The 128,177-nt window shown below is 42.8% G+C and overlaps 4 protein-coding genes across 4 annotated transcripts; all 4 read left to right on the top strand.

Annotated features, from left to right (window-relative positions):
* The first annotated feature begins 18,816 nt into the window (after positions 1–18,816).
* LOC111158389 (uncharacterized protein encoded by LINC00116-like) lies at positions 18,817–20,923 on the top strand. The gene is given in 5 exon segments (XM_022520392.1): positions 18,817–18,973; positions 19,773–19,833; positions 19,835–19,882; positions 19,884–20,256; positions 20,825–20,923. Coding segments are annotated over 4 exon segments (540 nt in total). The 3' UTR covers positions 20,158–20,256; positions 20,825–20,923.
* A 5,854-nt stretch (positions 20,924–26,777) lies between these two features.
* LOC111158446 (nephrocystin 1) lies at positions 26,778–84,004 on the top strand. The gene is made up of 20 exons (XM_022520467.1): positions 26,778–26,876; positions 29,962–30,035; positions 33,436–33,496; positions 34,542–34,666; positions 39,968–40,202; positions 40,746–40,847; positions 43,937–44,037; positions 44,371–44,413; positions 45,487–45,574; positions 46,886–46,980; positions 48,496–48,624; positions 57,524–57,598; positions 59,584–59,694; positions 61,154–61,236; positions 63,718–63,794; positions 64,924–65,023; positions 74,330–74,442; positions 78,383–78,456; positions 81,644–81,688; positions 83,533–84,004. Exons 1-20 carry the CDS (start codon positions 26,808–26,810, stop codon positions 83,803–83,805), a joined length of 2,073 nt encoding a protein of 690 aa, XP_022376175.1. The 5' UTR covers positions 26,778–26,807; the 3' UTR covers positions 83,806–84,004.
* Positions 84,005–96,520: 12,516 nt separating this feature from the next.
* LOC111158471 (mal, T-cell differentiation protein like) lies at positions 96,521–123,957 on the top strand. Its single transcript, XM_022520507.1, has 4 exons — positions 96,521–96,628; positions 118,395–118,562; positions 120,472–120,594; positions 123,140–123,957. The coding sequence occupies exons 1-4, from the start codon at positions 96,521–96,523 to the stop codon at positions 123,200–123,202; spliced, it is 462 nt and encodes a 153-aa protein (XP_022376215.1). The 3' UTR covers positions 123,203–123,957.
* An 846-nt stretch (positions 123,958–124,803) lies between these two features.
* On the top strand, positions 124,804–125,656 carry LOC111158414 (transcription factor BTF3). The gene has a single exon (XM_022520412.1). The coding sequence runs from the start codon at positions 124,902–124,904 to the stop codon at positions 125,388–125,390; it is 489 nt and encodes a 162-aa protein (XP_022376120.1). The 5' UTR covers positions 124,804–124,901; the 3' UTR covers positions 125,391–125,656.
* Positions 125,657–128,177: the final 2,521 nt, after the last annotated feature.

The raw sequence follows: 128,177 nt of genomic DNA, 5'->3' as shown, positions 1-128,177 counted from the left end.
ACGAATCTGTTACTTTACTCCTCAAAAGAGATTTAAAGCATGTAATTCAGGTCACTCATCAGTTGATCTTAAAACACAGAAATTTCCTGGATTATCTAGGTTGGCCCAATGGAATCACAAGAGCCGTTAAAAGCATCAGAGAAAAGCAGAAGGGGAGGTGAGAGATTGGAAGCCCAGGCTGGGCTTGATGTGCCTGGCCAGGATGCTGCTGCCTTGAAGACAGAGGGGTAACTGCAAGGAACTGAATTCCACCAACAATCTGAATGAAGCTGGAAGCAAATTCTGTGACCACAGCCCCCCCCCCCGCCCCCACCTCCAGAAAGCAACACAGCCCTGCCCACACCTTTATTTCAGCCACATGAGACTCGGGGCATGGAGTCCAGCCATGCTTTGCTGGACTTTGGAACTATAGACTATGAGATAATAAAAAGATGTTGCTTTAAACTCCTAAATTTGTGGCAATTTGTTACACAGCAATAGAAAATGAATACAGCCTGTCTTTCAATGCCAGAGTTGAGTTCTAGCCACAAGGCTGGCCTGCTGTGAGAACACCATGTAGCTCCAGTCCCTTCATGGGCATGCCAGGCACTGGGTTTGCTACCGCCCACCTCCTCTGATTATTCCCACACAGTTCTACTATCACATCCCCTGCAAAGCCCTTCCAGCCAATGGATCACTTCCTTTCTGTTGTCCCATGCTCTTCATGAAAATAACCACACGGTGCCTAAGTTCTTCTATTTGTATATGCTGTCCCACCCCACTAGGACATGCACCTGGGGGAGGAGAGGGCAGGAAACTTTCATCTTTGAATCCTCACTTCCTGAATGGGCAGACATATGGGAAGCAGATGAAATGGCAAAGCAGAATTCACACCAGCTTGTACTCAGTGACCCATGTCTACAGGATGTCTGAAATAATTCTTATAATGCTTATTGTGAGAGACGCCTGGGTGTCTCAGTCAGTTAAGCATCTGCCTTTGGCTTGGGTCATGATCCCAGAGGCCTGGGATCAAGTCCCGCATCCAGCTCCTTGCTCGGCAGGGACCCTGCTTCTCCCTCTGTCTGCCACTCCCTCAGCTTGTGCATGCATTCTCTCTCTCCCAAACAAATAAAAATCTTCTAAAAAAAAATGTTTATTGTGAAGATCACCATAAAACTCTGTACGCCTTTGAAAAAAGACAATTATTCTATTTCTATCCCAAGTGGTGACTTATAGAATGGTTGTTTTATGGCAGGTCTTTTAAAATGATTTTTATTTTGGTACAATGTAAATGTATTCATTGTAAAGAGTTGAAACAACTATTAGCCAGTTTGGATGAACAACCTTCTCTACATTTTCCTTTCCCTGCACACACGTGAACATGCTTGCATGCAATTCTGTGCAAATGAGACCACTCCTACCCTGTAGACACTGCTGATCCCCAGCCTACCATCCACACCCTGACCACCCGGGAACCCGGACTCGGTCAGGCCTCCAACCCCTCTCCCACTAGAGGATGATCCTGCTTGGTTAGGCCAATCTATGCAGGGTGTTTTCCTGGCAACAGTTATCAGCCTCAGTAGTAGCTCAGCCTGCCTACAAGAAGCTATGGTCCACAAGGAGTGGCTTCTTTGGCTGTCTCCCCTCCCCTTGTCCTATGAATGTAAATATAAAAACATGTATTCCCAACAGCCACAGGCAAGCATCTTGCAGCCAGTCGTGGGTGGGGATGACGCTGCAGACGGCACAGCAGCCAGGTCTCTGATGGCCTCATGGAAAGACTACTTTTGGCCCCTTCCTCCCCAGAACCATCTGACCTTTGAACTTAGAGTTATGTGAGCTGTATTATACAGCCCAGGAGACAGAAGGCAGTTGATCTGTATCGCTGATAGGAAAAAATCTGTAAGATAGTAAATGGGGAAGGAGAGTAGTACCCCCAGAAGGTTTGGTATCTTTTGTAGAAGTTTTTAATTTTTATTTATTTTTTTAAGATTTTATTTCTTCATTTGTCACAGAGAGAGCAGAAACAGGGAAAGCTGCAGGCAGAAGAGGCAGAGCAGGCAGAGGGAGAAGCAGGATCCCTGCTGAGCAAGGAGCCCAATGTGGGACTCGATCCCAGGACTCTGGGATCGTGACCTGAGCCGAAGGCAGACACTTAACCAACTGAGCCACCCAGGTGTCCCTGTAGAAATTTTTTTAAAGGACGCATTTACCTATACCTTCTAATAAATAAATAAAATATGTTCCTGGGAGGATACATAAGTAAACTGTCATCAGTGCTCACCTTTGAGCACACAGTGGGGAGCAGAAGCTTGGAGGGAGAGACTTTTTTCTTGTGTACTTTCCTACAAAGTTTCATTTTTAACTATATTTCTATTTTACTTTCATGTGTTTATATACAGCAAAAAACAGGGATGTAAAGATGGAGTTTAAATAACAATTTTGTCTATTGAATGAAAAAAATATTTTCTGTAATGGAAAAATATTAAAATTTTGGTAATTGTGCCTGAGAATGTCTATTCCTGGTAGCGTCGCTGCTGGTGGGGGAATGCACATCTGCAGAGAAAGAATGAAACAAACTTAGAAAGCACAGACTTTAGACTCTGGTTACCAAAAAGTACACCTTGTAACAGTACCCTTGGGGTACCGTGTAAGTTTGCTGGGGCCGCCATGACAAAATACCACAGATGAGGGGCTTAAACATTAGAAGTTTGCTTTCTTGCAATTCTGGAAGCTAGAAGTCCAAGATCAAGGTGTTGGAGGGATGGTTTCATCTGAGGCCTGTGTCCTTGGTTTGCAGATGGCCACCTTCTCCCTGTGTCCCTACCTGGTCTTTCCTCTTTGCGGATCTGCCTCCCAATGTCTACTTCATATAAATACAGCAGTCTTACTGGAATAGGGCCTACACTCATGACCTCACTTTGTTATTTGTAAAGGCCCTAACTCCTAATAGGGTCCCATTCTGAGGTAATGGGGGCTATGACTTCAATATACGAATGTGGTTGAGGGGGGCACAATTAAGCCCATGATAGGAACTATCATGTACCATGTACTGTACCATGACAGTACAGGTACTGTCATGGTAATTACCATATCCCCACTTTGGAACCAAGGAAACAGGCTCAGAAAGGAGAATCAACCTGCCCCAGCTCACACAGCTTGAACGTAGTGACACTGGGATCACAAACCCAGACCTACTGGCACAAAGGCTGGGAATTATCACTCTGCTCCGCTCTGTATAGAAGTAGCTGTTAGGTAGTTTCAGTTGAGACAAAGTCAGTCTGTATTTAACCCAAGGATTCTGCCTAATTCTATTTGCCAATTATCTCCTCAAATCACATGGGATTTGTACAGTATTTTAAACACTGCAATGCAGTAAGCAGGATATGTGGGTAAAGACAACATCGTTGACGATAGAGGGCTAATCTCAACTTATCTACGAGACAGTGCACCTGCAAGACCTGCTCAGTCTTTGACCCCATCTCTTTCTCCCCCTTCTCATTCACTCTGCTCTAGTCTCATTGGCTTCCTTTCTGATTCTCAAACCCTCCACAGGGCCTTAGCACCAACCATTCCCTCAGCCTGGGTTACTCATTCCTCAGCACCAACCTGCCCAACGCTCCATCCCTTTTTAGGGTTTGTTGGGATCCCACTTTCTCAGGGAGACAGGCCCTGGCTGTCTTACTTAACTCTTCAATCCACCTCTGCCCTCCCGCTGCCCTCCTTTCCTGATCTTTTACTTTTCTGCGTTGTCCACATCCCCTCTACTGTACCATATGATGTTTAACCTCTTAGGTTTATTGTTTAGTGTCTGTTTATGCCAGAGAGAATTTAATGTCCATCAGGGCGGAAATCTTTATTTTGTCCACAGATATTTCCCAAACATCTGCACCAATGCCTGAAAAATAGAAGGTTTTCAAAAAGTATTTGTTGAGTGAGAATTTTTAGAAGTGGTATGAAATGGTTTCAATCAATACTCTGCAATTAACCACAGAAAGGGGGATGTGGAAGGCTGTTCTCAAAGGACACTATTTTCTCAAGGCTCCCACCTCCCCTTCCTTAGGGGACCCAGAGCCCCATTTTGCATCTTGCCTCTGCCCTGACAGGAAGATGGTTACTTGTTTATTCTCCTTCAAACAGAAGGGCTGTTGCCAGAGCTCCAAGCTGACCTAGCTATGTATCCTTTGAACCATGAGAGAGTCCAAAAATAAAGCGTGTTGTCTAATACACTGGTCCATTAAAAAATTGGGAATTTTGTAAACAAAATTGAGGCCCAATACAAGAAAAGACAAAACTATAAGGACAGAAATCCAGTTGGTGTTTTCTAGGAGCTGGGATTAAGGAAGAGATCTGGCTATGCAGGGGTCATAAAATTTGTGGGGTGTTGGAAATATTCTATATATTGGTTATGCTGGCTTATGTGACTGAAAACATAGGTCATATCTCATCAAATTATAAAAAGGGTACATTTTGTGGCATGTTAAGTATACTTCACTAAACTTGACTTACACAAATAAGATGGAGGTAGAGAAATGTGTAAGAATAAGATGTAATGAGATTGGCCATGAGTTGTGGAGGATGAGTGATGAGTACATCTGTTTTTATATATATTTGAAATTTCCCATATTAAAATTTTTAAAATAAGATATATCTAACAAATATGTGTAAGACCTCCTTATAGAAAACAATAAAATTTTACTGAAAAAAAAAAAAGAAAGGAGATTGATTTTTGATAAGGGTATCAAGACCATTAAGTGTGGGAAAGACCATTCGCTTTTTTTTTTTTTTAAGATTTTATTTATTTATTTGACAGAGATCACAAGTGGGCAGAGAGCCAGGCAGGGGGCCGGAGGGTGGGATGCGTGGGAAGCAGGCTCCCTACTGAGCAGAGAGCCTGATGCGGAGCTCAATCCCAGGACCCTGAGATCATGACCTGAGCCAAAGGCAGAGGCTTAACCCACTGAGCCACCCAGGCGCCCCGAAAGACCCTTCACTTTAACAAATGATGCTGGGACAACTAAATATCTATATGTAAAAGAATGAAAGTGGACACTTAATTCACTCCATATACAAATATTAAATCAAAATGAGTAAAAGACATATTTAAAAGCCAAAACTATAAAACACTTAGAAGAAAAACATAGGGGCAAATCTTTATGACCTTGGATTTGGCAATGGCATCTCTAATATGACACCAGAAGCACAAACAACCAAAAGGAAATCGATAAACAAGAAAAAAAATAGATAAATTAGGCTTCATCAAAATTAAAAATTTTGTGCATGAAAGAACATTATTTAGTTTGTGAAGAGGCAACCCACAGAATGGAGGAAAACACTGTATCTGAAATCATGCACAGGTATCCTCTGCTTTTTGAAAGTTCTCATCAGGCCATTTAGCTTCTTTGAGAGACCTACATTAGTACCTGTTTTCACAACCGAAATAAATCTGAAAAGGATTTTCATTTTTATGAAAATGGTGAAAAGCAAAAATAGCATTCAGCACTGGTTTTGCCATGGGCTGCTGTAGAGGCAGCGTGTACCCTGAGCAGTGAGAGTGGCGCCGCCAAGCACCTTCCCTAGGAACTACACTCAGCATCTCAGCCGCCATACTTAGGAGCTATGTCTTTGAGCACACGTGCTCTATGGCAACTTATTTTGTGCATCCGTTAGCAAGATGTGTCCTAAGGTATCTGAAAAGCCTAAGATGTTATTTTGGGGGCCTGGGAACACTCAAAAATGTTTCCATATAAGTTGATCCTTGAACAACATGGATTTGAACTGTGTGGGCCCAACTTACACGCAGATTTTTTTGAGACAAATACAATACTGAGACAAGTACAATACTGTAATTTCTCTTATGATTTTCTTAATAGTATTTTCTTCTTTCTAGCTCACTTTATTGTAAGAATACAGTATATAACACATATAACAAGCACAATGTGTGTTAACTTTGATATTGGTAAGGCTTCCAGTTGATGGCAGGCTATTAGTACTTATCTTTTGGGGAGTCGAAATTTATATATGGATTTTTGACTGCACAGGGGGTTGGCATACCTCACCCCCCAAGCTGTTCAAGGGTCAACTGTAAATTAATAGTAACTGCTTTTTGGGGTGCCTGGGTGGCTCAGTGGGTTAAGCCTCTGCCTTTGGCTCAGGTCATGATCTCAGGGTCCTGGGATTGAGCCCTGCATTGGTCTCTCTGCTCAGCAGGGAGCCTGCTTCCCTACTCTCACCCCCCCCGTCTGCCTCTCTGCCTACTTGTGATTTCTGTCAAATAAATAAAATCTTTTTAAAAAATTGTAACTGCCTTTTCATTTTACAGCATTGCAGATTTCATAGGAACATTCTGCTTTTGGATAGTGGGGAAAACCTGTATCTCATAAGGGTCTAGTATTCAAAATGTAGAGAACTCTTACAACTCATCATCAACAACAACAAAAAACAGGAACCCAAGTTTTCAAAGTGGGGAAAGGACTTTTCTCCAAAGAAGATAAAGAAATGGCTAATAAGCACATGAAAATATTCAACATTACTCATCATTAGGAGAATGCAAATCAAAATCACAATGATATACCCCTTTGCATTCTGGAAGATATCCACAACAAAATAAAAAATAGAACAAATTTGGACTCACACTTCCTGATTTTTTTTTAAGTAGGCTCCATGCCCAGCATGGTCATATTTCCTGATTTTTAAAATTACAACAAACCTACAGTAACCATACATTGTAGTACTAGCATAAGAACAGACAGATAAATCAAAGGAATAGAATACAAAGTCTACAAATAGATTCTCACATATATAATCAATTGATTTTCAGCAAGAACCAAGACCATTCAATGAGAGAGGACAAATGATGCTGGGACAACTGTCTATCCACAAGCAAAAGAATGAAGATAGACTCTTACCTCATACCATATATAAAAATTAACTCAAAATGGATGAAAACCATAAGGGAATGTCTTTATGACATTGGACTTGCAATGATTTCTTGAATATGACACCAAAAACACAGGCAACAACAAAATAGGTAAATTGGACTTGATCAAAATGTAAAACTTTTGCTCATCAAAGGATATTATTAAGATAGTAAAAAGACAACCCGCAGAATGGGAGAAGACATTTGCAAAGTGTATATCTGATAAGGGATCAATATCCAAAATATATAAAGAACTACTAAATGCAACAACAATAAAATGCAAGCAATGCAATACAAAAATGGGCAAAAATCTTGAATAGACTTTTCTCCAAAGAAATGGCCAAATGGCCAATAGGCACATGCAAATATGTTCAACATCATTAATCAGGGAATGAAAGTTAAAACCACAATGAGATACTAACTCACACCCATTAGGATGGCTATAACAAAAAAAAAAAAAAGGAAAATAACAAGGGTTGGCAAGGATGGAGAAATTGGAATGTTGGTACATTGTTAGTGGGAATGTAAAATGGGGCAACCTCTGTGGAAAACACAGTGGGATTTCCTCAAAAAGCTAAACATAGAATTACCATATGATCCAGCAATTCTACTTCTGGGTATATGCTCAAAAGATCTGAAAGTAGGACTCAAACATATACCTGGATGTCCATGTTCACAACGGTAGTATTCATAATGGCCAAAAGGTGGAAACAACCCAACCCATCTGTTGGTGAATGAACAAAGAAAATGTGGTATTTACATAAACTGTAGAATATTACTTAGTTGTGAAAAAGAGTTAAATTCTGAAACATGCTTTAATATGGATAAACCTTTAAAATGTTAAATTAAATAAGCCAGATACAGAAAGACAAATACCGTATGATTCCACTTGTAGGAGGTACCTAGAATAGGTAAATTCATAGAGATAGAAAGTATAATAGAGTCTACTAGGAGCTGGAAAAAAGGGAGAAGGGAGAGTTATTTAATGGGGACACAGTTTCTGTTCAGGATGATGAAAAAGATCTGGAAATGGATATTGGAATGGATTTGGAATGGCTATATAACACTGTGAATGTAATCACTGCCACTTAAAAATGATAAAAATGGGGGTGCCTAGGTGGCTCAGTTGGTAAAGCAACCAACTCTTGGTTTCAGCTTGGGTCATGATCTCAAGGTCCCGGGATTAAGCTCTGCACCGACACCCGCATCAGGCTCTCTGCTTAGCGGGGAGTCTGCTTGTCTCCCTCTCCCTCCACCTCTACCCCACTGGCATCTTCTCTCCCTCAAACAAACAAATAAATCTTTAAAAATGGTAAAAATGACAAATATGTGTTACATACATTTACCACAGTTAAAAATTTCAAAAATATTGCATACATTACAATCCAGTCTTCGTGCTATAAAAGTCTACGGGGTTTGACAAATGCATAATGCCATGGACCCACCATTACTGTATCATATGTAATATTTTATCACCCTAATAAATCCACTATGCTTTACCTACTCAACCCTTCTCCCTCCCCTGAAATCCATGGTAACTACTGATCTCTTACCGTCTCTTTAGTTTTGCCTTTGCCAGAAGCTGTATGCCTGGAATCCTGCCATACACCGGCTATCAGAGCAGCGTCTTACACTTAGCAACATGCATTTAGGGTTAATCCATGTCTTCCCATGGCCTGATAGCTCATTTCTTTTCATTGCAATAATATTCCATTGTATGGAAGAAGCACAGCTTGCTTATCCTTTCACTTATTGAAGGACATCTCGGTTGCTTTCAAGTTTTAGCAGTAATGAATAAAGTGGCTATGAACCATATTTGTGTAACTGTTTCATGTGGACATGGTTTCAAATTAGTTGGGTTTGTCTTTTTTTATTTTTTAAATTAACATATCAAATTAACTTTAAAATGTTGGTAATTTTTTTTTTTAAGTTTTAACACACACAGAGATTTGAGTAGCCAACACGACAGCTGGAATACAGAAAGTTCTATGACCCTCAAAAACTCCTTCATGGTCAAGTCCTCCTTCCCGAACCCTCAGCAACCACTGACGTGTTCTCCAATCTACAGTTTGGCCTTTTCCAGAGTGTCATAGACATGGAATCATGTGACTTTGAGTCTGGTTTCTTTCACATAGCAAAATGCTTTAGAGACTCATCTCAGCTGCTGTGTGCATCGAGAGTAATTCCTTTTTACTGCTGGATGTCATTGTGTCGTTTGGATGTACCACAGTTTACTCATCCATTCACCTGTGACAGGACATGCGGGTCTTTCCAGTTTTTGACTACTGTGAATAAAGGTGCTAAAAACATTAATGTACAGATTTGGGGTTAATATAAATTTTCATTTCTCTAGGGCAAATTCCTAAGAATGGAATTACCGGTCAACCAGTCAGTGCATGTTCAACTTTTACAAAAGATTGACAAACTTCTCTTGGAGTCACTATACCATCTTGCATTCCCACTGACAGTGTAGGAGAGTTTTGGTTTCTCAGAACCCCTGCCAACATGTTTGGTACCGTCATCTGAAAAATGATTCAGCTGTTCTAATAGGTGTGTAGTGTTACCTCATCATGGTTTTAATTTGCATGTCCCTAATGACTAATGACTTTGCACATTATTTCATGCACCTGTCTTCTGTGTATCTTCTCTGGTAAAGTGTCTGTTAAAATCTCTCCCAGTTTTATATGGCTTTTTGTCTTCTAGTGTTGAGTTTTGGGAGTTCCTTACGTATTCTGCATATAGTTTTTGTTGGATATGGGATTTTCAAATATTTTCCCCAACCTTTGGCTTGTCTTTTTATTTTCTTTTTTTTTTAATATTTTATTTATTTATTTGACAGAGATCACAAGTAGGCAGAGGGGCAGGCAGAGAGAGAGGAGGAAGCAGGCTCCCCGCTGAGCAGAGAGCCCGATGCGGGGCTCAATCCCAGGACCCTGGGATCATGACCTGAGCCGAAGGCAGAGGCTTTAACCCACTGAGCCACCCAGGCACCCCTTGTCTTTTTATTTTCTTAATAGTATCTTTGGCAGAACAAAATTGTGTAATTTTCATCAAGTTCAATTAATGATTGTGCTTTTGGTATCATAATAAGGATTCTTCGGGGCTCGTAAGTGGCTCAGTTGGTTAAGCATCTGCCTTCTCGGTTCAGGTCATGATCCCAGGGTCCTGGGACTGAGCCCCATGTCAAACTCTCTGCTCAGTGGGAGCCTGCTTCTCCCTCTGCTGGCCTCTCCACCTGCTTGTGCTCTCTCTCTCTCTGTCAAATAAATAAAATCTTAAAAAAAAAAAAAGGAGTCCTTGCTTAACCCAAGTTCATGAAGATTCTCTGTTATGCTTTCTTCTAAAAGTCTATAGCTTTATGCTTTATATTTAGACCTATGACATCTCTTGAATTAGTTATATACACAGTATGAGGTGAGGTTCAAGGTCCATATTTCCTTATGGATGTCCAGTTTTCCAGCACCATTTACTCAAAACTATCCTACACCTACCAAACTGCCCTCCTTGTCAAAAATTAATTCACCACATTTAGGCTGGAATTTATGCTGTTCTATGTTAGCATCTTCTCAAAGTTGAAGCAAAGAAAGATCGTATGCCAACTGTACCTGTGAGCAAAAGGTTAGCAAAAATCCTCTGTACAAGCAAAATTGAGCTTGGGTTACCTTCCTAGTCCCTTTTCATTAGAAACCTCACTGAGCTGGGCTGTCTACACTCTTTATGGTAAAAAGGAGCCCTGACTGGTGAAATGCCTCCAGATTACAAGGACCAGGACTGCTGTGTAAATGCCTGGCAGAAGGCTGTTGCTCTGGGCTTCCCCGGGGTGACTTGGAACTGGGCCTTGTGGCCCTGGAAGCCCTGCCTGCAGAACTGTGTGCAGGATGCTGGTTTCTAGTTGGGACGTGAGCTTGGCTCTCACACCACCTTTATGACCTCATCTTCTCACATTTAAGCGTCCACTTGAACAACTCTGTGCTCAGCTACAAGACTCCTGCTGAAGAAACATGCCTGACTGCCAGGTCAGTGCACTGTATCCAGACCTTTATCCTTCTTGGTGAGCCCAATGCCAAGCATGGACTATTACAGTCATTGAGTATGACTGGCTAGTTAAACCTAAGACCAGCTTCTGGTGAGCATTACAGTAACCAACTCATTCTGCCTTGTACCAGTTCATGTAATACATCTGCTTCACTGTTAAAATACCTAATGGTTAAGAACAGAGTTGTTTGAGACCTCTATGCAATTAGCAAAAAATTACACTTCACTTCCTTGTAATGCCTAACCTAAACACCATCCTCTCCTCACCGTAATAGATTTATACTTGTCTTTGTTCAGTGTCCCAGTATATAAAAATTAGTCATTACTTGCTTTCACCTGGGAGAAGTAATAGTTCACTTGGACCCAAGAATTCACTAAAGCCTCATCTTAGTTAAACCAAGACTGCCTGGGTACTCAGTCAGTTAAGCGTCCACCTTTGGCTCAGGTCATGATCCCAGAGTCCTGGCACAGAGCCCTGTGTTGGGCTCCCTGCTCAGCAGGAAGCCTGCTTCTCCCTCTTCCTCTGCCCCTCACCCCCTGCTCTTGCCTCTCTCTCTCTCTCTCTCTCAAATAAATAAAATCTTAAATTAAAAAAAACAAAGACCCTAGGGAGATGCTATTCCTATAGGTGATTGCTCTGATCCAACATGTAAATGACCTCATCTGAGGTTCCCCTGATGTGGATTCTAACACTCACTGTAAGTATCTGCTCACTGACCTGGCCAAGACATGTCAGCAGAAGGAAAGACAGTATTTAAGGAGAGATTACAAATTAATCATAATTACCCAAAACCAACCACTAGAAGATAGTAAGAAGAACTTCTGAGATTCACTGGGTATTATGCACAATGGGTACCAAACTTTTCTGAAATAGCAAGAACTTGATACCATTTGACTACATCGAACTTCTTAGCACCTCTTTCATAGAATGGAAAAAGCATCAATGGAAAAGGCTTTCTATGGTCTCACAGCATCCATCTACAACTACCTAAACTACCTCCCCTGGATTATCATAAAACTTCCTTTTTGTATGTACACAAAAGGAAAGATTAGGTCCCAATCTAAAGCTATCAGCACACAGCACTTACCAAAGATCCACAGCCTATGATTAACCTGTCTTTTCATTCAGTGGTTAAGGCATATCCTATTGGTCTTAGAGCAAATACAGCCTTAGCTAAATTAGTAGACACATCTTCAGATCTTATGCTGGACCTTTTAAATCTGATGTACCACATGCAGAACAGTACTTAATTAATTATGAAATACTATTGCTTTTGCCTTCTCATTTACTATTCTTTGTAATAACATTCTCAAAGTAGCAATTTATTATTTTTTCTGGAGGCACAAATAGTATTTTGTTAATAGCCTCCTGAGGATTGTGACGCTGCCCATAAAATTCGCCCAACGTGAGGTGATCATCAACAACTAGAACCTCACTTTGACTGACACAATAAATGAGTCCAGCCCTTAGAGCTCAATAGTGGTTAGTTACAGAGAGTAGAATAACCTTGGAGTTCGCTCTATTGCTCATACTCCATATTACCTACATTTTGTCCCACAGGTGAGATGGAACAATCCATAACCAAACTTAAGGGAAAAGGGGACACTTAAGGGGAAAACCTGACTATTCAAGGTTGGCTCAGGAAGTTGGTGGAGTTTGTCTTCAAGCCTAGGAAATACTGGGTCATGACTTCTATATGCCTTCTAGTTCCATCCTATAATAGTATTAATTATTCATGTTTGCCTTACAGTTGTTTAACTACTGTTGCCCAGAGTCAAAAAGGCACATCAATCAAAGACAAAACAAGATGAAAACATGATGGCTGATACTCAACTGATAATCAGACTTCTAGAAATGAAACGTCATCTTCGAGAAGGATCAGTAACAGTGGTAGAACTCTGTCTAATTCCCAGAGTTTTTCCTGCAATTCTAATGAATGGAAGATTAAAAAGAGGAATGAGCAAAAAAAATATTTTCTGTTCCCCTACAAAAAATTATTATCTGACCAAAACAGTACTACTATAACCAGTTTTAAATGCATCCTGCTCAATCCATACCAATATCATATCAGTAACACACTTCTTGAAAAGAAATCAATTAGCAAGAGTCTCTTTTCAATGGGCAAACTTCTGCAAGCTAGCCAGTCATCAATGAATCCCTTGCTTTCACAGCTAAGAGGTTTTTTTTTAAATCCTTAACATTATCACTTTTGAAAATCCATCAATCCCTGAATTCTGTATGTCCTGAAACACTGTAAAAGGCCAACACTCTGCACAGCTGATAGACTGTGCTTTACAAGTATAGTTCTGACTTGCTTACAGAACAAAAAAATCCAAAATATCTTTGTTTTAGTTAGTAATGAGTGCCCTCTTTCTTAATTATAATTGTAACATTTTATTATTTGCTTGATTTTGTGTTGTTGATGGTATTTGTCAACTTTTTAAAGTTACATACGGCAATTTTTCATTGCAAATAAATGTTTTTTATCTAAAAATAAATTTTCATTCAATAAGTACTGATTGAGCACATATTATGAAGAAATAATGATAAACAGAAATAAAAATGGTCCCCACCAACAGTCTAATGTGGGAAGCCAAACATTAACCAAATAAACATACCAAAATACACAAAACATGTAACCATGCCCACTCCACCCATGAAAGATTAACAGCTATAGGAACTGCCCTCCCGCTGGAAACAATTACTAAAAAGTGGATAAAAGGCATACATCAGTTTCAGATGTGGTACAACAGAGAAAACAGGACTGAGACTCCTGAAAGAAAGGAAACACATGAGATCAGCCCTATTCTTGTCCTATTACCTCCTGGAGAGAGTTTTGAGGGATTCTAAGGGCACAGTGCAGGGAGGGCAAAACCAGAGCTTGGCTCAGAGTCTTGCTGAGTTGAGGTGATGGAGACTGGAGTTCTGGAAAGAAGAGGTGGCTGGAACTTGAAGGGCAAAATACCAGAGATGAGGTTGCTGCACAAGGAGGGAAAAATGCGTCCATGACCTATGGAATAATATCACACGTCATATACACGGAACTGCACTCCCAGGGTGGGGGGTGGGGAAAGGAGGCATAAAAAGATTTGAAGAAAAAATGGTCAAAACTCTCCTAAACTTGGTGAAAACTATTAAGCCCACAGATTCAAGAGACTTGACACATTCCAAACAGAATGAACTTGGAAAAACCATACAAAATAGCATAACCGAATTACTAAAACCTTGTGATACAGTCTTTAAAGCCGCCAGAGGAAGAGAAGATTCATTACATACAGATAAAGACTTCTTTTCTAAAATTAAGCAAGTGAAATCAGAGAGGGAAACAAACTATCAGAGATTCTTAATCATAGGAAACAAACTGAGGGTTGCTGGAGGGAAGGGGGAAAAGGGGTAACTGGGTGGTGGACACTAAGGAGGGCATGGGATGTAATGAGCACTGGGTATTATATAAGACTGATGAATCACTGACCTCTACTCTGAAACTAATAATACATTAAATGTAAATTAATTGAATTTAAATTAAGAAACAAAAAATTTTAAAAATTAAATGAAGCAAGCCAGAAGATAACTGGAACATCTTTTTCTTCTTCCTTTTTTCATTGAAGTTGACAGACAATGATACATTAGTTTCCAGTGTATAATGTAGTGATTCCACTGGTGTATTTTTTACCCTGTGCTCCCCACAAATACGGCTACCAGTGGTCTCCACTCAAAGCTATTGTGGTACCAATAATGGGACACCTTTCTAGACCTGCAAGAAAATACGGTCACCCTCAAATCTGCCCAACATCCACTACCATAGACTACACCACCATGGTCTCTTGTCTGAACCAGCGGAGTAGTTTTCTAACCAGTTTCCCTGCTTACATCCAAGCGCCTTCTGATCCATTCTCCAACAGAAGCCGGATTAAGTTTATCAACATGGAAAGAGAACCATGCAAGACTCTGCTCACAGAAACAGCTGCCTACTTTACTCTAAGTAAAATCCAAAGCCCTGACCTGGCCTGCAAGGCCTACCTACTTCTCCTGCCTCTCTTCCATGCCTGCCACTCAGATTCTCACTGAGTTGGCTTCTTGTGGCCTCACAACAGTCACCAGTGCATCGCCTGGGCCAAGAGCAGGCCTCTCCCTCCCTTCTCTGCTTGTGTGTCTCCAGTGGGGTTCTAAGGGTGAAGTCCATTGGAGGCCTTTCTTGACAGCTCCCATCCTCCCAACCACAGCGAGGCTCTGCTGGGTTCCCTCAAGCATGACACACAGTACTCTTTCATCTAAGCACTCATCTGTGTCTGAAGTGCTATATTTATCTGTGTGAGGATTTGATTGTTGTCACTCTCTCTCCTCGACAGGAGATCCTTGAAATTGGCTCCACATGGGGTATGTTGCCCTAAATATCCCGCTACGGTACGCACTCAGGAAATACTTACTGGAATAGAGTGAATCATAGATGACCACTTACCTCAAATTATGAGGAGACGGGTTGGGGTCTTATTCAGAAGGAGTCTCCTGTCCTTTCTGAAAGGATTATAGGAGGCCATTCTACTGTGCACGTTTCCAGAATGACAGACTAGAGAGGCGGACTTGCAGTGTGTTACAGCTCCTGACAGAGAAGGCTCGAGGCTCAACTTCCCCCACGGTATCGCTTTCATTCTTGCCTATGCACCGGGGAGGAAATGATTCTCACTTAGAAATCACACAACCTGCATCAAAAACTAATGATATATTTTATGGTGACTAACATAACCCAATAAAAATTTTTAAAAAGAGAGAGAGAAAGAAAGAAATCACACAACCAGGCGCATTTACTTTGCTTGCCCACCTCGCCTAAGTCCCAGCCTTTTGGAGTGTGCACTAGTGAAGTCAGGTGAGTGAGTTCAGCACAATGCCCAATCACACAAGACTTTTTCCTCCCACTTCCAAAAACTCCAGGGAAGAGAATGGGAAACAAAGGGTCTGACAGTTAAAACTCCTGAGACACAGGGCTGTGTGCTTACGGCTCAGGCAAACAGAGCCAGCCAGAGTTCTTCTGGGCCAGACCTCAAGGACCTAAGGGGATGAATTCTCCATGTTAATCATGGCAAAGCTTCACCCTTTTGGAGGCTTCAGGGTATAAAATGACTGCTTTGTTACTTAGGGTCCTGGAGTTGCAGAGGAAATCAATTCCATTTATATGCTTTAAAAGAATTTGTAAGTAATAAAGGTCTAATACTGTAAATGGCAAAACCTTTTCCCTGGGCAAGTACTTCAAAAAGCAAACTCCATAATGGCAGTTAATGTATCATTCAGAAGACACTCATGTGATCAATTAACTCATTACACTTAACTATTCAGCCTGTTAATCCAAATTTAATCATCACCTCAAAGCTGGTTGACCATTATCAAGTCTACTAACACGTCACATGGAAATGATGCACCATGGGGAAAAAATACAGTCTCAAGGCAGGGACACACTGACTCTTTAAAAGGGATTTAAAATCTTATACCCATGCCTCCTTCCCAGCAGCTGTATTCTCCCCTTTGGCTAAAGTTTGCTCTTGCTAAAAAAAAAAAAAAAAAAAAAAAGGACATTTCTATGGTCTCTGCCAGCTCTATTCACCTAAGGTTTTCCCACATTCACGGCTTGATGAGGTGCATGTGTGCACATGATCTGGTTGTTTTTAGCCCAAAGGCCACTTAGGGATGAGGTAAGAATTCCAAGTGAAGTTTAAATTTGCAATAATAGCAGTGGCCAGAGCACACAACTTCAGGCTGCCAGAACTAAAAATAGTCCTAGGGGCACCTGGGTGTCTCAGTCAGTTAGGTATCCACCTCCTGATCTCAGTTCAGGTCTTTTTTTTTTTTTTCTTTTTAAAGATTTTATTTATTTATTTGACAGACATCACAAGTAGGCAGAGAGGCAGGCAGAGAGAGAGAGAGAGGAGGAAGCAGGCTCCCTACCAAGCAGAAAGCCCGATGCAGGACTCGATCCCAGGACCCTGAGATCATGACCCGAGCCGAAGGCAGAGGCTTAACTCACTGAGCCACCCAGGCGCCCCTCAGTTCAGGTCTTGATCTCAAGGTCATGAGTTTGAGCCCCGCACTGGGCTCTGTGCTGGGCATAGAGCCTACGTAAAAAATATAAATAAAATAAGAAAGCCTTAGAGCTACTGAATCATACCAAACTTCATTTTACAAATAAAAAAAAAACTGAGATCCAGGGAAATTTCATTCCTTCTAATGATCTTATTTACCTTTCACAATTCAGTTCAGACACACACATGTTAAGACTTCCCTGACCACTCCTTGCTGTCATCAACCCCAAATATTTACTGGCTGTGTGTTAGGTACCAGCCCCTGTGGCAGGCACTTGGGATCCACCAGTACACAACTGAGACAAAAATCCCTGCCCTTGAGTAGCTTACATTGTCGCAGCAGACAGGCAATAAACAATAAGTGTAATAAATACAAATAAATACTGTAAATCCTACCGTAGGTGGAAGGCTATAAATACTATAGAGGAGGAGAATAGAGCAGGGAAAAGGAGATCAGGAGTGCCAGAGAGCAGGGGTTGGTTCATTTGTGATTTTTAGTTATGTAGGTCTTGTTGAGAAGGTGGCAACTGACAAGAACCTAAAAACAGTGAGGAAATTAGTCATACAGGCACATGGGAGAAGAGTATTCCATATGCCAGGCAGGGGGACGGCACATGCAAGTGTTCTCTTTTATTTTTAGGATATTTATTTGAGAGATAGAAAGAGAGAGTGTGTGTGTAGTTGGGGGGAGGGGCAGAGGGAGAGAGAGAGAGAATCCTCAAGCAGACTCTGCACTGAGCATGGACCCCAAAGCAGGGCTCGATCCCAGCACCCTGAGATCATGACCTGAGCCGAAATCAGGAGCCAGATGCCCAACCTACTGAGCCACCCAGGCACCCTAACATATGCAAATGTTCTTAGGTAGCAGCAGGCCTGGTGAGCACAAGAAACAAGGAGCACGTCGGTGAGAGAAGTAAGGATTGGAGAGAAACTGGTCATGCAGAGCTCTGTGGACCACTGCGAGGGCCTTGGTTTGAGCAGAAGAGTGAGGGACCCAACTCCTGACCTCTAAGGTTCACTCTGGCGGCTGCATTGAGAATAGAATGTGGTGGACAGATACAGAAGCACAGAAACCTGAAGGGGCTATTGCAATGACTTAGGTAGGAGATGATGGCAGTTTGGAACCAGTGGCAGCAGTCAAATGAGAAGTGGCTTAATTCTGGCCATATTTTGAAAATATAACCAACAGATTTGGTTGACAGATTAGATGGATTATAAGAGAGAGTGATTCTGAGGGTTTTCTTCTTTTTTTAAGTCTAAGCTACATACTTAACTAAATATTCCAGTTCATCAGGACGTGTCTAATTGTTCTTCCATCTTTCACTCTGCACCAAGCTGTCTGAGCGCAGATGTGCTGTATGCACTTCTACATTCCCAATGCCTCCTGCAGCATTCAATAAATGTTTGCCAAATAAATGATCATGAAGCATGGCAGATGTGAATTCGCGTTGGACCCAAAACCATCTTTAATGTCTGTCTGCCAAGATGCATTGTACCTCAAGTATGAAAATCCATGTGCTAATATGAAGTCAGCCAGCCTCCAGTCTAAAAGAGTTTGGACTCCACATGCTGGTCTCTCTTTCCTGACTGTACTGGTTTTACAAATTACCACAATGTGTAACAAATTACCACAAAAGTAGTGACTTAAAACACTCACATCTATAAAATCAGCTTTGTGTGGGTTAGGAGTCCCAGCACATGGTCCTCTGTTCAGTTCTCACAAGGCTACAATCGAGGCATCTGCCAGGCTGTGTGTGTTCTTACTTGGAGGGTGAACTGGGGGAGATTCTGCTTCCAAACTTATTCAGGTTATGGGCAGTTTATTTCCTTGGACCACAGAACTGAAGGCTCCAGCTTTTTGGCTGTTGGCTGGAGGCATCCTGCTGTTTCTAGAAGCCACCTGCAGTGGCTACATGAGCTTCTCCAACACGTTCACTCACTTCATCAGGCCCCCAAGGAGAGTCAGCAGTCTGTTGAAAAGAAATGTTGTAGAGCATAAAGGAATCCCAGGAGTGACATCCCAGCACCTTTGCTTTATTCTATCAGTTAGAAGCAAGTCACAGGTCAAGCCCACACTCAATGAGAAGAAACTACACAAAGGCATGCACATTGGGAAATGGAAATCATAGGGGACCACATTAGGGTCTACCACAATGACTTTTATCATTAGAATTTTTTTAACCATAGGTCTGGTATAGCATGGCACTCTAGACTTCACTATCCAATATTGTAGCCACTAGCCCCATCTGTGACGGGTGTGATGGAAGAGTGGAACTTCGAACTTCTTTTACAAATTTAATGAATTTAAATTAAATTTAAAAATTGATATTCAACTCAGTTATTGGAGAAATTTGTATGTCTTTGGAACAACCTGGGTATATGAATCTAATTTTTCAATGAACTTTTATGAAATCTAGAGACCGATCAAGTATTTCCACTGAAAATTTAGTGTTCCCATTGAGATATGCTGTTAATTATAAAATCACCAGATTTCAAACACTTAGTATAAAAAAATCTCATTAATCATTTTTATATTGATTACGTGTTGAAATAACATCCTGTATCTCTTGGACTAAACAAAACATATTACTAAAATAATTTTAGTTTTAGAATTTTTTTTTTTAATAGGTTACCAGTAAACTGAGTTACATATGCGGCTCGCAGTCTACTGCTGAGAGAAAAGACGGGTGTTGATCTTACAATGTGGAAATGCACACCATCAAAGTTAGCTAAGAAGGCAAGACAACAGCTGTCTAATGCCCAACAGTAACCCCTGCGGTGGCCCAGATGAAGGGAAGCCGGGGCGGGGGGCGCCCACAGGCCCGCCAGACTTCAGCAAGAGGAGAGCGGACGAAGCTGTTTTGAGCCGACGCGCCGCTGACCGCGCTGCGCACGCACCGCCGCGCGCGCCGCCCGGGAACGCGGGTCGCCGTTTGACCCCGCCGCCGCGCCGTAGGTCGGGCTCCACGCTGCCGGCAGCCATGGCGGACGTGTCCGAGAGGACGCTGCAGCTGTCTGTGCTGGTGGCTTTCGCGTCCGGAGTGCTCGTGGGCTGGCAGGCGAACCGGCTGCGGAGGCGCTACCTGGACTGGAGGAAGCGGAGGCTGCAGGACAAGCTGGCGACGACTCAGAAAAAGCTGGACCTGGCCTGAGACCCCGCGCTGTCGGCGCCCTCCTCGCCTCGCCCACGCGGGGGCTCAGGCCGGCTTCACACTCACCGCCTGCAGCGCCTTGTTCTTTTTGGAGAGTTGGTGAGTAGTACTTAAGGGGCTGTGAGTAAGAGGAGACGTTGGGAGTGGGTGAAAATCTTGCCCCAAGTATTCTGAGGGGGTTTTGCTTTCCCCAGTTTTGCTTTTCTAGTTCAGTTCACTGCGCGAACTGCCTTTAGTGGGAATGCCTTACCATGTGCAACATTGTTGCACCTTGGCGTTAAACTTCAAAAAGGGAAATCCTGGAAAGAAGGAAAAGAAGAAAGAAAAGGGACGGTGGAGGTATTCCTGCCACCTCCTACCCCCTTATCATTCTTTTCGATAATATCCTTGGTAAACCATAGTACATCTTTGCATTCACGTTTTGTAATCTCCAATCCGAATTCTTTGGTTGTTAGCAGTCTGGTAAAGTGGAAAGACCCGTGACCTGGAAGTTAGGAGCCTTGCATCTAGTGGTAGCTTATCTAGTGGTAGCTTTATCATCAGAGCTGTGCACATTTAATTATCTGTAACATCAAATCTTATAGTTAATAGTTCTTAACTACACAATAGAATAACTTGAAGTTAACGGTTGTATATTTCTGATTATTTTTCTCTTTTCTGTTTCCAGCTGTTTGTCGAAGATGGATATAGAATACTGGACGGATCTAATTTCTCCTTGCACTTTATGAGTCAATTTTATTTTCAAAATAAAAAAACTTTAAACATCTCTGAATCTTCCATCAAAAGGAAAGGAGTATCTTGCCAAGCAGTTTACTTCATCAAAAGATCTGGATTCTCAAAACAGATCTATTAGTGTTTTTGAGGAGATAGCCTCGTTCTTAAGGAATCTATGCCAGTTCTTTAGTACAGCTGCAAAGCAGAGTTGGCCTAGTGACCATGTGAATCCTTCTGGCCAACTGTTACTGGATCTGTTCAGGAAAACAAGTGGCTGTGTAAAAATAACTGAGTTAAGGGTGAGGTATATGTCCCAAGTATAGAATGATAACATACTCCGAATATTACTGGCAAAAATTTCATTTATATGTCATTATAGAATATATTAAAGGAAAATCCCTCTTGACTAAAGCTTAGTGATATATTCCAACTATTATCTAAAAATCAAGAGTTAGTGACTAAGTCCTTGGTTGTTTTCGATTTGCAAGAAGTGTTTTCTATAACACTGTTCTTGCTCATTCTTGTAAAGATTAATTTTGTGTCTCAGCACATTTAACAGCAACTCCATATTAACATAAGAAAAGCTAGAAAAGTTGTTTCCACACAAAAATTTTTTTTCCATTTTACTGGGCCATCATGCTGTATTACTTCCAATTCTTGTTTTCATTCTGTGAATGCAAGGATTAAAATTTTGGTTCTTAGAGCTCTTCCCATCTGGCCTGCAGTTTGCTTCTCAACTATATGAAAAGGTAAAAGCCATTAAGTGGGAATTTCCTTATCGTTTCCTGTCAATAGCGCTTGAGGGCAGTGGTTTTCAACAGGGCTGCACAACATAATCATCTAGAGAGATTTAAAAATACTGATCCACTCCCCACAGATTTGGATTTCCATAGTTTGGGGTGTGCCTGGGCATTAGATTTTTAAAGCTCCTCAGGTGATTGTGATGCCCAGCAGAGGTTGAAAACCATTGGTTTTGAGGCTTTATCTCATTAGTTATCCTTTCTCAGAAGAGAAGATGAATTCTGCATCCCACCCCTGCTAAGGTCCTTCCTTGTTCTCTACTACACCATTTCTGTCTAGCATCTGCAGTCTTTCCCTGCTTTCCCTCTATTTACAAACATACAGTCAAGATCTTGACTTTAAAAAAAAAAATCTTTAGTTGACCCCATCATTTGCTAATTAGAAAAAGTGGTCCACTATCACCTTCTTCCTAAATGTTTTCCCATTTACCTGCGGCAGTCTGCAATCTGTACCCCCTGAGAGCTTTTGTTATCCAATGGCCATTTCTGAATAATTAATTTTCACCTTCAGAGTATTTGATAATGTCAGTGTCTCCTTGAAATTCTTCCTACACTTCCCTAATAATTTAAAACTTTTGCGTTTCCAAACTTTTACTACTCCAGCAGTAGTTAGTTCCTTCAATTTTGTGGGTTCCTTCAATTTCAATCCTTGGTCCTCTGCTCTGTCCTTTCCTTTTGACTACCCAACCAGTCTCTAGGATTAACTATTATATCCAAGCAGAACACCCTCCAAGATATTTCTGTCCCACCTGATCTTTTTATTTCCAGCTTCACATTTAAACTGCCTAGTGGGTGTTTTCATTGGATAATCTTACTCAAAAACTCAAATGCAATGTGTACTGTTCACTTGGCAGGAAATTCTGCACACCAAGTGACACTTCTATGACAACACTTGGTAGGTGGTACAGCTACATGATTCTAGTCTGTCACCGTAGGTCATAAGCTCTTTGAGGCCAGTGCCTTAAACATCTTGCATCACAGGTCCAACCACTGCTTTCCACAAGGTGCTCACATATTTGACACTTGTATCAAGGTGAATTGTTTTAAGATCCTGAAATAGCCAACTTTCTCTGTTCTCTGCTGTAATCTCTTTTTAGTAGGTTCCTAATGATGTGGTTCCACTAGTTCTACATAATGAGTCTCTCAAAAGCTATTAATTTCTTTTTCAGGGTCTCCTATAAGGTAGCAACACAAAGTTGGTATTCATTTTAACACATTAATGGAAGAAAATCATAATGAGTTTTACAAAATAGCTTGTTCTTAGGAGAAACAGTCGCCATGTTTTGCTTGGTTTCAGCTACCTCACTGCAAGACTTTGTTTTAGGTTACTTTTGATGCAGGAAAGATGTTACGGTTCACAGCTGATGGCTAAGAAAGAATTCTTGAGATATCTGTGGTGCAAAAAGGTGGTTTTATTAAAGCATGGGGGCAGGACCCATGGGCAGAAAGAGCTGCACCAGGGTCATGCAGGGTGGCAATTATATCCTTTCAAGTTGGGAGTGGGTTAGGGATAGGGTAAGTCTCTAAGGAATTTTGAAAACAAGGTTTCCAGGATCTTGAAGGGGTTAGCTATTGTTAGCAAAAGGTCATTTATTACTGTTTAGTTAAAACTCAGTCATGACAATTATCATATGATCTCTCTGATATGAGGAATTTTAGAGGCAGGGCCGGGGGTTGTATGGGGTAGGGAAGAAAAAAATGAAGATGGGATCGGGAGGGAGACAAACGATAAGAGACTTTTTTTTTTTAAAAGATTTTTATTTATTTATTTGACAGAGATCACAAGTAGGCAGAGAGGCAGGTAGAGTGAGAGAGGGGAAAGCAGGCTCCCCGGTGAGCAGAGAGCCTGATGCGGGGCTCAATCCCAGGACCCTGGGATCATGACCGGAGCTGAAGGCAGAGGCTTTAACCCACTGAGCCACCCAGGCGCCCCCATAAGAGACTCTTAATCTCACGAAACAAACAGGGTTGCTGGGGGGTGGGGAGGTAGGGACAGGGTGGCTGGGTTATGGACACTGGGGAGGGTATGTGCTATGGTAAGTGCTGTGAATTGTGTAAGCCTATTGATTCACAGACCTGTACCCCTGGGGCAAATAATACATTATATGTTAGAAAAAAAAAAAAAAACCCACTATTATTTAAAAAAAAAAAACAAAAAACTCAGTCATGAGACCCTTCAGATGTTGGGTCATATGCTTCGGGGATAATTGCCAACATGTATCTTGTGAGGTAGAGATGAAGGAAGTTTCCAAAGTAATTTTTGTATGTTAAAGTCGACTTACAGGATCCTGGGGGTCAGGCTAATGATTGCCCTTTGCCCTTAGCAAAGTATTAACACTGAGGAAACTGTTCCTAAAGGAAGGTCACTGCCTGTTTCAGAGACTTGTCAATGTAAGTAGTAAGGAAATTCAGGGTTTCTTTTGCCTTTGTTTCCCACATCATTTTGATTTTCATGATGGCATCAAGGGATAACAAGAAAGAAGCAATGACTACTGTTAAGATGACTGCTGATCATTACAAATCAAAAGAAATACAAATTAAACAGCTGAGTAATCTCATCCCTATAGCACACTGAACACTTAAATAGTATTTTTCAGCCTTAAATGTACACATGAAACAAAAGGGTATTATTAAAATACAGGTTCTGATGCAGTAAGTCTATGGTGGGGCCTGAGAATATGCATTTCTAACAAGTTCCTAAGTGATGTTGATGCTGATCCAAGATTCAAAGGAATAAATGGTTATAACCCTGAATATGGTGGAAAATATATAAAATTAAAGTCATCTTTCCACATGAGGTGAACAGCAGTAGGAAGATTTTTTGCATCCTTCCCCATTGCTTATACATACAAAACACGTAGAGGTTTTGTTTACTTTTACCAAGATAGACTTACACTATATTCATGACCCTGTAACTTTTCCATTTAAAATATGGAAATCCTTTCAAATCAGATCTAGAATATTTTTTCTAATTTATAGATACATATATTTAAATAAGGATTTCATAAATGATGAATTTTGGTAAGCTCTTATAATATCGCTTAGAAGTACTGATAAATGCATTTAAAAATATTTTATAGCAATCCTTTCTCATTTGGTACAAATTTTTTTTTTTAATATAGAATGCTTCATGAATTTGCATGTCATCCTTGCACAGGGGCCATGGTAAGCTTCTCTGTATCAGTTCAATTTTAGTATATGTGCCGCCCAAGTAAGCCCTGCTACATCTCCTTTCTTAAAAATGTTATTTATCTATTTGGGAGAGAGAGAGTGCCTGCACACAAGCAGGGGGAGGGCAAAGAGAGAGGGAGAAGCAGGCTCTCTGCTGAGCATGGAGTCCAACATGGGGCATATCCCAGAACCCTGAGATCATGACCTGAGCTGAAGTCAAATGCTTAACCAACCGAGCCACCCAGGTGCCCCTGTTACAAACCTTTTTAATGAAAATACTATGTCTGGCTATTTAAGTGAATTTTAAAGTATCATGAGTCATAATGGAGAAGTTAATTCAAAATAAAGACATGAACCAAAAAAAGCAGATAATACCAAGTTTGTCAAGGTTAAGAACAAAAACCCATAGAGTAAATTGGTACAACTTTGGGAAAATAGGCAGTACCTACTAAAGCGGAACATAAAACATGCCCTGTGGCCCAGCACTGTGTACATATGCTTGTACTATGCATATATGTAAGCAACAGCACTTTTTATAACAGCCTCAACTGAAAACTACCCACACGTCCAGCAACAGTGGAATAAGTATACTGAGTGTCTCATACACATAAAATGCCAGAGAGCAATAAGAACTTAACAAATTGCAACTACATACCATGACAGAGGTGCATCTTACAGACATGTTGACTGAAAAAGGCCTAACAAGATGCCAGGACACACTGCATGGTTCCATTGTACAGTTTTAAAAGAGGCAAATCAAGTTTTTGTTCTTAGAAGTTAGGACAGTGTTTGCTTATGGCATAGGGAGGTGGGTAGGGATTAGGAAGGGAAGACTATTTAGGGTACTGATAATCTGCATCCCATTCTGGGTGATGTGACAGGAGGGTGTGCTCAATATGAAAATTCAATGAGGTGGACACTCGTCACTTTGTTCTATGTATATTTGAAGAAAAAACACACAAATAACTAGCATAGTAGTTGGGCCTGTGGAATCAACCTGTTTTCTGTGCTGAAGAGCATTCATTTAGTGTAGGTCATCATTTGAAAAGTGAGCTCCATCATCATCATTCTTCTTCGGAGTAGTGCAAAGTTTGGGAACTGGGACTTAAAGGATTCAGTACCACCTGGGGAAACGGTATTACAATCTCCCTGAGAGGACCATAATTATTTGCTCACATACTTGCTGAACAGACAAAATCACCGTCGTCCCAGAACTCAGGATGGACAACGCGCAAAACTAAAATGAAACGGAACCAGCATTTCCCCAAACGGCAAAAAACTAAAAAATGTCCTTTGAAATGAGATTATGCGACAAAATCATGTATCCCATGAAGGCCACATAGGTAAGCTATTCTTGCAATTAATTTAAGAGTTTAAGATACTTAAATTAGGGACGCCTGGGTGGCTCAGTTGGTTAAGAAGCTGCCTTCGGCTCAGGTCATGATCCCAAGCGTCCTGGGATCGAGTCCCGCATCGGGCTCCTTGCTCGGCAGGGAACCTGCTTCTCCCTCTGCCTCTGCCTGCCATTCTGTCTGCCTGTGCTCGCTCTCTCTCCCTTTCTCTCTGACAAATAAACAAAATCTTAAAAAAAAAAAAAAAGATACTTAAATTATACCTTAAGATTCGTTTAGCAAAACTGGCATCAGAAAACAAATGCCGTAACACGGGAGAACCCCGACAGTAATGGCGTGGTAATACTGAGGTACCGTAGGACATGTAGCTCCCGACACCGTCGGGCACTCTCTCCCATCTCCACCCCAATCCTGCAGAACTGGCCGGTAAAAGAGGAGTACCTGGGCAGCGGGCCTAATCTGAGCCTAGGAACTGCGGAGCGGCCACCACAACAGACGACGACCTCCAGGTTCTTTTCTTGCAAAGCGGACGCGCAGTGATTGCGTCACCTTCCCACGCCGCCGCCGTGGTTTCCCTGGCGACCCGTGCGCGCTCAGCGCGGAGGCGAGAGAGATGCTGGCCAGGCGGCAGCGCTATCCTCTGCAGGCCCTGCAGCGCCGAAGTCAGGAATTGAAGCTACAGGTAGCGTCTGGCTGTCCAGCCGGGGGCCTGGGCACCGGCGGCGGGCTAGATCTGGGGTGCACCCTAATCCTGGCAGCCTATCTCCAACCCACGTACCTTCCCGAGTTATAGCGCTCCCTCCTCCACCCCAGCGTCCCGGCACTAACCCCGATTCTAACCTCTCCTGCTCCTAAACTCAACCCCCGGGGAAGCTGAACCTCCCGAAAATCTTGACCCATCGACTAAGCGCCGTCCCCCTCCTCCTAACATCTCGGTCTCCAACCTGACAACTCCCTTAACCCCGCTCACCTCCAAATCTAATCTTAACAACCTTTTCCAACCGTATCTGCGCCTGTCGCTTTCCTCCACTCTCCATTGCCCCCTTACCTTCAAGCCGTCTTCCAGTAGGGGCTGTTTTTGCTTCCCTTGAACTCAAACGAAATAGGCGTCAAAGAATAATCCGAATATGTAAGAAAAATACTAGGATACGACAGATTAGCAAAGGACATGAACTAAAGAAGTGCAAGGAACTCATAAACATGAGAACAGTTCACTTAAAAAATAATCAAGTAACTGCGAAGGAAATAAAATATAACAAATATTTAAAAATGTGTTCTCAGTACTGGGGAGGGTGTGATGAAACACGCACTGATACACGCTGCTCCAGAGTGTAAGGGACAGCATTTCTGGAAAACAGTTTAACAAGATGTAGCAAATATTCACGCTCCTGGGCTCGGTGATTACATTTCCAGGGATTTGCCATACATAATAATAAAAAATTTATTGGGACAGAGATTAATGTGTTAAATGTTCGTCATAGTGTTACTTAGAAAAGACTGGATATCGTTTAAATGATCACTAATAGGGGAATGGATAAATAACTTAGGATAGGATATAATAGTATGATTAAAATTTTGTTGAAAGATTTTAGCATGTTAGGGAAAATATTGTGATAAAATCTTAGTTAGAAAAAGACTATAAAATATAAAATTGAATATACAGCATTTCAATAAAGTTATTTTATATCTAATATACATAGAAGAAAGAGTGAAGGAAACATCCCAGGATAGTAACTGTGTGTGCTAGAATGCTGATGTTTATTATGTTTCTCTTCATACTTTTTGCTATTTTCATAATTTTGAACACCAACTGTATATGGCTTTAAACAATAAAGAAAAAAGTAGGAAGTAATTACTGGTTTGTTAGTTTATTTTCCAAAATTCTTATTTTGCTTTGCTAATTTTACTTTTTTTTAGCTGACCTATTACTAAATAAAATTATTTTCTAATCTTCGACAGACAAGAGATTTACTGAGTGCTCATATTTGGTCCTGTTTCGGACTCATTTAAAAAGTACAAAGTTTAAAAAAAAAAACTACAAAGATTTGGGGTGCCTGAGGCTCAGTGGGTTAAGTGTCTACCTTTGGCTCAGGTCATGATCCCAGGGTCCTGGGATTGAGTACCGCATCAGGTACCCTGCTCAGTGGGGAGCCTGCTTCTCCCTCTCCCTCTCTCTCTGTCCCTCTGTCTCCTCTCTATCTCAAATAAATACAATCTTAAAAAATAAATAAAAATTAAAAAAATTAAAAGTACAAAGATTTGATAAATATTTCTTAAGTGACTTTTAGATTTTATAGTGGTGCAATAAAAACAAAATACTCTTCTGGTAGAAATAAAACTTGACGAGGTTTTGACTTATGTGAGCTTTGGCTAGATGCTTAATATGGTTCTGTATCTGATTTTAAATTTCATGGGACATTGGGAGAACCAGGAAAGTTTCAGAAGTAAACCGCAAAAAAATTATTACTAAAACAAAGATGAAACAAAACAATTACAAATGTTAGTCAAACTGCAGAAGACTTGCCCCAAGGGTCTTCTTGGAGGGGCTTTTTGATAGTGGAAGCTAGGTTTTCCCTGTCTCCGTAGCCTGAACCTGAAGCAAAAAATGAACAGATTTCCAACTTGGTGTCCAAGTGGTGGACAAGTAATCAAGACCCCATCTGGGCCATGCCTGTTATGACTGACTCTCTCAACAGCTGTGAATTTGTAACTAACACTCAGATGCAGAATAGGAAGAGTAGAGAAGAAATGAGTGAATTTCAATTTCTCTTCTTTTCCTCTTCTTTCATCTGCTTTATCTTCTCCACATCATCTTTAGGGAAAAAACCCCAAATAAATAAGCACCCACATAATAATATGGGTATACATGATATGTACCCACATCATCTTTAGAAAAGAACATATGTACATATTTCTTTTGGGGATATATTGGCAAAGTTACATGTAGTGTTTAGAAAATGCTAAGTCAGGGTGTAAGATATAAGAATGAAAATAAACAAACTTGTGGCATATTCATACAATACTACTGAGCAGTATGAAGGAATGAACTAATGATTCTCTATGGCAGTATCTCAGAAACATGCTGATTGAAAGGATGGTACAAAAGAGTACATCCTTTCTGGGAACCTTCTGAGTAATGGTGATTTTCTATATGTTGATAGGGGTTAGAGTTACATGAGTGTATGCATTTGCCAAAACTCAGCAAATATATATATTAAGATATGTGCGATTCATCATATGTAAATTTTTTACTGAACATTGAACTCTCATTAGTGATACCCGTGGTGCATCATTGATGAGGATTGCACTTTACTTTGAAATACATAAAAAATAAGATGGGTTGATGAATAGATGGATCAAAAAGGTATAGTAAGGGACGCCTGGGTGGCTCAGTTGGTTAAGCGGCTGCCTTCGGCTCAGGTCATGATCCCAGTGTCCTGGGATCGAGTCCCACATCGGGCTCCTTGCTCAGCGGGGAGCTTGCTTCTCCCTCTGCCTCTGCCTACCACTCTGTCTGCCTGTGCTCATGCTCTCTCTCTCTCTCTCTCTCTCTAATAAATAAATAAAATAAAAAATCTTAAAAAAAAGGTATAGTAAAATGTTAATAGTAGAATCTAGATAGTGGGTATATGGGGGTTCTCTGTGAAATTCTTTATAAACTTCATTGTATGTTCCTGGTGAAATATTAGGAAAAGAGAATTAAAATTTTATTTCCTAAGGTTATATGGTATTTAACAATATATTCTAACAGTCTCTATTTATTGTAGGTTGATAGCTTGCTTTCTGAGAGTCGATTGAAGGGAGTTCTAGATGCCAGTAAAAGGAGAGATATTTACCAAAGGTAAAATCTACTAAATTATATAAACTTCCCAGAAACCATACTTACACGTCAGTGGGCAGTATTTATAGCATAGAAATTGTTTGAGGTGTTATTTCTTTCTTTATTTATGCTACAATTTCTAAAAAGACACAATAATGGGAAATAATACTGAGGAACAGTGAATGCAACTTTCCAAAATGTATTTAAAAGTATTTCTTGTAATTTTCTTTATCTCCCAGGTCTAAATAGTGATGGAATGGTGAGATTAAATAGAGAATTACAAATGTTAAAAAGCAGCAGCTTACTTTTATTCTGTACCCTGTATGTCCCAAGCAGAGTGGTCCACACTCTAAAATCTTTCTTGATTAATTTTCACAATAATACCATGAGATACTTATTAATACAGGTGAGAAAATTAAGTTTCCCACAGTGGTTTGTTATATGTCTACCCTGAATTGCTATAAAACATTAAAGTGGGCAGGCAATTAAAATATTTGAAGACTGCTGAGAACTGCAGAATTCAGTCAAGTAAAAGAGAGAATTTCACTGAGTTGGAGTTGGAGGCTTTGGTCCACTCGAATCAAATGGAAGGATTACATCATGGTATAACTTGGATCTAGGAAAAACTAAGCTAAACCTGAAGGTTATGGACTTGCTGTTGTGACCACAGCTATAAAAACTGCTCAGTGTCCACAGAGTGGCTGAGGTAGAGTTATGGTTGATCCTCGGCCTACCGTAGCCTCAGATCCTGGGACCTGGTCAGAAAATATTAGCAGTTCTACCTTGCTTGAGATGGAGACCTTAACTCCCTTGACATGGGAAAACTGTTCTTTTGGTGGCTGTTTTTTTGTTTTGTTTTGACAATTTAATCTCCCTAAGAGAGATTAAAATTAAATCAAGTTTTAAATGACATAGGCATGATGAACTAAATCGAATTAGTCCATTCATACTGTTGTATTCAATTTAGGACATTATTAAGATAATCTATGTGCTTTGGGTAGTTAAGAGTGTATAACATTCAAAAGAACATGAAATTCATTTTATTAGTTTAAATGATTCACCTGAACCATTTGAAAAAGTTTTACTTAATTTAGGCATTCAAAGTGCTTACAAGCAAAATAAAATTGAAGTGAATTTAAAACGTGGAAGGAAACTTAATTAACTACAGTTATTAGGATTGACTGTTTAAGGAATTCAGTTCAAATTGAATTAATCAAATAATAAAGAAAGAAAAAGTGAAGGTGATTATACTTGCCTTACTAGATTTTAAAATAGAGTAAGATTTATAGGCTGAATTTAATGTCCCAGAGAAAACTAAGTTTTTAAATTTTATTTTAATAAACTGATAATTATTATTTTTTTAAAGATTTTATTTATTTACTTGACAGAGATCACAAGTAGGCAGAGAGGCAGACAGAGAGAGAGGGGTGGGGAAGCAGGCTCCCTGCTGAGCAGAGAGCCCGATGTGGGGCTTGATCCCAGGACCCTGGGATCATGACCTGAGCCGAAGGCAGAAGCTTTAACCCACTGAGCCACCCAGGTGCTCCCTAATAATTATTTTTAAATCCAAGTAACTGCAAATAATCTTCTTCGTGTATAAAAAGATCTGCATCACAGTCATTTAAAAATTCACATTGACATCTGTATGTCTGAAAATATCAGCCCCGATGTTTGATTAATAATTGGCTGGATATACAGTAAAAATAATTTCTACTTAGACCTTTGAAGACACTGTCAGGTTTCTTTGTACTCAGCGACATGAATGATTGTTCCTTTATAATTGACCTGTTTGGGGCTTTTCTTTTCAGCCTTGGTGTTTTGAAATTTCATCACAATGTATTTAGGTGTCGTTTTTTTATCTTGGTAAACACTCAGTGGGTCTTTTCAACTTGGAACTCTTGTCTCTCATGAGCTCTGGGAGATTTTCTTTTACTAAAAGATCATTCCTTTTTTTTTTTTTTTTTAAACTTGTATTTGTCCATTTCTTCCTGAAACACCTTTGAATCAGATATTGAACCTCCTGGGCTATTCTTCTTGGTCTCTTATCTCCCCTTTGGAAGTTTTTGTTTCTTTGTCTTTTTGTTTACACCTGGGAGATTCTGTTGTCTTTGGTTCCTCTGGACTTGTAAAATTTGTTTTAAATATTTTATCTTCCATGCTTCTGGCTTACTTTATTGTATCTGGTGGTCCTTGTGTTATTCATTTTTATTTAAGAATGAGAGACTGAAAAAAAAAAAAAAGAATGGGGGACTGATTTGATTGATTATTTTTAAATTTTTTTAAATTTGATTTTCTAGATAGCAGTCCAGGATTCTTCTACTGTTGTATATATAGGTCTCTTTCCTACAGTATTATTCCCTGAATAGTGAAGTTCTTTGTATGTGGGCGGGGATTTCCAGGGGGCTGGGAGCTAGGTGTTAGCCTAAGGGGTGCCCAAAGCCAGAATAGCATGGGCTTTACACCTGGTGTATAGAAAATTTATTTGGCAGCTGTAGTTGTCCTCAGGTCATTCATCAATTTTATTTTTTAGAGATGAATTCTCTAGTAAAGAGGGAGAGCAGAGGAAGGCAAGATAAGAGAAAAGGGAAGCTAGAGGGCTCAGATTTTCTGTAAACAGACTCTTTTAAAAGTCAGACTTCGGGGGCGCCTGGGTGGCTCAGTGGGTTGAAGCCTCTGCCTTTGGCTCAGATCGTGGTCTCAGGGTCCTGGGTTCTTTTTTTAGAAAGCGTTTGAATTTTGAGAACTGTCATTATTAGAGGTGGCCCATTTTCAGTCATTTTCATACTTCTTACTTGGGTCTACAACTTAAGCTACAGTATATGAGCTGTCTGTGGAATAATTAAAACAGGGTACCCATCTAGACAGGCCAAGCTCAAAGGGGGAATGCGTGCTGCCGTGGGAAGAGGCCAGCTATAGAATCCTAAACCCTGTCTTCACGTGTGTCCACTACCGACCAGCTGTGGCCCCTCCTTAGAAGCTCACCTTCCTTCTGCCGGAGTGAGATTGGAGTGAGGCTCAAATCAGGTGGCACTTGGGAAGCGCCTAGCATTATCCGTGATGCTCAGTATACTTTGTCATTATCGTCCTTAGGGGTACCTCCTGGGCTAGATCCTGGGTTTATGGAATTTTAGAGCTGAAGAAGCAATTTGAAGTCCAGTGTTTTCCTTATTTTAGAGATGGGAAACTGAAACTCAGAGTCACTTAAACTTTTGGAGCCGAGGCTGTCATACCTGTGTGCCTTAGAGTGTATGAGGATCACTTGAGCTGATGGGTGGGAAAGCAGTGATGGGTGAACTTTTCAACGTCATGCATATAGTAATTGCCTTGCCAGCTTGAAGACTTATGTGTAATTCTATAAAACAACGCTCTAGTTTGACAATAGAAAAATTAATATTTTTTTTCTTTCTTTTCAAAAATTTAGATGTGTCCAGTTAAAACAAGCAATAGATGAAAATAAAAATGCTCTTCAAAAATTAAACAAAGTGAGTATTACGGTTAATGATATTACAGAAAACCTGTTTGTATACAGATGTTATCATTAAGTGGGAATTCATTAGAGCAGGTAAGTTTCCGGGTTTGCTTTAGTGGTGGTGAAGTCTAACTGTGACCAGGGCCAGCTTGCCCAGCTGGCTTACTAAGTGAGTGGTTGGAGCAGAAGAGGCAGGCCTCTGAATGCTGAGAAAAGTTCAGCTTTGGTGAACTTACCCAGCACTGAGGACCCAGAAAATCCAGGAAGAAGCTGTTTTTATTTTTGCATTGTGTGAGTATTATGTTTTATAGTTTAGAATTGTCTTGATTTTCTTTACCCTGTGGTGAGAGTACATAATCTGGCCCTGAGGGTAAGTGGTAAAGAAGCTTCTTGTATCACATGGCGGCTCTAATATCAGTGACTCTGCAGAAATAGGAGGAACTAGAATTTACTCTTGTAAGTTCCTTCAGGATTTTCCCTAGTAGTATGAGCCTGAGCTTCAGCCAAGTGTCCAGGGCCAGAGACTCACAGAGCATTTAAAGTGGAAGGCATCTAAAAGTCATCTCCCTACCTGTGTCTTAAGCATCTCTTCGGCATATCAGTGACACAGAACTCTTAAATTTAGGAGGCAGGCTGACCCTAAATTTGAAATCTAATTATGCCCTTCCATGGGTAGGGAAGCCAAGTCTCCCAGAGGTGATGCAGCTTTCTCAATGTCTCACTGCCCATAAGTGGCAGAACCTGGGATTGGCACCTGTCTTTTTGACTCCAAGGCCTATCTTCTGTCTAGAACCTATCTCTTACTGACTGTAGAGGGTCTGGAATAGCTAGCAAGAAAACAAAACAAAAAACCAAGTAGTGTAATTTTATTTCTTCATTTGGGTTACATTTCAACATAATTATCTATTTCTTTTCATCTTATTTCTCTAAGATAGGCCTAATCTCATTTTGACATTTACTTTGTCTTCTAGAACTTAAGGGTGTATTTTTTTTTCCTTCTAAAGTAATAGGAAACTGAAATAAATTCTTTGGTGAAATAAACTTATATTCTTTCATAGGCTGATGAACCTGTCCCTGTTGGGAACTATAATCAGAAAAAAGAGGAGGAGCACAATCTTTTGGATAAGCTTACCCACCAACTGCAGGAACTCGCTGTGTCCATAAGTAGAGAAAATATAACTGAGTATGCTTCTTTCCTTACTTTCTTTGTCTCAGATATTACGTAACCAATAGTTTTAATGTTTGACTCAGAATAAAGACATGTTAAGAGTGTAGTTATAAACAAATGGTGATAACAAGTATAATCAATTGAGATTTATTTATTATGTAGAGTAGAAAGTCTTAGAGCCTATAAAAGATGTAAAGAAGTGAAAGTCACAGTCTCTGCCCTTAGGTAATTACTCATCTAGTTGGGGAAACAAAAAACTATCTCAATAGCTAAATAAACAAATGTTAGAAAATAAGGACAATGCCTTTAATGTCAGTGTTGATACATAAAAAGAAATTATTTGGATTGTTTATTTGCTTCTTTCATAAATATTCCTTAAAAATTAGAGGCAGAAGCATGCATTGCTTTTCTGCTATAGTAGATGTTAATAACAGCCTTTGCAGAGTAGAAAGAAAACTTGATGGTATAAACAAACCCAATTTGTGGAAAGCAAAAAGGAAAAAAATTTAGACTCTTCAAGTGCTGTTTACATACTTTTACACTATATCCTGGGGAAAATGCCAAAGGATGTAGATCCAAGGATTCTAGAATTTCTACTAACTTCTAGTACTGAGAATGACAATGTAGCTGGTTTTGGACTTAACCTTCCTACTATAAATAACTATAAAATCTGGACAAAATATACGAAACAGCTGGTCAAAGTCACTGAACATTAGTCCAGCAGGGCTGATGTCCTTAATACAGGAAAACACAGGAACGGAGTTCAACATTCACCCAGATCCTCTCCCTGGGGAAAATTTATGGGCTGTGGCACAGAAAGGTGGATCCGAAACAGGGAGCAGCAGTATCACTGAACTCAGGATCAGAGATCAAATGTTGGAGTTCCCAAGGCCATTGGGACTTGTGGGAGAGAGAAGGGAGTTGTAAGAGACAACTACAGAAATCTGGATAGATTCCTGGGCTACACAGACTGTGATTCCAGAAGCACTGGCAGAAAGTACCTGCTAGGAGACTGAGATTTTAAAAGATTCTGGAAGTCAGAAAATCCTGGAGAAATACTGGAGTTTGTACCCAGCTAGAATAAAGAGACTTTGGTGAATGCTTCAGGCATTTAGTGGAGATCACAGAAGGCCTTAGTGCTGCTGTCATTGCCATTGCTCCTATTAAGAGTAATGAAAGTACCCTGATACTGAGAACCGTGACCTTGAAACAAAGACAAGACTGAAGTAGATCTTGTCCAAGCCTAAAACTAGACCTTAACAGGAACATGAGAATTTAACTGTGTAACAGAATGAAATTCAACACTCGATAAAGATGACATAATCCAAAGCCTCTAAATGTCTCATCTGTAATATCCCCTAATAAAGGAATTACTGGAAGTACAAAAGAGTAGGGGTGATGGGGCGCCTGGGTGGCTCAGTGGGTTAATCCTCTGCCTTCGGCTCAGGTCATGATCTCAGGGTCCTGGGATCGAGCCCTGTATCAGGCTCTCTGTTCAGTGGGGAGCCTGCTTCCCCCTCTCTCTGCCTACTTGTGATCTCTCTCTCTCTGTCAAATAAATAAATAAAATCTCAAAAAAAAAAAAAAAAGAGTAGGGGTGAATAAATAATCAGCAATTGAATAATAAGACAATCAATAAAAGCAGACTTAGATCCGAACTAGGTAATACAGTTAGCTGACAAGGACTTCTAAATAATGATTAATATGTTAAAAGAAGAAAAGATGGATGAAATGGAAAAAAGTATTTTAAGTATTTTAAGAACATTCAGATATAGAAAATGAACATTCTACAACTGTAAAAGTATCTGATGAAATAATGACTGAGAAGTTTCTCAGTCTGATTCAATATATAGATTCAAAGAGGTGGAAAATATCATATATTTAATAAAGAGAAAAAATAATCAGTAGAAGCTCAGATGACCCAAATGTGAAAATTAACAAACAAGAACTATACAACAACTGTTGCCGACTTATTACAGAATTTGCTGGAAGAGATGGATAGCATGGATGGATAAGGAGGAATCAAGCAGAGAAATGGCTGCTAATAAAATTTACAGCTTTAAGTGCATACCTTAGAAAAGAAGAAAAGTTGAGTATCAGTCATTGAAGTTTCCAACTTAAGAAAACAGAAGAAAAACAAGAGATTAAACCCAAGGCAAGTAGAAAGAAGGAAATTATAGAAATAAGAGCAGAAAACAGGAAATAATAAAAAGACATACAGTAGATAACATCAATAATGCCAAAAGTTGGTTCTTTGGAAGAATTAGTTAAATGGATAAATTCTTAGCAAGACTGATCAAGAAAAGAGGAAGAGAAGGGAAAACAACAACAACAACAACAACAAAACCAGGGATGAAAACTAATCACTACGAATGTTATAGAAATTAAAAGGATGCCGTGAAGATATTATGAATAAGTTTATGACAATACGTTTGAAAATCTAGATAAAATAATTTTCTTGAGAAAAAATGAAACAAGATGGGATCGGGAGGGAGACAAATCATAAGAGACTCTTAATCTCACAAAACAAACTGAGGATTGCTGGGGGAGTGGGGGGTAGTGAGAAGGTGGTTGGGTTATGGACATTGGGGAGGGTATGTGCTATGGTGAGTGCTATGAATTGTGTAAGACTGATGATTCACAGACTTTTACCCCTAAGGCAAATAATATATTATATATTAATAAGAATAATTAAATTAAAAAATAATAATTTCCTTGAAAAATAAAAAGTACTTGACACAAGCTGAAGAGAAAAATCTTAATAGTCCTGCTAAAATATCTATTAAGAAGTTGAATGTATAGGGACGCCTGGGTGGCTCAGTTGGTTGGACGACTGCTTTCGGCTCAGGTCATGATCCCGGAGTCCCGGGATCGAGTCCCGCATCAGGCTCCCAGCTCCACGGGGAGTCTGCTTCTCCCTCTGAACTTCTCCTCGCTCATGCTCTCTCTCACTGCCTCTCTCTCAAATAAATAAATAAAATCTTAAAAAAAAAAAAAAAAAGAAGTTGAATGTATGATTAAAAACCTTCCCACGGAATCAACTCTCATGTGGTTTTACTGATGGATTGCTGCAAACATTTAAAAAAATAATACCAAGATTACAAACCTTTATCGAGAGTAGAAGAACATTTCCCAAGTCATTTTATGAGCTTTAAGTATCAAAACTTGACAACAATATCATAAGAAAAATGGCAAGGGCCTCATGAACACATGAACAAACCCAATAGAAAATATTAGCAAACAGAATCCAGTGTCATTTCAAAATAACAATACAGTATAACTAAGTGGAATTTATTCTAGAATGCAGGGTTAGTTTAACATTCAGAAGTCAATAATTAAAATTCACTGTCTTAACACAGTGAAGAAGAACCATGAATAATCATGTGAAGTTCCCGTTATCCTTGGCAACATTTTAGAATAATTGACTCATAGAATATGTGCAAAAGATCTCCTAAAAAAAGAATAGGGCACATTGAAAATCAATGTGACCTATTTTGTGGATTTTTATTTTTATGGTATAAAAACTTCATTAAGTTACTGTTTATGTTTAGGTCACTGTAGTATGAGTGTATCCTACAACTATTTTATACTATGTGAACCCAGTACTCTTTATTCTGGAGACTATCTCATAACTGGCTGGTTTTATATTTAGCAATGTTCATTTGCATCAGTCTAAGTACATTGTTATCCCCATTTTTGTTTTTGTTTTTTTTTTAAGATTTTATTTATTTATTTATTTGACAGACAGAGATCACAGGTAGGCAGAGCAGCAGGCAGAGAGTGGGGGGGAAGTAGGCTCCCTACTGAGCAGAGTCCGATGCGGGGCTCAATCCCAGGACCGGGAGATCATGACCTGAGCCGAAGGCAGAGGCTTAACCCACTGAGCCACCCAGGCACCCCTTTATCCCCATTTTTAAGGTAAGTTTCTCTAGTGCTTTCAGAGAACAAAGATCTCTGTTTTATTCATTGTATCCCAGCACATAGTGTCTGTCACACTATGTTTGATGACGTTTGATGACTTTGCTGAGTGTTGAATGAACAAAGAGAGATTTAGTGACTCATCCACACTGGTATTATTTTAGTTCCTCTCTCTTCCCTCACCTCCCATTGTACCTCCTTAATATCTTTCCAGATGTCTTTCTCTTCATCCTAAGGCTGTTTTTTGGTTTTTGGTTTTTGGTTTTTGGTTTTGGCTTTTTTTTAGTTTATACTGTTGTCTTGTTTCACTTCTCCCAACTGTCTTTGCCTTTAGCCCTTTTTCCAATCTGTTCCCCACATTGTAGCCTAGTCATCTTTCCAAAGTACAGATGAGATCATGGCCTTCTCTTACTTCATTTTTAGAGACCGTGTTAGAAAGAAAGCTCACTTGGGCTGCATTCTGCTCACCTCTTTTCAGCCTCATCTCTTTCTTACTCATTTCTTCAAAACTTGTCCTACCATTCGTGAGCTACTTGAGGTTCCCCCAACTTGATCCTCCTTTCACCACTCCCTCCCCCTTCTTTCTACTTCCTTTTTAATTCATTAATTCCAAGTCATCCCTCCAGACCTAATTCTAAGCCTTTCCCCATCCCTACCCATGCAGTGTAGGTTGAGTGTCCCTCTGTGTGTTTCCTTAATATCCTGTGTATACCTCTAATGTACCTATCAAACTATATTGTAATGACCCATTTTCTAGATTGTCTATCTGTAAGCTCCTTGAGGACAGGGAATTGTTCACCTGGCTTGCCAGGTTTTGTATCCAGGTTGGTTGACATGAACCTGACATACATCATCATCATAGCTGACCTCTCTTAAAGACTTGCGAAAGGCAGGCACTGTTCTAAACCTTCTTCGGATTTGTAACTCATGTAACCTTCATGACAGTCCTGAGAGGCAGGTTCTATTATTACCTTCACTTTACCAATAAGGAATGGAAAACTTAAAAGAAAGCTATGCCAGGTAACTCAACAAGGAGACAACGGTGCCAGATGTGAACTCAGAGCCCATGCTCTAACCATGTGTTACAGTGCTCGAGCAGCATTTGCTGAATGGATGAATCCAAGACTTGAATACACATCCCATACCCTCAAGTTCCATGCATGCTCCGCGGCATCCCACATGTGCCTCAGATAGAGTAACCCCTTCCCCACTCAGTCCTTCAAGTCACACATTGTTCGTTAGATGGTAGAAACCATGAGTTGTGCTTTCTCCTTATTTCCTTTATTTACCCAGTTCCAAGTATAGTCAGGATCTTCTATATGTAGAAGCTGTCCTCATACTCGATCTGTTCTTAGACGTTATTTCAAGTGATCCTTATTATAGAACTGTTTTTCACAGAATCAAGACACCTCCTGAAAAAGAGGAAGATGACGATTCTGCTGACGAAGAAGAAGAAGATGATGAAGAAGAAGAAGATGATGAAGAAGAAGAAGAGAGTGAAGAAAGTGGTGGGGAGGAAGAAGAAACAGAAGAGGAAGAGAAACAGGAAAATGAATCCCACAGCCAGACAAGTAAAGAATACATTGCTGTTGGAGATTTTGCTGCTCAGCAAGCTGGGGATCTTACATTTAAGGTAGAAACAAGACTAAAACCTAACCTAAGGATAAGTTTGCGTACCTGACAGAATAAGAAAACTCTACCTATATGCCTATATTACATATTCCTGGTATTGTTTTTAAAGACTCCATCTGTTTTAATAAAATATGTAAAAATTATGATTTACCGGCAGTAATCATGTAAAATTATGTCATCAAAGTTACCTAGTAGGATAATGGTGAAATTAAATGCTATTCTATTTTAGAAAATAGTTTCAGTGTTGATAATTTCTGACTTAGGGGTCAATTTTAATTAATTAATTATTTTATTTATTTATTTATTTATTTTTAAAAGATTTTGCTTATTTATTTGACAGAGAGAGACACAGTGAGAGAGGGGAACACAGGCGGGGGAGTGGGAGAGGGAGAAGCAGGCTTCCTGCTTAGCAGGGAGCCCGATGTGGGGCTTGATCCCACGACCCAGGGATCATGACCTGAGCTGAAGGCAGACGCTTAACGACTGAGCCACCCAGGTGCCCCTCAATTTTAATTTAAAATGTCTTACTTTGTTTTGATTTAAGAAAGGGGAAATTCTCCTTATAATTGAAAAAAAACCTGATGGTTGGTGGATAGCTAAGAATGCCAAAGGAAACAAAGGTCTCATTCCCAGAACCTACGTGGAGGTTAGTCTTTATTGTTTATTCTTTCCCTTTTTCTCCTTTGAAAACATTTTTCCATTTAAAATTTTTTTTCAAAACTTGTCTTCATTTTTAATAAAACGTTCAGCTGTATTCTTTGATCAATTGACTAGGGAATGACTTGGGATATAGAATTTACTTCAATTTTAGAGGGAGAGGGCCTGGGGAAAACCTTGTGTGTTAACAGTGCTAGGGGTCTGTGAAGTGCTGTTATGCATGTGAGGCCTAGAATGTTATAACACAAAGTGCTTTGTGGATTCATGCTGATCAGAAAAATTAGTAAGAGTATATTATTTGTTGTCAAACGAAGCCACAGTTAACTTCCATTAATATATGATCCCTTACCAGGATGTACACGTACATATATGCATGTTTGCCGCCCTTTTTTTTTTTTTAATATTTCATTATATAACATGGTCATTTTCTTTGCCAATATATGGAGATCTCTCTCTGGATCAGCGCTGTCCAATAGGAAAATAATGCAAACTACAAATATAATTTTAAATTTTCTCATAACCACACTGAGATGTCTTTTTTTCTGACACCACTTCTAACACTTAATTGTGTGATTTTTTTCTAACACCAAATACATGTTGTTTTCCACACCAGTTCTCTGAAACCAATCAGGTGTCCAGTAATTCAATTTAATTCTGACACTAACTCCTGGAGTTCGTGCAGACCTGTCAAGTTAAGGGCTTACCCCACAAGCTGCTCTAATTCAGATGCCAATCCCAAGTCCCATGGGCCACCTGTGCTTCTGAGTGACCAGCTGTAACTTTAGTTTCCACAGGCCTCCTCAAGCTTGATAACTTGCTCTAGGGACTCACAGAGCTCAGGAAAACACCTTATTTGTGTTTACCAGTTTATCATAAGGCTGCAGCTCAGGAACAGCCAAATGGAAGGCATGGATAGGGCAAGGTATGGGGAGATGGAAGGAGTGGGACCTGGATTTTCCATGCCTTTTCTGGGGCCACCCCACCCCCATCACCCAGCATACTTCTTCATGGTCACCAACCTGGAAGGCTTCCGAAACCCTGTCTTTTAGAGGTTTCAGTGGAGGTTTTGTTACATAGGCATGGCACGATTGATTAAGTGATTGGCCATTGGTGATTGAATTCAGTTTCCTACTTCTTTATCCTCGCTGAAGGTGAAGAGGGTGGTAGTGGTGGGGCGCTGAAAGTTCTAACCTAACCACATGGTTGATTCCTCTGGCAACCTGGGCCCCACCCCCACTCCATCACCTCATTAGCATAAACTCAAGTCTGGTTGAAGGGGGCTTATGTTATGTTATGAATAACATAAGACACTCCTATCACTCAGGAAGTTCCAAGAGTTCCAGGAACTCTTGCCAAGAACTGGGAATAAAGACCAAATATATACATATTTTTTATTAGACCACATGCATTTACAAAAAGGAAAAAAACAGGTGACATTTTAAATAATGTATTTATATTATCTAATATATCAAAATATTATCATTTCAACTTATAATCAATATTTTAAAATATTTTCTTTTTTTTTATACCAAGTCTTCAAATTCCAGTGTGTATTTTATACCTAAATAGCACATCTCAGTTTGAACTAGTCACACTTCAAGTGTCAGTAGCCACACATAACAGGTGTTTTACACAATTCAAGTTTGAATCATCCTTTTCATTGGTAGCATAGTATTCCAATGTCATGTAGCTGGACATGTTGCTTCCAGCCTCTAAGAACTATAAATTATGTTGGATGGAGCTACAGTTAGCTTCCACTATGAGATACAAAAGATCTACCCAAATAGTGGCTTAAGTAAGGTAGAAGCATATTTCTCTTGTGCATGGAAGAAGTATGGATGAAGGCAGTGAAAGGATGGTGAAGGACCATCTAATATTTTACTCTGTAATTAAGTGGGAAACAGGTTTTCCAAGGGGTATCTAACGAGATAGATTAGTTGGCTGCTAGATCTTTTAATGATTCGAAGAAGCGAAAGAAGAAAGGGGAATAAGAGACCAAAAGGTATGAGCTGCTGTCTTCTTAAGACAGTTTCCTAGAATTTATACAAAAAACTTCCAATGATATCTCCTTGATTAGAATTGAGTCTCTTGTTAACACCTAGACACCAGGAGGGTTTGAAAAATGTAGACTTTTAGCTGGCTCATTGCTAAAATCAGGGATTCTATTAGAAAAGAAGAGATTAGGTGGGAGACAACCAGCAACCTGTGTTGTGATCAGTCAACACAGACATCTTTGTAGATTTGTCTGGTTTGTTGCCCTCGGACAAATTTCCAGGTGCTCATTGATGGTTCAAAAGATTTACACATTTATCTTCATTTAGTTTGCCATGTTGCCTTTCAGAAAAGTCATGCTTGTTTGTTCCCTCCTCCCCAGCATCTGGGAGTACTTTTCCCCCACACATGTGCTGTGGATGGCTGTCAGTGTGGTAGGCAAGAAAGGGGCCCGTTATTGTTTTTATTTGCATTCATTGTACTGCTAATAAGGTAGAGCATCATTTAATACACTTTATGACCATTTCTACGTCTTCTTTGTAAATTGCCTTTTCAGTTCTTTTGACCATTTTTCTAAGAGATTTGTTTAAATTGTATTGATTTATAAGAGTATCATAATACTTTCAGACTAAGGGTATTAAGCCTTGGAAATCTGTGACAGGTATTTTCTTTGTTGACTTAGAACCAGTCTATTTTTTATGTTGCTAAGTCTGTCAGTGTTTCTGTTTATGATTTTTGGTTTCGGCATTATAATTGGCAAGGATATCCCTGTCTCAACATTACTTTTTTCTAACACTTTTCTTAACACTTTAATACTTCTAACTTCTTTTATTTCTACCTTCTTTTTTTATTCATTGTAATAAATTCCACTGGGAATTTATTTTGATTAAACTTGCTCTCTATCTCTATCCTTGTAATTTTTTCAGATAGTGAAGTTATTGACAATATGTTGAAATCTTTTTCCCACTGATTTTTGATATACCCATTGTATATATTCCCACCTATAGTTGAGCCTTTTTGAAAATATTTTTATTGGTTGATTTTTGCGTTAGGTAAAAAGCACTTCATATTTTGATAATTTTCCAGCCCTATAATAAAGAAGGCAGCCAAGACTCAAGTGAAGAAGGCAGCGAAGAAGATGTGGAGGTGGAGGACCAAACAGCAGAGGGGGAAGAAGTTAAACAAAGGTAAAAGGTGTGAGAGGATATCAGAGTGAGTTTAAGAAACTTTTTGTTTATTTTTACTGTTGTAAATAATTCAAGAATTTTTGAAACGGAGACAACTTACAGTTTGAGAACAGTGCTTTTTGTGTTACTATTTGTTTAAAGATCAGTACTACTTTAATTTCATCATTATTTTTAGTGCATGATATTATTCTTTCTTGGCTTCATTTAGAGACTTGTAAATTTTTAGAACTTATTGACAATTAAGTGCTTTGTTCTTTGATTGATGATGCTCCAAAATTGAGTCAATAAGCATGAGCTGTCTGTGCACTCACCTTACTATTTTGGCCCCCCCAGAACTGATTCTCACTGGAATGCTGTCCGCAAAGCTATCTCAGAGGTTGGTATCACCTGCTCTGTTAATGATGTCATGTTTTGTCACCTAACAGTTCTGAGAGAGTGCAGAATCAAAACAGGATGGAGACGTTAGAAGATAACATCGGATCTTAAATAGGGTACAAGGCATGGAATGTACAGAGCATAAAACATATGGCTCTGGCTTAATAAGCCGTGCTCCAAGTAGTATTTCTCCTTAGGCTTTTTCTATAAGAAGAGTAGATTTGAGGGCTTGCAACTATATCTTGTTGATTCTGCCTAAATTTTCTACCATTTGGATAAAGGCTGATGTTAAATTCCGTTAAAATGAAAAATTCCAGTTGCACCTAGGTGGCTCAGTCATTAAGCGTCTGCTCTCAGCTCAGTCATGATCCCAGGGTCCTGAGATCGAGTCCCGCATTGGGCTCCCTGCTCAGTGGGAAGCCTGCTTCTCCCTCTCCCACTCCCTCTGTTTGTGTTCCCTCTCTCACTGCGTCACTCTCTGTCAAATAAATAAATAAAATCTTTTTTTAAAAAATTCCAAAAAGCTTAAGAAAGTAAGAAATTATCCATATTCCTATCATTTAAAAGAGTTACATAACAAAATGAAAATCCACTCCTTCCCTCCCATAACTAATCACCATTGATAGTTTAGTCAATACGCTTCCTGACCTCTTACCCTACCTATCGCTTACATGGATGTGCTCATATGTTTGTGTGTGTGTATGTACACATATACAAAAAGGCCATGAATTCTTCAGTGCATATCAGTTTCTGATGTTTACTCATCTGTTACGTGGCAGTACACCACAGGGCGGGACCAGAGTAGGGACATTTTGATGAAAGATGTACAAGAAGCACCTGGTCTGGAGCACAGAGCTCTGCCCACCAGGCACTGCATGGGGCTGAGGTTCTTGGAAGTTACTAGGATTCAGTGATGGGTGGCATCCTCTGGACTTTGGGCTTAAATTGCTGTATTTGTCCACTCAAGTCTGCATGTTCGTGTTTTCCTTTTCTGCATCGTAGTTGCTATAGTGTTAAGAGAAAGTATTATGGAGGTGAGGAAACAACTCAGTTTTTTGTCTTTACTGTCTTCAGCAGATAAACACTGTTGATGTGTTGACCACAATGGGAGCTATTCCTGCAGGGTTCAGGCCCTCCACACTCTTCCAGCTTTTGGAGGAAGGTAACAGTTGTCGCTGAGCCACCACAAGCTTGTAGTTAAGCAGCAAAGTTTTATGTCTGATGTTATTGTTTTAGCCAAAATAAGCTGTTTAAAAAGTTGTTGAATATCACCTCTCTTTCGTACTCCTCTATTCCTTCGTCTTTCCTGGGGCAGATCCTTCCCTGATCCGGTTAGATGCTGGTCTGTTTACCTGTGCTATGGCTTCTAGACCCTTTGCTTTATTTCAAAAATATGACTGTTTTAATTATGAGCCCTTTTGTGTATTTTCAGCCCACCTTCCCCGCACAAGTTCCTGCCCTCATCAGTCTACGAGCATGCCTGATACCCTTAGGACCCAGCTCCTCTCACCCTATCCCACGTTAGCCAAAGTCTCCCTTTCTCTCCTTTTCTTTGCACGAAGACTTTTCTGAAGAGTTATTATCCATTTGCATTTCTGTTTTCTTATTTGTTCTTGGATTTTTCTGTACTTAACAACATTTGTCCATAAGCTCATTAAAGAGAAATAATGTTGGGGGAGGATCTCCTATATATCCTGAGTTGTTGAGTTATTTGTGGAAAGGCTGCTTAGAGGCTCCTCTTCCGGGAAGGCTCTTCTCAGCCCTCCCTGAATGCCCAGCAACTTCTCATTCTTTGCATCCCAGGGAATTCCATCTTCCAAGAGATGCATTCTTTCAGTAACACCCTTCCACTTGAGCACCCTTTATGGATCTAAGTTAGTTTATAATTTTTTTATTCTTTCTTCTACTTATTTTTTTAAAATTATTTCCCCCACCCGACTGTAAATGACAGGGGCCGTATTTCTCTGATTCACATATGTATTTGCAGGTCCTGGCAGAGTGCCTAGCACACAGCAGGAACTCAGAAATTATTTCTCAAATGAATAAATGATTTTGTAATCTGTATTCTTCATAACTAAAGTATGAGAAAACAGTATAATAATGGTTTTGTGTTAAGTAAAATTAATAATCATATTTTTCTGAAGAGTCTTTATACATTTTCTGCTTTTTACAAAAATATTTGAATGGATCATCTTCTTCACAGGGCATGCTGTTGGCCTAAAAGTTTTTAAGGTCTTTCTTAAAGCTACTTTAAGATCAGCTCTTATGTGCTTCTGTCTTTACTTTTTCTACCGTTATTCTTACCAGTAAGGAAATCGCCATTGGCATACATGTCTTAGAAAGCAAGTTCCTAGTAGGCAACTTGAGATTTTGGATGTCTGTTTCCTAAATTTGTTGCATAACATTATACATTTTTGGCTTTGTATTTCATTCCTTTCTTTGTAAGAAAATAAAGGAAAAATTATTTTTTTAGGGAATCAGTTTCGAGCAAGTTACTTCTTACAGCCAGAGCTCACTCCTTCACAACTGGCCTTCAGGGATCTAATGTGGGATGCTAAAACAGGCACTGTGAGTATGGTTGCTATCAGCAGAATTATACCTTTCCAGATTTGGTTATGGCTGCAATACAGATAACGTGTAAATTGATTAATGCATTCTAGAAAATAAAAAATTTTTCTCTATTTTAATTTTTAATTACTCAGTGATCATTTCATTACTAAGACAACAAAACTGTTGCTCTCTTCTTCCATTGTTACAAAGGAAGTAATATGAGGTATCTCTCTTACTCATTCTTTGCATCTGTATAAAAGGGAATGATAATAACACCTCTAACATAGGGTTATTATGAGAATTACATTATATGTGTAGAGGGCTTAGAACAGTGTCTGGCACATGATAACTTAATAAATGTTTGCCAATATTACTAGTAGTGATAATTTTTTTTAATTAAATGGAAATGAGAAAGTTGAAAGATTTTTATGATTATACTTTTTTGGGGGGAGCTTAGGGTAAAAGATTCCTGGTATCCTGAGTACTTGAAGTAAGAAATACTCTGGATATATAATTCCACTCTCCTCCTTTTTAGCAGATATGAACCACATTAGAGTATGTCACTCTCTTTCCTGTTCACCTTCTGCCTTTTCTCCCTTCCTCTCTCAGAGCCTCAAGGGAAGAATAAGATGGCCCAGTATTTTTAGGTTTTGTGGGGAGAGGTGGTGTAGAACTTTCCCCTCTCATCCTGAGCATTGCCTAGGACCTTCTTAGTGTGAAGTATCTTTTATTGCAAGTCAGGAAAGACGATGTGTTTGGTCTGTTTAGTGTACTAGTACTTGAATAATGGCATTCAATGTCATGAACTTGTACCCAGAGAGCTAAATATTCAGCTCTCATTTCTTAAATTGAAAATTGCAAACTGTTAGATATTGTCTTACTTTTTCCATGATATAAGGTCTTTGAATGAAAAGGCCAATGACCATAAAGCTGAATGTTAAGAGTTGAAGATGTTTTTAAATAAGAAACCTGATTGCCGATTAATTTATTGACCTTCTGAACTATACTTGTGAAATAGAACTGAAAAATCTTATCCAACGGTCAGTGCATTCTGTCAAAACATCTGTGTAAGAAGCCAAGGAACACTGTAGGTACATGCTTAGAATTAAAACAAGGAGGAGCCAGCTGGATAATACTAATGCTGGGTGTCACTGGTTATTATGCTATGGTGATCTTCTACACTTACCCACATTGTATATGAACTCTAAGAATGAACCCGGAATGCACTTATTCCATAGTCACATCCTCCATTTTACCTGATTGTACTGACTCTTTTTTCATTATGATTTTTGTGTATTGACCCCCAAAATGCAAATATTTCAAATATAAAAGTTTATGGAAAATTTACCTAAGGTTTTTATTTTAAGTTGAACAGACTATTGAAACTTTTCATATGTATATTTAGGTGTAAATTTTTTTCTTTCATCCTTTTTTATTGTATGTAGATTTTAAGTATTTATAAAAGATGCCTTGAAAATGAATTTGTCTTATAAGCCATAAAATAAACCCTCTTATAACTAATTTCACTCTTAGATTAGGTCAAGACCAAGTCGTGTTTCATTCATTCTGACCCTCTGGAGCTGTAAAATGATTCCTCTTCCAGGAATGAGCATCCAGGTTCTCAGTAGACATGTACGCCTCTGTCTATTTGATGGTAATAAGGTGAGTTTACTGAGGAATAAATCAGTTCACAGCAGGCTGGAAAAATATCTTGTTAAAGCCACATATTAAACATGTACTGCATGGGGTATGTCTGTGTCTTTGTCTCGCTCTCAATTTCTCTCTCTCTCTCTGTATATGTTTGTATACATATAAAATAATATGTGGTAGAATGCAAACCGTAAGGGTTCTGATGACATAGGCTTAATTCCTGGCTCTTTCTGTTGCTAAGTGCATGATGTTCATATGCATCTATCACAGTCAACTCCCCTGAAGTTTTAGATTTCTCACTTATGAAAAAGGTACTGATGCTGATCTTCTAGTATCGTACATGGTTCAGGTCTTGAGTGTACAAAGTATTGTGTTTTTGACAAATGTACATACCTGTATATCCAACACCCAAATCAAGATATGGAGCGTTACCATCACCTTACAGAGTTTCTTTGTGTCCTTTTCCATTTTACTCCTCCCTGATTCCTAAGAAAATATTTTTATCCCGAACCAAAGACTTCAGATGACTCTTGAAAAATTGATTTGTTTGTAAGATACAGCTTAAGCACAGTGCACAGCTGGAAATTTGTAGCTTTAACTGAATAGACAAAAAGAAAGATTTAAAATCAGTAATCTAAGCTACCAACTCAAGAGGCTAGAAAAGGGAGAGTGAGTCAAACCAGAAGAAAGTAGAATGGAGGAAATATTAAAGATAAGAGTAGAATTTAATGAAAAAAATTAAGCTTAAATGAAATAAACCTAAATTAAAATGCCAAAAAAGAGTAGAATTTAATGAAATAGAAAACAGGTGAATGAAAGAGAAAATTTAAAAAGGCAAAAGTTTATTTTTTGAAAAGATTACTAAATTGAAAAATGCTTAGTAACACTGATAAAGAAATTTTAAAAAGAGAAAAAGAAAACAAATGATTATTATCTGACATGAAAATGGAGATCTCACCACATATCCACAGACATTAAAAGAGTGATACAGGGATATCATAAACATCCTTATGCCAATAAATTGACAGTGCAGATAAATAGCTAAATGCCTTGAAAATCATAATTTACCAAAACTGACATAAGAAGAAATAGAAAAGTTGCAACCTCTGTTAAAAAAAATTGAAAATGTAATTAAAAATCTTCCAACAAAGAGAACTCTAGGCCCATATGGCTTCACTGGTGAATTTCTCTAAACATTTAAGGAAGAAATAATAGCAATAGTATATAAACTCTTCCAAAGAACAGATAAAGAGGAAATGCTTCCCAACTCAATTTATAAGGTCAGGAAAGACATGATACCAAAATATGACAAGACATTATAAGAAAGGGAAATTATAAGAGCAGTATCCCTCATGAATGTAGACACTAAAACCCTAAACAAAATATTACCACATTGAATCTAGCAATATATAAAAAGGACACTGTATCATGACTAACTGGAGTTTATTTCAGGAATTCAGTTGTACATACTTGCGTAACCAACATTTAACACTTGAAAATAAATCATTATAATTTGCCATATTAACAGAACTAAAGTAGAAAAGTTATATGGTCATCTCAAAAGATATAGAAAAGGCATTTGACAAATTTCAATACCCATTCATGATTTTTAAAAAATTCTCAACAAAGTAGGAACAGAAGAGAACTTCCTCAAATTGGTAAAGGGCAATAAGAGAAAACTAAAGCTGACATCATCATACTTCCTGGTGAAATTTTGAATACTTTCCCCCTAAGATCAGGAACAAATCAAGGATGTCCAAGGAAAAAAAGACAACTCAGTTTTTTAAATTGGCAGAAGACTTGAGAACAGGCACTTAAACAAATATATCAAAAACCAAGAGACCTAAAAAGATATGTATATAACATATAAGAAGTCCTCAAGGAAAATGCAAGTTAAAATCACAGTGAGAGAGAGCCAACTATATATGTATATGTAGAAAGATCCATTTCTATATATGTGTAAGAAACCCACCTTAAATATAATAAATATAGACAGGTTAAAAGGAGAAGGATGAAAAGGGTAGATAATTCAAAAAGATAGTAATATTCAGAACAAGGAAAATTAGCAGGAACACATTACATGATAAAAGAGACAGTTCACCAAGAGGACATAATAATTCTAAATACCTAACATTAGAGCTTCAAAATACATGAAGTAAAACTTGATAAACTGAAAGGAGAAACAGGCAAAGCCATAGTTATAGTTGAAAACTTACCACTTCTCTCTCAGGAAACTGTGGGACAAGCAAACAGAAAATTAGTAAGTATATAGAAGAGCTGAATTAACACCATCGACAAACTGGATCTAATAAACATTTGTACAACAGTTCACCCCAAAATAGTAAAATACTCATTCTTTCAAATGCTTGTGGAACATTTGCCAAGAGAGATGTCCCTGAACAAATTTAAAAGAATTGAAATCATACAATGAGTCGTCTTTGATTGCGTGGAATTGAATTAGAAATCAGTCACAGAAAGATAACTGAAAAAAATCCTTAAATACTTGGAAATTAATGGATTAAAAGGGAGTTTCCAGGGAAATTAGAAAATAGTGGAGCTGAACAAAAAGTGAAAACTTGTCACATAATTTGTGGAGTGTTGATAAAGCATTGCTTAGATGGAAATTTACAACTCTAGTTACATTAGAAAAGAATTTTCAAATTGATAGTCTAAGCTCCCTCCTGAGAAGATAATGCTTGGGTTGAGATCTAGGGATGAGTAGGCCTTAGTAGGGTGAAAGGAGCAGCACAGGCAAAGGCCTTAGTGGGAAACAACTTAGGGAAGGCCAATGTGGCCGAGTGGAGAGAACAAGGGGAAGTATAGGACAGAATGAAATGGGAGATGTCAGGAAGGAGCACAGTGTAAGACGCTGTAAGCCATGATGTGAGGGAGTTTTGTCTTTCTCCTAAAAACAGGGAAAGTCATTGGAGGAAGTGATAAAGTTTTAGATTTATGCTTTAGGAATATCTCTGGCTCTTCTTTGGAGATGAATTAGAGGGGGTCCAGAAGAGAAATGAGTAGACCATTTAGGGGCTATGGCAAAGTGTGGTGGTCAAAAGGCAGCCATATCGTCTCCCAAAAAAAACACAAAATCTGGAGCCATTTGCCCCAGTTTAACTGTGGTTCCACCAGCCTGGTGTAAGACCCTGACCAGATTACTTGGCCTTGCTTGGCCTTTTGACATCTGGCACACATCTCTTGGGGCCCCTGTGAGGATGAAATGAGTTAATATAACCAGTAAAGCACTTAGAACATACATAGAACATGTCACGTGTGGATAGATGAGATATGAGGCTAACAACTTTGACAAGGGAGGTAGAAATGGAGAGGAGAACTATGGCCAGAAGGATATTTAGACTGTAAAAACCACAATTTGGTAATGGCTTGGAAATGGTGGGTGAGGAAGAGTGGGCTGTCCACCATGACCCGCATCTGGGTGGATGGCCGTGACTTTCAATGAGATAGGAACATCAAGAGCCTATCAGGTTTGGAGGAGTTTGTGGGTTTAGCTTTGTGCATGCTGAGTATACTTCCTGCTCCCAGTGCCTTTCTTTCTTTTTTTCTGTACTTGTGCCATTATAGTGATCCCTCCCTCATTTCTACACGCCCTGTACAAAGCCACTGCCACTAAGAAGCCAGTAGGTGTCATCAATGACCAAGAAAAGATGAATTGCCTTTTTTGCTCAGATCTGGTTTGATACTTCACTTTAGCTCTTCCGAGTCTCATATATAAGAACCTAAAGATTGAAATTTTATTTAAATAACAAATCAGAATAATAGAAGTGATTCATTTAAAAATAATAGAAGTGAATTTATGTAACTAATTTATATCGGATTTCCAATGGACAAGTTTTAGAAGATATTTAATAGTTACATAAATACTCATTGCTATTTACTTAAGAGGGCTTCCTTAGTTCCATTTAAAAAGCATTGTTATTAAAACGCTACATACACTGACAACCACATCACACAGGATTGTATTTACTTCAACAATTAAGCATAATTTAGAACACTCAAGAGGGTATTTACCGTCACTTTTACTCTTTTCATTGTTCTTCCTTCCTTCCTTCCTGATGTTCAAAGATCATATCCTGTTTAGAGAATTCCCTTTAACCATTCTTTGTGTCAGCTACAATTTCTCTTCGTTTTACTTTATCCAAGAATGTTTGTTTCCCTTTCATTCCTGAAGAATATTTTCACTAGATATGGAATTCTGTTTTTTTTTTTTTTTTAAGCACTTGGGAAATATTGTTCCATTTCCTTCTGTGGTTTCTGATGGGAAATCCACTGTCAGTAGAGTGTGTTTTCCTGTTGGTAAATCTAAGTGTTATTTCTCACTGCTTTCAAGAAATGTGTGTTTAGTTTTTGTACTTGTCCTTGGGCATGGATTTCTTGGGTTTATCCTGTTTAAAGTTTGCTCAGCTTCTTGAACTGTAGGATTGTGTCCTTTGCCAAACTTGGGGATATTTTAGCCGTTATTTTCTTGAACACTTTCATAGCTCCAGACTCTTCTAGGACTCTTGATGACATGAATGTGAGATCTTTTGTTATAGTCCCACCGGTTCCTGAGGCTCTGTTTACTTTTTTCCATCGATTTTATCTTAGTTGTTCAGAATGCATAATTTCTATTTTCCTATTTTCAAGTTCACTGATTCTTTTCTCTCTTTTTTATTCAGCATTTGTTCTGTCCAGCGAGTTGTGTGTTTGTGCACATGTGTGTTTTTAACTGTGGTTATTATATTTTTCAGTTCTAGAATTTCCACTAGGTTCTTCATTTTATCTTCTATTTCTTTGTTGAGATTTCCTTATTTCTTTCTTGACACTTTGTATTTCTTCTGTATTTTACATTTTTTCAGACATGTCTGTAGTTGCTTACTGAAGTATTTTTCAGTGTCTGCTTTAAAATGCTTGTCAGGTAATTCCAACATTTGTCTTTTCGCAGTCATCTCAGTGTTGGTGTCTGTTGATTGTCTTTTCGCATTCAAGTTGAGATTTTCCTGATTCGTGGTATGATGAGTGTTTTGTTTTTTTCTTATTGGGTCTTGGGCATTGTGGGTGTTAGGAGTTTCTGGATCTTATTTTAATTTTCACTTTAGCACGCTTCTGACACCATGCTATCAGGGAAGGTGGTGCCACCTCACTACTCCAAGTGAGAATGGAAGTCCAGGTTCCCCACTTGGCTTCTGTTCACACCCCTGGGAGGACAATGTGCTTCCTGACTTCGGAGCCCTAGTAGAAGTTCAGGCTCCTCACTAGGCCTCCATTGACAGCACTCACTGAGTCATTCTTCGGGACCTATGATTCCTAACCAGTCTGCTTTCATGTTTCCTTATTGGGCATTACATATAAAATAAAAATAAGGCTTGTAAATTTCATTATATCAAATTTTACATCAAAAAGTGAATAAATAATAAACTCGAGTTATGCATGCTAATTTAGGGAGAAGTTTACTAATGTCTGCAGGTTTCAGTGCATCAAAAAATGAGATGGGGAAGCCTGGGTGACTCAGTGGGTTACGTGTCTTGACTCTTGATTTCAGCCCAGGTCTTGATCTTAGGGTCGTGGGTTCAGGCCTCATGTTGGGCTCCAGCCTTCTTTAAAAAAAATAAAATAAAAAATAAGATGAATTGAAGGATGGATAGATGATAGATGATATATGTGTTAAAGCAAGTATAGTAAAATGTTAATGGTAGAATCTAGGTGATGAGTGTAAGGGAGTTCACTGTATGTTTCTTTTAACTTGTCTGATATGTTTGACACATTTCAGACTTACCACCATTGTGTATTTCACCCTTTTGAAAAAATAAATTGAAAACCCTTCAGTACCCATTAAGAAATAAAACATCAACTGATTACCCATCTGTTTTGCCAATAATAAGAGAAATAGAACACAAGCCTAAATCTCATATTTAGAATCTTTCTTATTTTGGGACATTGTAATTTTCCAATTTGTTTAGTTGTTTCCTTTTATATCAGTTTTATACTCCATCTTATTTTTATTGGAATTAGCAGTATTTTTTAAAATATGAACTATTTCGGGCACCTAGGTGGCTCAGACGGTTAGGCATCTGCCTTCGGCTTGGGTCAAGGGCCTGGGATTGGGTTCTGCATCTGGGTCCCTGCTCAGCAAGGAGCCTGCTTCTCCCTCTCCTCTGCCTCCCCATGCTTGTGCTCTCTCTCTCTCTGTCAAATCAATAAATAAAATACTTTTTTAAAAAATGAACTATTTCAGTATGAAAGTTTGCAAAGAATGACATAACAGACACTCATGGCCTTATCACCTAGTTCTGTTGAAGTCCCGCAGTTTGTAATACATACTCTGACTTTTAAAACAAAGAAATAAGTGCTTTCTGCTCAATTTTTCTGTAAGCTTAAGACTTCTCTTTAAAAATAGTCTATTAATTTAAAAATAAATGCTGTAAGTATGATTGAAACCCTCAGTATACCCCTCCCACGTCCTTTTGCTTTCCTCAAACTTCCATATGGGTAACCCCTATCCTGAATTTTATTTTATTAATTTTATACAGCCTAATTTTTAGCATTCTCATGCCTTATAAAATGGCATCATTTCCTTGTACCCTCTGCAACTTTCTTTTTTCTGTTTTCTGTTTTCTATCTGTGTGTGGTCCACTGACGTATTCACCTTACATTTGAGTGCTACTCTGTCTCTTTAACCACCACTCCTTTATGTTTGGAGCAGAGCAGCTATGTTAGAGCATAAATTCAGCATGCCATCTTGATTGGGAGTCCTTATGTATTCTCAATGCAGTTTACTAAGCAGAAGTTCTAAACTTTCTGAGTCCTTGATTACCTCATCCTTTGAGTTCTGGTTTTATGCAGAAAACAGAAAGATTCTGAGCCAGTCATTCACCCTGTCTAGCTGCAGTTTTCTCAAATGTATGATGAGGTGTTTGGACTAAGTCCTCTTTAGCTCTCAGAATCTGTAAGTCAAGAAAGATGTAAAATTGTCAAGCAGAAGAAGCTTCTCCTGAATCAAAATCAGAATTCTCCAAGTTGGAAAGAGAAAAGCAGAGATAGTCTGAGATCTCAGTTTCAATGATTGCAAAGGACTTTTTGATTATAAGAAGTGGGAAACACTTCCTGAAAAACTAAGAGGAACCTTAGAGTAGATAAGATACAGTCTTATACTGAATACCAGGTAATAATCAAAACATGTTTGTACTCCGAGTCCAGGCTGAGAATATATATTGTGTTAGGAAGAGTTTAAATAAATTCCTATATATATTAGCTTATATATATATAAACTTGTGTGTGTGTGTGTATGTGTGTGTGTGTGTGTGTGTGTGTGTGTATGAAAGAAATGAGGGCTTTCTTTTTTGGAAAACAACTCTGCTGCCCACAAGATAATCCTAGTTGCCTACCAACAGGGACATAGAGGGCAGTGATTTGAATCTGAACTCATAGGACTCATAAGTAGAAACTATGTCTACTTATTTTTTAAAAGATTTTATTTATTTGAGAGAGAATGAGAGAGAGAGTGAGAGAAGGAGGAGGGTCAGAAGGAGAAGCAGACTCCCTGCTGAGCAGGGAGCTTGATGTGGGACTCAATCTCAGGACTCCAGGATCATGAACTGAGCTGAAGGCAGTCGCTTAACCAACTGAGCCACCCAGGCGCCCCTATCTACTTATTTTTAAAGCTTAGTTTTAACAGTGCTATACTAAAATACTGTTACCTAAAATAAAAATTGTAGGGGCACTTGGTTGGCTCAGTTAGAAGAGTATGCAACTTTTGGGGCACCTGGATGTTTCAGTGGGTTAAACCTCTGCCCTTGGTTCGGGTCATGATCTCAGGGTCGGGCTCTCTGCTCAGCAGGGAGCCTGCTTCCCCCTCTCTCCCTGCCTGCCTCTCTGCCTACTTGTGATATCTCTCTCTGTCAAATAAATAAATAAAATCTTAAAAAAAAGAAGAAGAAGAAGAAGAACATGCAACTTTTGATCCTGGCGTCATGAGTTCAAGCCTCATATTGGGTATAGAGATTACTTAAAATAAATGGATAAACTTAAATTAAATAAAATAAAAATTTTATGTTTTCTATTTCTTTGGAAGATGGCAATTTTAGCCATATCTTTATGGAATTTGAACTCTTCAGTTTTTGCTTCTTTTGTATTTCGTTGCTTTTTGTACATTGTAGGACTGACTTCTTACAGTAGCATTTTACAAGAGATAAGTCTCAGGAAGAATATAATGTATGCGGCTGGAGATCTTGAAGAAAACTGAGGCTGTATATCTGGGCTATTATCAGCATTATCTGTGCTTAGTTGCAGGGTGATGGGCTACCATAAAATGCTCTTCTGGGTCACATTTCTTAAAAGGTCATTTTTATCTGGAATTTCACTTCCTTTTCTGATAAACCTGTTCCAGATAGTAAGTATTCCACTTACTATAATTTATTACTAGTGCCAAGATCTGAGTCTGAATTTATCAGTTCTTTTGTTATTTTATAAATTAGTGCCACAATAGCTTTTTGTTACTCATTTTTAAAGTTCTGTATGTCCTTGATGTAAAAAGAAAACAGTCACAGAGTTGCACAAGCTAAGAAGTGAAAGAACCCCCGGGGGGCCCTCGGCTCTGCGCAGTATGTGGCCTGTTCAGTGTTAACTGTTTGAGTTGTGGTCAGTTTGGGTTTTTTTTCTTTTTAAATTTTTTTAAAATTTTATTTATTTTAGACAGCAGGGGGAGGGACAGAGGGAGATGGAGAAAAATCTTCAAGCAGACCATCCCACCCAAGCATGGAACTCAGGGCTTGATTCCAGGACCCTACGATCATGACCTGACCCCAAATCAGAAGTCAGATGCCTGACCTACCCAGCCGGCCAGGCACCCCTAGAAATGAGGATGTTTTAGAGTGCTCTATACAACATCATCTCTAATAAGGAAATCTCATTTCAGGTTCTGAGCAATATCCACACAGTCAGAGCCACATGGCAACCTAAAAAGCCCAAAACGTGGACCTTTTCTCCCCAGGTAAGGAACCTGCTAAGGGAATGGAATGAAACATGAACATCTTTTACCTGTTAAGTGATAGGCAATTAATTTCTGAAGCAAAGCTGTCCATGTGTATCCCTGAAATAACGTATTTATGTTAAGCACAGAATATATGGGGCCAGATTTGAATCTTTAGATTAATATTCTTTGAAGACTTTCGTAAAAATTACTTTTGTTTCTGACTCATCAGAGTAATAATTCCTATGAATCATCTCATTCCGCGGATTTCGGGGTTCAATTCTAGGAAATGCCCCCTGATGAAAATGAAAACAGAGAGATAAATTTAGGAAGTGTTTTTCACAAATGAGATCAACCGTGCTAATGAAAGCTGGGCTTTCTTCAGATAAAATCAAGGGTGACGCCCGGGGCTGGTACATTGTATCCAGGCACTATCAAGCCTGGAACAAAAAAAGGACTGGAATGAGGTTAGGTGACTTCAAACCTCAGAGTCTCTATGACATAGATGTACGTGAACATGAAGATTTGCTATCTGGATGTTCTTGTTGTAATATTGTCTCTGGTTTATTTTACTTTTTTCCTACCTCTAAAGTTTCATGACTTTAGTATTCATTTCCCATAACTAATTCCCTTGGGGCACTGCACCCTAAAAACCCTCCATGAACCTTTCTCTTACTGCATCTGAAGATCTTCAAGCAGTAGGGGTTCAAAGAGAGGGCGCAGGGCATAGAGGAGGCCCAGCCACCTGGCGTGTGTGCTGCACGTGCCCCCGCTTGCCTGTCGCGCATCTCCTGAAAGTCCAGTTTGATCTAAGCGCCCTACTGCTTGTATCTCGGCATAACGCCTCACGGTTCTGATGGTGCATCTCTGTGTTTATGAAGCATTTAGGGTTGAATTTTTCTAATTTTTTTCTGGATGTAAAAACAAACTGTTTGGAAGGATAAATATTAAGAAATTGTTCCTTTTTGAGGGAAATTAAGCATCTGTTAGGTGCAAGACATTCTTCCTAGGCACTGTGGGAACTTTCATGTTGGTAGAGAAGAAACATATATGGCTATAATAACAATAGCCTATGTTTATGGAGCTGTGTCCACGTGCCAGGCATGGTGGTAGGGCCTCCTGGGCATGATGTATGATCTCATTTAATCCTTAGAATAGCCCTGTGGGGGTGGGGTGTGTTGATAACCACCACAAGGGCAAAATGTCATGGTTGCGGGACTCCCAAGGGTTGTGAAAGCGCAGGGGAGGGTGACCTTAATTCCAATCCTCAGGCTCAGGGAAGGTTTTGTAGAAGAGAAACCAGACTTTGGGGGCTGGGGAGGATTTTATAGGCAAGACAGAGGGGTGTGGTTGTCCAGAGAGAGGAAAAGGAATGAGCAAAAGAGAAAGGAAAGGAAAATTTGCAAGGCACACCTTGGAAAAGTTGAGCAAATGTGTGTATGAAGTCTTCAGTTTTGGTTCTGTTTACAAAAAACAAGGATTAATATAAATATCTTATTATATATGCAAACTATTTTTATAACACCTCTGTGGACTTAGGTACCGTACATGTTTCACACTAGCCTCTATTCTCACCAAAGAGTGAATGAAGATACAGGTATTTCCCTCAACACAAAACTTAAATTTTTTTTTAAAAGATTTTATTTATTTATTTATTTGACAGACAGAGATCACAAGTACGCAGAGAGGCAGGCAGAGAGTGAGAGGGGGAAGCAGGCTCCCTGCTGAGCAGAGAGCCTGATGCGGGGCTGGATCCCATAACCCTGAGATCATGACCTGAGCAGAAGGCAGAGGCTTAACCCACTGAGCCACCCAGGTGCCCAAAACTTAAATTTTTTTAATGTAAAATTATTGCTGTAGATGGGTCCCATCCATCTGCTCTCTGTTTCCTTTAAAAGGACCATTATTATGATGCAAAGGTATAAACTGTGCACAAATGAGTAGAGCTGAAACCTCCCTCCCATTTTAAATTTTTATTTGTAACTTCGTTTTCTTTATCATTCCAGGTTACTGGCATCTTGCCTTGCTTGCTTGATGGCGATTGTTTTATCAGATCCAATTCTTCATCTCCAGATCTTGGAATATTATTTGAACTTGGAATTTCTTATATTCGCAATGTATGTCAGTTGAAAGATAAACCTTTCTAACGTATCAGTAAAAGGGAAGTTAAAAAAAAAAAGTCTATATTTACAAGTAAAATAATTGAGGCTTTTATGTGTAATAAAATTTTAATCTCTTGAGGAATGGGAATTGTGGTTCTAGTTTAAACATAGTGCTGCTTTCTCAGTAGCACTTATAATAAAAGTATATTTGTTTATATGTATAGCTTGAGGGAACTTCAGTGCTTTTAAAGAATGAAGATTTGAAAAGGATGAGACTTTGCAGAAAGTGATGAGAGATGTTCAGTGGCACTCCCACGGTGTTTCACCTCTGTCCTAGAGGGTCAGGGTATACTTAACCTTATGGCTGACAGCTCTAATTAAGGGACCTGTCAGAGTGGTAATTTTTATAAAGGGAGCACCAGAAAATTGGATTAACTCATGTCATATAAACAATTGAACCAGGAGGGTCTGTAATAGTTATTTTTATTTTATTAAGTCTTTTATTTTAATTCCAGTATAATTAACATACAGTGTTGTATTAGTTTCAGGCGTACAATATAGTGATTCAGAGTTCTGTACGTTGTTCAGTGCTCAGCATGATAAATGTGCTCTTAATCATCTTCACCTATTTGACGTGATAGTAATTAAATGTCTCCACATTCTAATAATACCTTGCTAGGTCTAGTATATATGCTTGGCCTCAAGGCGACCCAGAAAACCAACTGCTATTATATTAATAATATTACACCATCCTTTCATTTCTTTAAGGCAGGTGCACCCATCTGTGTTATGGGTGGGTAGGACAGAAGAGGGGAGCAGGGCCCCAAGCAAGTCCCCAGTGGACTTCAGTAGGTAGAGATAAAGATCTAATGGATGATTAAAAAATTAAAAATGATTTAATCTGTGCATTCCATCTCTCACTGAGACAAAGCTGCATAGTCCCATGTAGTACTTATGTGGTTTAGATCATTCCACAGAATGTTTATATCATTCAAGAAACAGTAGCAGCAGTTGCCACATTGTCAGGTTTAAGGGATTTTGTTTCTTTTTTCTTTTTTTTTTTGGATTTTATTTATTTATTGGACAGACAGAGATCACAAGCAAGCAAAGAGGCAGGCAGAGAGAGAGGAGGAAGCAGGCTACCCGCAGAGCAGAGAGCCCAATTTGAGGCTCGATCCCAGGACGCTGGGACCATGACCCAAGCTAAAGGCAGAGGCTTTAACCCACTGAGCCACCCAGGTGCCCCGGGATTTTCAAAAGTAATTTGACAAGATAGGATTTTCACTTTACATACTACCTTTGTCATCTGGCCGGCAAGGAAAATGGGACCCACTGTGTTTCACTTTATTTTCTTGTGAAGAATTTTTTAGTCCAAGAAGTGAATGCTAATTTTGTTCCCTTTAAAGGACTTGGTATGTGCTTTTAAATTTGACTGGTTCACATATTAAGTTTTGTATGCCTGTTTATTTCCTAGTCAACCGGTGAAAGAGGAGAACTAAGTTGTGGCTGGGTGTTTCTTAAACTTTTTGATGCCAGTGGAATTCCTATTCCAGCGAAGTAAGTTGCCTATATATTCCTTCCAAATGAATAATTTTGTAGAAATTCATTATTTAGAATCTGGATATGTCAGGTTTGCAGAGTGTATAATGAGTTAGCATTTCAAAAACTTGGGGGAGAAGTTTTAATGTTCATTGAGTGATATATGCAAACAGCATGAACAGGGTCATCTTAAAGAGGAGAAATGCCACTTAGAGAATAGGTATTTTAGAAGATGTTTACGCAGGGGGCCCTGGGTGGTTCAATCGTTTGAGCATCCATTCGACTTGGTTGTGGCGCAGGTCATGAACTCAGGGTGGTGAGACTGAGCCCTGCATCCGGCTTCGCTCTGAGCGTGGAGCCTGCTTGGGATTCTCTCTCTCCCTCTCCTTCTCCCTCTGTTCCTCTCCCACCCCTGCTCACTCCTTCGCTCTCTCTCTCTCTTTCAAAAAAAAAAAAAGAAAAAATCAAATAATAAAAGTTGTTTACTCTCTGCTGGAAATGTTTTTCAGTAATTTTCTATGGTATTAGCACATTTCACAGTGCTGAAACAGAACCTGATTCTCTCCAAAGAGTGGGAAAGCTAAGTCCAGGGTCCCCAGTCCTCTGTGACTCTACCATTCTCCTATAGTTGATACACTGAAATTGTAATGGCAGTCCTTATAAATGAATTTTTTTTTTACAAGTGTCAGGCTTTTTTATTTTCAAGATTTTTATTTATTTATTTGGCAGAGAGAGACACAACGAGAGAGGGAACAAGCAGAGGGAGTGGGAGAGGGAGAAGCAGGCTTCCGGCTGAGCAGGGGGCCCAATTCGGGGCTTGATCCCAGGACCCTGGGATCATGACCTGAGCTGAAGGCAGACACTTGACAACTGAGCCACCCAGGTGCCCCCCTGTAAATGAATTTAAAATTTAAGACCAAAAGGCTGACAGGTACCAAATATCTGCGTTATATACGTAATGGTCAGATTTTTATCCCTTATATAAAATGGGTTCTCAAAAATGAGTAAGAAAAAGACAGTCCAAGTTTTTAAATGGGCATACACAAAAAATCTAATAAGATATAAATGAGAAATTCACAGAGGAGATACACATGGGCAGTCATCAGGATGGTAATTAAGATCCAAGGTTTGGAAGTATAACATTCAGGGCTCGCCCCCGGATCTGTCTGTGTAACTGTAAGCCAGGTTCCAGGTTTCTTGCCTGCAAGCCCCAATTTCCTCTCTTCAGAATGGGAGATTGTAAAAGTTCCTACCCCTAAGGGTTATTATGAGGATTAATTGAGATAATGTTCCCTGCCTTTTATAACTTCTGCTTACACCCCAGGGGTGGGCATGGCCTCTTTACCACAGGGCAGGGGTGAAAGTCCAGACTTCACTTGTCCTGCTCCCACATCATCCCTGTGAGAGGGGGAGGGGCATGCCCTCCCAGAATGTAAAAGTCCAGACTGCTTGTGACTTAAATTTGTCTTGTTTTATTTTGTTTTTAAGAATGTCTATGGTTTTTAGCTGTACCTAGTGGGAGGGAAAAGGATGTCTACTCCCATCTTTCCAAAAGGGAAGTCACAGCTATTTTTCTAAGTGAGGTAGAAGCCCATGTATTGATACAGAAACATTTCCAGTGTATATTATTATATGGAAAAAGCAAGTTACAGAATAGTATGTGTACTGTGGCTCCACTTTTGTTCATGAAAAACTGTATTCGTGTGCATATGTGGGCAGGCCTGTGTAAAGTGTTCCCAGAGGTTACCTCTGAGGAACAGAACTAGGGAGGTAACACAGTGGGATTGAAGGGGGATTTTATTTTCTACTTTCTATACTTAGGTAATAGGCAACTTTGAAAGAAAATGTGTCCGTTTTGAGATCTACTGTTTATATATATTTGTTTACGTTTGCATAGAAAAAGGTAGGGCAAGGGCCTTACCACACTAGAGGGGATGGGGGGACGGATGTTTTAGGGGTTTTTTTGGTTTTGGTTTTTTTTTTTTTTAAGGTTTTATTTATTTATTTGAGAGAGAGCAAGAGCAGAGGAAGCGGCAGGGGAAAAGGGAAAAGCAGACTCACCACTCAGCAGGGAGCCTGACTCCACTAGGCAGATCCCAGGACCCTGAGATCATGACCTGAGCCGAAGGCAGATGCTGAACTGACTGAGCCACCCAGACGCCCCTGTTTTGTTTTTTTTACTTATCATTTCTATGCCATTTAAACATTTGAAAAATATATTTAAAATACATCATTAATACATTCATTAACGTAAGTCATTAAAATCAAAGCACTTTAATGGCATCAATTATTTTTTCTCATTTTAATGGGGGAAAATGTATTTTCTACAGTTAAAAGTTAAAAGAAAAAAACTTTATTTAGAGGAATCAAGAACTTTCATTCTCATTTACCAATGAGACAAATAAATGTCTGGGCATGTTATCTGTGCTAGAAAAATATTTCACTACTGATTTCATTGTTTCAAAATGAAAACATGTGGTTTTTGCTATTCTTTCATAGAACATATGAACTCTTCTTGAATGGTGGCACCCCTTATGAAAAAGGTGTTGAAGTGGACCCTTCCATATCCAGAAGAGGTACAACTATTAGGCATTGCTTTCTCTCCTTTTCCTGAAAAAGTACACAGACTATGCATCAGCAAAGTATATTCTAATAAGTATAACATTCTTTATTGAATTCACATTTTTTAAAATTAAGTCATTTGACAGTAAAATCCTAATTATTTTGATCTAAGTGCTTCTTTTCTTGGTAGCATATACAAGACTCTAATGTAGGAAACTGGTAAGCTTGAGGACCGTTGATTAATGCTTCTCCTTGAACACTGGGCTGATACTTGCAACCGGCACAGAATTAATGACATAGACTAATTCCGAGGTTGCCTGTTGCTGGGTTAAAAGATGTAGACATTTCAAATTGTGGTATACATGCCGAGTTACCTTCCACAAATATTGAGCATCTTTTAATACATTCATTGGCCAGGCCCTGTGCTAGATAATGGGAAAATGGAGAGTAAGACAGATACGATCCTTGCCTTGCAGAGCTCAGCTCCTGACAGATTTTGGACTCTCCTTGTTTCATGACTTAGAACACATAGCATTGTTGCCGCCCTGGCGATGCCAGGCCCACCTTCTTGAACAGGAAAGGGTTTGGGACCTGGGAAGCAGTTGGATCTACCTGGAGTTGGGCATGCTTTTTAAAAAAAAAAAAAAAAAAAATTAGGATTTTATTTATTTATTTGACAGAGACAGCGAGAAAGAGAATACAAGCAGGGGGAGTGGGAGAGGGAGAAGCAGGCTTCCCGCTGAGCAGGGAGCCCGATGCAGGGCTCAATCCCAGGATCCTGGGATCATGACCTGATCGGAAGGCAGATGCTTAATGACTGAGCTACCCAACCGCCCCTGCAGGCATGCTTTTTAAACTTCCTTTTTCCCTTTATAAAATCTGGCCACAGTGCTGCCAATGCATCTGGTGTTGTGGTAGCTCCAGGGGCCAGTCAGATACCCTTAGGGAGGCCGGGAGGCTTTAATGCCATGCCTTATCTTGTTATCAGCTCAATCAAGGTATGTGAGGGACTCCTCCTTTTCATACAATTATGATTTTTTTACCCCAAATCTTTGTTTTATTGTAAAAAGTATGTTGTTTTATTATACTCACCGTCTCAAGCACTTCAAGTTTTGACATTTATTTTTGGTTCTTTTTTGGAAGCACATGGGAGTGTTTTCCATCAGATGATGACAACGAGAAGGCAGCCTCAACTCCTAGTAAAACTGAGATCTTTGAACAGAAGATCAAGAGACTTGCTGAGGTTGGTACCCACTCACCTGGCCAGTGAACTTGAGGTCCTTCAGCACTTATAGACCATCTCTGCTTTTGGCTTCTCCTCCTGCGTGGTCATCTTTTTTTGGTTAGTTTTTTCCTCTTTAATTCATCTGCCAAGGATCAGAAGAGAAATGGAATGGTAGGAAAATTCAAATCAGCTTACTCTTTTGTTTACTGTTAGCTCAAGTGATACATTTGGTCAGAAATAGTAGAGAAACTTGGCTAATTTGAGCTTGACAACCATGATCCTATTGTCAGGGAATTTTTTTTTTAATATCAGGTTAGTTGAGGTATATATTACATGCAATAAGACTTACTTTTTTAGGTTTACAGTTCTCTGAGTCTTGATCAATGTGTACAGTCGTGTAACTACCACCACAACCAAGATGGAGAACATTCCCTTCACTCTAAACAGCTATCTCCTTTGTGGTCAGCTCCCCAGCCGCAGCCTCAGGCAGCCACTCATCTCTCTTCTTCCCCAGCCATTTGGTTTTTGTTTTTCAGTTTTCACTTTTTAGTTTCAGAGGTAGAGTTTAGTGATTTATCAGCTGCATAGAACTATGCTCGTCACAGGGCTCATCACATCATGTGCCCTCTTTAATGCCTGTCCCCCAGTTATACCCGATCCCCCTTCCCACCTTCCTTCCAGCAACCCTCGGTTTGTTTCCTGTAGTTAAGAGTCTCTCATGGTTGTCTCCCTCTCTGATTTTGTCTTGTTTTTTTTTTCCCCTCCCTTCCCCTATAATCCTCTGTTTTGTTTCCTAAATTCCACGTATGAGTGAAATTGTACGATAATTGCCTTTCTCTGATTGACTTATTTTGCTTAGCATAACACCCCCCTAGTTCTTTTCATGTTGTTGCAAATGGTAAGATTTCATTTTCTGATGGCAGAGCAATATTCCATTGTATATACATACATACCACATCATTTTTTTCTTTCTTTTGTTGTAATTTAATTTTTTTTCAGTGTTCTGAGATTCATTGTTTATGTACCACACCCAGACATACCACATCTTCTTTATCCATTCATCTGTCAATGAACATCTGGGCTCTTTCCATAGTTTGGCTATTGTGGACATTGCTGCTATAAACATCAGGGTGCAGGTGCTTCTTTCAATCAGCGATAAATACCCAGTAGTGTAATTCCTGGGTCATAGGAGAGCTCTGTTTTTAACTTTTGAGGACCCTCCATACTGTTTCCCATAGTGGCTGGACAGTTTTCATTGCCACCAACAATGCAAAAGGATTCCCCTTTCTCCACATCCTTACCAACATCTGCTGTTTCGTGACTTGGTAACTTTAGACATTCTGACCTGTGTGAGGTGGTGTATCATTGTGGTTTTGATTTATATTTCCCTGATGCCAAGTGATGCTGAACATTTTTTCATGTGTCTATTGGCCATTTGTATTCCAAGCAGTTTTGCCTTTTCCAGAATGTCATACAAATGGAGTCCTTCAGTATGTAGCCTACTGAGTCTGCCTGCCTTCACCCAGCATACCTGCTGCACTGGAGGGTCATCCGTGCCATTGCATGTAGCAGAAGTTGTTCTTCTTTGTTCTAAATAGTGTTCCATTTGATGGATAGACCATGATGCACGTGTGCATTCACCAAGTGATAGACATCTGGGTTGTTTCTGAGTTTGGGCATTTATGTATAAAGCCACTCTAAATATTTACATATGAGTTTCTTGTGTGTGGCCATCTGACTTTATTTCTCAGAGATGTAAATACCTAGGAGCAGGATTGCTGGGTCATCTCGTGTCCTTCTAATTTTATAAAAAACTGCCAAACTGTTTCCCAAAGTGGCTATAGCATTTTACACTCCCAGCAGTAATGTATTAATCATATTCTTGGTATTATCTTTTTTTTTTCTATTATGGCAATTTTAGTAAGTGAGCAATGGTATCTCATGGTGGTTTTAATTTGCATTTTCTTTAGGGGGCTTTTTAAAATTTATTTTACTTTTTAGTCAGTTTTCTCTTATTGATTTATAAAGCTCTTTTTAGATTTTTTTTAATGCCGGTATAATTAACATACAGCACTACATCCATCTCAGGTGTACAATGTAGTGATTTAACACTTCCATACATTCCATACATCATGATAAATGTACTCTTAATCACCTATTGCAAGGAACTTTTACACTAGTAGGTTCCAGATCTATCACCTTCCAACTCAGTAGCCTCTTGAACAAGTTATTTAACTATCTTTCTCAGGATCCCAATGTCTCCATCTTTAAATGGGCATAATAATATCAACTCCTTGAAGCTATAATGAGGTTCAATGAAAAGAAAGTATATAAAACACCTAGATTGTTTTTATAGGATATGGCACAGAGTAAAACACAGTAAGTGTTAGCTGTAGTTATTTACTATTATTATCATATGTATAGATTAATGCAAATATAATTCTAGGTCCATGGTACAATATGTCATAAAATTGGTTTAAATGAAGATGGGCTCTATAGCTGGTAAGATCAGGAGGGATTTGAAACAGGCTTTGAAGGATGGGAGAGATGTGCACATGTGAAGATGGGAAGCCATGGAGAAAAGGAACCTAAGTATAGAGGGCATTTGGTGGACAAGAGGGGTGGAAGGGAAGGGCAGGGCCTGGGAACAGAAGCTGATGAAGTTGACCTGTCCCACCATGACCTGCTTCTTGCTTGCTGATCACTAGGAAACAGAGTAAAAGACGAAAACTTGACATAGTCTCCTGAATTGTTGCTTTTCTCATTCTGGATCATGCTCCTAGTTTCCATATTCCTTGTTCTTATATCTGATACTGAAATGTGTTTTATAATTCTCGTATTGACAATTAAATCTTTCAATAACCATTAATAATGTGTTCATGGATATTATTCATTCTCTTGACTGTCCTTCCCCTCACCCCCGGATGTTTATAGCACTTGCAAATTCCCTTTTTTGGCCAGTATTTCCTTGGAAAATTGTTATTTTTCAAGATTTAAAAAAAAGAAGCACAGTAGCAGTCTTTGTAAAAGAAAAGCCAAAATCCTGTTTGACTTCATTCTTCCTGCTTCTGCAGCCTCCCACTCCTCATCTCATTGGTAAGCTTCCAAGAGTCCCCAAGTACTCCCAAGTGTGTCTTTCAAGCATAGATCTTAATAGTGTTGCTTTGCCCCCAGATACTGGTTCCAAGACACTTTTACAATCGAGAGATCAGATTTGTCTGGGCTATACACAGGTCAGGTAGGCAGGCCCTTGCTTCCAAAGCAGTGAATGTTCTGTATGCTGGTTCTTTTTTTTTTTTTTTTTTTTTTTAATTTGACAGACAGAGATCACAAGTAAGCAGAGAGGCAGGCAGAGAGAGAGGGGGAAGCAGGCTTCCTGCTGAGCAGAGAGTCCAATGCGGGGCTCCATCCCAGGACCCTGGGATCTTGACCTGAGCCGAAGGCAGAGGCTTTAAACCACTGAGCCACCCAGGCGCCCCTGTATGCTGGTTCTCAGAGAGGGGTCCCGTGTCCTTGCCCTCCAGACCCCAGGAACCAAGGTGCTTGTTTGATCACAGTACACACTAGGTACCCAAAAAATGTTTGCTGAAGAATTTCTAAGTGGAAATCTTCCTGCTAGGTAAAAGTGTACTTCTTAGGACCTCTGCTCTGCCTCCTGCTGTCCCTAACATCCCTGTACCTTGTCTTGGTGTGTGCTCTTTTCTCCTCCTACAGCCCAGAGGGGGACCTGAGCATTGCCACTCTACTTCGCGTGATCCAGAAATGTGTATGCCTGGCTTGGGGCTACTCTCTGGTGCAGCCTAGGCTGGGGCTGGCTCTCACAGAGACCAGGCCATGGGCACAGAGAATCCAGAGGCCCCTGCCTCCCTGCAGAGCCCAGGTGCTGGGTGTGAGGGCTGTGCTGTGGGTCCAGAGTAAGAGACTGGACACCAGCATGGGTGTTTTTGGGCATCTCTGCCCTGAGCTGCACACCCTGGAGGTGATCCATCTCAGCCCCCTCCCCACCCCTGACTGCCACCTTCAAGTGGCTGGGAGAGGAAGGCACATAATGGTACCAGCAGCCCTCCTCCTCTCCTTCAAAAGTACATCGCACCTCTCTCCCCATCTTCCTTTGCTCAAGAACTTCACCTTTGTTTGGACAGACTCCTCTGCTTCAAGGAGAAAGAACAGAGGCTTTTAACATTATACCAAGCGACATACAACAATGCACGCAGAACCAAGAGTGGGAAGCCCAGTGAGAGTTTGCCCTCCTGCCCATTTTTCCCCATGCCCTTGCTAGCTGGCTTATACTAACCTCTCACCAGCCAGCAGTCTTGCCTGTGCATACCATTGGATATCCAGAGACCCTCAAAAATGCAAATTAACCCATGTAGACTTGTCTCCTTTCCAAAGAAATAGCATCAGAATCCTGCCCGTGGGACTGCTTTCGTGGAGACAGTTGTAATCATGGTGACCCTCTCAGCATGAGATCAAAGAGGGAGCAAAGAGAACTTTCAGTTTCCCCAAGACTTGCCATTCTGATTTTGGAGGCATTTTTCAATGGGGGTTTTTTACCCTGATGTAATTTGGCCAAAGGCATGCTTTTAAGCCCCAGGTGAGGGAAAGCGCTGAATTTCGACCCAGATTCCCAGTGCATGAGTTCAGAATCCCAAAAAATACCAGTCTGTAGAAGTAGGCTGTGTGCATATGTATAAATTTGCCATAAACCTGTTTGTCTTTTGCCTTTTATGATGTCTCCCATTTTTTTCCTCTTTCACTTCCATTGTATTGTTTCTAAAAATAAATGAGGTAATCCTGTTACTAGCCTGGGGCCCATGATTACATTCACTGAACTTCCACCGTCAGAGTTTGCTGGTGTATCTGTGAGATCAGTAAGAAGCACATTTTTACTTCTTCAACTGAGCCAACCTCAGGAGCCCAGAACTTTCTGGTCATCTTAGATTTGGGAAATTCAGAGGATTTCCCTAAAAAAAACTAATAAAGTGCAGCAGTCCTGCCTCATGTCGAAGGAAGGGAGCGCCCCGGCTGTGGGAGGAACGAAGGCCTCTACTGCAGGCTGGTAAGGATGGCAGCCAGATGGAGCAGGCGGGTCTGTGAGAGGAGAGGGAAAAATGGAAGGAAGGTTACACCCCTTCCTCTAGCAAAATCACGGGCTATTCTTCAGCATGAGCCATGGTTTGGGCATGCAGCTGAAACACTGCCCAAAATGGCCATAGACCAGAGGGCAGGATGTGGAACAAACCTTAGGAATCACAGCTAAGCCCTCAGCAGGCAAGTGGTGGCCTCAGGGGAGCCTAACTGATTCTCCACGGCCAGTCTTTGAAATCCAGGTCAGACATAAGACCAGCATCATAGCAGCATAGCAGCAGTGGAAAACAATGATTTCTAACTTTGTGTGCCACATGCCCTATATGAACGGCAGAGAAGCTGTCTGGCATTTTTTAGATGTTTCTAGAAGTGCAGGGATTAAGAAGTGGTCAAGGATACTTAGAAAACTCTGTGAAACTACACCTGGGAAATCCATTGCTCTTGCATCACCACGGGGATTACATTCATTCTGTTCTCGTCCAACCTCTTTCAGGGCAGGAAGCCTGACCGTTACCTCTGCGACCAATGCTCCCTTCTAAAATACTTATTCTGGGGACACCTGGGTGGCTCAGTTGGTTAAATGGCTGCCTTCGGCTCAGGTCATGATCCCAGGGTCCTGGGATCAAGTCCCACATCTGGCTCCTTGCTCAGCAGAGAGCCTGCTTCTCTCTCTCCCTCTGCCTGCCACTCTGCCTGCTTGTGTTCTCTCTCTCTCTCTGTCAAAAAAAAAAGTCTTTAAAAAAATAATAAAATAAAATACTTATTCTGGAAATTAAAATAAAGGATTGGGGCGCCTGGGTGGCTCAGTGGGTTAAGCCTCTGCCTTCAGCTCAGGTCATGATCTCAGGGTCCTGGGATCGAGCCCCGAATCGGGCTCTCTGCTCGGCAGGGAGCCTGCTTCCCCCTCTCTCTCTGCCTGCCTCTCTGTCTATTAATGATCTCTCTCTGTCAAATAAACAAATAAAATCTTTAAAAAAAAAGGATTAATTTACAAAAGTTAAACGTCTCTTTTTTAACTCTTGTTGGATTTCTTAGTCTGAAGATACTTCCTCCTTGATTAAGCACATGGTTTGCAAGGTTTTCAAGATTTCCTGTGGGGTCATTCTTCATGCTTAATGACAGAGTTCATGTATTTCCAAAAATAATACTTAGAAAATGTATATTTAGAATGATTCAAGACATTTTCTTGAGTATCTTCTAACTTTAGATCTTGTGCTCAGTGAATTCGCAGGAGGCATTTAGCACGTGTCGTGTGTCAGGATTTTCACTCACTTGTCATGTTTCCAGATTATTATTTCTGAAATAATATTGAAATTTTGGTTCTATTTTATAAAAATATTTTCTTCTTTTTGATGCTGTTGTGTATGGAACTGGTTGTAATTTTCTTTTCACGTTGTTCTTTATTAGTGTATAGAAACATGACTAATTTTTGTATGCTAATTCTATATCCTTCAGCTTTGCTGAATTTGTTTATTTGAACAGGTTTTTTGTGGAATCTTTAGAGTTTTCCATATATAAGACCATGCTGTCTGTGAACAGAGATAAGTTTACTTCTTCTTTTCTAATTTGGATGCCTTTTGTTCCTTTTGTTTGCCTGGGGCTCTGGCTAGGACTTCTAGTGCTATGTTGAATAAAAGTAGTGAAAGCATCCTTGTGTTATTTCGGATCTTAAAGAAAAAGCTAATGGCTTTTCACCGTTGAATATGATGTTAGCTGTGGGATTTTCATATATGGCCTTAATTATGTGGAGGTAGTTTTCTTCTATTCCTAAGATTGTTGAGTGTTTTTATTATGAAAAGGTATTGAATTTTGTAAAATTCTTTTTCAGTATCAGTTGAGAAGATCGTATGGGTTTTTTCCTTCATTCTGTTAATGTCACGTATCACACTGATTTGATTTTTTAATGTTGAACTGTCCTTGCATTCCTGGAATAGATTCCACTTGTTCATGGTGTGTATAAACCAGTGAAGCCATCTGGTCATGGGGTTTTTTTCACTGGGAGGTCTTTGATTATTGATTCAATCTCCTTACTAGTTATAAATTTATTCAGATTTTCTATTTATTCCTCATTCAGCCTTGGTAGGTTTTGTGTTTCTAGGAATTTGTCCATTTCATCTAGATTATCCAACTTGTGGATATACAATTGTTCTTAGTACTATCTTACAATCCTTTTTTATTTTTGGAAAATCAATAGTAACATCTCTTCATTTCTGATTTTATAACTTGGATCTTCTCTCTTTTTTTCTTAGTCCTCTAGCTAAAGGTGTCAATTTTGTTGATCTTTGCAAAGAGCCCACTCTTGTTTTCACTGATATTCTCTGTTGTTTTCTTTTGTTTTGTTCATCTCTGCTCTAATCTTTATTGTTTCTTTCCTTTTGCTACATTTAGGCTTCATTTGTTTTTTTCTGTCCTACTTCCTTAAGGTTTAAAGTTAGGTGGTTGATTTGAGATCTTTCTTAATAAAGAAGATTGTAAGCATTTATAGCTATAAACTTTCCTCTTAGCACTGCTTTCACTTCATCCCATAAGTTTTGGTATGTTATGTTTTCATTTTATTTGTCTCAAGATATTTTTTAAATTTTCCTTGTGAGTTCCTCTTTGTGCCATTGATTGCTTGAGAGTATGATGTTTAATCTCCACATATTTGTGAATTTTCTAGTTTTCCTTCAGTTATTGATTTCTAATTTCATTCCACTGGGATCAGAAAAGATACTTTTGTATGAGTTCAGTATTTTAAATTATTAAGACTGGTGTTGTAGCCTAACATATGTAAGCTAAAATATGTAGCCTAACAGCCTAACATTAAGACTGTTATAATGTAGCCTGTCCTGGAGAATGTTCCATGTACACTTGAGAAAAATGTGTATTGTGCTATTACTGAGCAAAGTGTTCTGTGTATGTCTTAGTTACAGTTGGTCTGCAGTGTTGTCTTCTATTTCCTTATTGATCTTTTGTTTGGTGGTTCTTTATTGAAAGTGGTATTATAGAGTCTCCTACTATGATTGTTGATGTCTGCTTCATATATTTAGGATCTCTAATATTTGCTGCATATGTTATAATTTTTATATCTTTTTGGTGCACCGACCCTTTTATCATCATATAATATCCTTCATCTCTTTTAACAGTTTTTTTAACTTTAAGTCTGTTTTGTCTGATATTATTATAGCCACCCCTGCTCTCTTATTTGCATGGAGTGTCTTTGTCTATCCTTTCATTTTCAACCTATGAGTGTCCATAGATCTAAAGTGAGCTTCTTGTAGATAAAATATAGTTAGATCCTGTTTTTCTGTTCATTCTGCCGATCTGTGTCTTTTGATTAGGGAATTTAATTCATTTATGTTTAAAGTAATCACTGATAAGGAACAACTTGGTTTTGCTATTTTGTTATTTGTTTTTTGTACATCTTCTGGGGGACTTCTGGTCGGCTGTGCTTTATTTCTTCCCTTAATGCCTTCCTTTGTGTTTGATAAATTTTTTATAGTGACACATTTTAATTCCTTTTTCATTTCCTTTGTGTATATTCTATAGATTTTTTTTCTTTGTGGTTATCATGGGGATTACATATAACATCTTAAAGTTAAAACAATCTATTTTAAACTGATACCAACTTACCATCAATATTGAAATTTTCTTTGGTTTTTGAGCCCTTACTATGGAGCAGACATTACAGCAGGTATTACTGTCTGCCTTCTATAAATGAGGAAACCAAAACACAAGGACAATAATTAATTAACCCAAAGCCACAAGAGCTATGAAGAAGCAAAGTCAGAATTCAGTCCAGGTCTGCCTCACCCTCCCATATTCCACCCAGCACCATGAATAGTCTGAATTCCTGTTTCCTGTTCATTCATCATGTTGGGAGGGGTGGGCACATAGCTTTGTCAAAACTTGCAGCTGACTAGTCCCTTTCTTCTCCAAATACGTAATTGATGGCTTTTCTTTTTTATTTAACATTTAACATGGGTGTATATGCTAAAATGGAAACACCAGAATGGCAAAACAGAGTTCAGACTTGAAGGTGTACACATAGAAATACTAGTTTAAAAATAAAAAGAAATACTAGTTTTCTGTAGGCAACTCATACTGGAAATTTTCTTTAAAATTGTTAAACATTTTTTCAGTAATGAAGCAAAACTTGGAATTGTTCATTAAAGTAGTAAGTATATATTTCCAGAAACACTATAAGTTGGATTGTAGGGGGTTGTTTAATTAATACATGTTCTTTTTCTTTAACAGTTTACTGCCAGAAACATTAATTGGAAGTATGTGTTCCATTCATTTGTTGATATTTTATCGCCAAATTCTTGGAGATGTACTCCTAAAAGACAGGATGACCATGCAAAGTGCTGGTAAGGGTCTTTGCAATTTCCTTATGTACAATAAAGCATCGTGCTTTGAGTACGTGTAACCTATGCCATCCTTTATCTTCTGCTTCTGAAGGTGACATGTGGAATAAAATATTTAGGCTAGCATCAGTGTTAATCAAATACCTCAGATGCACATCATACTCCATTGCACTCCTGTGTATATCCGGTGTGAGCTCAGTATATATTCAGTTCTTTACAATATACATATTTTCACATTATAGATTCTGGAAATTCGAGATCTTAAAACTCAGAAATAATTCTCTTTCCCCTCAATGGCTTGAATAACCTGTTTTTGCCACATGTTTGACATGTACATCATCTTTTTGGTAAGAGACCAAAATCATCCAAAATAACTGGTTCTTATGCATGAAGTTTAAATATCAACAGATTAAGAAAAATTGAATAAAGGCAAGAGATATTCAGGTGTTCTATTTTTATTCTTGCAACTTCTTTGTGAGCTTGAAACTTTTTCCAGTAAACTGTTAAAAAATAATTTTAAAAATCAATGAGTTGTCATACATGATTGAACTTGAAAAAAGATATATGTGTGTTATAGTAATTACCTCTAGGGGTGCCTGGATGACTCAGTTGGTTAGCATCCAACTTTTGTTTTTGGTTCAGGTCATGATCTCACGGTCCTGGGACTGAGCCCCGTGTTGGGCTCCATGCTCAGCACAAAGTCTGCTTGTCCCTCTCCCTCTGCTCCTACCTCCCCCTCCCTTGGAATAAATAACTAAAATCTTTTTCAAAAATTGCCTCTAAAATAAAAAGCTTAATTTTAATGAATAGTCTTTGAATTCAGTGAATCAGTAAGCAGATGCGTATCACATGCCTCCTATATGCCAGGCATTGTACTAGGCCCAGTGATGGATGTGACGGGCATGGGCATCCCTACTCTGGTGTAGTGACAAACTTCAAACACAAAATTATATGAATAATCCTTTCCAACCTTCTAAAAATAAGTGTTCTAAAGGAAGAAAGCCAACAGGAGCATACTCTAGGAAGACCTCAGGGAGGTCTCTAGGCAATTAATAATTAAGATAAGGCCTGAGAGAGGAGTTAGAGGGCTGTGGGAAGAATGTGTCTGGGCAGAGGGGCCAGTGTATCTTGAACACCCGAGGCAAGACAACCCAAGTAAACTGGAGGCATCACAGTTGAAAACAAGCCAGCGTGGCTAGAGCAGAGTGAGTAAAACTAATAACCCTAGCACTTGTGGACAAGTAGAGTTCATGGTTAGACAGGAGTCCTTTCCCAGGAACTTAGCACCCGATAGGGAGATAGAAATGGAGCTCTACATCAGGGAAGTACCACCATTTCTCAAGGAATAATTATAACTCCAAGGGAAAGACACTTTAAGCTTTTTCATCATCTCTTGCCTTTGAATATATATCAATGACTCTAGAAAAACTTCATGAATGATATGGCTTCTTAGGATAAGGCTTATTAGCTTTTCTGTTGAGAGGAGGTTACTCAGAACCGTTGTCATCATTTGAATCTGACCATCAGAATAAACCTGGAGGAAGGTAAGACCTAGAGGAAGGATTTTTCTCTACTGGGGACACAAGACTGTAGACTGTATTGCCCATGCCATTTCAGGAGTGTCCTTCCCACTGTGCTTCTTTGCACGGGCTTTCATGTGCCATTATTTCTTGTGGAATATCAGTATTCTCCTACATGGTATTTAGGCCTATGGCTAGAATCTTCAACTCCTGATTCCTTTCATTTTCATCCACCACCACCCATTGACCCCAAACACCAGTTTTGGGTTCCTTCCCTGAGCTCTGGTGAACGCGAATCAGGCCTGAGTAGCCAGTCCCGCATCTCCTGTCCCCCAGCACTTACTGGTTCCTGCTCAGCCTTCTGAGAGCAGGGGTGCCTAACTGGTGCCAGTTAGGGGAACCTAACTGGTTCCATCTCTCTTTTTTTTTTTAATTCCTGTATAGTTAATATACAGTGTTATATTAGTTTCAGGTGTACCGTTATAGCGATTCAACAATTTTATACTTTACTCAGTGCGTAAGTGTACTCTTCAGTCCCTTCATCTGTTTCACCCATCCCCCCATCCATCTCCCATCTGGTAACCATCTGTTCTCTATAGTTTCTTAGTTTGTCTCTTTTTTTCTTAGTTTGTTTCTTAGTTTGTCTCTTTTTTTCTTTGTTCGTTTGTTTTGTTTCTTAACTTTGACATGTGAGTGAAATTATATGACTTACTTTGCTTAGCATTATACCTTCTAGATCCACCCATGTTGTTGCAGATGGCAAGATTTTGTTCTTTTTTATGGCTGACTAATATTCCTGTGTATATGTGTTTGCATGTGTGTAAGTCTGTGTGTGTATCTCTTCTTTATCCATTCATCCGTCTGTGGATACTGGGCTGCTTCCATAATTTGGGTATTGTGAATAATGCTGCAGTAAACATGGGGGCACGTATACCTTTTCAAATTAGTGTTTTCAGATTCTTTGGGTAAATACCTACTAGCGGAATTGCTGGATCATATGAAAATTCCATTTTTAACTTTTTGAAGAACCTCTACATTGTTTCCCACAGTATCTGCACCAATTGGCATTCCCACCAATAGTGCATGGGGGTTCTATTTTCTCCACATCCTTGCCAGTACTTCTTGTTTCTTGTGTTTTTTATTTTAGCCATTGCAACAGGTGTGAAGTGATATCTCATTGTGGTTTGTTGTTGTTTTTTTAGAGAGAGAGAGAGACAGAGTGCAAGTGGATGGGGAAGGGACAAAGGGGGAGGGAGAGAAAAAATCTGACTCAGACTCCACACCCAGCATGGATCCTGATCTGGGCTGAAATCAAGAGTTGGATACTTAACTGACTGAGCCACCCAGGTGCCCCTCTCCTGTGGTTTTGATTTTCATGTCCTTGATGATTAGTGATATTGAGCATCTTTTCATGTGTCTTCTGTCCATCTGTATGTCATGTTTGGAGAAATGTCTGTTTATATCTTCTGCCCATTTTTTTAAATTTCTTTTCAGCGTAACAGTATTCATTGTTTTTGCACCACACCCAGTGCTCCATGCAATCCATGCCCTCTCTAATACCCACCACCTGGTTCCCCCAACCTCCCACCTCCTGCCTCTTCAAACCCCTCAGATTGTTTTTCAGAGTCCATAGTCTCTCATGGTTCACCTCCCCTTCCAATTTCCCTCAACTCCCTTCTCCTCTCCATCTCCCCTTGTCCTCCATGCTATTTGTTATGCTCCACAAATAAGTGAAACCATATGATAATTGGCTCTCTCTGCTTGACTTATTTCACTCAGCATAATCTCTACCAGTCCCGTCCATGTTGCTATAAAAGTTGGGTATTCATCCTTTCTGATGGAGGCATAATACTCCATAGTGTATATGGACCACATCTTCCTTATCCATTCGTCTGTTGAAGGGCATCTTGGTTCTTTCCACAGTTTGGCAACCATGGCCGTTGCTGCTATAAACATTGGGGTACAGATGGCCCTTCTTTTCACTACATCTGTATCTTTGGGGTCTTCTGCCCATTTTTTAATTGGATTATTTGGCTTTTTGGTGTTGAGTTGTATAAGTTCTCTAACTAGTTCCTTTACCATACCACAGTTATAAGGAGGAAAGAGAGGTTGGAAAACAGCAAAGAAAGAAGAACAAATTTTTTCTAGTTTTATTCTGTTCAGAGCTACTTTACTTTCACCCTAAAAGCTCTATCTACTTGGTACAAGACTCATTTCAGAACTCCCTGGGATATGAATGTAGGGGTGGATGGAAGTTGAGCAGATAGCTTTGAGCCCTCCTAGAGGTCAGGCTCTGTAGAATGTGTTATCGACAAATCATGTGGCACAGTAATTTTCATCTGAATGAATGTTTTTATGTCTGTTGCAGTCAAATATATTGGATGAAGTTTATATAAATTCCTTTTTGTTCTTCTGTATTTCAGATTTAATTAGTAACCCTGTGTTGGCCACTTTCCCCAAGCTCTTGGAGCAGCCCGACATGATGGACGCACTCAGGGTGGGTAGCACACATCATGATGGAAACCTGATGGTTGACTCTTGTTTATTCCGTGACTTAAGATGGCCACTGATTGTGTCCTAAGAGCAAAAATCCAAAATGGTTTGTTAGATAAATCGACTGACCTTTCAGTGAAGAATCAGGGCATGCGTATCATTTTTTATTTTGATTCAACATATACTGTCTGCTATATGAAATAACAACTGAGTATTAGTTTCAACCCTATGAAATCTCTAATTTCAGCCATTTTTTGAACTTAATATATCAGAGTCAACAAATAGTAGGAGTCCATTATGCCTGCAAGATAGTTCTCCAATTCCATGATAAGTGCCATTGGGGATATATAATTCAGGTCCTTGAAGATTTAGAGAGGGCAGCAAATGAGGATCAGGAATCTATTTCATAAGAACTCCTCGGTGAGATAGACCTAATAAAAAGCTGGGGCCAAGTCAGATTTTGACATGCTGAGATGGGAGAGAAAACATCACAGGTAGAAGGATCAGCAACGAGCCAACATTTTGGAGCAGGAAGGAATAGAGAGTATTCTGTTTGCTCTTAAGAAGAGCAAAGGATCCAGTTTGGCCTGTAGAATGCCGTTGGCAGGTGGGCAAAGTGGATCGGAGTCTCACATTGCCCGTGAAGAGGGTGTATGGAAGGCGATGGGTAATCTGTTCTGCTTTCGGAAAGCCTCTGATACATGGACAGAAAAGTACCTGTGCAGGAGGGAGGTGAGCTGTGCTAGGAGGTAATTCCTGTCAATAAAGATAGAAATCCTGTGGGCCTGACAGAGAAATAGAAGCAATCACCGACAAAGACTTTTACTAGACTTTCAAGCTGATTTCATGTGTTGGTTTGACTAGGTTTGGCATGTCAACAGTAACAATAAAGTTTTCTGCAAAAAGACTTAATGGCATATGACTATCCATAATTTCAGACAAGTTCATTTGACACTAGCATTAGGTAATGCAGAATTTCTCTTTTTTCCTCTACAAAGTCATTAGTATCATAATATCTATTCATTATACAGAACATAGGTCCATTGGTTCATTCAACAAGTATTTTGCAAGAGCTCACTGTGGCTACGGCACTCTGTAGGTGCTGGCATTTTTCTCCAGGTGTGTAACACTCTTAGAACCTGGAGCTTTAGCACTAATCTCATCTAAAGTCGCATTTCCTGATGAGCAGATAGCCCGGACAAGTGCCTGCAGGTCAGCTCTGGGGGCGTCCAGATCCCCCATAGGCTCAAGAAAAGGCATATCAGTAAAGTTGTGCACAGACATTATTCAAGTGGGGGCAAAAAAAAAACCATTTGAGTTGTAGTAAGTGTATTTAAATATATATATTTACATTTATATATCTGCCTATAAAACTGTCTTGAAGAATATACTCTAGAAAGGTAATACTGATGACCTCTGGGTCATGAGTTATTTTGTTTATCTGTATCTCACTTTTCCATAGTTAATTATCTGTACAGTAAATAATAAAAATTAAAAAAGAGTGTTTTATTCCTATACTCTTGAGCCCTGTCTTCACAGCATACCTTGTTACTTAGGTTAAGCCGGCCTGAGAGGTGGTAGCTAATACGGGTTGATTTCTCACTCATGGTAACTTTCCAGCATGAATCGGTAGAGGACCCTTCTCCATAGTCATGCAAGCATACAGCCTGGTGGAGGCTCCACTTCTTTATAGCATCATCTAGAACGAGTGGCTTCCTCTGTTGCCAGTTGCACATGTAGGGGAAAAAAAAAGAGAATAGAGGATTGTCCTTGGATTTTCCACTGCCTTTGCCCTGAGGGGGCATAGGCCATTTCTGCTCACATTTCATTGACTTGTCACATGACCCCACTTAACTTCCAGAGAGCTGGGAGATGGAGTCTTCTGTTTGCTCCAGAAGGAAGGAAGAAGTAGGTCTTGGTGTAGAGTAGTGACTCCCCCCGCCCCCCCCCAACACACGCATGTTTGCTCTTCACCACTGAGTTACTATAAGTGAAACACCTTACTGCTTGCTGGTAGCTCAGTGAAAAATGAAGTGGGACCTTGACACAACAAACAATAGGCACATTTTACCAGATGTTAAGTCTAAAGTTGCTAAGTGATGGTCATGTGAAGCCAGATACCCTTTTTAAAGTTTACATCATGAAGTATGTGAGCCTCCTAGCGTCACCTTAGCTAAGTTTAGTTTGTTGGTGGTATTTTAATAATAATAATAATAGTACCCGCCTGTTTAGTAAAGCACACTGGCTCTCTAAGGGTCTTCTTCAAACTCTCCAGGACCCACAGGTGCAGTAGTCAATAGGTTGGTGGACCCCAGTCTCATAAGGTAGCTCTTCCATGGTAATAACTGACCATTCATGGTAACAGATCATGGTAAATGGGACCATCCCAAGACGTGGCTCATTAGGGGTACAGCCTGTGATCTCTTGGAAGGAAATGTCTCCTTCATTTCAGGGAGACTCTTGTTCTTGGTGCCATATGTCATCTTCACCCCGGGACTTCCATACTGAGACAAGGGCTGATGCTTTCATGGGATCTGTGACATTAGGCACCAAAAGGAAAATTCCTGCAGGCAGGCACAAAACAGAGGCCTGGAGTAATGGACACATTCCCCACTTGCTCACAGTTTGCCCAGAACTGGAGCTGAGAAAGTCTTCAATTCATATTTCTGTGGGATTGATTGAATGCTGGGTTTTTGTTTTTGTTTTACTTTTAATTTTTTTAAAGAAGCTTGTATGAAGCTTTGTGGGCAGATTGGGATGTTTGCAAAGCTGTACTTCATTTTCTCTTCCCCGATCCCTGTCATCATCACCATAGACAGAATTGCAGAGAAATATGGTATTTGGCAAAGTTCTCTATTTTCATTATTGTCTGACCTTAAAACCTTAGTAGTATCTTACTGTTCAGGCACTATGTTTCTGCATTTTCATGGATATGTTGATGTTTCACTGATACTGTTCTTAAATTAGTTCTAACTTGGAAGAATCATGATGGTTCCACGGTAGCTTTCACTGCCCAGTGGGTCTGGTTCTGGTCATTAACAGCAGGTGCCTACAGATTCACTTCTTACACGTGTAGGGTCCTGTGTAGAGTGTTTTTAACCCTGTCCATACATTTAATTGCCATGAAGTTGCAGAAGTGTGGCATAGGCTTGTGAACACTGGGATTAATAACGTATTGATTTGCCTTTTAGAGTTCATGGGCTGAGAAAGAAAGCACATTAAAAAGATCAGAGAAGGTAATGTGATTTTCCACACTGAACTGAATATTTGCAGTGCTCACTGTTTGCTTACGCATGCTAATAATACCTCTGTCTTAGCCAAAGTAACCATAGTCATAATCCCTCTTAGCCAGTTAATCTGTGTCATCGTGGTTGCAGAGACATGTTCCAAGAAGAGTACGGGTGAGCAATTCCCAATGTTTCCCCAAGAAACACTTGATCAAAACAATTGTTTCAGATCACTGAGTGTTATTCGAGGAGAAATTTCTTTTTTTTTTTTTTTTAAAGATTTTATTTATTTATTTGACAGACAGAGAACACAAGTAGGCAGAGAAGCAGGCAGAGAGAGGAAAGGAAGCAGCCTCTCCGCCGAGCAAAGAGCCCGACGCGGGGCTCGATCCCAGGGCCCCGGGATCGTGACCCGAGCCGAAGGCAGAGGCCTCAACCCACTGAGCCACCCAGGCGCCCTCAAGGAGAAATTTCTAAACAAAGTCTCCAGTTGGCTATCCTCTTTCTCTTACTTTAAAAAAATTCCTCTAGCTCTCAAAGTCCATATCACGTAAGGAGAAGGAAAAAGGAAATTGGCCTAACCAGTGTAATACACTGAAAAAATGTATGGCTCATGCTTACGTCACCATAGAAGCTTGGTGATTACCCAACAGAGCTTGTATTAACCAGTGAGTAATGGCTTCACGGCTCTGACCCAGGGTTGACCAACTTTTTCTATAAAGAGTCACACAGTAAATATTTGGAGCTTGCAGGCTGTACGGTCTCTGGTACAATACACTCACCTCTGCTGGTGCCACACGAAGGCAGCTGCAGACTGCGTGTAAACTCTGAGCCAGGCTGTGTTTCTCTAAAACTTTATTACAAAAACAGGTAGAGGGGCTGCATTTGATTCATGATCCATGGTTTTTGGACTTCAGGTCTAAAGTGTTAATTATCTACAAGGAACATGGGAGAGCAAACTAAAACTCCTAAAAATTTTTAAGAAGTATAAACTGTGTATTATACATAATATATGTGGTTTTACACACGCAGATACACACACTATTTATTGTTAAATTGTGTTGTATCCTTATTTGCACTTCCATCTGACCGTACCATCTCACTTGACCTTTGCCAAAACTGGCAGGTTTAATGCTTTTCTAGGACAGCAGTGGACAAGGTGCTGGGCCTCAGACCTGTAGAAATGGCCCCCACACACGTGGCTGCTTGGAGGGGCCGCATCTGTGTGTGGATCTGCTGTGTATAGATACCTCTCCTTCAGACTGCCATGCTCCCTGAGAGTCCCGCCCCAGCCTGCCAGTGTTAGGGCTTGACTGATCATGTCCATACTGCAGCCCTCTTGCTTTCTGGAAAGAGTCTACACGTTCTTACTCCTGGGGTCTCCTTTCTCTGGATTTCATGCCACCCTTCTCTTACATCAACTTGACATTGTCTCTGATATGCTGTAATCTAATTAAGTGACTACAGCTGACTTCACATTGTGTTTTAGTTATGTTTACCTAGAACCACACCCTTGTCACCGGAATTAGATTTCAGCACCCCAGTGTCCTCGATGGAATGTGTGAGACACCCTCAGGGGAGCTTAGGAGACACCCTGGTCCCGAGTCTTTCCCAGGCTCCGAGGGGGAACAGCTCATCTCTCCCCCATAGTGACTCTTGCTTGCTTCACCTTCAGAGAGTGCTGTTTCCTGACTGAGCAGCTGGTTCAGAGCCTGTTCCTTGCCACACATTAATGGCACCCTCCACCCCACCCCTTAGATGGATTTTAGTTTACGGAGTTCATGGTATTTAACACTTAAAAAGTAACGATATGGATCATTTCACATTTATCTGTGGTGGTGGTGTTTTCCCAGAGAGACAAAGAGTTCCTGAAGGCCACGTTTCTCCTCGTCTACCATGACTGTGTGATCCCTCTTCTGCACTCCACACTCCTGCCCCCATTCAGGTGGGCAGAAGAGGAGACAGAGGCTGCCCGGTGGAAGGTTATTGCTGACTTCCTTAAGCAAAACCAAGAAAACGAGGGCGCCCTCCAAGCTCTGCTGTCACCAGATGGAGTCCACGAACCTTTCGACATTTCAGAGCAGACATATGACTTCTTGGGTGAAATAAGAAAGAACGCAGCCTGACAGTGGTGGCCCTTGATCCTCAGCTTCCCACTGAATCTGATGGACCCTCCTTGATGACCTGAATAAAATGACAGGACCAAAAGTGACTGTCATGTTATCACTTGGGCTTTATTCTTTTTTGTACAGACCACATTCTATAAGAAACACTTACCTGATAATTTGAATATGTGTTAACACAATAAAATACATTTTATATGGAGTGCCATTATTGAAATTTAGAGAAATTTTTTTTCAAAACCAACTAACTTAAATTTAAGTTGACTGTATCCATAGATTTGTATAAAAGCAAGATTTTATCAAAAGCTAAATTTATGATTATTCAAGAAAGTGAAAATACAAATAAGCTGTTGGGACTACATCAAAATAAAAAGCTTCTGCACAGTGAAGGAAACAACAGAACTAAAAGGCAACCTACCGAATGGGAGAAGATACTTGCAAATGAGATATCCAATAAAGGGTTAATATCCAAAACATATAAAAAATTGATATAACTTAGTACCCAAAAAACAATCCAGTTCAAAAATGGTCAGAAAACACGAACAGAGATTTCTCCAAAGAAGACATCCAGATGGCCAAAAGACACAAAAAAAGATGCTCCACATCACTCATTATCAGGGAAATGCAAATCAAAATACAATGAAATATCACCTCATACCTGTCAGAATAGCTAAAATCAAAAACACAAGAAACAAGTGTTGGTGAGGATGAGGAGAAAGGGGAACCCTTGTGCACTGTTGGTGGGAGTGCAAACTGGCACAGCCACTGTGGAAAACAGTACGGAAGTTCCTCAAAAAATTAAAAATAGAACTACTCTACAGTCCAGTAATTGCACTATTGGGTATTTACCCCCAAAACACAAAAACTAATTCCAAAGGACACCTCTATGTTTAGAGCAACATTTATTCACAATAGCTAAACTACGGAAAGAGCCCAAGTGTCCAATAGATGAATGGATAATGAAGATGTGGTATATACATACAATGGAATATTTTCCAGCCAGAAAAAAGAATGAAATCCTGCCATTTGCAACAACATGGATGGATCTAGAGGGTATAATGCTGAGGTAAATTAGTCAGAGAAAGACAAATGCTATATGATCCCACTCATGGGGAACTTAAGAAAATAAGTGAGCAAGGGAGAAAAGAGAGACAAACCAAGAAAGAGAATCTTAACTATAGAGAACAAAGTAATGGTTACCCTAAGTAAAATAGTGGGGACAGGGGAAATAGGGGATGAAAATTAAAGAGTGCACTCATCATGATGAAAAAAATAAAATAATTCAGAAAAAGAAAGTGAAAATACAGTCTATAGAATGGGAGAAAATAATTGCAAATCATCTCTGGTAAGAGGCTGGTATCTAGCATATATGAATGTATGATTATTGCTAATAAAATTTATACTGTGAAATGAAGGGGAAATCAGAGAAAATCGTGCTGTTAATCACTTAATACAATCTAGTATTTGAAAGTGCTTTTCCTAATTAGATATAAAAGAGAGATCTGTCTTTGCCTTTTCAAGTCCGTATAAGTGCTCAGGGGCACCTGGTGGCTGAGCTGGTTGAACACCTGACTCTTGGTTTCAGCTCAGGTCCTGATCTCATGGGTTGTGGGGTCCAGCCCCACGTCAGACCCCACACTTAGCAGGGAGTCTGCTTGAAAAGTCTTTCCCTCTGCCCCTCTTCTTTCTCTCTCTCTCTTTCTCTCTCTCTCTCTCTCGTATGTAGGCGTGCGCACTCTTTCTCTCAAATAAAATAAATAAATCACAGGGCACCTGGGTGGCTCAGTCAGTAAAGCGTCTGCCTTCAGCTCAGGTCATGATCTCAGGGTCCTGGGATCGAGCCCCGCATCAGGCTCCCTGCTCAGCGGAAAGCCTGCTTCTCCCTCTCCCTCTGCCTGCTGCTCTGCCTGCTTGTTCTCTCTCTGTCTCTCTGTCAAATAAATAAAATCTTTAAAAATCAATCAATCAATCTCAAGTCCATATTATAGTGTTCTTTCAAAAAAAAAAAAAAGGCTTTCAGGCTTTGAGGAATGAGTTAACCCACCCCTATGCCAAAGAACAAAGGTTTTGTTGCATTTCAGATAAACTTCTGACTGCTGGTGAGTTGTCCCAAGCCTTCACTGTTAGTAGTAATAGTACAGCTGGCATTTATGAAATTCCTACTGTGCATGTTCACAGTTAACTAGGTTAATCCCCACAACTACTATCAGAAGTAGGTACCGATTTGTTCCTGTAATACTGGTGAAGCAACAGGTCAGGGAGGTTAAGCACCTTGTCCAGAGTCAGAGCTAGTAAACAACGCAGCTAATATCCCAAGTAAAGCTATCAAGTATAATTTTCTGCAACCAAAGATACTCCTCTCATCAAGACAAAGGTTGAGGAATTGCATGTGCAAATAAAACATGAGCGGACCATTTGGCAAAAAACATGACCAATTTGAGTTTAACCTAAATAGCTCGAGTACAAACTGAGGTACTTTTTCTGCCCACAAACTGCCTTAGAAGAGGCATTTACTTGTAGAGAGCCATCATTTCATGTAACTCCTCAGCTTCGTCTTAGCTTGCCCTAGACCCTTAATCTAAATCCAACTTGGGCCTTCATCTCAGAAATCAACACGGTGTGACAGGGTTCCCAGCCACAAATCTGACAAGGGAACTTGGCCTTGAAAAAGTGATTTCACTAAAACTCCAAGAAGGGTTTTCTGGAAATCTCTCTGTCTCCCCTCTGTGCCATGTGGGCAACTGGACGTCCAGACACCATTCATATGGCCATCATGATACAGCTGCCCCATCCCCTTCCCAGGCACTGCCTCCCCAAGTCCTGCTTGAAGGGAAAGGGATTCCTGCCTTTCCAAATGGAGGTGGTGAGAGTGTGTGCAGGGACTTTTCCCCATTCTGTCACTAAGCTGCCTCATCTAAGGTCCCTGTAGTCTTGTTTGAAGGCACCATGAAACCAGGTCCCTCTCCATTGTGAAGGTCATATTTTTGTAGAATCTTTACTTTTTTTAAAGATTTTATTTATTTGCTTGAGAAAGATAGTGAGTGGGAGAGAGAGAGCACAAGCTGGGGAGAGGGGCAGAAAGAAATGGAGAAATCTCCCCGCTAAGCAGGGAGCCCAATATGGGACTTGATCATAGGACCCAGGGATCATGACCTGAGCCAAAGGCAGAAGCTTTAATCCACTGAGCCACCCAGGGGCCACTTTGTAGAATCTTTAATTCCCTATTCTACCTTTTTATTTTTTTAATCACTTCGCTTAGTATTAAACCAGAGGTTGGGCATTTTGAATGAAAGAAAATATTGCTGGTGAATTCCTTTCAGCGAAATGTACGCATGAAAAGAACAAGCTTTCTTTGGAATGCGTTTTCAGACTGTCTTCTGTGTTCATTTGAAATGTGTCATGATTAACAAATAGGAGCAACTTCATAGTCTCTGACACACGAGGAAAATACGGGAACATGGGAGAAAACAGTTTCAAAAATGATTAGGCCAAAAAGCGAGGAGACATGAAGGCAGTTAATGTAAGTGGAGGCGACAGTTCCTCAGGGGTGAGCCCGTCTCTGCCATTGAGAGACTCCACATTCTCTCCTCAGTCAATGGAATCTTTTTTTTAAAAAAAAATAATGAAACCTCCCTGGCTTTTTAAATGTCACTTTCTAGCTTCCAAAACAGGAAGAGGTTGTCAGGCAGCCAAAAACATCCTGGAAATGAGTCCTGGGGTCTGTTTCAAGGAGCGTGACTTGGCAACGCAGAATTAATTGTGAAAGCCTTAGTGGGGGAGCAGCAATGGGGAGTTAGCAGGCCTTTGGCGAATGACCCCATATGTGCTGCCTTCCTGTGAGGCCATGGGGACTCCGCGCCTCAGAACCACTGGGGTGCAGGGCAGGGATTTGACACTGGAAACTACATGGCCCTCTTCCCCCCAACCTCCCCGCCTCTTATGAGTGACTGAGTGTCAGATCCCTCAGATCCGCTGGAGGTGAAAAATCATTCCCTTGTCTGTGTGCATGGGCTGAATGGTGAGGGGACAGGGCGTGGACTGAAGAGCAGGGACGGTCTCAGTCTCGAGTGGATTTTCTGGTGTGAGGTATGGGGCCAGAACAACTCGCAGGGAACCACTGGAAATATACCACACGCAAACAGAGCAGGTTTAACTTGCCAACCAAGTAGCATCTGGGAAACCCATCAGTAGAGGGAGGGAACTGGAAGTGTCATCCACCAGCCGAGGGCTTTGTCACTTTGCAGGATTATAGGATATCCTTTGCCGTGACCTGGCCCCGCTTCCTCTTGTGTGAAGCCTTCCAAGTTGGGAGGTTCTCTTGGGGCGTGGAGGTGATCAGCGCTAGCTATCACCCAGCTGCTTTCTGTTTTGTTTCCTCAAAGCAGAGAACCAGAGTCTGCGCCCTCCTTCCTTAAGGCCCTGTGCATCTGAGGTTTGTATCATCCGTTCCTTTATTCATTCAGCGGGTACTCCCTGAGCACCTACTATGCTCTGGGCACAGAATTCAGCTTTGAGGACGTGGGGTGGCGGGGCGGGAGGCAGCCCTGACCCGAACCCTGTCCTAACTTACGAAGCATGAGGTAGACAGTAATCACACACAAGAACCACGAAGGAAGAGCACAGGCCTTTAGAAGAGCCTCTCCTTGTGTCTTTTTATTGTTGTTTCACCACATTCCAACACTGCCGTGGCCCAGACTATTCATAGCACCACAGCAGGCCCAAGTAAGTGGCCGGGGTAGCTATTTTTCCTGATCTGCCTCCTTTCTCCCCCAACTCCGCTGTCTGACCCTTGGGGACCAGCTTGATTCCAGTCAGTGTTCGGACGTGTGCCTGATTATCCGAGCTCCCGCCACCCACTCTGCAGCTCAGGAACGCGTGGGTTTGACAACCGAGTATCTCTCAACATCAGACTCACTGTCAACTGCTGATACTCGAATATAGTCGTCAAACAGATTTGGAGAGGGCAGGTGGGTGGGGCCCTAAGTGAGTGGCAGGTGAAGGGCTGCGCCCTCTGACTGAGGAAAATGGCGGCCTTGGGCTGTATGCCTCCCCGATGGCGCACCGGATGAGGGCGCGCAGGTCTGTAGGCAGCAACCTAAAGTGAAAATCCTTAATGGAATACAGCTCAATTTCAGGACTTTGGTAGTGTGTCTATCACTTAGTCTATTCCTCATGCTCGGGAGACAGACTGGACCTTAACCTGCTCACTTGTGTCTGGCTTTGCCAGCAGAGATTAACTTTGCAGAACTTTGTCCTTTCGAAGAAGCCATTTTGGGGGATAGCTGAAAAAGGCTCCAAGCTTTCTGAGCTCTCCTCCAGGTAGGTATCTCTGTCGCAGTGAGTCCTTCCTCTTTCCTTGAAGCTACCCTTTGGCCCTGACGTGTTCTGTGCCTGCCTAGAGCCCACACAGATCCTGGGAGCCAGACTCTGTCCTGCCCGATGGCCTCAGAGACAGCATGAACCAGAGCCCCCCTCCCAAGTGTGGGCCTATCCGTGTGCATGCTAACTCCCTGATCTGAAAGTCGAGGTGACCTTTATTTGTAGAGACAGTAGTCGCTGCAGTCCAGCTGTGTCTGAATCAAGAGACTGGAGCTAGTGGGGGTATGGGTGTCCCTGTCGCATTAAGGGGAAGAGCTGTGTGCCTTTATCTGCCATGGAAAGTTATTGTAGTAGCCAGCTGGGGTTTTTGCTGCCCAGCATCTGTATGCTTCTCTCCTGGTAGCTTTATGCATCTTCTCTTTCTAGAGGAACTGCGTTGACACACACATGCACGCACACACGCACACATGCACCCTTCTATCCCAGCTCCAGGGGGGGCTCTAATTGCCCCAAGTGGATCAGCATATCCCATTCCCCTGTCACAACCAGGGGACTGGGGAATGGACCAACAGAGAGCAAATCAATCCCAGGAGATTTACTCACCAGAGCACTTTCATCTGCTGCCTGGTGTAGTGGGACAGATGAGACTTGAAGCCACTGTGTGCTGCAGGAACATTGCCACCAGGAAGACAGAGTTTACAATGGTGTGTAGGTGGTGGTAGCACTGAATGGGGTTAAGAACAAGGCCAACTGCAAGGACTGTGACAGGCGGAGCTGACAGGCAGAATGGATCTAGACCCACAGAAGCATTGTTTGAGTCACTGGATCCAGCCTCACCTGAAGGCAGCCTTCCCTCTGAACTTCTCACTTGCCTAAAGTAATATATTCTCTCCATTGTTCACATTAGAATGGTTCTCCTAACCCTTGCAATGGGAAGAGTCCAAGTGGCTACAGCGGCTCTCCTGTCCCCAACCATCTCTAGCTTTCTCCTGGCCTGCTCCTTATGTCAGGCAACCAGTAAATCCTTTCTGAAAAATGTATGAGACAGTGTATTGGTGGGCAGAGAGGTTGAGGCAGAGGAGTCAGAAATATAAGCAGTTGTCTCCAGAGTTGTTATGACTGAAAGTGTAGACCCAGTTATTCGAAAACATTTATTGAGTGCCAACTGTGTTCTCGGCAGTTTTCAATATGAACAAGACTGCTGTCCTGAAGCCAACATCGTATGGAGGGGTGGGAAGGGCAGGGAGGCAAACAATATGCAAATGAATCCATAAAAAGAAAAATAGTAGGTGGGGATAAGTGCTGTTCAGAGAATCCGAACAGGCTGGTGTAGTTCTGGTTCCGGGCAAATAGAGAATAGTGGTGACTTATCCATTTTCTTTCCTCTTCTATCCCCAGGCTTGGCTCAGAGACACCGTGAAACCAGAACAGTGCACAGCTTACAAACCAAACCTATCTGCAGAAGGAGCCCTCCGTTTCGGTCTGAGGGATGGGAAAGAGAGCCCCTCCTGGTCAGAGGTTTCTATTTGCTTTTCTCATTCTTTCCTAGCCCAGCCCCCAGCTATCTAGTGACAGTAGTGATGAAAGGCAGTGGCATCCAGACAGGTGACGAGGACTCAGGGGAGACCTTCTCTCCCACCATAGAAATGGGGGTCCTAAGAGCACTGGGGGGAAATCCCTGATGCTCCCCCCCATCTGTCTCTGTCTGTCTCGGTTTCCATCCCTCTGTCTCTTGGGGTGTGTGGGTGTGGGTGTGGGTGTGTGTGTGTTGGCAGAGCAGAGAAACTAAAACCCTGACTTTTTAGCCAGAAGACCAAGGTGAGAGGAGAGGGGAGCAGGGTTTTCTGGGAATTGGAAAGAATTGGAGAAATCATGGAAAGAAGAGAGCTCGAGAAAACAATTCCTTAAAATAGCCCATGAATGCCTGAGCTAACCCCAAAACTGACCCTACACAGCATACTAAAGGGTTTGGAACTGAGCTTCAGGGTCCCAGGTTGGTCCCAAGTCCCAGAATAGTGCACACGTGCACGCGCGCGCACACACACACACACACACACACACACACACACACACTGAGCACATTGGAATCACACTGCAAAACCTTGAAAACATTGGTCAGGGGTTACAGCCCAGAGATGACAAAGAGCAACTTGCAGCAGGAACCTAAGCAGGCATTTGCCTGGTAAACCAAAAAATCAACATTTGTGTAGGATTTAAACAAGACCCAGAATCTCCTAACAGTATTCCCAAGGTCCAGATATAATCCAAAATTACATGGTATTTGAAGACCCAGGAAAATCACCACATCTCCCAAACAAAAAGACAAAAGGACAACCAAGAGATAATTCTGGGATGACACAAGAGTTAAAATTGAGACATTAAAGGAACTATTATAATCATGTTCCAAGAAATACAGGCAAATCTTGAAATAAATAGGAAGATAGTCTCATCAGAGAAATAAACAATACAAAAGAACTGAATTGAAGTCTGGGGAGTAAATACAATAACCAAACAGAAAACATTCATTGCACGGACTCAGTATTTTTCCTCTAAGTTCTTTAAAACTTGTATGATAGTTGAAAGCAAAAGTCATAACATTGTCTGGTGGAGTTTGAATGTTTGCATATACACACTACAAACAACAGTTGTGACTGTAAAACAAGAATGTAAAGCGGACCTACATGGTCATAAGGTTTCTGCCCTCCCTTTGAAGTGACAAAATACTAATTCTGAGTAGACTGGAGAGTTAACTGCGAATATTGTATAACTCCTGGAGCAAACTTCAAAATAAACAGTGTGAAGAGACGTAGTCAAAACTCAGTAGACGAGTTAAAGTGGAACACTAAAAATATTCCCAAAATCCAAAGGAATGCAGGAAAGAGGAAGCAAAGAAATGAAACACAAAGCAAACAAACAAAAAAATAAAATGGTAGACCTAAATCCAGACATACCAATAATTCTATTCAATGTAAAGTCTAAACATATTGAAAGTAGCAGACTTCAGAAGGGATTTTTGAAAGAAAAAAGACCTATTTAAATCACGAGTGCAGCAAAACCCCTATAAATATAAGTAAAAGTCAAAAGGTGAGAAGCAAAATAAAAGGCTGGAAAAAATATATACCATGTAGACACCAAGTGTGTTATAATACACATGCAGATAATCAGTTACCAGCAACAGTACTTGCATACATTCCTGGTGGGAATATAAATAGTTTAAACCACTTTGTAAAATAGCTTGACGTCACCTGCAAAAAACACACACCACATGACCCAGGGGCACCTGGGTGGCCTAGTGGGTTAAGCATCTGACTTTGGCTCAGGTCATAATCTCAGGGTCCTGGGATCGAGTCCTGCATCAGGTTCCACGCTCAGTGGGGAGTCTGCTTCTCCCTCTGCCCCTCCCCCTGCTCATGCTCACTCACTCTCCCCATCTCTCTCAAATAAATAAAATCTTTTAAAAAAAAAATGTATACATAGATACCCTGAAAGACATGTTCTAGAATGTTCATAATATTGTTCATAGTCTTGTTCTTCATTAGAACCCCAACTGAAAGAACTCAAATGTCCAAAAAACAACAGGTTGATGAATTTTACCATATTCATAAAGTGGGACACCAGGCAGCAGTGAATGAGCCACAGCAGGACATAGTGATGGATGAGTTTCAGAGACCTCAGGCTGAGGAGTGAAAGAAGCCAGACACAAAGGAATCCATTCAAAAACAGGCAAAACCAGCCTACAGGGTTAAGATGGCTTGAGAGCAGGTATTTAGGAGGAGGGCGGGAGAAATAACTGGGAGTCTGGCAACATGCTATGCCTGGGTGGCAGTTTCATGGTCTGTGTGTTTTGTGTACTTTTTCTATAAGGGTATTATGCACCAGTAAAAACAATTTTGAAACTATTTTTAAAAATCAGGGTGGAAGTATGAACGGGGAGGTTCTGTTGTGGAGAGGAAAGAAAGCCAGAAGAGAAGTGATTTCAGGATTAGAATAAGAAAAATAAGCAAGTACTTACTAAGCATCTGCCATATGCCTGAACTGTCCTAAGTGCTTTCGTATGCGTCATCCCCTTTAACCCACCCTCATGAACAAAAGAGAGTGTGAACACCACGATAACAGGAATCAGGAGCGTTGAGGACTAATCGCGCGATTTTCAAGATTAATGCCAATTCTCCGTCCAGGAAGTGGAAACCAGCAGGCGCTTTGCAGAAGAGTCTGGAAGACCCCTCTCCTGCGCCCTGGCATTCCCCCACAGCCTCACAGCAGACTGCTGACCTTGTCTTCAAGGGCTTATATACCCATAGCCCCAGAGATGTCCCTCTTTACCCTGCTTCAAAATTTTATTGTTACTTTAAAAATATTAACTTGCACAAAACTTAAATCTGCTCTATGGCACAGAAAGCATGGCAGAGGTGTCCTTTTGTTCATTTTTCTTTAAGCTTTTCTACGAAAAAGATTTATTTCCTAATACATTCTCTGATAATATAACTTTTTACATAGAATGTTTAACAGTACATTGGTTAAGAAGTGTCCTGGGACGTAAGCTAGAAGTATAAAAACCGATCCAAAAAGAAAGAAGGGGAAAAAAAAAAAAACCCAGCAGGGGGAAGAAGACATGACCCAAGAATCATTTCCAAGAGCTTCCTCTCACCCTGCCGTCCTAGGCAAGGCAGGGGGTGGGGGGGAGGTTAGGGGTTGGGGACCGGTATCGCACTGATCACGTGGTCTGATTATCCGAAGCCCTTTGCTGATACTCAGCCAGACCTGATACATCTGGGATACTGCCTCCTTCTGAAACACATATCGGCAGGACGGCCGTCGGGAGTGCCTCCTGGAGCGTTCTGTGATACCTCCTCCAGGAATACGATACAAAAATCAGAACCATTTCAGGAACACGTGAGCTGTTTTCTATTTGTTCCCAGTTGCAGCTGTTCTTACAGCTCTAAACTGCTGTCCCTGCGGGGCTCTGGCTCCCTAGGGTGCATTCTGAATCCTGCAGCTTTCTCACCAACTACCTAAGTTGAGTGTGCTATGCTTTGTCACAGATGATACAGCATCACTTGGTTATACATAAAATATTGAAAATATGCCCAGGTTTTTATAACCACGTTTTGTCACATCTTCGTTTCTTTCTTTCTTCCTTCCTTCCTTCCTTCCTCCCTCCCTCCCTCCCTCCCTCCCTCCCTCCCTCTCTTTCTTTCTTTCTTTCTTTCTTTCTTTCTTTCTTTCTTTCTTTCTTTCTTTCTTTCTTTCTTTCTTTCCTTAGTGGGAGAGAGTGCAAGAGAGAGGGGAGGAGAGGCAGAGATAGGGAGAGAGAGAATCCCAAGCAGGCTCCAAGCTAGGCACAGAGCCCAATTCGAGGTTCCATCTCACGACCCTGAGATCGTGACCTGAGCCAAAATCAGGAGTTGGTCCGCTCAACCAACTGGGCCCCCAAGAGCCTCCATGTTCATTTCTCTCTCTCTCTTTTTTTTTTTTAAGATTTTATTTATTTATTTGACAGAGAGACAGCCGGAGAGGGAGCACAAGCAGGGGAAGTGGGAGAGGGAGAAGCAGGTTTCCTGCTGAGCAGGGATCCAGATGCAGGGCTGGATCCCAGGACCCTGGGATCATGACCTGAGCCGAAGGCAGACACTCAACCGACTGAGCCACCCAGGTGCCCCCCCCCGCCATCTTCATTTCTTAATACACTAATTGCCTCAGGAAGTGAAAGTGGCTCAGGCTCTGTCAGCATCTAAGGTTCTACTATTCCCGCTGCTTCATAGATGAGAACTGTGCCTAAGGACCACGTGTTCCTTCTTGCTTTCCCTAAGCTGCTCCCAGGATGCCGTATTGTCAGTGGTCAAGTCCAAGTATCCTACAGGCCAGAAGCGTGTCATGGAGCTTATACAACCTGCAGGAGAGGTGGCAAGAGGTGGAATTCCTGAGGCAATGCCCACTTAGCTTGAGTTCATCCTGCAAATGAGGTGGGGTCAGATGGCAGGTGGAATAAGGGCCTCACTTCCCCCCAGGTCTCTGCGGGCCTGACAGGAGGGAATGACCAGGCTGGCTTGAAGTTTAGTCAGTGTGCGCTTCGCCTCTCCTTGCAACGCTTTGCTTTGGGCTTCATTTGTCCAAAACCCCACTCTCCGCTCACTGTCCCTAGACCAGGCAAAGGCCCAGCTGGCTGTCCCACTGACTGACCTGTGCCCGGGAGGGCAGGCCCTGGAATGCATAGCTCTTGCTAATGAACAGATACTGGCCTCTTGTGGAAGACACTAGTGACCCCAGGACGGTGATCCTTCCCAAATCCCCTCCTCACGAAGGAGCATCTCCCGAACTGGACTTCCTCGGGGGCTGAAATTGACCATGGAGGGCAGGGAGAAATGACCCCAATCCCAGGCACCCCAAGCAGATTCTTGGGGTTCCAGGCCTTTCTGCAGACGGTCAACTCTAAGGTAGAGGAGAAGAGGCCTCAAGTCTCCAGGACCTGTCTTTAGAGTGAGAGGAATTGTTTGGCCACTGGGTCACAGCCCCCCTGAGTGGCCAGCGGGTGGGCGGGAGGCAGGAAGGAACTGCCTGGCCCCAAGCCCAGCTCCTGGCGATACTGACCGGGGGCTGTGGCAGGGAGGAAGAAAGGCTCAAACTTGGGACAGCACCCAGCCAACTGAGCCCTTCTCAGGTGCCTGCTGGGGTGGACTTCTCCTAGGGAGAGAGGACTCCTCCATCTGCTGTGTGAGCAGAGAGGAGAGGACGGTGGTGAAGGGGGTGCAGGGAGAGAAGGAAACGCCAGTTTCCTGGGGACAGGAGCTGGAAGCAAGGACGGCTTCTCTCCCTGTTTGAGACAGAGGGTGGCCCCCAAGAGTAGAGAAGGAGGGACCCAGGCAGCAGGGTCGGCCGGATTTAAGACCCAGCATTGTCTGTGACCAGCTTTGTGACCTTAACTAAACCTAACAGATTCTCGGTCTCCTCACTTGGGAAAGAGATGATATCGCCTTGAGCGCGCTGTGGGGAGCACCAGAGTCTGCCTGCGGATCGCTTAGCTCAAAAACAATCCTGGTCAAAGCAGGTGGCCTTCGCCTAGACTCTGGCCACAGGAGGGTGGTGGCTGTAGCTGGCATCCCTGGAGTAATCCGCTCCCGGATTCAAAATTCCCGAGGGGTAAAAGGGTAGAAAGAGATTCCTGCCCTCGGTGCCTCAGTGTCTCTGCCCTGGGAGCCAGGGCCCATCGGATGCAAATCTGAATCCACATTCGCGTTTCACTGAGGAGTCTGTTGGCTGCAGCCAGTGGCTGGACCTGCTCGGCTGGAACTTTTTTTTTCCTCCCAGGCGACGTCCGATGGGTGTGTCGGGCAGGAGGTGATATTTGACGGCGGCGCGGGCCAGCCGTGCGGAGCCAAGGGCACCAGGCAGCGGGCGAGAGATGGCCTCCCCGGACCTGCCACCCCCCACCAGCTACGCCCCGCCCCAGGTGCCCCTGGGGGTCCTGCTGTTCTTCACCATCCCCTACGCCTTCTTCTTGCCCGAGCTGGTGAGTGCTGCCGCGTGGGTCACCTGCGGAAGGGGAGGGCCGGGGAGAAGCCAGCACTCCCCAGGAAAGGGGGACGGGGCTCTGGCTGCTGTGGTTTCCGATCTCCCCCACCAGACTCACCCGGGTGGTCCCTAATCCCTCCAGGTGCTCCTCCCAACTCCTGCAGTATGGGGTGGGTTTCCTGCTTCCAAAATAAACCCACTCACTGTCGGTGACAGGCAGGCCCCTGGTGATCGGAGGGGCCAGTGAGAGGTAAGGGGGATGCTGCTAAAGTGTCCTGGGTCCTCAGAAAGATGCTGGCAATGGACTTTTCTATGATGTCTTTTCTCCAACTACTTGCTTGTTTCTGCTTTTTCTAAAGTTCAAAAACGGTGGGGGGGGTGGCTCTGTCTTTCCTTCTGAGAGGAGGTCTTACAGTATTAATAGTCATGTGCGCTGACTTTGAACTTTGACTTGTAGACTCTGTGCAAGAGGTAGTTTGTGGCAACATCTGCCATAAAACATTTGTGTGAGGCACCCCTGTGGCACACGGGGACCTGTCACTGTGTGACACTCTCTGAGATGCCCTGCAGCTGGGTTGCCACTCGAACTCCTGCCAGGGGCTGGGAGTGGCTCTTGCATGTGGCAGTCTGCCGGGCTCTGTAGACACGGTGTCCATCTGAGCCAGCCACCACCATCCCCTTTCTACTCACAGGGACACTGAATTCTGGGGAACCATTCAGGGCAAAGGAGTCTGTTTGTGTTTTGAACATGTCCTAAAATATCTAGCTTGTGGGTGACATGCTTACTGGCTCTGAATTTGGCAGTGCTGACCCCAGGTCTGGGAGGGGAAGGTGGAAGGTTGTTCCAGCTTTCAATCTGACGTGACCAGCCCCCTCTCGTCATCTGCCTGAAGGCTGGGACCGAGCGAGTGACCCTGCAGCAAACAGGTTAAAGCAAGCCCATGGATGGCACCAAGAAAAGGACACCAGGCAGTGTGCACCCAGCATTTGGGTGGCTCCGGCTAAAACCACACCCAAGAGGCAGGTTTCTGCCAAGCCTGTCCCCCGAGGGCAGGGAGGAGTGGGGGAGGGCATAAGCACAGGCATCCCGCCAGGCTGATGACATCTGAGTGCTCTCGCGAGTTCTCTGTGCCCGGACCCAGGCGTGTCCCTCACCTCAGAACAACCACATGAATCTCAAGGATTGCGGTTCACGCCACCACTGCATACTGAGCACAGGCTTGATCCCAATCTTGCAAGCCCCTGGTGGAGGGCCGTGCCCTCCCAGGTTCCCTGAATGCCAGAGACAGATTCCTGAGCACTCCTCCACGGTCAGACTGTGTTTGAGACAGTGACTGTCCTGGGCTGTGACATCAGCAAGGAGAGACAATCTGACCTTGTCAAGTCAGGGAGGGGTCCAGACCTACCATGGAGGGGCCGATTTTGGTGCTGGACCTCAAAGGACAGGCTGGATTTCCAGGCTGGGGGCCAAGAACAGGGAAGGCCTGGAGTCCAGGAGAGCCCAGCAGGCAGGAGCCTGGAGGGAAGGGGCTTACAGAACCCGGAAACACCCGGGATAACCTTGTCGTGATGGGCCCATTGCCTGCACCCGGCCCCACGAGGCTGGGCTCTGTATGCATAGGAGGGTGCTCTGGAGCCTTAAGTATCTAGGAGGTGGGACTCCAGGAGGTGGGACTCCTAGATACTCCTAGATACACTGTCACTGGCTCAGTTGTACTCATTTATTTTTCTTTGGAAGTAATTTTAGATTTATAGCAAAGCTGTGTGAATAGGACAGAGTGTTCCCATACACTCTTTACTCAGCTTCCCTTAAAGGCTACATCTTGGGCACTACAACTATCAAAATCAGGAAATCAGCATGGATACTTTCATCGATCAGCTGCTCTAATAAACTTCATTCAAATTGTGCTGATTGCCCCCCTCATGTCATTTTTCTTTTTTTAAGATTTTATTTATCTATCTTCTTGACAGAGAGAGAGATCACAAGTAAGCAGAGAGGCAGGCAGAGAGAGAGACAGGAATAGGCTCCCTGCTGAGCAGAGAGCCCGATGTGGGGCTTGATCCTAAGACCCTGGGATCATGACCTGAGCCGAAGGCAGAGGCTTTAACCCACTGAGCCACCCAGGCGCCCCTCATGTCATTTTTCTGGTCCAGTTTCCAGTCCAGGATTCAGCATTGCATTTGGGAGTCTTACCTCCTCCGACTCCTTCAGTCTGTATCTTCATACTTTTGAAGAATAGAGATCAGTTATTTTGCAAATGTCCTTTCATTTGGCCTTGTCTGATGTTTCCTTATTTACAATTTTAGGGGTTTTTAAAAAAAGATTTATTTATTTATTTATTTATTTATTTATTTATTTATTTATTTTGAAAGAGAGAGCATGAGTGGGAGGGGCAGAGGGAGAGGGAGAGAGAATCTCAAGTAGACCACACACTGAGTAGGGAGGCTGACATGGGGCTCGATCGTAGGACCTTGAGATCACGACCTGAGCCGAACTCAAGATTGGGACCCTTAACTGACTACATTACCCAGGTGCCCCTACGATTTTAGTTTTAATTCACAAGTGATCCTTATTCATTGTGGAATATTCAGAAAATAGATATAGAAGTAAGTATAATCTATACATATGGATAATAATATAATCCATATTCATGTGCATATACGTTTGTATTTAACGGAGTTATTCTGTACATGCTATTTTGCATCATCTTCTTCTTAAGTGAGTGTTCCTAGCACAGACTGTAGACTCAAGTACACCTGCCTCGTATCTGGGGCCAGGGATGAGAGGTAAACGGGAGAGGAGGGAGAATATCAAGTTGGTTGGTTGATTCTGATCCCACTGAGCAGAAGATACTCTAGGCTGGAGAGGAGGGTGAGAATCAGCCTACCAGGAACCTCTCTGTCCCTGGTGACCTGGCCACGCTGCCTGCTGCCACACACTGGGGCTGGCCACGGAGCACTAGGCCTTGGGGTCCCAGCAGATTCTCAGTCCTGGGGCCTGAGGCATCCTAGGCAGCCATATGTTTTTCTAAGGACATGAGTCTAGAGAGTGGATCCTAAAACCAGGAGCTCAGGCCAGGGAAAAGGGGCAATTAGCAAGTGAAATCCGTTCCTGGATTCAGATGTAGTCTGTGACAGGGGTGGCCCAGGGTGGACATTGGTGGTGTCTGCAGGCTCACTTCCCTCCAGCCCCTGCTCACCGAGCTCCCACTGTGAGGTCTGGAGAGCAGCAGGGGGCTGGCTCGGGCTCTTTTGCATTAACAACAGTGACAAACTAGGGTGGCAAGAGGGTCTGCGTGTTCCCTACCGGCTCTGCCCCCGGAGTCTGCTCGTATAGATCTTTGCCAAAGTTGCTTTATTTTAGACTCTTAAGTGTTAAAATGCACATTTTAAACATTTATTTTGCAGTAATTAGAGATTCATAGGCAGTTGTGAATATAGTTCAGAGAGGTCTCCCATAGCCTTCCCCCACCTTCTCCCAATGGTTTTGTAATGCTTGTCCCATCAAAACCAAGTAACCCACGTTGGTCGGGTATGTCCACCTGTCTGTGCCATCTTCTCACACCACCACCACGATCAAGAGAACTATTCCGTCACCACAGAGATCTTCCTTCCGCTTCCCTTTTACAGTCACCCAACCCCCACCCAGTCTTCCCTCATCCCCTCCAGAACCCCTGGAAACCACTAATTTCATCTCTATAATTTTGTTATTTCAAGAAAAAGTTATATAAACAGGGGTGCCTGGGGGGCTCAGTCTGTTCAGCGTCCGACTCTTGGTTTCAGTTCAAGTCATGATCTCAGCGTGCTGAGATCGAGCCCCGTGTTGGGTTCCACGCTCAATTCAAAGTCTGCCTGAGATCCTCTCTCCCTCTGACCCTCCCCATGCTCATGCTGGCTCTCTTTCTCTCTCTCTAAAATAAATAAATAAATCTTTTTTAAAAAAAGTTATATAAATAAATGGAGTCACAGAGTATGTGGCCTTTTGAGACTGGCCTCTCGCACACAGCATAACACCCTTGGACGTCTGCCCAAGTTGTGTGCATCTGTAGTTCCTTTGATGGCTGCATAGTATTCCATGGCATGGACATACCATTGTTGGTTTCACCATGGACCCGTTGAGACACACCGTGGTTGCTTACAGTTTTTAACTCTTCTAAATCTAACCCTAGGAACATTCGCATACATTAGTGTGGGTCATGCATTCACCCCTCCAGGAGAGTGCCCGAGTGTGATTATTGGGTTGCACACAATAAGTGTACGCTCTCGTTTTATTAAGAAACTGACAAACTGTTTTCCAGAATGCCAGCACCATTTTCCTTTCCTACCAGCAGTGGAAGAGATTGAGATTTTTAACACTAAAATTCATATTTTGTTCGGTTTACTGTTGAGTTCAGATTTCTCACTTGAAAATGATACGGATTTCAAAACGTAATCTCCAGGTGTGGAACAGTGCATTTTAAGGTGAGAACGGACATGGTGTGTTCCGTCTGTCTTTCGTTCGGAGAGTGTGAGAGCCTGCTGGTGCTAGTGCTGGGCAGGGCTGGGGACCAGGTGAGTCACAGCACCGCACCCCCCTCCCCTCACCCCCGGTGCCTGCTCTTCAGAGCACACAGTGTGCAGGTGGCTAAGGGATGGAGATTTCCTGTGTGCTGTGAGCTGACTCATCAGCTTTTTTATAAGTGGACGGGGAATGCCGAGAGCTGACCCAGGCGACTGTGACCTGGGGAGTGCTATATGAATCAGAATCCAAGATGTTTTTTGACTTTAATCTCTTCATTAGTTAACTTAATTGATTCGATGTTTATTTAAAAAGAAACAGCTAAGAAGATTTCTAGAGTCAGCCAGTAAAAGGTGAAACAATTCAGACACACTGGTGTTTAATGTTCTCAGCTTCTTAACTCGCTTGCTTGGTGGCCAGAGGGAAATTCTCTGATTCCCCTAGAAGCTCATTCCAGAATCCTTGAGCTGGGGAAGTTCACCTTTATATTTTACTTAATATAGTAAGTATATATAAGTGTATATATATATATATATATATATATATATATATATATATATATATATATATATATATAGTAAGTGTATGTGTATATATATATATATATATAAGCTTCACCTTATTTTTACCCTGCTTCTTCTTCTGCTCTGTTTATATGTAAAAGCCTGTCTGAGAGGCATCTGGGGGGGCTCAGTTGGTTAAATAACTGACCCTTGATTTCAGCTCAGGTCATGATCTCAGGTTCATGGGATCTAGTCCCTCATGGGGCTCTCGGCTTAGCTTAGCAGGGAGTCTGCTTGGGATTCTTTCTCTTCCTCTCCCTCTGCCCCTCCCCACCCTGTAAAATAAATAAATAAATAAAAGCCTATCTGAAAACTTCCTGACCCCCAGAGCTGTCTCTGGTCACCCGTGCCGACTGAAGTTACCGTGGGGGCTGAGGGTAGACACCCTCCCCTCTCATATCATTCCCGTGCATTGAGTTTCCAAAAGGAGAAATCTTTTCCCCTGTTTTCAGTGCTTCCCATTCAATTCTCCATACTGTGGGGAGTGCTTACCCAAAAGTTAATTCAGTTTACCCGTTTTACTTCATCTTTGTAATCTTTACATCATCTTTGTTGCTTTTGTCCCTCCTTTACACACCCCACCTCACCACCATGCAACTTACCCCCACCCTGCTCCTGTAGGACAAGGGAGCTAACGATCTCCAGGCCCAGGGTGCCATTGGTTCCCACCACCATGCTCCCAGGATGCCTCCTGGACGAGAAAATGGGGACAGGGAGGAAAGATTGCAGAGCATTGGGGCGCCTGGGTGGCTTAGTGGGTGAAGCCTCTGCCTTCGGCTCAGGTCATGATCCCAGGGTCCTGGGATCGAGCCCCACCTCAGGCTCTCTGCTCTGCGGGGAGCCTGCTTCCCCCTCTCTCTCTGCCTGCCTCTCTGCCTGCTTGTGATCTCTCTCTGTCAAATAAATAATTAAAATCTTAAAAAAAAAAAAAAGATTGCAGAGTGTGAGGCAGGGGAGGAGCAAGGCCCTGGGAGGGAAGGGCGGGAGGGGCAATGTGAGAAGCAGTCGATGTCAACCTCCTTATGTTGCCTGGACCCACACTGACCACCCTGCACCAGCCCCAGCCTTACTCTCAAGGATGCCAGTGTGCTCAAGTTCAGTAACAGAATCAGTCGGTGCTGGGTCAAGAGCCTGGCTGTGCTGCTTCATCACTGTGAGAACCTGGGCAGATTCCTTAACCACTCTGAGCCGCGTTAACGGAAAGAGTAGCAGTAAAGATCTCATTAGACAGCTCTGGGGGTTCAATAAGGACATTCCCAGGACACAACAGCATGTCCAACTGCTCTAGAAATGTGAGCCCACGTATTTTATTGTTGTTGGTCGTCTGGACCTTTCCGTAGAAAGTGTGGGTCTCCTGTGAGCAACTTCCAACTGTGAACCAACAGGTGTTCACTGAGATGCGAACCAGCTCTCTGCTCTCAGGGGCCACAGGAGCATGAAGGTCTTAAGAAGGGGGATGAGGTAAATCAGGACCCCCGTCTTAAGGGAGTGGCGTGTGAACATGTAGCGAACACCCCAAGATAGGAAAGAGTGAAAAGCCAGGGCGCACAGCCCCAACTGCTGAAGGCTCTGAGAGCTCGGGAGTTGTCAGGTTAAGCTTGCTCAAGGCGGAGACTTGGTCTTCTTGAACGGTATGGATTGAGGGATTAGATGTGTGCTGGTTCAGACAAGCACTTCCTCTGACCAGGAGGATCACAGATAGAAGAAATCCAGCTGTGAGGAAAGAGGAGACGGCCATGTTTAATCCTGTATATTCCCTCAGCAAGTACTTACTGAGCACTTACTTGGGGCCAAGCATGGGGATATAAAGACAAAGGCAGGGTGCCTGGGTGACTCAGTGGGTTAAGCCGCTGCCTTCGGCTCAGGTCATGATCTCAGGGTCCTGGGATCGAGTCCCGCATCGGGCTCTCTGCTCAGCAGGGAGCCTGTCTCTCTCTGCCTGCCTCTCTGCCTACTTGTGATCTGTCAAATAAATTAAAAAAAAAAAAAAAGACAAAGGCAGACACCACCCCTACCTTCTGGGGGTGACGACTCATGCGGCGGACGGAGACTAGTCCAGGAGACTCGCGAATGGAGCTGCGCTGTCAGGGTGCTGTCAGGGCATGGGAGGAGACAGAGGCCGCCATGGGTGCTGCCCACAGAGGAGATTCAATACAGGGAAATGTTTCTGCCACTGTTGAGAAGCCGAACGAGCAGAAAGGAGATGCTAAAGCCAGAGAAGAAGCACATGAAGTGTTTGGAGTCTAGGGAGGGGGACCAGTGCTCGGGCCTCCAGAGTAAGACCCGCCTGCTGCTTCTCTGGCCTCTATGTGGGGGTTGCTGTGAGGGAGTGGGCACGGCAGAGGAGGGAGACAGGGACCTTGGGGTTGGAGCCAAAGTGCTACTGCTGCTGCTGGAGTGATAGCAAGACCTGGACCAGGCAACAAGAAGTACCCATCCTTCTCCTCCCATTCCAGGTCCCTTCCAGCCCCCCGCCCCTTTGCCAGATCCTAGCAAAAATCCAACTTCTAAGGGAGCTGAGCATTGTGGCTTACAGAGTTCCTGTCCCTGTCACAGAGTAGACCACAGAAGGGTGGGCTGGAGCCGTGAGACCCTGGGAACGAACTGGCACCATCCCCATCTGCACATTCCCCTCTGCCTGAGTCTGGACTTTTGGTCCTTTCCTTCCCCTGACCATGGCCAAACCATGCACAGCTTTCTCTGAACTAGCGGACTCTCTCAGTTCTGAGAAGGCAGACACCCAGCTACGGCTGGCAGGTCGGCCCACTGGGAGGATTTCACTTAACTAACAGGTGCTCCAAAGGAAATAACCCAGGGCCTCCCTGGGTAGCAGGGAGGGGCCTGGCACATTCTGACCTGCTGGAATGCAGGGAGCCCCAGATAAGCAGTCTCACCAGTAAGAAGTGCCCCGCCTGCTGCCAGTGCCCTTCCAGGAGCTTTTGCCTAAAGGACTTTCCCCTGGGGTAAGGCAGATCTGTGGGAGGCAGGAGAAGTTTCTGGAGTGTTGTCCAGATTGGCAAGTAGCAGGAAGCAGGCCAGAATAGGGTGGGGTGGAGAGGCCACACCCAGGTTCCCTGGCCTTTACCCCTCTCTTCTCTCCTAGCCCCTCCCTTGCATCCTCCCACCCCTGCCAGCCAGCCCTGCCCCTCAGATGTCACCACTAGGTCAGATCTCCCCCGTCTCAGCCAGAATAAATGTCTGCTTGGGGCCCACACAGGGCCTGGCCCTATACCGAGGCGGCACAGCTTCTTAAGGCTTCTTGGGCCCACTCTCCTGCCTCAAGCTATACCTAGAAGGTTCCACGTGGGTCGGAGAGTGGGCCCAGATACCCTAGGTTTGGGAATCCAGAGTCTTCTGACCTATATCAAGGAAGCCCGCCTCAGCTCCTCTCCCCAGAGGGATTCTCTGAGCTTTGCTTTTCTGCTTCTGTGCTGCTCACAGTCCCTGCCCCCACCCACCATGCCCATCTGTACCCTCTCTTGGCCCAGGGGATGCTGGGTGGATGTGGGGGGGGCGGTGTGCCTAGTGGAACACCACCCTCACTGACAGCACGTGTTTGTCTAGTCCTTCCTAAATGCCAGGGGAGAAGGCAAAGGGGTAGGAAAACCTCCCAGGGAATCCTCTCCTCTCTCTGAGGAAAGATGCAGCCAATCTGGAGAATTTCTCGAGCCTGTGAGGTAATGGAGCAGGAAATGGGAGGGGATGAAACAAATGGGTGTTTGTCTCCATTCTGTCCTGGCTCCTGGCAGAAAATGCCAGTCTGTGGTTGAGACACAGTGGCAGGCCCTAAAGTTGTCAGCTGGTGCCACCTGCATGGGAATCAGGCCCAGACAGATGATGAGACTGAGCAGCTAGGGAGTGGAGGGTCCAGCAGCCCACCTCCCGCCACCTCCTCAAGCCAGCAGCATGTACAGACCACCCACTTTGTGCTAGGCTCTGTGTCCTACACAGGGGACACAAAAACCACAGGGCAGAGTCCATCCAGGAGCTTGGGGCCTGGGGAGAAGGTAGAGGAGAAAGACAGTAACCATGAGGGAGGTCACCAAGAGGTGCACTGGGGACTTCGCAGTCAAGAATGGCTTCCTGGAGGAGGTGATCCTGGTCTGGGTTCTGCCCTGAAAGGTCTGGTCATAGACAAGTGGGGGAGGAGGAGCTGAGCAGGAGTCAGTGAGGACTAGATGAATGAATGGTCATCTCCTTGGGTCCTCAGCGCCTGACAAAGTTCAGGATCATAGCCATTGGTCGCCAAATGTCTGTGGATTCCTGAGGGAAGCAGGAGGTGGGGGACCTCCCCTGAGCCCACCTCTTGGGTTCATCCAGCAACCTTCTGGAAACATGTGAAGGAACACGAGATTAATAACCATTGTGGAAACCAAGGAGAAAGAGACCATGGTGGGAGGGAGCCTGTCCACCAGGCCACCATGGGGACTGGGGAGTGGGATGCATTTATCTGCTTTTTCATCTTTTATCTCTACTTTCTAACTTGTCTAAGGTACACAAGTTTAAAAAAAAAAAAGTAAAAACATTTTTGCCCTAAAGTCTTAGCTTTTGTTTTGTTTTGTCTTAAGAGATAAGAAGGAAAAAGCTCTTTAGACTTTGGATGGATAAGAATGTTTTTATTATCATACTTTCTGTAAATCTGTACTGCTCAGTCAATAAAAAGCTGGGTCCGTGGGGGTACTGAGGTCTAAATGGGTGGGCGCGGTCCTGGGGGAGGAAGCCAGGAGGGAGGGGAGGAAGGGAGAGGAGGCTCCGCTGACTCACCAGCCCCTCCTGGGCCTTGGCATCCTGCCTCTCCCGAGCACAAATCCCAAGGTAGGCACAGCCTTTCCCTGGCCTGCGGCCAGCCCCGTCCTGAGAGCACTTATAGGTACCAAGGGCTCCTTATAGGACTCCTTCTGCCAGGAGCGATGGTGGATGGAGCTCTGGCCAGCACTATTGTTCCTGGAGTGGACCGGATAAGACACGGGCCCTCACCGGAGGCCAGGGGGCCTGGGCCATAATTTCCTGCTAACCTTAAAGCCACAGAGAAAATTCTCACTCTGAATCAGGATGTAGTGACTCAGTGTTTGGAAGTGTCCTAGGTGAAATTAGGGAGCATTGAACTCCCATACAATGCTAGATGTGTACGGGTACAGGACTCCAGTCCAGGCCTGGCGCGCTCCCAGGGGTAACTGGGTAGGTCCCTTGGCCTCTCAGAACAGGTTTCCTCCCCTGTACGAAGGAGGGAAGGATTCTTGTCCAGAAGCTTCACAGGCTGCCAGGCCCCAGGTTCAGGCCTGGGAGCCACCTCGTGGGCTGTGGACAGGCCCTGCATGGGCGCTAGGGTCTCCAAGCTGCCCGCATAGAGGCCCGCCGCCGTCAAGGGGCCCAGGAGCGCCTGGCTCCCGAGGCGCCCTAGAAGAGGCCAGCACCACCCAGCTGTGAGGGCCCCAGCTCCTCCACACTGAGTTTCTGTCACTGCAGATATGGGATACTTCATGTCCCTGTCCTGTCAGCGGCGTTTCTGCTCCCTTCCTGTCCCAGGCTCCCGCTGCCCACTGCCCACTCCTCACACAGGCCCCACTGTGGCCCCAGGTCCCGGGGGGCTCCTGCTGCAGCAGCCAGGCTGTCTTCAGTCCCAGGGACAGAGCCATGGGGGAAAGGACGGGGACGGGGGTGCACACTAGCACAGGCAGAGGCCCTTGGCTAGAGGAAGGAAGGCGTTCTGGAGCAAAGTTCTCCACACACTGCCTGTGGCCCACAGAAGAGAGAGATTTTCATGGCAACCCGGTACACACGTGTGTGTGTGTGTGTGTGTGTGTGTGTGTGTGCGTGTGTGTGTGTTGAAACAACAGATTCGGGACACTCTTTCCCTTTCCCATGGGTAATGTACTCCAGTTTGCTAATCTAGTCTACTTAATCTTTTAATGCTGTTGCTAACTAAATGGATTTCACCACCCACGAGTGAATCTCAGCCCATGCTGGGAAGCCCCAGGACTGGGGATGCTGACTGAGGCTCCGCGAGACCCACCCGGAAGGGGAGGGTGAGGCAGGCTGGGCTTGCTGGGCTGCGGCCCGAGTCTGGTCTGAGGGGCACTGGGAGCCAGCGAGGTGTTCGAAGAGGGGTGAGGTCCTGGGTCCCAGCTGGTCCCTAGCAGTGCCGTGACAAGGGCTGTCGCTGGCTCCAGCTGGCTTGGACAGAAGGGAGGGGGACTATGTCACATGCTAGGAAGTCAGAGCCCGCCAGCTGTACCTTAGCATTGATTTTTCCGCATCAGAGCTGTGTCCCCAGGACCCAGGCTTTTTCTCGCTGCCTCTCTCCTCTTCCGTTTCATAGTTCCAGGCCTACTACCAGGCACAGCAATGGCCAGAGTGAGAACGGGGACTATCCCATCTGGGTCTCCTGAGGCAGAAGGATCCCTTTCCCAGGGGTCCCCCAGAGGCGTCCCCCTGGAAGAGCTGGGCGAAGTCACACTAGTGTCCCAGCCAGGGCAAGTAATGAGCCTAGTGAATGTCGGAAAGTCACCACCTACACCCTGTTCCTTCCCATATCTCCTACCAGTAAGCCCAGTTGGGGAGTTTGAGGACACAATTTAAATGGAGACAACCATCTCTGCAACATTATTCACTGGGGCATCGTCTATGTTGGGGAAAGCTAGAGACAGAGGCCTAATGGGGTACATGATGTTTACTGACTTGATGGAATGTAACTGTGGCTTGGAAAGTACAATCAATCCTTGGGGCACCTGGGTGGCTCAGTCAGTTAAGCGTCCAACTCCTGATTTCAGCTTAGGTCGTGATCTTGGGGTCCTGGCACCGAGCCCTAAGTCAGGGTCTGTGCCCAGTGGGGAGTCTGCTTGAGATTCTCTCTCTCTCTCATTCTGCCCCTCCACCCCGACTCATGCTCTCTCTCTCTCTCTCTCTCTCTCTAAAAGAAAAATATACAGTCGATCCTCGTTACGCACGGATTCTCTATTTGCAAATCTACCTATTCACTGAAATGTCTTTGCAACCCGCACATCAGTACTCACTGCGCTTTCGTGTGCAGAGCAGCAGGAAGTGTGGGTTGTCTGATGTGTGCGTGCTCCCACTTGAGGCCGGACCAGTGGACACTCTCCCTGTTTCCGCTCTCACACTGCAAACAAGTGTCCTTTTCACAGTTTATCTGGTGTCATGTGTTTCATATCTGGGGGCTTTTTGTTGGTGATTTTGCTGTTTAAAATAGCCCCTGAGTTAGTGCTGAAGTTCAACTTAGTGTTTCAGCTCAGGAAGGCTGTGATTTATTTGCCTTTCAGCGACAACACACGTTCGTTGAATGTATAGTGCTGTTGGCCAAGAATCCGGGGTTAGTGAACCAACACTATATATTAAATGAGGTGTCTTTAAACAGAAACACACCTAAAATAAAGGTATGTGTTAATCAGTTGTTGGAAATACTGGGGCCAAAGGTTTGCAGGAACCTTAATTCCTCTTTACCTTGGGAGCAAGGGTCTGGGGTTCATGGATTCAGTGTTCAGGCCAACTCTGTAGAACTATCTTGAGTAACAAGAATCAATTTTATTGAAGCCCTGTAGCAAAATACAAAATATTAAAAGTAGAATACAAAACATATGTTCATCATGCTTTATACCTTTATAGAAAATATGTATGCCTAAACACAGGGCTTAGGAGGGAAGGTAATATAACAGAAAATTCCTTTACTGTTACAATTATTTTTATAACCAATATAAAATCTTCCCATTGAAAACTAGTAACAGCTCTACCTCCTGCCGTATGGTTTTGGTTGGAGTCATTAAAACTGCCGTGGGGTTGAGGCATTTTGAGTTGATGATGTCACACTCCCAAGGCACACTGTCTCCAGCCACAGTGGCACAAACACGGGGGTGTATCTGTTTGAAGGTGTATTTTGTGGGGTCCAAAGCACAGTCCCAGGATGGGTTTTGTTTTGTGTTTCCCTTTTATTTTTCTCATTACTTATTATCATCATTATTATTATTATGCTGTGTTCATCACCATACCGTACCGTAACCTTCAAGTTCTTAGCAGCACTATTTACAACAGCCGAAAAGTGGAAGCAGCCCATGCATCCGTCAATGGATGAATGGCTAAGCAAAACAGATATGTGGTATATTCATGTAACGGAACATCGTTCAGTCTTTAAAAAGGAAGGAAAGTCTGACACAGACCGCAACATGAATGAACCTTGAGGACATTCTGTTCAGTGAAATGAGCCAGTCTCAAGAAGACAAATCCTATATGGTTCCACTCACGGGATCTACTTAGAGCGAACAAATTCACAGAGACCAAAATTGGGACAGGGGAGCACGTGGATGACTCCGTCAGTGAAGCATCTGACTCCTGGTATTAGCTCAGGTGTTGATCTCAGAGATATGAGATGGAGCCCCATCTGGGCTCCATGCTTTGAGGAGCCTACTTACAAAAAACTAAATAATAAATACAAATACAAAAATAAATAAATAAGAAAGACAGGGACTGGGGGGAAGGGGAGACGTGGCGAGTGAATGTGCGACGGGCACAGAGTTTTCAGTTGTGCAAGATGGAAAGCATTCCGGACATGAATGGTGGTGACAGCTGCACAATCCTGGGAATTAATGCCATTGAACTGTACACTTAAAAATGGTTAAGATGACCAAAAAAAAAAAAAAAAAAAGGTTAAGATGGTAAATTTCGTTCTGCGTATTTTATACAATTTTCTAAAAGAGAGGTCTACGATGGCCAAGAGACGCTGCACTTACACCTCATGGGCCAAGGGTTCCTGAGTGTAAGGCACTATGGAGTCCTTCATCCCAAGGGAGTCTTCAGGGAGTCCCGGTTCCCACCGTGGGCAAAGCCAGAACATCGCTTGATACCTGGGACCTCCTAGACCTCACTGTCCCGATTTGGGCCTTCCCCTCCCAGCCTGAAGTTTCTGAGGCTTTGTGAGGCTTTGTGGGAGAGCCTGCGTGCGTTCCGCCAAGTTCCAGGGAAGGGAAGGGAGAGGCAGCACTTCCTGAACGTGAAGACAGGTGGCAAGAAGAACTCCGCCATGCTGAGATACTGCCCAGCTATGCAGAAAAACCTGCCAGCGGGGTATCGCCCTGGTGCTCCTCCCGGGCTCCCAGGCCCTGACCTGCCCCTCCCGAGCCCACACCGCCCTGCCCCAGCCAGGAGTCCAGGCGGTGCACATCAGAGACCAGGCCTCCTTTTTACCTTCCTTGGCCTTTCACATGGGGTCATGTCGAGGGCAGCGTCTTTCTCTAGAACCTCTCAGGGCATGACATTCCTCTGCCTTGCACATCGGAGGCCTCAGCTCCCAGATGCTCCGTCTGGGTGGACAGAGTCATCCTCCCCAAAGAAACCGGTGGTTCTCCTGACTCTCCCATTCAAAAGTCCTGACCTTTGAAGCCAGCCTCCAACATCCAGCACAGCATCTTCTGTCTTCGTAAATGTAAACATTGGGGTTTTTTTTTTTTGATTCATTTAAACACTCAAAACCCTGTCGAACAGTTCTCCTGGGAGCCTGGGACATGATTGGTTTATTGGGTCTCAATCTGGAAATTGTCTGTGTGTCTATAAACAAAAGCAGATACACACACACACACACACACACACACACACACACATACACATTTTCTCCTTTATCTACATAAATCGTAGCACATTGGGCACACTGGTCTGAGCCTTATACCGTTCTTGAGTTTGTTCCATTTGGTATACAAGGATTTTTTTTTTTTTTCTCATTCTTTTTGAAGGCTGCCGAGTGTTCCACTGGGCAGACATAATTGCTTTGACTGGTCCTCTCTGGTTGAATATTTAGGATGTATCTTATCTTTTCTGTAACCAGCAAGGCTCCAATAAACAATGTTGTACATTTATCATTTTGTTCCTGTGTGTTATTCATAGGACAGATTCCAAAAAGTGAAATTATTGGATCACACAATATGTGTGTTTTGTGTTTTGATTGATACTGTCAAAATAATACAGCAGTTGATGGCACTCTTACTTAACCTGGAGATGGCAATGGATTTCAACCTGGGAGCTATACAGGGGCTTTGAGGGTCTGTGAGTCCCCAGATCTGTAGATAAAAATCGTGCATGTACATAGGTACATCTTTCTAGGTGATGAAAACTTTCATCAACCCCTCAGAAGGATCTGAGCCCCTGAATGTTCTCTCACTCACCCAGCTGATTGGTCTCCCAGCTCTCCCAGAAGCGAACTTCCCTTACCTCAGGAAGACTGGCCTTGGACATTCCCTCCTCTGGGTCTTTGTTGGGAAACGTTCTCTCCTGTCTTCTGTACCATTCCATATGGTTATGGCTAACATGGTCAACAGTGGTTACCCCAGACTCTCTGTGTGCCAGGAGGACTTAGCTAGTTCTCATAAGAATCAGATGAAAGCGGTGATCCCCACCTCGTCTGTTTGGTGGACTGCGACATGGAGGTACTGATGAGTCAAGTAACCTGCCCAGCAGGCAGAGCTGGAATCAGAACCCAGAGGGAGGAACGGTACTGTGTGCCCAGCCACATCAACCAGTGGGTAGGATGGGAAACAAAGAGACAAGCTCCAGGGGTTCTCAGACCAAACTGCACCCTCTGGGGAACTTTTAAAAAGACAGTCTCTCTCACTGGCTCAGGCAGAATCTCTGGGGCAGGATCCAGACCCCAGTGATTTCTCAAAGAGTCCAGGAGTGACAGGACTCAAAGCACAGCTCTGAGGGGAAGCCCCAGGTACACATGTCTTTCAGAATCTCCTTACCCCTACCCCATATTTTTTGTTGATTCTTTTCCTTGTGAAGCAGTTTGCATAGTAATAAACACTGGTGGTATAATGATGAGCACAGCTGCCTTCCAAAATAATAAGCATCCCCCCACCCCAAAAGTGACCCAAACTGCGCTTTTCTTGAAGTATCGTTTTCAACCCGTGGATTTCAACTTCGTTGCTACATTTCGATCCATGGCTGTCCTCCTTATTTGAAGTTCTATTGTCCCATCTTTGGTCAGCAAGAGCCTTCTGAATCCTCCTGACCTAACCCTGGGTACCTTTAAAAGTTCTCTCACTGTCTGGTGTGGTAAGATGCTTGGGCCGAACTTCTCTGCCCCGGCCCTGGAATCAGCATTTCTCCCAGAGAACTGTCTCGACAATGCTGCTCTGCTCCTGTATCCTAGTGCTTTAACCAACTCTCCACACCCAAGGAGCTGTTCGCCATTGCTCCAGGGAAGAATCAGTGGCCAAACCAAATGTTAAGCTCCATCCTACCTGAACAGATCTCTTCAAATTTCGAGTCAGCCTTTGGACAATGTATAGACGACTGATCTGTGTTTGTTCATAAGAAACAGGTTCTGAGGGGCACCTGGGTGGCTCAGTCATTAAGGGTCTGCCTTTGGCTCAGGTCATGATCCCAGGGTCCTGGGATCGAGCCCCACATTGGGCTCCCTGCTCCGAGGGAAGCCTGCTTCCCCCTCTCCCACTTCCCCTGCTTGTGTTCCCTCTCTCACTGTGTGTCTCTGTCAAATAAATAAATAAAATCTTTAAGAAAGAAAGAAAGAAACGGGTTCTGAACAAGGCTGCTCTTGGAATCCGCTCGATCCCAATATCTTACTATAATCAACCATTCTTCCAGTTTGAGGGCCAGTCCCAAACATCTCAAAATATCTCCTGCTCTTGGGAAATACAAACTGAAGGTTAAAATAAAAGAGCAGTTTAGCCTGCCAAGAAAATTTGGAAAGCTAAATAAGAGTTAAAAAATAAATAAATAAAGACAACAACTTGAAACCGCCTTACCTTTAAAAGAATCCAACCTAGATTGCTCAGGGCAGAAATGAGATAACGAATACTGGGTTTAAATTTACCTGGAGTTTGTCCTTGGCCCTGGTCCCTCCTTCTGTCCAGAAGCTAGAGGGTGTGGAAATAAAAAAATAACATTCCTCTGTGTCACGTGGATTATGCAACACTAAAGCCATTTCAGAAAATTCTCATGCAATTTGAGTAGATACCTAAATGCTCACAGGCCACCGCCCTCAGGGGTGAGCTCGGTTGTGAGAAGAGGTCCAGAGCTGTCTTACCCCACGTCCTGTGTGACCTCAGCCTCGGGCCGCTCCAGTACCGCATCACCTCACACCCTGTAGTGAGAATTTAGCACCGACGTGTAAATAGTGTACATTTGGCAATGTCTGCCCAGAGCAGCCTCTGATGGTAGGAGGGGGGGCGGGGCGGACCCCTCTGCAGGCACTGACAAGCACAGTGGCCCTAAGCCCCCGGCCCACCCCCCAGGTCTAGCAGAGGTGAACTGGCAGTGATCAGGGGCAGGAATCAAGTGGTCTCTCTCTGGTCTCAGAAAGCCCAAGTGAGTTAAAATTGCCGTGGAGGCTAAATGAGGCCATTTGAGCCTGAAAGATACGCAGCTGTAAAGCACCTGGTGAGGCAGTGGTGATGTCACCACAGATTCGTTCTAAAGAATGTTCTTTGACTCCATCCCCACCCACTTTGGTTCAGGCCCCATACTAGGCACCCGGCGTGTAGTGGAGAACGGCCCAGAGCATTCTCTGTCCTCAGAGGTCTGGTGTGAGCCCAAAATTTTACAAGTTCTGGTGCAGTCACTAAATCCCAAATACCATTCGCACGAAAAGCCAGCACTGTTTGGGTGTTGACAGTGCGCCGGCAATTTTATGCAAGTCCCAAGTGTGGGTAGGGAGGATGCTTGGCAGGTGCAGCCCCTGTCACTGAGATCAATACAAAAAAGCCCAGTTCTGGGGTGGGGGGGGCAGTGGCTTCTGTCCTTTAACAACCGTTCTTTAGAGCAAGCTGCCAACTCACTCACAGTCAGTCCCAGGCCCAACCTAAGATTTCCGAAATTCTGGATTATTAAGATCTGGGAAAACGTGTGGGCACCTGGGTGGTTAAGCATCCACTCTTGATTTTGGCTCAAGTCATAATCTCAGGGTCATGAGATCAAGCCCCATGTTGATGCTTACGATTCTCTCTCTCTCCCTCTGTCTCTGCCCCCTGAACCCAGCTCATGCTCTCTTTCTCTCTCTCTCTCTCACTCTCTCTAAAATAGGGCGCCTAGGCGGCTCAATTGGTTCAGCAGCTGCCTTTGGCTCAGGTCATAATCCTGGAGTCCTGGAATCAAGTCCCACATCAGGCTCCCTGCTCGGTGGGGAGTCTGCTGACCTCTCATATGCTCTCTCTCTCTCATTCTCTCTCTTTCAAATAAATAACAACAACAATAAATCTTTTAAAAATAAATGAAATAAAATAAATCTGGGGAAATGTGCTCCCAGAGCTGGTGCTTTAATTGGAGTCCAAGCTTCCAGTGGTGTCCAGCCTAGTAAGAACTTTGTTGTCCCCCTCTTAGTCGATTTTGGCTTCTCATCTCCTGTTCCTTTTCTCTTCTTAAGAACCTACGAAATCTCTATAAATTCAAAAGTGCTTTTTGTCTCCAGGACAACAGCAGTAGAAGCCTCGCAGGGGATGTTTGTCATATCTCTGTCTATGTATTGTTTACTTGTAAGATGAGAACTGCCAGTCCCATAAAGCCAGGGATATGTTATGAAAATCAGAGCCGAACATTGCATATCTTTCAGCTGAGCTAGACAGAAGTTGTGTGGACTTGTTTCGTCTGGCATCATTCAGAAATAAGCTGCCTCCACAGTCATTCAAAACTGCAGAAGCAATACCAAGACTGAGGAAATGGAATTATCAGCTATTGAATATGAAATTGATACCAAGAAAAATTGATATAAAGACACCCACACTTCAATACATGGTATAACTACTGCACAAACTGCAGAACACCAAAGACAGAGAGAAGACTCCCAAAGCAACCAGACACCGAAGGCAGATTCCTCCAGAAGAGCAGCAGGAATAATGGCAGCTGGAACAATTGAATAATATAGAAGGTTGTAGAACACAGTGGGAAAATATCTTAAAAGTGCTGAAGGAAACAATGATCAGGGCAAAAATAACATTTTTATGACAAACTGAATACTACCAACTGACCTTTCCTAAAGAAACTACTAATGATTGTACTGCAGGAAGAAAGAAAGTGATCCTAGGAGGAATATCTGAGATACAAGAATATCTTCATGATTCAAAGCAGGGAAAGATTTCTTAAATTCCATCTGTATGGAATCCGTCTATAAAGGAACAGATGAACATATTCAATTATGTTAAAATTAAGAACTCATTTCATCAAAAGGCATCATCAGATGTGTGAGACACATCCTGAAGGAATATATTTGCAATAATTGTAACAGTCAATGAGATCCACACTATGAGAAAGAATCACTCTGAATCAGTAAGAAAGAGGCAAACCCACAAGAAATTTGTAACCAATAAAAAACAGCTTAAAATGTTACAGAAGATAAAAAACATGAAAGTAAATTCAATCTTTTTTTTTTTTAAGATTTTATTTGTTTGACAGGCAGAGATCACAAGCAGGCAGAGAAACAGGCAGAAAGAGGGAGAAGCAGGCTCCCCAAAGAGCAGAAAGCCCGATTTGGGGCTCAATCCTAGGACCCTGGGATCATGACCTGAGCTGAAGGCAGAGGCTTTAACCCACTGAGCCACCCAGGAGCCCCAGTAAACTCAATCCTACCTGTAATCATAAAAAATTAAAACCTAATGAGATACATAAAAAATCCCAAGGAATATGCCAAATGACAACAACAACAACAACAACTGCAACAACAAAAAACCCTTCTTGAACTGATAAGTGAGTTTAGCAAGTTGTAAGATACAATATTAATACACAAAAAAATTGATCATGTTTCTATCTACTGGTATTGAACAATTAGGAAATGAAATTTGTAAAAAATGATACTATTGACAATAGCTTCCCAAAATGAAATATTTAGGCATACATATAGGAAGTGTGTATAGTATCAGTATGCTAAAAAGAACAAAATATTGATAAAAGAAGTCAAAGAACATCTCAATTATTGGAGAAGCATACCATGTTCATGGATTGGAAAACTCATCATAGTAAAGATGTCAATTCTCCCCCAAACTGATCTATAGATTTAACCCAAAATCCCAACAGATAGATATTGTAGATACAAAAAATCTGCTTCTAAAATTTGTGTGGAATCAACAGAACTGGGGAAGGGGATGAGCTATCTCCTGAGATGGGCAGAAATGTGAGCCACCTGCACAGACAACTCTTTTGATTATTGTAACTTTACAGAAAGTTTTAAAATCTGGCAGTGTGATTCCTCCACACCAAGGATGGCTCCCTCTCCCCATTATTCCAAATCTCCAGTGGTCTCATAGTCCAAAACATTCTCTCTCTCTCTCTCTCTCTTTTTTTTTTCAGAATTATTTTGTTGCTTTATAAAAGAAAAAATTACCCACTATGCCATCTAAGAAATAGAACTTTACCACTGTCTTTGGAGGTCTCAGTACATTCATTCTCAATCCCATCACTCTCTCCCTCAGAAGGGTCATTTTCAGAAGGTGCTGAGGAGAATAGGTTCTGAGGGATTTGAGGAGTGTCAATGAGTTCAGATTTTGTAATTTGTTGCATTTGAGGAGCTTGAGGGGCGAATGAGGTGCTCAGGGTACAAAATTTAATAAGGCATTCACCCTCAGGGTCCTGCCAGAGCATGGTTGGCCCCTGCAGTGGAATATCTGAATGGAGACTTCCAAGTGGGCCAGTGGATGTGTGGGAATGAAGGCCTGAGATTGCTGGCCTATATGGTGCTTAGATTGAACAGGTGCACAGATTTAATAGGGTGCACAGATTTAATAGGAGTGAGAAGAGGGAGGACCGAGGAGGCTCACAGGGACATCCTAAGGAGAACCCAGGAAGGAGAGGAGCCTAGAAAGTCTGAAACAGGGGTGCCTGGGTGGCTCAGAGGGTTAGGCCTCTGCCTTAGGCTCAGGCTAAGGTCTCAGGGTCCTGGGATCAAGCCCTGCATGGGGAAATCTCTGCTCAGCAGGGAGCCTGCTTCCCCCTCTCTCTCTCTGCCTGCCTCTCTGCCTACTTGTTATCTCTCTCTCTCTCTCTCTCTGTCAAATAAATAAATAATCTTTTTAAAAAAGAAAGAAAGTCTGAGACAAACTAATAACAACAAAACCACTTGGTGCTCCCTCAGGCCTCTAACTGGACATGCTACCATGTGGACATTTACTTAGTTCTTTCCTTGGGCTGACCCATATGGGTATAAACCCAGCACAAGAGCAAACAAATGCAGAGCCCAGAGAGAACGGGGAGAAGGGTTGGTTTCTCCACTAAGGGGATAGTAACAGCCTGGACAGGGCTGAGAGGTGATCAAACTGGAATGGTATTGCCCAGGGTGTCAGATACTATAACCCAGGGCCCCAAACCAAATGCCCACAGGGCCAGGCTGGCACTGTGAGTAGGTAAAGGGGGCCAGGAAAAGGAAATAGTATTCCATAGTGAAAAGGAGCAACAGAAAACATGCTACACAATGGCACGGGTTGGGGGTGAAAGGGAGGTGGTCCACTGAGGATGTCAAGTCTTCTTTTATTTTTAAATTTTATTCATTTATACCTCTATGTTAACCACTTGACTTTTCAAAAAAAAAAAAAATCTACTCTTCTCCCGGGGCCAGGCTTCCTTCCCCATTTCCCTCTTGTTCCACCTAACTTCACCTGAAGAGCTTTTAACCAGACGGAAGAGAAGAGAGATGCTGTGCAAAGGGAAGTACGCCCTACATGAGCAACTTAAAGTTCTTCTTTTATGGTTTCTTCTTGCAGATATTTGGCTGCTGGGTCTGGATCCTGGTAGCTGTCACCCATGTAGCAAATCCGTTGCTGCAAGGATGGGTGATGTATGTCTCGATCACCTCCTTTCTCATCTCCCTGATGTTCCTGTTGTCTTACCTGTTTGGATTTTACAAAAGATATGAGTCCTGGCAAGTCCTGGTAAGAACCGGAGGGAGTGATCCAGACCCTGGGGCTTCTCCGGATGTCCGTTCTGGGCATTGTGAGGACAAAGGTCCTTCTGGGCTGGGACGGGAGTTGGGCACGGGGGGTGGGGGGCAGGTTGGGACCAGAGACCAGACACCAGGGACCAGAGGCCTTGTCATGGCTGGGCCTCTATGGAACCAAGGCTTTTTTATCTTAATGCGTTTACTAGTAAGGCAGAATGAAAGCACTCCTTTGCCACAGTAAATGTTTCGTCGTATTCCCCTCCATTGTCTTCCTTCCTACATATTCTCTATCAAGCACATCTTGACTCGTTTCCCCTTAAGCTTTATTTATGATTAAATCATTGGAGTTGGATTGAAGGACATGATAGTGGGGGGGGGGGATCACCCCAGTCCTACAGCGATTCCTCTATTCCTTGTGCATTTTATGTAAAAGTGTATATATAATCATGCCGAACCAATAATTTTGGTGTCAATTCTTTCATTAACAATATATCATTAAATTGCTTTCATGACCCATATCTTGAAAACCATTTAAAAAGTTTCTGTATGGAACATTTTAAAACATACACAAAAGTAGTGAACATCACATCATAGACCCTCCAGAAACCACAACCCAGATTCCTGCACTATTAACATTTTCCCACATTTGCTGCACCTAGACTTTTTTTCCTAAAGAATTTTAAAGCAAACCCAAAACATCATGTTGTTCCATTCTACACACTTCAGTATGACTCCAAAAAAATATGCACACATTCTTATGTCATCATGCTTATATAAAGTTACTAACAATCATTCCTCCGTATCACCTAAGACCCAGGCCATGATCAGATTTACTCGGTTACACCTGAAAAGTCTCTTTACCATTGACCTGTTTGATCGGGACCCTCCCAGGGACCATGCGTTGCCCTTGGCAGTCATGGTTCTTGGGTACCTATAACCCAAAATGGCTCTCCCTGCCAGTGACTGGTTGAAGAAGGCGGATCAGCTGTCCTATAAAAGGTCTGATGTTTTGGGGTTTTGTTTGCTTCTTCCCAGTGTGATGTGACTTGCTCCTTCAAGTCCCTGAATGACAGATGGGTGAACTTTTCTGGCATTAACATCTCCAGTGTGACAGGCTTACCCCCCCATCAACTATTTCCCTCATGCTTTTTTTCACCTCTTCATGAGCTTCCCCCGAACCGAGTATCTCATTAGAGATTGTAAAATGCCAGTAATGACATTCCTTCCGGAATTGACAGCCCTTTTAAATGACTGCCTGACACTCTGCGGTTGAAGAAAGCACGCTGCTGAGCGTTCAGCGCAGAGACTCAGCCTCTGGAATCTGGAGTCGAATAAGCCTGACTCTACCCACTCCGCCGCATGTTAGCTCAGCCCCAGTCTCATCACCTGCACATCGGGGTGCCCAGAGCTGCAGCCTTTTGGCGTTAGCTGTGGGAATGAATGAGGTGGCATGACATACTGTTAGGACGTAGCAGGTCTTCGTAACGCTAATGGTTAAGAGCACAAGCTTGGAGTTCATCTGGCCTAGGTTCAAATCCTGACTTGGCTCTTTATTCCTAGACCTTGACCTTGAGCTCCTACTTCTTCAAAATGGCACTAATGTTAAGTGGTGCTGACCCCATAGCTGGCAAGCTTACATGAGGTACAGGAGGAAAGGCTTAGCACGAACAAGCACTCAGCCAAATGCTGGCTCGGATGGATGTCACTATTGGCATTTATTAATCCGCCATGGTTCACTGCATCTTGAGTTTATCAGAAACACTGCAGAAGGAAAGAGCAGGAGTCTGGGGTGCAGGCCGGGCTCTTTGGCCTGCTCCTCCCAGCTGTATGGTGTGAGGGGCAAGTGTCCACCTGCTTCCGTGCCCCCGTGACGCCGGCCGTGGCCCCCTCTGCCTTTCCAGGACAGCCTGTACCACGGCACCACCGGCATCCTGTACATGAGCGCCGCGGTCCTGCAGGCACACGCCACCATCATGTCTGAGATCAACGACCTGAAGAACTACTTCATCAACACCGCAGCCTCGGTAAGCACGGGACAGAACTCAGAGCCGCTGGGTGGGGGGGGCACCTTGCCGGAGACTCCATTCTGCCCCTGCGGACAGATGACCCCAAGCCTCAGGCTGACGGGGACTTGGAGGACTGGAGAAGCTGTGTGTGTATGTTTGTGTGTGTGTGTATGTGTGTGTGTGTGTGTGTGTGTATGTGTGTGTGTGTGTCTATCTGTATCTCTGTGTGTGTGCTGTAGACGTGTGTGTGTGTCTGTGTTTGTGTCTGTGTGTGTCTATGTGTCTATGTGTGTCTGTGTCTGGGTGTGTCTCTGTCTGTCTATGTGTGTCTGTGTGGGTGTGTCTGTGTGTCTATGTGTGTCTGTGTATATCTGTGCCTATCTATGTGTGTCTGTCTGTGTTTGTATGTGTCTGTGCCTGTTTATGTGTGTCTGTGTCTGTCTATGTGTGTCTGTGTCTGTCTGTGTGTGTGTTTGTGTGTGCACACATGCACATGTCAACAGCCACGTGCTGTTCAGGTTCAGGGGTCATCTCTCACTTTCTGCTTTTCCCGCCTCAGGCTTACTCATCCATACACCCGCTATACCACCCTCAGAACCTTTTTTCTAAAACACAAATTGGAACGCTTCTCTCTCTCCTATTGAAAGTTCTTCCATGGCCCCTCTGCTTGCGGAATGGAGCCGGAATTCCTCAGCGTGGCCGAACGGAGTCAGTGTCCTTTTGTTTCAGTGATGGAAGTGCACAGGGCTAACTGTTGGCTGATGGAATCCAGGGGCCAGGTGGTCCAGCCAGCCGTAGGGAGAGCAGGACCCTCAAGGCCTTAGGTCCACTAGGACCAGAGACTCAGCCGGTTCACCTGCCTTCCTAGCCAGCGGCGACCTCTCTTCTCCTGTGGGGGAATGGCGCCCTCACGTGGCAGCTCGCTCACAGCCAGCAGCTTCCTCCTCTAGTAGCTTGTGACCTTCCTTATTCCCCCCTTGAAAACTTCTCAGAAAGGATCTAACACCCACACTGTGGTAAGCCCCACAGCAACCAGTCACGGGCACCAGAAAGGTCATGGCCTGTGTCAGTGTCGGGGCTCCTGCAAGGATCAGGTGGCAGGAGGAAGGGATGGGGCGTGGGGTGCCGTTCTCCACAGTAAGAATGGGGTGCCCGGCAGGCACAAAGGACGGCTACACGTATTCAGCTGCCTTTGCAGCCCGTCTGCCTCCTTTCCCTCCTCCTCAAACTATTCTAACTCCCCTGAACTCCTGGCTCCAGCAGGATCCACACGCCGCCCTTCCACAGTCTGGCCCGGTGCCCTCTGAGCTCTGTCCTGCTGCTCACCGTCGGTCTGCTCCAGCCGCCGGCCGCCTCCAGCCACGCCTGAACACACGACACCTGCTCTCGCCTCTCCCTCGCAGGGACACCCCTGCTCCAGGAGCCAAACTCCTTGCCACCTTCTGTTCCCTTCTCACCGGCAGACCACCTTCTCGGGGAAGCCTCGTCCTTCCCCCTCCCCAGCAGGCCCTGTTTGTCTCTGGCTTATTTTCTCCCGGGCACTTATCCCCATCGAACCTGCTACTCTCCTGGTTTATCTTGCTTGCTTTCTGCTCCTGCTGCTGGAATGTGAGCACCGTGAGGGCAGATGTTTTTGAACGTTTTGTTCGCTGTTAGGGCGACTGTCATTTTTGAAGTATAGCAGGTGCTTGAAAGATGTTTGTTGAATGAGTGAGTGGATGAATGAGAACAGGGTGTGAGCGGACAGTGGGGCGATTCGAGGCTGGAATGGTCATCCAGCCCTGGAAGGCCTGTTAAGGGCAGTGGCCTCTGTCCTCAGAAGCAGGGACTCCTCACACAGTTTCAAACATATGACAGGAGCGGCTCCATCACATCTTCCTCTTGGGACAGATGAGACGGGATGAGGGAGCAGAAGTGGGCAAGCTGAGGCCCGGAGAAGTCTTGGGGAGGGATGACGGCAGCCGAGACAAGGGAGAAGTGAGCGTACACGAGGTGGTCAGGCAGTACATGCAGATGAGTTTGGGGATGGCTTTGGACGTGGCCGTGGGGGAAGGGAGGCGTCAGGCTGGTTTCTGTCAGGCAGCGGGATGAGATGGGGTTCCTGAAGACCCCCTGAGCGAGTGAGGCTGGAGAGGAAAGCTCAGCAGTCCGTTCTGGACCACTGAGAGCTGGAGGGGCCTCCAGAGCCCTCACGGGGTGCTGGCAAGCAGGGCGCTCAGAGCAGGGTGCTGGGCTACCGGGTGGACACGTGGGGGAAGTCATCGGAGTCCAGCCTGGCTGGGACAAGGGGACAGTGAGGGAGACAGGACCCAGGGCAGGGATGGAGCGAGCCTGCTCTCTGCCCAGGATCAGGAGGACACGTGTGCCCAGGAGAGTCGGAGCCAGAACCCAGGAGGGTGCCCGGGGACGGCGAATATCAAGGAGAGGAGCGGGGCAGGGCAGGGTGTGGGGCAGGCAGGGGGAACAGGGTCAGGACACTCAACCTCCCAGCCTGCAGGGAAGGGGTGGGGACGGCCGTTGGCCCTGGCCATCGCTGACACAGGAGCCTCCCGTCTCCTTCCAGTTCTTCGCCTTCATCACCGCCCTGCTCTACATCCTCCACGCCTTCAGCATCTACTACCACTGAAGCGGCAGGAGCCAGGCGCGGGGTGGGGAACCCCAGCAGCACCTAATATGGGCTCCTGAAGCTCGCGCTCAACATCGGCCGCGTGGGTGACAAACAGAACATCAGCAAGACCCTCAAGGGGCTGAGGACAGACCAGCTTCTCACACTGAGGGACGAAGTCACACTCTGGCATCTCCGTTTGGACATTTTAATTCATTATGGAGAATATGAAAAAGATTGGGGGGCAGGGGTGTTGTTTGCTTGTTTGGTTGGTTTGGGTTTTGCCTGGGCGAGTAACTGTCCCTTCTCACAGGGAACCTCACTCTCCTGGAAAACTGGTATCCAACATCCTCACCAGGGAGAATCCCACGTCTGCCATTTGTCACACCTGTTTGGGGATTCTACCTCAGCAGTGAGGTTCCCCCAGAGCAGGTTTAAGGGGACACTTAGTCTTGTTTTGTTAAAATCAAAATGGTGCTGCCGATGCCTTCAGAAGAAGACCCACAGACCTTGTTCCTGACGCATGGTTCTGACCTTGTTTTGGAGCGGTGGTCCAAATCCGCTCTCCCATGCCCCCCGGGGAGCTGATGGGGGACGAGCCACACAGCCCACTCCCCCCCATTCCACTCCTCCTTCCCTTTTCTCCCCAGTTTTGGGATCCAAGGAAAATCTTCATAAAAGCAACTTTGAGGATAGATTTGTGAGGAAAATAAGTGACTGCCTACAAAATTGTTATGTAGTAAGACCTGGGGGAGGGGCAGGATGGGGGGGAAGGGGCGGCCTGCTTCTCCACAAGTCAAGCCTGTCAGAAAACTGCAAGGCTACAGGACACCTGTGCCAGGCCTCCAGAAACCTGCCTCCTGAGGACGCGAAGCCACCTTTTCCCTCAGAAAAGACCATCAAGGAAATGAGGCAGGACGTTCCAGGCAAGGATTCTTCTGTGGGCTTCTGTCCCACACCGTGGGATATGTCAGGAGGCCAGAAAGGACTCCTGTCCCAGGGTCCGTGCTCTTCCATGTGCCCCCATGGCCTCCTGCGTCCCCCCAAGTGGCACCAGCTGCGTGAGGCCTCATTCGGGGAAGGGCTTGTAAACCCCAATATGCAAAGGCCTCCATGATTTGGGGTCATTTTCAAACAAAAGGGGGGGGTGTTATGCATACAGAAACGTAAAATCGAGGTGCTTGATGTCAAAGTAAATGGTTTTCAGAAGGAAGCTGCGCCCTCTGGCCTGTCTTCCTCCATGCAAGGCTTCCAGCCCCCGTCCTCCGTCTGAGCACCAGGCCTCCTGACCCCGGCGAGTGGGACGCAGCCCCACAACCACACGTGTCTGCTCTAGTTTTGAAATGAAATAAATGATTACGGAAAAGGGACTAGTTTCAGCCGATTCTGAGGCTTACAGTTTTGTACCAATTTTTTTGCTGCTCCTGGTGGGGGGTGGGGGGCGGGTACAGGGAGCCACCAGAGAGAAAATTCTGGCTTCTTCTTGTTGACCACTCAACTCTCCAACCACCATGTTATCTTGAAAAGCCAACATTTACCCCTCATTTTATTGCCCGGGATGGTTACTGCTCAATATTTACCAAGTAGCCATATCCAAATAAAAGTTGTTTGTACAGATCTTGCGTCCCCGCGTGTGTGCACCTAATCTCAGCTGGTCCGCCCGAGACCCCCTGAGCGCCAACCCTAGTCCCCCGCGCGGTCCCATTTCCGCTCCAACAAGATGAAAGAAACTATCATGAACCAGGAGAAACTCGCCAAACTGCAAGCACAAGTGCGCATTGGTGGGAAAGGAACTGCTCGCCGAAAGAAGAAGGTGGTTCATAGAACAGCTACAGCAGATGATAAAAAACTTCAGTTCTCCTTAAAGAAGTTAGGGGTAAACAATATCTCTGGTATTGAAGAAGTGAATATGTTCACAAACCAAGGAACAGTGATCCACTTTAACAACCCCAAAGTTCAGGCATCGCTGGCAGCGAACACTTTCACCATTACAGGCCATGCTGAGACAAAGCAGCTGACAGAAATGCTACCCAGTATCTTAAACCAACTTGGTGCAGACAGTCTGACTAGTTTAAGAAGACTGGCTGAAGCTCTGCCCAAACAATCTGTCGATGGAAAAGCACCACTTGCTACCGGAGAGGATGATGATGATGAAGTTCCAGATCTTGTGGAGAATTTTGATGAAGCTTCCAAGAATGAAGCAAACTGAATTGAGTCAACTTCTGGAGAAGATAAAACTTGAAGAAGTTACTGGGAGCTGCTATTTTATATTATGACTGCTTTTTAAAATTTTGTTCATGGATCTGATAAAATCTAGATCTCTAATATTTTTAAGCCCAAGCCCCTTGGACACTGCAGCTCTTTTCAGTTTTTGCTTATACACAATTCATTCTTTGCAGCTAATTAAGCTGAAGAAGCCTGGGAATAAAGTTTGAAACAAGATTAATAAAGTTCTTTGCCTAGGAAAAAAAAAAAAAAGTTGTTTGTACAGTAAGAAGTATTAAGTTGGTCACTTTTGTGATGTTAGCAGCTGGAACTGGCCCACACATCCTGAGAGCAGTTTCACCCAAACACCCAGGGGAGGGTCTGAGGGCCCAGCCCACCAGCCTTGCTCCTGGGGCAGCTGCAAGGGAGGCCGAGTTTGTCTCCAGGGCTTGGAGCCTGTGCCATTTCCACTTCAGTAAGGACAGTTTGAGTGCAAGTTCCAGAAACCAAATTCCCAGCTTAGGCAAAGCTGGGGGTGCACTAGCTGGGCCTGGGAGGCGAAGAGGCCCCCATAGACACAGTGGACCCCTTGCCCGGCCCTCTGTGCCATTCCCACTCTTCCTGACAGAGTGCCATCCTTCTCGCTTGCCACAATGCAAGGCACCCATCCATGACCCACAGTGGACCAGACCCTGAGCCCCAGCTCCCCCAAGTTCACTACAGTGGCCGTACCGCCCAGCCTGCCAGCACCTTCCAGTCCTGGAGGCCAGCTTCCTGTCTGTAGGGCTCTTCCCAAGCCCAGAGACCTTCCAGTCCCTCATCACTGGGTATCATGGGACCTGGGTCCCCATAGCCAGGGACCACCCCCAGGAACACTTGGCCATTCCTCCAGCCATGGGTCAAATTCTGTCCCTCCCTGCCCCCATGGTGGCACCATGTCAGGACGGGGCCAGCTCAGTCCTGCTGTTGCCTCCATGCCCGTGCCAGACATTATGCTCCCTCCTCCTGGGAACACGAAGGCCCAGTCCCTCTTGCACAGGAAAAACCCTTGTTAACCTTGCAAGAGATCTTTCTTGCCCCCTAGAGTTAATTACTCTCTCCTTGACTTGCCTCTGCTCCAGGGGTGTGTGCTGCTGTTGCAGAGTTGCCCCATGTGCCTCAGGGTCTCCCTGACTAGACTACGAGACCTTCAAGGGCAGGGCTTTGGCTCTTGGATATTTTACCATCATTGCCCTACCCTACCCTCCCTGGCTGGCGCCCACCAGTCTCAGTTCTGCTCCTATACGGTTGACCAGGATGAGGACTTGCAAAGGCCATAGCCAGTCTGCAGGGACTGAAGGCAGAGCTGGTTCCTGAGCCCTCCCTGTCTTCACCTCCAACCCACAGTCTGACATCCTAGCAGAAAAAGCTGTTCTCTGCTCGGTCCTCTACTCCTGGACTCCCATGGGGCAGTTTAGCTCCTTCCATCCTAAAACCCTAGAACCTCAACCACAGTGAGGTAAGCCCAGTCACCACCACCAGGGCCAGGCCAGCTCAAGCAGGCTGTGGGGCCCCGAACCAGGCAGCGCCATGTCTGATCAGAGCTACCCGGCTTGGCTGCCTTGCTGGTTCTGAGTCCAGCACGCAGTAGGGCTAATGAAAAGGTTAATGACCCTCTATCAGGGAACCCTTCTGAGGCAGCTACTCAAACCTGGCCTCCAAAACTGTCTAACCCAAGCTTGAGAAGCACGAGGATTGTGGGCCAGGGACAGCTGTGTCCTTGAGTGTGATGAGGCAGGGTCCTCTGTATTCTCTGCGTGGAAAGCCCCGGAGCTTGGGGCAGCTGCTCTTTGCCAGGTGTTGATTCCTTACATGGGCACCCACTCTGACCTCTGGGAAGAAGGAAATGCAGCGGACAGTTGTCTCAAGGTCAACTCCACAAGATACCTGTCCCGGATCCTGAATTGGGAGATAGTGGAGGGCAGGGAGGAGAGTCCAGAGGATGCTGCTTCCGCATCTTTCTGTGAACTCAGGCAAGGCATGCCGCTGCTTCCGAACCTGTCCTCTCCGTAAGCTGGGATGCGTGGGTTCCCCCACACCATAATGTGTAAGGATAACACTTCAAGATGGAGAGATATCAGCATGAGGTCATGCCAAGGGGAAGTTGGTTCCAGGTCCAGCTGAGTTAAAAAGTGTTCATACCAACCTGTAGGACTGTCAAGGTGTGTTTATGTCAGGTCATCTCAAGGAGCACACAGGGGAAGGGGCGGCTGTGGGGCACAGGGAGAAACATCGTGGGCAGTAGGTTTGGGAGCCCTCGAAGCGTAATCGTTATAGACTTGTTTGATCGAAACTGGCAGGAACCCATGAGACACCCCTGAGGTCACATCCCTTCCTTCCGCAGTAATAGAAAACAACCTCACCACCATTAAGATGATGGAACTATTTCTCCTTCCTGAGTTAAGACTCTTTTTTTTTAAATTTTTATTTATTTATTTTCTTTACAGATTTTTATTTATTTGACAGACAGATCACAAGTAGGCAGAGAGGCAAGCAGAGAGAGAGAGGAGGAGGAGGCAGGCTCCCTGCTGAGCAGAGAGCCCCATGTGAGGCTCGATTCCAGGACCCTGAGATCATGACCTGAGCCGAAGGCAGAGGCTTTAACCACTGAGCCACCCAGGCGCCCCTTAAGACTCTTTTTTAATGGATAATCATTCAGGAGCCAGATGGAGATGGGAAAAAGGATGAAAGCGTTCAGTGCAATTACCCAGATACGCCACTCGGTGGCGTCTGGGCTCCACTCTAATACCCA

The sequence above is a fragment of the Enhydra lutris genome, unplaced genomic scaffold, assembly GCF_002288905.1.
Source record: "Enhydra lutris kenyoni isolate GAN:26980312 unplaced genomic scaffold, ASM228890v2 scaffoldscaffold59, whole genome shotgun sequence".
In the NCBI taxonomy this organism is placed as follows: domain Eukaryota; kingdom Metazoa; phylum Chordata; class Mammalia; order Carnivora; family Mustelidae; genus Enhydra; species Enhydra lutris.
The sequence above is the reverse complement of the archived record's forward strand: the minus strand, read 5'-3'. Positions and strand labels throughout refer to the sequence as shown.

Coding starts and splice junctions, on each gene's coding strand:
- LOC111158414 (XM_022520412.1), top strand. CDS start 124,902: ATGAAAGAAACTATCATGAACCAGGAGAAACTCGCCAAACTGCAAGCA.
- LOC111158446 (XM_022520467.1), top strand. CDS start 26,808: ATGCTGGCCAGGCGGCAGCGCTATCCTCTGCAGGCCCTGCAGCGCCGA. Junction 63,795..64,923: donor CCCTTCCATATCCAGAAGAG/GTACAACTATTA, acceptor CTTTTTTGGAAG/CACATGGGAGTGTTTTCCAT. Junction 78,457..81,643: donor ACATGATGGACGCACTCAGG/GTGGGTAGCACA, acceptor TTTGCCTTTTAG/AGTTCATGGGCTGAGAAAGA.
- LOC111158471 (XM_022520507.1), top strand. CDS start 96,521: ATGGCCTCCCCGGACCTGCCACCCCCCACCAGCTACGCCCCGCCCCAG. Junction 96,629..118,394: donor CCTTCTTCTTGCCCGAGCTG/GTGAGTGCTGCC, acceptor TTCTTCTTGCAG/ATATTTGGCTGCTGGGTCTG. Junction 118,563..120,471: donor ATGAGTCCTGGCAAGTCCTG/GTAAGAACCGGA, acceptor CTGCCTTTCCAG/GACAGCCTGTACCACGGCAC.